This window comes from Papaver somniferum, unplaced genomic scaffold (assembly GCF_003573695.1).
Source record: "Papaver somniferum cultivar HN1 unplaced genomic scaffold, ASM357369v1 unplaced-scaffold_81, whole genome shotgun sequence".
Taxonomy (NCBI): domain Eukaryota; kingdom Viridiplantae; phylum Streptophyta; class Magnoliopsida; order Ranunculales; family Papaveraceae; genus Papaver; species Papaver somniferum.
The window spans coordinates 1023200-1167378 of NW_020651082.1; the positions used below are offsets into that span (position 1 = coordinate 1023200).

The window sequence follows — 144179 nt, forward strand, 5'->3', positions numbered from 1 at the left end:
GGATCTTCAACAACAGTGATGCTGAGTTGAACACATTTTGAATTATTGGAGTACTTGAAAGTAAATAAAATTTCAAGTAATATTAAAGAACCAGGGAGATCAAGCATTTGGATGAGAAACTACAAAGTTTATTTATTTCGTATTCCATATGTATTGATAGTTTTGTCACTAAAATTGACAAAGGGGGAGATTGTTAGAGTACTGCTCGGTCGAACTCTCAAGCGTTTCTATCTCAAGCTTGTTTGTCAGGTTTAGTTTCCAAAACTATAAGTCTTGATTTCTAGTCCACTTATAGCTAAGTCTCGGATTAGGATAGTAAGTGTAGTTGAGCTTTAGACTCCACGGCGTTCATCGAATGAATATGGAGAACTACTCAAGGGAACATGTGGAATTTCATCAACAAAAGGTATATGGAGACTTGAACTTATCTATCACTCAAAATTTTATCTATTCTATCTCCTATTTTGAGACAAAAGTCGTATTGCTATATAGACTTCAATTATACACATTTGCTATTTCGAGCTGAGTTTAACTCACTTATCTATTTCTAAAAATATATGTTGGTAAGATTCCGCTTTAACCAAGTTCATCTTTTTTTCGACGAAAGTCAAAAGATGATCATGTGAAAATCGGCTGGTAACATCTTATATGATTTGTGTGAGACAGTCTTGAAGAAAGTCATACTGATTATTTGAATAACTTGAAAATCGCTTTGATGCTAATAGTTTATGGATAACAACTATAGTCATACTCAAAGAAAGTTTCAATGATTGAAATGAGAGTTTAGAATAAGTAACCATGTTTGGATATAAACATAGTGTGTATTCACATTTGTGTAAAATCCAAAACCGGGAACCTAAGTATACGTACCCGTACGCGTACTGGTTGGTTGTTGGAAGTTCGGAACCTAGGTATGCGTACCCGTACACGTACTGGCAGAAGTTTGGGTTCCATGAATTTCTGCTGGAGTTTGGAAGTGTGATTGGTATGCGTACCCGTACGCGTACCGGCGTAACCAAACTCGGTCCGGCTACTTAGGTATGCGTACCCGTTTGCATACTTAAGTAGGTTACTTTCAAAAATCGGCTTGTTCATGAACTAAAACATTTATATAATAAGGAATGCAAACCGTGGGTATGATGTTCATGAATTGATTCGAGTGAATCAAAACTGATTTTGCTTCAATTGTATCTTGTATACTTCTATGAGATCTAAGCAATTGACCAAACTCTCTAACTAGTTTCGTTTGATTCATTTGAACTAGTTATGGTAAAGATGAATAAGGTTGATATGAAAGTGCTCATATGGCTAACCATTGGTTAACTATTGTTCAACCGACTAAGTATACACGTTAAGGTACAGTCACTCAAACCTAAATAAAGGTACATTTCATTTGTTATAACAAGCTAAGTTCCATCTAACGACCGAAATATATTAGCTTGAATCTAATCAGGTTTTCATATAACGATGAATATTGAATGCTTTGATACCAAGGTAACTTAGATTGCAAACCCTGATTTGAAATCTATATAAAGGAGAACTCTAGTATCTGGGAAACCTATTCCCCACACCTCCTGTGTGATACTAGTTGCATAAGCTAGAGTCGATTCTCCTTTAACCTTAGGTTTTTCATGAAACCATGTAGGTTAACGACTTAAGGACTTTAATGGGATTGTGAAGCCAGTCCCAACTATTTTCTCTATAGTTGCGTGTTCTGATCTTGCTGTTTTTTATTGTGACTGAGTACTATCTTCTTTAAGATTTGCTCGAGATTTTATCTCCAATAGGCAAGATTGAAAAGTAGTCACAAACATCTTCGTCTCATAGTTTGTGATTCCACAATATCTTGTTTCGTTAATCGATTAAGATACTAGGATGTTTTTCGGGAATATAAGTCTGGTTTATCAATTTTTTCCTGTTCACCTTGATTTATGAAAAGACAGAACAAAAACTCGTAGGTATTTCTATGGGAGACAGATTTATCTATTCAATAAACTTTTCTACGTGATACAGATTTGTTTATCAAGTCTTCGACTTTGGGTCGTAGCAACTTTTAGTTGTAGGTGATATCAGCTACGGGAATCAAGTGCGCAGAATCCGGTGTAGTTCTTGAGGCGTAAGGAACGCAATTGTACCTTGATCAATGTGAGATTGATTAGGGCTCAACTACATTCCAGTCTGAAATTAACTTGGAGTAGGCTAGTGTCTGTAGAGACTTAATACAGTGTGGTGTTCAAATCTAGACTAGGTCCCGGGGTTTTTCTGCATTTGCGGTTTTCTCGTTAACAGACCGGTGTCTGTATTATTTCTTTCCACATTATATTTTGTTATATAATTGAAGTATCACAGGTTGTGCGTTGAATCGATCAATTGGTAAATCCAACCTTTGGTTTTTGATTGAAATTGATTGATCCTTGAACATTGGTCTTTGGTACCGTTCAAGTTATTTCTCGTACATTCAATCAGGCTAGCGAATTCCTATTTGTTTTATTGCAGATTGAATTGAGAAATTGAGATATAACTCTTTGATATATTTTTTTCTTAAGATTGAGTCTGACTGTCTAGTTGATTCTCTTGCAAGTATATTGGAGTTAGTCCATACAGATTGCTAAGCGAAATATTGGGTGAGGTTGTTAGACTCCTGATTTTTCATAATGGTTGAAGTACAAAAAGAAATTGGGAATTAATTGAGCTATTGCAGCTGAGGAAGGTTCTTGGTGGGTCTAATTAGTTTGATCTTGTGTAACCAGCGATGATGGCTAGATGATGGCCTGAGTTTGTAGATGACCAGTGAACAACAAGAAATGAAGGGGAATTGGCAACGAGCAAAATTTGGTGTTATAGTTGGATATTGATTGTATTCAGTGATTGGTGTGGTCAGTCTGGAATGTGGTGTTGTTTGGAGTTGGGTAGGGATGTCAATTTGAGGCCGACGACGGGTCTACAACAGAAATTCAGAGAAACGGATGGAGAAAAAGTGACAACGAGAGGCGACATATGCAGTTGACAGTAAAAAAAAGGGTTTGCGTTCTTTCGTTTTTCAATTCCATTTCGATTAGCAAGTGATTCTCTGTAATATGTTTGTGGCTTTTGGGAAATCCATGTTTTGTTAAACTTTATAATTAGGGTCTATAATTGAAACCATTTGGGGTATTAGGCTATTTTGAATTGAATTATGAAGCAATAGACCATTATGGTTTGAATAGTTTGATTTTTGAATATTATTTATGATTTGAATAGATTGATTTTTAAAATTATTTGTTGATTGATCAGAAAATAAGTTGTTGCTTCACCGATCACAATAACCTATGTGCATAATTGATAGTCTTATAAATATTATTGTCTCATTGTTTGATAGTCCATGCTTGAAGTAATTTCTTTGATGGGTTATGCTTAGAATGGACAAATAATATTTGTGAACTAATATTTAGTTTCATATAATTTTCTATCTGATGCAATTTGATAGTGCATACTTGGATTTATTCTTTTGATGTGCTATGATTAGGGTATACCAATGATATTTGAGACTCTAATACATATAATAGGTGAAGTCGATAGAATGGACAATAAGTAAATATTCATAAATTACATTGCATTTCAATAATTGAATAGAAATAGTGGTGGATACTACAAACCCTGGTCACCGACTCTTTATCATTGCATTTAATTAATTCTTTTGTTTTCATTCGTTTAATTCCTTAATTTTAAAAGTACCTAAAACATCATCTCTGGTTAGTCAATCAGAATTATTATTGGTTACGGTATTTTCCACCGCTCCCTATGGGTTCGACCTATACTTGTCGTTGTCTACATTGTAGACACCGTGAAATTGCGTTTATTATTCATATAAGTTTCAAAGCCTATCATATGATGAGATCATCTACGAAGTCTTTTGAATTAAGAATTTCTCTTCAGATAGGTATGCTGATGGAGCTGCTTTGTCAGCAATCACCCCGTCAGTGGGTATCCATGTTCGTCTAAGGATCACATCATATCTTGGACCTTCCTTGATTATGTAAAACTTGGTTCTCGTCCAGGAAGAACCTATCTTCATCTATAGAGTGATATGACCATAAATATCCCAGTATCTTCCATAATGGTCTTTGATTGACATAGGAGCATAAGTAATTTCAGGGACTCTAAGTGTCTTAAGAGGGATGATGTTGACACGGGTACCGGCATAGATCGAGGTTCTTTCAAACTCATTGCCTTTGAGATGAAATGTGGTTAACAATCCCCAGTCATATAATACATTATATGTGGATGGTGGCTGAGGGGGGTACCTCTGGTATAGAGAGTTGCTTTATCAACACAACATGATTAAGAACGCCGAAGATGTATTTCCGTTGTTCTTTTTATAGATAGAGAAACTAAAACAAGTAGTCCATCAAGGATTGAACTACTTCATTGATTGGTTCTTCAGATAAAGTGAATATTCTGAGCAGGAGAGGGTTCATATGCATTCCTTCAGATTCCAAGATGTGTAACTTGCTAGATACGTTTCAGAATATTGAATTCACTTGTTGGATGATTGAAAAATTAGTGGAAGTGGAAGTACTTCGGTTATTTCATCTCCTCTTCAGTTTGTGGACTATGACATGAGGTGACTTGATTGCACTATCTTCCATACTTCCAGCAACTTAATTACCTCTTTCATAAGTAGAGGAAATATTTTTGGAGGGTTTAAGCATCTCTTGTTAGTCCTTGTTATTAAACCGGAGTCAGTGGTGTTAGAGCACTGCTCGGTCAAACTCGCAAGCGTTGCTATCTCAATCTTGTTTGTCAATTTTAGTTGCCAAAACTATAAGTTTTGATTTCTAGTCTACTTATAGCTAAGTCTCGGATTAGGATAGAAAGTGTAGTTGAGCTTTAGACTTCACGATGTTCATCGATTGAAGATGAAGAACTACTAATGGGAGATTGTGGAACTTCATCAACAAAAGGTATGTGGAGACTTGAACTCATCTATCACTCAAAAGTCTATTTCTATTCTATCTACTATTGAGATAAAAGTCGTATAGCTATATAAACTTTATATTATACGCATTTGATATTTCGAGATGAATTTAACTCGCTTACATATTTATCGAAATATGTGTTGGTAAGCTTTCGCTTTAACCAAGTTCATCTTTATTCTTGACGAAATTCAATAGATAATCATGTGAAAATCGCCTGTTAACATCTTACAGGATTTGTGCGAGACAGTCATTTGATGTAGACTCGGAATGTTTCATATTGATCTATTGATCACTTGAAAATTGTTTTGAAGCTAATAGTTTGTGTGAGACTGTTATTCTCGTCTTCCAAGAATGTCTTAATGATTAACATGGAGTTTAGAACTATTAACCATTGATTGGATATAACATAGTATGCGTACTTGTATGCTAACTATTGTAAGTTATTCCAAGTTCAGGAACCATAGTATGCTTACCCGTATGCGTACTGGTTTGATAGTTGAAGTCTGGGAACTTATTATGCATACCCGTATGTGTGCCGTCTTAAAAGTTCAAGTCCGGGAATTCAACTGAGTTTAGTCATTTACGACAATATGCGTACCCGTTCGCATACTAGCGTACCCAGACCAAGTCCGGCTACTTAGGTATGCGTACCTGTTTGCATACTTGAGTGGGTAAAGTTCTAAACTCGGTTTGTTCATGAACAAATACATTTATATAATAAGGAATGCAATCTTTTGCAAACCGTATCTAAAATGTTCATGAATTGATTCAAGTGAATCAAAATCGATTTTTCTTCAATTGTGTCTTATATACTTCTATGAGAATATAAACAATTGAACAACTATATAACTAGTTTCATTTGAGTCATTTGAACAATTTGTGATTAAGATGAACAAGGTTGATATGAGAGTGTTCATATGGATAACTTCAGTTAAACATTGTTTAGCCAACCATGGGCACACGTTTAGGTACGGTTACTCATACCTAAATGAAGTCACATTTCATTTGTGTATTAACAAGCTAAGTTCGATCTAATAGTTGAAAGATATTAGCTTGATTCTAATCAGGTTTTCATATAACGGTAAATATTGAATGCTTTGTTAACAAGGTAGCATTGATTGCAAACCCTGATTTGAAAACTATATAAGGGAGAACTCTAGTAACTGGAAACCTAATCCCCATACCTTATGTGTGATACTAGTTGCGACTAGACTCGATTCTCCTTTAGCCTAGGTTTTTCCCAAACCATTATAGGTTAACGACTTAAAGACTTCATTGGGATTCTGAAGCCACACCCAACTATTTTCTCTGTAGTTGCGTGTTCTGATCTTACTTTGTTTTATCGTATTGAGTACTCTCTTCTCTAAGATTTGCTCGAGATTTAATCTCCAATAGGTAAGATAAAAAGTAGTCACAAACATATTCATCTCATCGTTTGTGATCCAGAATATCTTGTTTTGCTACCATACCATTAAGATTATTGTGAGGTGATTGATATTACTAGGCTGTTCTTCGGGAATATAAATCCGGTGTATCAATTTGTTCCTGTTCATCTTGATTTATCAAAAGACGAAACAAAAAACTCGTAGGTATTTCTGTGGGAGATAGATTTATCTATTCAGTAGAATTTTCTGTATGAGACAAATTTGTTTATCAAGTCTTCGACTTTGGGTCGTAGAAACTCTTAGTTGTGGGTGAGATCAGCTGAGGGAATCAAGTGCGCGGAATCCGGCGTGGTTCAAGAGGCGTAAGGAACGATACTGTACCTTAATCAGTGGGAGAATTGTTAGGGATCAACTAAATTCCAGTCGGAAGTTAACTTGTAGTAGGCTAGAGTCTGTAGCGGTTTAATACATTGTGGTGTTCAAATCTGGACTAGGTCCCAGTGTTTTTCTGTATTTGCGGTTTCCTCGTTAACAAAATTTCTGGTGTCTGTGTTATTTCTTTTCCGCATTCTATTTTTATATAATTGAAACATCACAGGTTGTGCGTAATTCAATCAATTGGTGAATCCAACCTTTGGTTGTTGATTGAAATTGATTGACGCTTGGATATTGGTATTTGGTACCATCCAAGTTATTTCTCATATTAATCCGGCTCACAGATTTCTATATGTTCGATTGTAGATTGATTTGAGAAATTGAGATATAACTCTTGAATGTATTTTCCTTGATTGAATCTGACTGTCTAGTTGATTCTCTTGGAAATATATTGGAGTTAGTCCATACATATTGCCTAAACGAAATATTGGGTGTGCTTGTTAGACCCCCGCCTTTTAATTTGTATTATAGCAGGCAAACACGTTTAAGACCTTATAAGTCTGTGTTTATAGCAATCTGACTCTATGGACTATAGCGCTATCTCAATAAACGCACCACAAGATCCAGGGATTTTAGAATTCTCTTCCATGACTGATTTAATAAAATCTGTAGAAGAAATTCTGTCTTGATAAGTGCATAATTTACTATACTTTTGTTATCAATTCCATGTTTGTATTTGATATGTTTCTTTCATATTACCTTGTATTACTCTTGTTTTCTTTTGTTTGTTTTATTTAGGTATAGTCATCCAAAATGAGCGAAAAGAGTGCTAAAGCGGACAAAAACGTGAGCTTAGACTAAGGACCAGCAGGAACTCGAACAAATTCAGGAGTATTCAACTCTATTTTTTATAGAATGAAGAGACGAAAAGAACGCAAAAAGAATGAGGTCATTCCGAGTTCGTATGCTAAAGTTATGGTCAAAACCGTGGATCAATAAGGCCAAATTCCTACCTACGTGTGTTACCGATCACACCAATTACCAGGATCGGTTACACCCTTCAAGAAGTGACGAAAATACTTGCCAAAATTGGTTTTCTTAGTTCCGAAGTATTTCCAAACCCAAATATTCTTTGGATACAAAAGGATACTAAAGTATATTTTCAATAGGAGAGTTGCAAGTACCGAATAGAGATTTTTATCAAGAGATACAGAAGTAGAGACAAGAAGACAAGGAGCGAAAGCTTGGGTTTTGGGTTCTTCCATTACCGAAACTATTTATATTTGATTTTATCATATGTAGATCATGGGTTTCACTAAATCCATGAGTAGCTAAACTCTTATTTGATTGAGGATGAATTCTAAGTTCTAAACATGATTTATTTTAATATATGAATCTATTTTGATTTCTTCATATGATTATCGTTTGTTTCTACTATGATGAATATTTATGATTGATTGGTTGGTTGATTTAGGAGGACTACTAAATTGATCCCTTGATTTATTTATTGCTAGTAATGGGTTAGGATATCCGTAATTGTTGAATAATCCTTACACAAGTAGAAAACGTGAGACCTTGCAGAGGGATTCTGTGGAGAAATCGCGTGTAGGAACAATACTAGTAAGTGAATCGATCGTACCAAGTTTAACTGTTAGGACCGAACCAAGATTCATAAACCCTAAAGCATTCAATTGAGTTACATCTTATAAGCGTACCTCAAGTTGGCTTAGACGAATAGAATCCGATAGCTAAGCGTACCTGTTATTTGGTGATATTAGGAGTCTTGGAGGTAGCTAAGAGTACCTGTTACCCTACAGTGGGGGATAATCTATGATTAATGACAAATGGATAATTATATTACTTTGATGAATGTTTGGTAACGAAAAAGGATTCCTCGATCATACTCCTCATCCTTGATTACATCTTAATTTATTTGCTTTGTTATTTACTTTCCTTTATTTGCAACCTACAAACAAAACCCCTCATTTGTGAAACTTGACAACTGAAAACTCCCTATTCTTCGTGGGAATGATCCTTGCTTCCATTATATTACCACTTAATTGTGTGGAAATAAGTGATTTAATTTGTTGCACTCACGACACGCACCAAATTTTGGCGCCGCTGCCGGGGAGCAGTTGGTAGCTTTTAGTTGTTATTTACTTTTTTTTTAGTTTTTTTAGTCGTCACTTATTTTTGTTTATTTTTATTTCATTTATTATTTATTTTTATGTTTTATTATTAGTTCTTTGATATTGTTTTCTAGATTTTTATTTCAGGTACTTGATCTCTGGCTTCTGGTTATCGCGCTGGTTATAAACAGTGTGGTATTACTACTCGAAGCGGAAGAATTATACAAGATCCTCCGTTAAAAGAGATGGGTACTCCTCCACCTCCAAGAAGAAGTTGCGAGAATTGACATCTCCATGCTTAGTTTCGCAACCATTGTGTATTACCTTGAATAACACAGTGGAACTAAAGTCGAATCTGCTTCACCACTTACCAAAATTCAAAGGACTTCCAGGCGAAGATCCGAACCGGCATCTTACGGTATTTAGAATGTGGTGACCAGTCTACGGCAGGGTACCGAAGACAAGGAAACGACTATGTTGCAAGCTTTTCCGTTCTCATTGTTAGACCAAGCCGATGCATGGTTGTATTACCTTCCTTCAGGAAGTACTACAACTTGGTCTGACATGAAGAAACTATTCTTAGAGAAGTATTTTCTTGCTTCCAAAGCTGCATCAATCCGAAAGGAGATCAGTGGTATTATGCAGATTACAGGAGAGACTCTTTATGAATATTGGGAAAGGTACAAAAGGTTGTTGGCAAGATGCCCGCACCACAACATCACCCAGGTAAGGCAGATGGCTATAGAAATGAATTTATAGAAGGCTCTGGTATTCTATAAACTTCCATATCAACCTCTTGTTAATCCAATTGAGCATGTTAATGCGGTTATGTTGAGAAGTGGGAAGCAGTTAGATCCAAAATCAGCAGAGACAGATTGTCGATGACTTATATCAGGAGGAAGAGATGCAAACCGAGCCTAAGGAAAAGCCAATTTCATCCGGCCAACCTAAGGTTTCGGGTCCTACACATATTACACCACCTCCTTTTCCGAGTCGTTTTGCCAAGTCCAAAAATAAGGATCAAAACAAAGAGATTTTGGACATCTTAAGCAAGTTGGAAATCAATATTCCACTTATTGAGGCCATCAGAATGGTCCCAAGGTGGGCCAGATTTTTGAAGGAGTTGTGCACTAAATAGAAAAAGTTAAATAGTAATGAGGTAATGAGTGTGGGGGACAATGCTTCAGCATTTCTTCAAAAGAAACTCCCACTTAAATTAAAATATCCCGGTAGCTTTACTATACCATGCACAATTGGTAAAACCAGGTTTACACGAGCTTTGCTAGATTTAGGAGCATCTGTTAATGTTATGTATAGTTCAATTTATGATTCTCTTAATCTTGTTCCTCTCAAGGAGACTCGTGTAGTTCTTCAACTTGCTGAACGATCTAATGTTTACCCTAAAGGGGTTCTTGAGAATGTCTTGGTACAGGTGAATGAGTTAATATTTCTAGTGGACTTCTATTTTCTATACATGAGTGATGCGAACTCATCAAAGTCTACACCCTTATTATTGGGTAGACCATTTATGAGCACTGCTGGAACGAAGATTGATGTCCAACAACGTACCTTGACCATGGAATTTGATGGAGAAATTGTTCGCTTCAATATATTTGAGGATATGAGGTATCCAAGTGATGTGAGCTCTTTCTTTTCAGCTGAATTCGTGGAAGTAGGCTAAAGAGTAGCCGAAATATCAAGTCGGGTTGACGACGTTAAACCAAGCGCTAAATGGGAGGCAACCCATTGGTTTTGTATCTTTATCCCTTTTGTTTTTGTTTGATTTTTTTTTATAGTTTTCATATCATGTTTTGCATTCTCATCTTAAATTCTTACAAAAGTCCTATATTTATAGTGAAAGTTTGATGAAAAGCTATTTTTCGTCAGAAAAATTCTGACTGCACACTTGTTGCTAAAACAGCTCTCGTGACTTCATTTGGAGTCCGATTTGAGTGGTTGACCCCAAATATTAAATCTAACAGACTCATATTTCTTTTACAAAAAGAAAATATAAATTCGGAGTCTGTTAAGTTGGACCGATTGGCCTGGACATTTTAGTTTTGGTAATTTTTCATACTGCGCGTCTTTCAGTATGGAGGCTATAACTGTCAGACTATTTATCGAAACATTGTGCCCTTTTGACATGTTATATAAAATACGTAGTAAAATAAATTTTATCAAGGAAGGTTTTCCAAATTCCTTATTGGATTGTACAATTTTCAATTTTTCCAGGCTGTTGCGTCAGAAAACCAGAAATTTCGGTTTTTGAACATTGAGGACAATGTAGAGTTTAAGTGTGGGGGAGTAGTTAAGCATGTTTGAGAAGTATACTAGTATTAGTATTCACTTTTTCAGGATATTTTCAGTATTTTTTATATAATTAGAAAAAATAAAATAACAGAACTATATATTTTTCTTGGCCTTTTGAAACTTCATCTCTTTGAGGTTTTTGAGCTAACTAGGATGACACCGAATCTGCCTTCCGGGCTGATAATTTTGATTCTTTTGGCTATAAAATTTATTACCATATCCGAGAAAACTCAGTTTCTAGAAATAGCATGATAGTCGTTGAAAACATCAAGACAAGAACTTGTGCATGCATTACTCGTAAGTCGTATTTTATCAATACTGAATCACCTTCTTTTTAATTTTGCAGCATATGTTAGTGGGACTCTAGTATTGCTTTGATATTGTCGCGAGGAAAAATCGTTGGTTGATATAGAAGCCTCAAAGATAATGAAAACCGATCAAATTAGTTGGTTATATGCATTAATTAATAGTGAAGATTTCATCATAAGAAACAATGTTTTACATTTGTTTAAAGGAAGTAAGTTCGTGAACTTGTTTCATGAATTGAAAGGGAAATCATTAGGTATATTGATTCTAAGTAATCACATGAGATGGTATGATCGATCTTTATAATTGGTGTGATCGATCCTAGTAATTGGTGTGACAGATCACAAGAGCTTGTGTAATTGGTATAACCAATCCTAGTGACTGGTATGACCGATCACAAGTAGGTACCAAAATAAAAATCAGGCTTGATTACCACATTACTACTATTTGTAGCAAATCCAAAAGATTTGAGGTGGTATTCGACACTTGATGGCAGTGTTCTCCCTGTCTCCGTCGCCTAAACAAGCGTGGAATGCAGGATCCATGGGAACTATCATGAGTATGTCTTTGGCTCCAAAAGATCCATATTTGTCAAATTGTCGATAAATTGAGCGAAACTACAACATTATTTATTGCGAATCCGAATCAACATGATTTGATGTGGGTATACGTGAGTGACAATATGTTTAATGTTCTCCCTGTTTCCGTCGCCTAAACAAGCGTGAAAAGCAGGATCCATGGAAACTAGCTTAGATCCAAAAGATCTGATCACGTTGTCGATAAATGGGGGCTTCTCTCAACTATTACGCTATATTTAAATAATCCTTTGGCAACTCATGCAATTACTATGGGTAACATCGTTCATCTTAGTCAACATTTGCACGCTTCACTTTTCCATCCATTCTCTTATTTATCCAAGTGATTCAAGTTTTTGAATAGATACGCTAGTATTATGCGTAATGTCGAATGATATTGCATCAAGTATATGTCAATGACTATCTTAGTAGAATTTACTTATGTTTATGAATGTCACACACAAGAAATTGCTTATATGTGATGGTTGGAATTCGTGTAGGATATTGATAGCTAAAGAACATTTGTAGGCTAATTATTTAGCTTGCTCAGTGTCGATCCTTAACTGTTCTTTTGTGGCTAGAAATTAGAGTAGGTTTTGTGGATATAACTCTTGTAAACCCTCACGAGACTACAACTCGTCCACTAGGGACACCTAGGGGTTTAAAGGCTTGTTGCACATGCTAAGTGCAACCGCTTTCTCAACGACATAAAGTTGTTGTATTTAGGATTAGTTTTATTTAGTTTGCTCGAGGACTAGCAAAAGCTAAGTGTGAGGGAGTTTGATAAGTGCATAATTTACTATACTTTTATTATTAATTCCATGCTTGTATTTTCTATTTTCTTTCATATCACCTTGTATTACTCTTGTTTTTTTTGTTTGTCTTATTTAGGTATAATCATCCAAAAGGAGCGAAAAGAGTGCTAAAGCGGATATAAAGGTGAGCTTAGACTAAGAATCAGGAGGAACTCGATCAAATTCAGGAGTATTCAACTATATTTTGTAGAGAATGAAGAGACGAAAAGAACGCAAAAATAATGAGGTCATTCCGAGTTCGTATGCAAAATTTGTGGGCAAAACCGTGGATCAATAAGGCCAAATTCCTACCTACGTGTGTGACCGATCACACCAATTACCAGGATCGGTTACACCCTCCAAGAAGTGACGAAAATACTTGCCAAAATTAGTTTTCTTAGTTCCGAAGTATTTCCAAACCCAAATATTCTTTGGGATACAAAAGGATACTAAAATATATTTTCAAGAGGAGAGTTGCAAGTACCGAATAGAGATTTTTATCAAGAGATACGGAAGTGGAGACAAGAATAAAAGGAGAGAAAGCTTGGGTTTTGTTATTCCATTACCGAAACTATTTATCTTTGATTTTATAATATGTATATCATGGGTTTCACTAAATCCATGAGTAGCTAAACTCTTATTTGATTGAGGATGAATTTTAAGTTCTAAACATGATTTGATTTAATATATGAATCTATTTTGATTTCTTCATATGATTATCGTTTGCTCTACTATGATGAATATTTATGATTGATTGATTGGTTGATTTAGGAGGACTACTAAACTGATCCCTTGATTGATCTATTGCTAGTAATGGGTTAGGATATCCGTAATTGTTGAATAACTTTTACACAAGTCAAAAAGGTGAGACTTTACAGAGGGATTCTGTTGAGCAATCGCGTGTATGAACAGTACTAGTAAGTGAACCGATCATACCGAGTTTAAATGTTAGGACCGAACCTATATGCATAAACCTTAAGGCATTCGATTGAGTTACATCTTGTAAGTGTACCTCAAGGTGGCTCAGACGGATAGAATCCGATAGCTAAGCGTACCTGTTACACGTTGATATTAGGAGTCTTGGGGGTAGCTAAGCGTACCTGTTACTCTACGGTTGGTGATAATCTATGATTAATGACGAATGGATAATTAAATTACTTTGATGAATGTTCAGTAACGAAGAAGGATTCCTATATCATACTCCTCATCCTTGATTACATCTTAATTTTTTTGCTTTGTTATTTACTTTTCTTTATTTGCAACCTACAAACAAAACCCCCCATTTGTGATACTTGACAAATGAAAACTCCCTGCTCTTCGTGGGAACGATCCTTGCTTTCATTATATTACCAGTTAATTGTGTGGAAATAAGTGATCTAATTTGTTGCACTCATGACACGCACCATGTCTAAACCTCCACCAGGTTTAAAATCCCTTGAAGTGTTTTCAGGGCTTGAAAGGAAGCTTGAGAGCTCATCTTTTAATGTTGAGTTATACCTCCATAAAGAGCAAGAATCTCTTGATAAGCTAAATCAAGTTATGATGAATAGTCTTCATGTTGAGGTTGATATTGATCTTCTTATCAGCAAGGATAATTCCTCTCCTTCCTGTATCGCAGACAAACTGGATATAATACAAGAAGTATCTAAACCTCATCTATCAGTCAGTCTCATCTCTGAATTTGACTATTTTCATTAGTCAAACCCTGACACACATTCTCAAGATAATGGTATTTCCATCCCTTGTGAAAAAGTCAGGATGTCTCTTCTTTTCAAAAGAGTTTCCCTGTGCAATATTGTACCTTATGTGCAGAGACTGTGTTTTATAAGTTGTAAACGAAGAAATCAGGAACTCAAATTATCTTGTGCTCTTTTTATGTATGTTCTTTGAAAAAACTTGTAAAAACAGTCCCTTGGGTTTCTCTCAATACTGTAAGATGTAAGAGTTGTTGGAAAGAAACTCTCTCTTGGTGTCATGGTGTACGTTCCTACTTTGTATTACGTCTTCATGACCATACAAAGATCTACTCAAGTGAAAAATTTGTTGCTCATCAAAAATTGGTGTAGCTTAAAACAATCAAGTCCTTGGATTCACACGTACGATTCATATACATTGAACGCGTAACCATTACGTGGCAGAACCATGTTCCAAAACGTATATAACATGTTCACTTTTTTTTCCACCCGCACATAAAAAGAGAAGGAGCGCTTCTCGTTCTTTTCACCCTTCTTCTCAACAGTTCGAGAACGAAAAGGAAGAACTTCAGAGTTCGCTAACTCTTGATCTCCAAAACCCTCTTTTTTTCAATTGTTTTGAGTGTTCTTGATACCATTGATTTCGCAAAAAAAATTCACTCAACGGCTTTACCTTCGTTTATTCATATCTTGCAGTTCCATGGCTTTGCCATTAACGACAATTCGTGTACCAAGTAAGTTTCTCATCTTACTTTGTGTTTTTTATTCTCTCTTCAATGGCATCTAGGAATAGATTAAGTCGTGGTGAGAGTTCGAGTGGTAATTCTAGTGGAGAAACTTATTATGATGCTAGTTTGCGAGCTAGGTTTGTTAGCAAATAGGCTCGCTACCACTTTTTGGAATATAGGAAGAAAACACCTATTATGGAAAGATTTTATGATCCTTCAAAAATTATTGTAGAACATCTCTCTAGGTTCTTTGGAGATTTTGCATGGGGAATAATACATCAACTTATGGGAACTACTCATCCTGAAATGACTACACAATTCTACGGTAATTTACATGAACCGGACTTTGTCAACTGCATCTTTAAGACTATTGTAGGGAATAAAATTATTTCGGTGAATCGTCAAGTTATTGATGAACTTTTGAACTTAACCTGGTTTGGTAACTTCCAATTCCCACCACCTGAGCATGGAAGACTGTCTCCAAATGTGATGTCAAACTGTCTTCTTAATAAAGACGTTACCTGAAAAGATGGCAAGATTGATGTTCATGGTGCTGAGATGTTTCTTAAAGTTGTTGTAAAACTGGCCATGGCTAACATGATGTCGAGTACAATTGACAAAATGTCATGGACCAGATCCCTTACTGAATTGGTTTGTTACATTGTTGAAGGGAGGGATATTGATTTTTGTGGCCTTATTATTCGTCAGATGATAAGTGTAAAACAAACTTCGAGTAAGACTCCGGACTTTCCTTGTCTCATTTTAAGGATTTGCAGTCATTTTGGCATTGTGGATTTTGGAACCGATCATGGTGGACCAAAAGTTTTGACCATGGAAAGCATTGAAAAGATGAAGAAAACTTCAACTAGAACCTTAGCAAGTACCTCAACAACCTTAAATGCTGAGATTATTCGACTTCGATAAGAAGTGGGATGCCTAAATGAGCAGCTGGAATATGCTACTGAAGCCTATCCAGAATTGATTGAGAAGTTTGATGAAATTGCTTTGGCTTATTATGAGAGCTTGAGATAAATATTTTTCTTTCTCTAATCTAATTTGTATTATGGTATTTTCTGCTGAACTTCTTATGTTGATCTCAACTTTTAATGGTTGTAATAACTTTAGTGTTATTTTAGCCTTGAATGATTTTATCTTTCAATTAAACTGCTAAATGTGTTAAATCCCATAAGAAGTTTAGCTGAATATATATCAAAAGTTAAGTCTATTATGTCATTATGCAAATAATGATGGAAAATAGAATGAACTTTTGAATTACAAAGATTAAGTCTATGATATCATTATGCAAATATTGATGAAATATAGAATGAATCTTTGAATATTCCGCAGTATTGATCTTTCCCTGATCCACTTCTATGTGAAAGTACTGTATGGCTCCGTAAGTTCTCTTATGTTAAGCATTTCCGGTTAAATTAATCATGGGTTCTCTTGTGGTTAATTTAATTGAGTTTTCTGGATACAAATTCATGGTTCATGTAATTTGTTAATGTCCAAATAAATCCTTTTTTTCTTGTGAAAGTAAGGTCGTTCTTGTTGATCCTCTCGGGAATGACATTTTATGGGGGAGAGTTCTTAATTGAACTTGTGCTTAATTTCCAAATATTTGTGGGGAGTGCGGTTGTGGAATATTGTAAGAGTTTTCTTGTATCTTTATAAACTCCTTGATGAATACACTAAGTTTCGACTATGTGAAATCATCAAAACAAAGTTGATATGTTCTCTTTTAGTCATGAAGTATCTCTATGATAATTTCATTATGATTCCACTAGTTTTCGTACCTTTGCATTTATATTGACAAAAAGGGGGAGAATTGTTGTGTAGTTCACACTACAAATACACATGGTTTACGGATCATTATGTAAGGGGGAATGGTTTTCATTGTGAGATGAAGTATTGACTAAAGGGGAGTGATACATATCACCATAGTATTATTGTCAAAGTTGTAATACAACTCAACTTTGATGCTGTGTAATAATACTATGGCACTGTATAATAATAATTGAGAACAATTGTTTTCTTATTGTTATGGCTACGGATCTTTAACAACTATGATGCTAAGTTAAACACGTTCAGAATCACTGGAGTACTTGGAAATGACGAAGATTTCGAGTAATGTTGAAGAACCAAGGAAATCAAGCATTTGGACGAGAATCTATAAAGTGTATTTATTTTGTAATCCATATGTATTGATAGTTTTGTCACAAAAGTTGACAAAGGCGGAGATTGTTAGAGCACTGCTCGGTCGAACTCGCAAGCGTTGCTATCTCAAGCTTGTTTGTCAATTTTAGTTTCCAAAACTATAAGTCTTGATTTCTAGTCTACTTATAGCTATGTCTCGGATTAGGATAGAATATGCAGTTGAACTTTAGACTTCACGGCGTTCATCGATTGAAGACGAAGAACTACTAAGGGGAGCTTGTGGAACTTCATCAACAAAATGTATGTGGAGACTTGAACTCATCTATCACTCAGAAGTATATTTCTACTCTATCTCCTATTGAGACAAAAGTCTTATAGCTATATAGACTTTATATTATCCGCATTTGATATTTCGAGCTTATTTTAACTCGCTTACATATTTCTCAAAATATGTGTTGGTAAGCTTTCGCTTTTAACCAAGTTCATTTTTATTCTTGATGAAAGTCAAAATATGATCATGTGAAAATCGCCTGGTAACATCTTACATGATTTGTGTGAGACAGTCATTTGATGTAGACTCATAATGTTTCGTATTGATCTATTGATTACTTGAAAATTGCTTTGAAGCTAATAGTTTGTGTGAGACAGTTATTCTCGTCTTCCAAGAATGTTTCAATGGTTAACATGGAGTTTAGAACGATTAACCATTGATTGAATATAGCACAGTATGCGTACTTGTATGCTAACTGTTGTAAGTTATTCCAAGTCCGGGAACCATAGTATGCATACCGTATGCATACTGGTTTGATAGTTGAAGTCCGAGAACTTAATATGCATACCCGTATGTGTGCCGGCTTAAAAGTTCAAGTCCGGGAATTCAACTGAGTTTGGTCATGTACGACAGTATGCGTACCCGTTCGCATACTGGAGAACCCACACCAAGTCCGGCTACTTAGGTATGTGTATCCGTTTGCATACTTGAGTGGGTTAAGTTTTAAATCGGTTTGTTCATGAACAAATACATTTATATAATAAGGAATGCAATCTTTTGCAAACTGTGGCTATAATGTTCATGAATTGATTCAAGTGAATCAAAATCGATTTTGCTTCAATTGTGTCTTGTATACTTCTATGAGAATATATACAATTGAATAACTCTAGAACTAGTTTCATTTGAGTCATTTGAACTAGTTGTGATTAATATGAACAAGGTTGATATGAAAATGTTCATATGGCTAACTTCGGTTAACTATTGTTGAGACAACCATGTGCACACATTTAGGTAAGGTTATTCATACCTAAATTAAGTCACATTTCATTTGTGTATAACAAGCTAAGTTCGATTTAACGGTTGAAAGATATTAGATTGACTCTACTCAGGTTTTCATCTAACTCTGAATATTGAATACTTTGTTAACAAGGTAGCATTGATTGCAAACCCTGATTTGAAGACTATATAAGGTAGAACTCTAGCAACTAGGAAACCTAATCCCCACACCTCCTGTATGATACTAGTTGCGACTAGAGTCGATTCTCATTTAACCTAGGTTTTTCCTAAAACCATTATAGGTTAACGACTTCATTGGGATTCTAAAGCTAGACCCAACTATTTTCTCTATGGTTTCGTGTTTTGATCTTACTTTTTTCTATCGTATTGAGTACTATCTTCTCTAAGATTTCCTCGAGATTTAATCTTCGATAGGTAAGATAAAAAGTAGTCACAAACATCTTCGTCTCGTCGTTTGTGATTCTACAATATCTTGTTTCACTACCATACGATTAAGATTATTGTGAGGTGATTGATATTACTAAGCTATTCTTCGGGAATAAAAGTCTGGTGTATCAATTGGTTCATGATCACCTTGATTTATCAAAAGACGGAACAAAAACTCGTAGGTATTTCTGTGGGAGACAGATTTATCTATTCAATAGTCTTTTCTGTATGAGATAGATTTGTTTATCAAGTCTTCGACTTTGGTCGTAGCAACTCTTAGTTGTGGGTGAGATCATCTAAGGGAATCAAGTGCGCATAATCCGGCGTGGTTCATGAGGCGTAAGGAATGCGAATGTACCTTAATCATTGGGAGATTGGTTAGGGCTCAAATACCAATCCGAAGTTAATTGTAGTAGGCTAGAGATCTGTAGCGGCTTAATATAGTGTGGTGCTCAAATCTGGACTAGGTCCCGAGGTTTTTCTGCATTTGTGGTTTCCCCGTTAACAAAATTTCTGGTGTCTGTGTTATTTATTTTTCGCATTTTATTTTTATATAATTGAAATATCACAGGTTGTGCGTAGTTCAATCAATTGGTGAATCCAACCTTTGGTTGTTGATTGAAATTGATTGACGCTTGGATAATGGTGTTTGGTACCATCCGAGTTATTTCTTATATTAGTCCGGCTCACAGATTTCTATCTGTTCGATTGTAGATTGATATGAGAAATTGAGATATAACTCTTGGATGTATTTTCCTTGATTGAGTCTGACTATCTAGTTGATTCTCTTGGAAATATATTGGAGTTAGTCCATACAGATTACCTAAAAGAAATATTGGGTGTGGTTGTTAGACCCCCGCTTTTTCAAGTGATGGTGTAGCCTGGGCTTGATTGGATCGTCGTCACATTCGTACTTGCTTTGCTGGAGATGGAGCCGGTAGAGGTGCCACATGTATAGGTTGTTTTGCATCTGTAGATACGGATTTATTTTTTCCTCATTCATTGATATCATTTACAGAAGGTGTAAGATTGTACTATTTATTGACGAGCGCATGTTGCTTAGAGCTTCACGAAGTTCCTCGACTCTGACATGTTTAGGTATTTCTAGTAAATCACGTGTTGTAATAGCACAACGCTTGGCCGCTTCATGCAGTTCTGAAAAAGTCTGGAAGCGCAGAATTTCCAGCAATGTTGCGTATACAAGAATCATCCCGTTGACGCACAACTCCATGAGTTGTTGTTCAATGACATTTGGATCATGGAAACTCAAAGTCTGGACTTTGTCTCTTGACATAATCATTCAGATGTTCATTGGTCCTTTGGAACATTCTCCAAGATCATAAAGGGTGATGTGTTCAGATACGAATAAGTACTTCATCTAAAATGCATTGACCATCTCGCGCCAACTGGCTATGCTCCCTAGTGCGAAGTTATTGTACCATGTGTAGGCTCTGCCAGTCAAAGACTTGGATATTTCCTTTAAACCGAGAATATAGTTATATTCATACTCTCCTAATGATTCAAAGAATCGTGAAACATATTCTTGTGCATTTTTGGTTCCATCAGATATTGAGAATGTTAGAGAAGTATATCATTCGGGAAGAGGGACCCTCTACATGTCAGGAGGATATGGTGGATTGTGTTGGTCGATCAAGGATGAGTTGTCCTTTCCATGAGTCACCAGGAAACGCTCAATATCTTCATGAGTGATGAAGTTCAACTGGTCATTTTCTAATGAATGATCTTTGGCATCACAAATTTCATCGTCTTCAACAATGTAAGAACCCGTAAGCACGTCAACATTATTAGACCAGTCAAGAAATTATTTAGCCTCTAATGACTCGATTAATTAAATATGAACCATAATTAATATAGTTTAATTAAGTAATAATTTGGACATGGAATTAGTATCACTGTACAAATCTCGAAAAGTTATGTGAAGTGGACTACAAGAACCGGTTAATCGGACTTCAGATGAAAAAGATACGAGACTCGGAAGATTGAGTCAAAAATTAGTCACCTTGACCGTTGACCGATGAACCTTGACCGGACCTTTATAATTTGACCTGACCTTAACTTAGTAAAAGGTTAGCCCTTAGTGAGTTCAAAGGGTTAGTGATGGTATACCTTAGTATATAAAAGGAGTGTTAACTTATATTTTTATTAAATATGAAAATAATTAAGTTGGAAGTTTATCTTCTTCATGTTTCTTTTTAATCAAGAGTAGTGGAGGTGTTGGTGTTTTTGTTACAAGTTTTAGTAGGAAATATATATAGGTTCGTATATATAAAATTAGGAAAATAAAAGAGAAATAGGTAGTAATAATACGAATCGTGGGGAAGAGATTGTTGTGATAAGTTGTTAAAGAAAATTGAGAAGAAGTCGGTCTTGGAAATTTCGGGGAGTTGAGCCTGGTAGTTGGTCACTTCCACTATATTTATTTTGTTGTATTATATTCTATTTGCAAACCAAATCAAATTATATATGTATCATCTGAGAGGAATTCTTGCACTTATTTTCATAGATATCCTCTATCTTTTAATAAATCTTTCCGATTTTTTGGGTGGTTTCCTTTTTCCTATGCATCTACTAACTTTATTTATTTTATCTTCCTGATCTTGATTGTGTTTTCCTCTTTAACAACACGATTGAGAAGTGCCATTTAAATCGTCAATTACTGATCCATCACTATCACCAAGTCCTTCTTTATTATCATGATTTACCTCTATCTTCTCAACTCCTGATTTGGAGTTGCAAATATCGAATATGAAAAACGTGGAGAGTGGTGTTATATCTTCATCCAAAAATGGTTGCAAATATCGATGGAGATTCATCATAATGGTCTAAATACAACACAAAACAGTATCAAAGACCATTATTCTTTGGTGATCGATTATAAAATTATCAATATAAGGCAAAATAAAACCATTTACATGGCATTTTTATCAGAAATTATTATTGTAATCTATTACACGTTAAACCGAATTTATAACTATTTGGATGACAAATATCTAAGATTTTCATAGCTACAAGTTCTCATGATCAAAATAAGTATTATCATAGTTTATAATATTTATTTAAATCATTATGACCAAAAATTATTCCGTCTCATGCCGTGCCGTAACGGCATGGTTTATTTCTCGTAACGATTACATATCTTGCTAACAACAGTTTCAAGCACCACTCCAGAAAAGTCAAGTCGGATTGCCAAATCAAGTTGGGTCTTAAGTTCTGTCATTTGAATAAGAAGATATAGGAAGAAAAAAAATTGTGTGAATTGTGTTTAGTAAAAACTCATATATTTACAACGATAAAGAAATAACGGTTGATGGAGTTTAAGATTCTGTCATTTTAATTCTTCAGAAATAAGAAAATAAGAAATATCCATAAAGTGATGTAGACCAAACTGCTGGCGGTGTAGTCACTACCGCTGATGGTGTAAACCCCATCGCTTAACAATATAACCATGGCGGCCAGTTTTCCAGGCCACATGGCATGGCTTATGTGTCTGTTTGCCACCCCATAGGAACTGGCCTTGGGATCCATGTTGATTCGGAAAAAAAAAAACGGTTTAGTCCAAAAATCAGTCCAAAAGTATAGTTTAGTTCAGCTCGAGTTAACTAGGTACAAAATAGTCCAAAATATGGGAAGTACACTAATAACTCTTATTATTTACAATTTAGTCCAAATATTTGCAGTTTAGTCCGCAGTGACTCACGATGACGTCAGCAATTTTAAATAATATATAAATAATTAAAAAACGATATATCTTTTGATCCGCTCGTCCAAAATTCACAAACTTTATATTTTCCGAAAGCTCTTTCCCATATCTACAAAAAGAGTACCCATATGACTATATAATTTTCATTTTTTTAGAATTTTAATTTACAATGTTGTGTACAACCATGTACACCGCTGCAAAAATCAAGAAAATCGAACATCCAGACCCACATAATGGGCAATATATCCATGAGGAGTTTCAAAAAAATGTGCCAAAACGTCATTAAAGCTACCCATTTTCTGCGCGACTCTATCTGACAAAGGAAAAAACGAAAAAAAATAAATGAGGGGTTCTGAACAAATGGGATATAAATGGAAAAGAAAATAAGTATACAAAGGAAAATCTATAATGCCGAATGATAAATGTTATATGCATAGTTTTACTAATCAGTATGAATCTGGTAAAAAAGCTCGTCGCAAACCTAAGTTATTTCAAATTTCCCATATATTAATTACATATGAGCATCAAATTTTAAATAATGTTTTATGTAGTCATGACAAGAAATACAAAATGAGAAATTTTGCTTTAAAAGTTGAGGAGGAATGTATTTCCTAGGAAACTGAACTCACATGAAAAAAACTCAAAATCCTTAAGTCACATGACAAACTCAGAATACCTTGGATAGATGGCCCGGATGGAATTGCATCATGCAAAGTTAAAAAAAAAACTAGTTATGGCAAAACCACAAACATCACTGGCTCTACTCTTAGCATCATTGGATTTCCAAGCAGCAGGAGTTGCTTGTACACCCTAGTTTTACACAAGCATAGGCTTATGGAGTGAATTTTTTACACGTGTACCGGTTTGTACACCCTAGTTATTTACGCAAAATTAGCTTATGGAGTCATTTTTTTCACACGTACACCCTAGGTATTGATGCATGCATAATCTTATTTAGTCAATTCTCGCACATGTGTACCAGTTTGTACACCCAATTTATTTACCTTAAGATAAGCTAATAGTCATTCTTTTCCACAAGTATACCAGTTTACACACCCTAGTTTTATACAAGCATAAGCTTATGGAGTCAATGTTTTACATGTGTACATAGTTTGTACACCCTAGACATCTATGTAAGCATAAGCTTATGGACTCTTCTATATCACGGGTTGCACACATATCAAACTAAATCTATGGGAAAATGAAAAACTGAGAGCAACAACAACTCGAAATTTAAGCGAAATGAGAATATACTCGCGACATATAACTTATCATAAAGACGTCACATTGAGCATATGGTAGCCGCAACCTCAAAACTGTATTGATTATTTGTAACAACGTGTAACTTCAGTTTATTCCCTCAAATTTTGTATTTTAAATATGTTGGACCATACTGTGTTCTGTGTAATAATTCTAATAAATGCATCCACATAGGACAACTTCTAGTTTGTGTGTATCCAATATGAAAAAAATCTCAAAACCTACATTACTAGCAGCAGTTTCAGATCTAATATGCATACCAGTGATAAAAAAAAATAGCGACTTTCCAAACACCAGTACTGGCTCAAAAAATAAATAAATCCAACATTTAGAAATTAAGAATTGAATTTTACTAACATGCATCCGTAATTTTCCTTTTCACCCATGTTTTTTTTTACTCTGTATAAGTACAGCAAAGAAGACTGCAATTCAACGAACACCAGCTACTACACATTTCTAAGCAAGTCTTTACCGCCCAATTAAACTGTAACAAAGACATAAGTGAATGCAAAAACTATCCAAAGAACAAAAGCAGATAGAATGACGATCAAAGAAGAGATTGCAGTCGCCGACATTAGTAGGCTATTAAATAAAAAGTAAATGAAATTCAAAATATTTGGCCCATTGGCCACCTCTTGGATGAGATAAAATTAATAAAAACACCACTTAAGCTCCATCAGAAGTACACTAAGCAAATGATTCTTAAACAACTCACTAACCACAAATTTTAATCGTGACTGTCCAATTAAAGGATTCAAAGCAAACTTTGATGTACGACAATATAAGCGAATATGTATCTGCCCACAAAAATCAAACATATATACCTACAAACACATGCATATATTACTGAGATAGCGTAGTGGTGTACAACTATGTATACACCTATAAAAAATCCATCCATTTCCAAAAATGTTAATCCAAAAAGAATCAAGAAAATAAAAAATGTTAATGTGTACAAATATATACACATTGATAATAAACAAGTGTACAACGATGTACACATTAAACTATCTGCACATCAATAATCAACATACATGTGTACAACTATGTACACATTTAAAATTAATATGCGTACAATTATGTACACATTTGAATTATTGCCTGCTCTGAACCATCAATAACATCCTTACTTTTCAAGAAGGTAAGAAAAGTTACAAATATCTTCGATTCGCTGAAACCACAAAACGGTAATCTAAAGTAGTATTCAGTCTTTTAAACCTATATATAGTTATAGTAGCTGAAGATATTCCTAAAGTGCGAGATTTTATTATTATCCTTATATGAACTCCATTGACTAGTGCATGGTCATGTACCAATATTGACTTTATGACCATAACAATAGAATGAGCAAAGACCATAATATTAAGAGGCCGAGTATGATCCTAAGCAAATATTGCTAGTTATCCTACAAGATGGTAAGTTAAATGCCATCACCAAACAGATCTTATTAAAGAAATATCAAATCCAAGAATCAACATGTGCGTTCATCAACAATTAACAGGTTTACGATTATGTGCACATTAACGGTCAAGTGGTGTACAACTATGTGCAATTAACAGTAGACAGGTGTACAATTATGTATACATCAAAAATCAGTATGTGTACAATTATGTACACATTAAGAATCAATATGCCTACAACTATGTACACATTAAAAACCTTAGCGTCAACTATGGAATTCATTTCAAAATTTAAAATTCCTAAAAATGTAGGAATAATCCAAAGGAAGGGAATCAATCTAAATTTTTTTAGAAGATTTCATGGTTCGTAAAGGCGGGTACTAATATTAGCGGATACCAGTATTGCAAATAATTTAACGGAAATCCAAAATTAACACGAGAGACATGTGACTACTTACTAACCAATCCCTGGAGTAAGCCCATTGTCCACGAATATTAAAATACCAAACATGGAGTCATTTTACCTGCAAAGAGGTACTTCATTCGTCATTAATACTACACCAACAGATGGACAAAAAGTGACAAAAGCTTTAAAGCATCTTGAGACCACCAATATTAAATAGGAGGTATGCAACAAATTTTGTCATGAAAATGAGGAAGTTGTAGCAATTCTACATGATATTACATCCCTGCAAATGGTAACATGTAAAAACGATCAAGAAAAAAAAATGGCAAAGACACTTGAGGGCATTCTTAAAGTTATATGTGATCCGTATGTGAATTTGCAAGAGCAGGAGTTTGCTTCATGGTTAAGATGGACAAAGAGGAGAGACATTCCCTAATACATTGGATACAATGAGGAAAATTTGCCACGATAATTGTGACCATCCAAGGTCTTTGAACATATATCCATGTAATTTCGTTACTGGAAAGTGACCTTCCAAAATGCAATACTAGCAGGCTAGCAGCTAAGACTCATAGAAGTAACCTTGAGTTCCCAATTGGAACACTGAAGCCTTTGCATCCATAAGATTAGAATGACCAGGTGGATAGTTCAAATTCGCTCTCACAAATTTGGACTAAACAGTTGTGTTCCAGAATCAATTACATCAAACCAGGTCGAAAATGATCACATGGACTTGTAATCAAGTATAAACCAAATTTCCAAAGCATGCAATTTTTAGAGTTCACAGTAAATATAATTTTAATTTTGGATTCACAGTGAAGAGTTTGAAATCAGAAACATCAATTTAAGATTAAGTATGTTTCAAATAATCCCTACTCTATTTTAACCTAAACAGTCTCGTAGGATTTTTCACGAAGATCAAAAATCGTACAAGCACGTGACATATTTTTTAAACAATGAGATCACGGATCAAAACAGTCCTAATATATAATCAGAAATTGAATAAAAAGGAAGAAGAAATCAGTAAGCATCAAATCGAGAAACGGATCAAACCTAACACCGAAGAAGAAATCAATCAAATAAACATAAAATGAAAAGCTCAGACGCTAATCTGAAGTACGAATCTCTGCTAAAGAAAAACGACACGAAATCCATCTCTCTTGCGTCCGTCTCTCTTTCTCTCCAATTTTTTTTTCTAAGATTTGAAAAATGAATACGGAAGCATAAAAAGGATAACGAGGGTAATAAGAAAAAATGGCATTTTCTAAATCGATTGAAATTTGATTTAACCCGTCTAAATTTGGACTAAACAATGTACGCGTTTGAAAATAAGGATTAACGAGTACCGGGCTTGAGGAGTAGGACTAGACTGTCTAAAGCCCAATTAATTTGGGATTAAACGTTAATTTCTACTATTGATTTTGGTCAACGGTTCTGTAAAAGTCTGGTCAGTCTCATATTTTGGATAGTAGTGCGTAGGTTAACGGCGTATACCATAAGGTCGCACGTTACCAACGTTTTCCTTCATCATCTTCTTCATTCACATATAAATCTCAAGCCTTTTTTCTGTTCTCTCTCGCTGACTGACCCAATATCAGTCCTTGTACAGTAACCAAAACTCCTCTCAGAGACCCCTTCTCGTTGTATTTTCCGCTCGAGCTTTCGTATTTCTTCTTAAATTATATACTTGGGGTTTCTTCAAATCTGCCATCCATTGCACGTCACAGGTAATCTTCTAGGGTTTTTATATAGTGTTTCGATTTCAGTATGGAGTTGTTGTTCCTTCGAATTTTAGGGTGTTTTCGAGTAATGGGTTTGTTAATTTTAGGGTTTTAATGGTGGGTTTTAGTATGGGTCTGCAGATGGGTCATGCATGCTTGATTACTTTCCAAAAATGGATAATATAAAGTATTAATACTAGCTTAGTACTTCACTCGTCATGTCAGACTTCATTTTGAATCAGTTGGAAGGAACCTCATTTTGAATGCTGCCTAATTTGATGGTCAAACTTCTACTTATATGTTTTATTAGTGACTGTTTTGAGACCGTTTGAGCAGCGTTATGGTGGAGTACTAGAAAACAACTTGACAGCTTAGTGGTTCGTCTTGTTTTTCTTAGACAATAGATATGAAGTCTTTGTATGTTTATAATTGTTGTGCATTACGTAGTAGAAGGGTTATACTCATAGGTTACACATTAGTAGTTTCACAGCATATTAAGTGAGTAGGCGAGTTAGGCCCAGAATCATAGTGCCAACATATCATCCTCCTCCCCGCAACACAAACTTGAACTTCAATTGACTATGACATACCTAGTATCTTTTATTTCTAGCCACTTGTATCTTTGTATTTGTTGCTTTTACATATATATGAGGTTTATTTGAATAGAAATCAAAATGTTGTAAATGCAAGAGTGCAGAATTCGTTCGTTGAGAGTGTTTAATAAGGCATAATTGTCATTGGAGGTAGATCATGCTTATGGCCAATATTATGGAGGTGATTTTCTGTAGAAAGTAGGTGGGTTGTTCTAATCATGAAGTCTTTTCCACTGTCTTGGTGATTGAATTGTCCTCCTGTGCTTTTTATAGTTATCTTTCATAACAGTGTCCTCGCGGAAGATGTGGATCTCTTTTGTTCTCGAAGCTTAAGTGTTTCCCAAGTAGCATATATTGTGGCTTCAAATTCCACTTGGTTTAGTCTTTGTTAGTTTGAACTCTATATTTGTTGTTATTGTCATTTAAGAATGGGCCATGTTAAGGAAGAAACTACTAGCAGAAATGAACATGCAAGTTCTTTCAGATGTTTCTGTCGGAAAGGGGTTCGTTTAATTTTCTGAATTTTGGAAATTTGAATTATGTGTTAAATTTGTATCTTGAAACATTATAGCTTTAGAAAGATTACAATTCATGCTCTATAATCTTCTTCAAAATCCATATTAAATAAATTTTAAGGTTTAAGAGCCAAGACTTTTATCCTTACTAACAAAGACACAGAGATCATGCTTATAGCTTATTAATTACCTTTCAGGTATGCTATTGGGTTAGTATTATCATACTAGTATAAATATTCCTCTCAGCATATGTGGAATTAATGATCATATATGTTTCATTGGTAGGCCATGGACTTGATTTCAGCTGTTGAAGAGTTACACAAACTTAATTCGCGGGAGCTTAACAAACTGCTTAGGGAGTCGAATAATTTCACTATAAAATGGTGTAATGACAAAGGGTCATTGGTTCTGGTAACATCTTTTTTCTGTACCCTTTAACTATTTAATTTAATTAGATTCGCAAAACAGCATTCTGAGACTAATTTCTGCTTCAGATTGATATGGAAAGGCTTGCATGGTCACTCCCTTTGCACCTTATTGCAGTGCTTGTCTCCCCTGGTGGGGATGAAATGCGCTTGAGATACTTGTTATGTGGTTGTCGCCTTTTGCACTCCTTAGCTGATATTGCAGCTCGGCATACTAAACTCGAACAGGTTTACCTACTTTAACATATTCCCTTCTTGATGGATGATATTTTGTGAATGGCCTTTCAAAAGAGAAATTTTTAGTAAAGCAGCTTGAAAATTATATTTACAGATGCTAGCAATATCCTCAACCTAATAAGAAAAAAAAAAAGAAGAGAACCTTGGACACATGATTCATTAGCTTGGAGATTAAGAAATAGACAGGGGTTTCAAAATACTGAACTTATCTTTGTTGCATCTTTTAGATATTGTTCGAGGAAGTGAAAGTAACCGAGCAGATTATGGACTTGGTATTTTATTTGCTTGTTGTTCTTGCACGTTATGAGAAGGTTCTTCATCTTTGTCTCTATATTATTTATTTACTTTCCGCTGCCTTCTTGAATATATGTAATCTGTTATCTATTTCAAGACCGGCTATTGTGTTATAGGGAAATCAAATTTCAGAGTTCCTTCCTCTTCTGCATTCAACGCTCGTGGCTTGCAGTTTCCATTTATTAACGGGGTATATAACTACCCAGTGGCAAGATCTTGTACTTGTTCTGCTTGCACATCCCAAGGTAACTTTTCTTTTGTTCATGTGATTTGTTGAATCTACCACTTAAGGTCCCGTCCTCACTGACGTTGTTCATAACTCCTGATTATGTGAAGATGAATCTGATAATGCCTTCTCTTACAGGTTGACATATTTATGGATGCTGCTTTTGATGCTGTGCGCATTGACATTAATTTTCTTCAGGACAAGCTGTCAGCACTTAACAATGATATTGCAAAATACAGCCCTTCGGTTGCCGAAAAAATGGCTCACAGTCTCTGTCAGCAATGTGTGGCTTCATTACAGTTTCTTCATTCTTTGTGTCAGCAAACCTTGTTGCGTGAACGTGTACTTAAGAATAAGGTGATCCATGTGTTAACTCTTATTATTATTTTTTTTAATGAGTAATAGTTACCCAGAAAAGGCTTTTGCCAAAATAAAAAATAGCTCTCCAATCCAATATGCCTGTGACCAAAAAAACAAACGAAAACGGTTGGTATCGTAGGGAACCTGACTACTTATCAGGTAGGCATTAGCATTTTGGTGGATATATATGAGTCAACTTATAATACCTTCAGACAAAATATTGTTGACCATATAATTTTTAATTTTTCTCCATATTTTCTTTCCATTTTCCAGGAACTATGTAAGAATGGAGGAATTCTCCAGCTGGCTCGAGCAGTCTTGAGATTAGATATACCACCACACTTTAGAGAGTCCTCCAAAGTTGTGGCTACAATATCGAGACTGAAGTCTAAAGTTCTCTCAATTGTAAGTTCACTGAAGTTTCATGATTCGTATAAGCAGTTTATTAGCGACACCTATTTGGGAGTCATCTTCTTGAGTTAACCATATCTGAGTTATCTATCTTAACCTTTCTTTTTATGCAGTTGTTGCAACTATGTGAAACAGAAAACATTTCTTACCTTGATGAGGTTGCCAGCTCTGAAAAGAGCATGCAATTGGCACAGTTTGTCGTCCTACAGGTTAGTTTGTGTAGATTAGTTGCCGACCATCAATGGTTGATATTTTTTTCGAGTGGATGATCTACATGAATAGGGAAACATTTAATCAGTTCTTGGTTCATGATAACATGGGCCGTACAAGCCATGTGTTAATGAGATTATCAATTTTAAGAATGTCCACTGAGTCCTCTAATTTCTTTATTATTGGTAGTCTAATAATAATATTGAGAGCATGTAGATTACCACCTGTGTTATTAATTTCTTTAAGGTTCTGGACAACTCTCCATGTTAGTGCTAACTAGGAATATTATCTTCAATTAACTTTCTATCTTTCATTTATCATGATTACTTTTATCGGCAAGCCACTTAATATTGATTATAAATATCATCTTTTAGGTTCTCGACTTACTTAAAGCTTCTTTTGGAAGAAAGGTAAAACAGCTTAATGATTGCAACGGGATTAATTACTCAAGGGGTCATGTACTTCTCAATTTGCTGCGTATGACTGACATCCTCTCTGATGATTCAAACTTCCGAAAATTCATAACTACAAGAATTGTAATTATCTGACGACTTTATCTTTTTTTATTTCCAACATTTTAAAGAATGTTACCTTGAGAGTGTCACATAGTAGAAATGCTGATTTCTTATGTCTGTTACTAGAATTGTTACTTTCTTATACCTTTTTCTGGTTTCTCGCTTCCCAGACCCATGTCTTGGCGGAGGTTTTATCACTGCCTCAAGAAGAGTTCGTCCATTGTTGGTGCTCGAATCTTCGTTTGGCAGAGGAAGAAGATGCTACTCTTGAGTATGATCCATTTGTGGCAGCTGGAGCGGTTCTAGTTCCACTGACGATTGGGTGTGGAACATCTATCCAACTGAATGATACAAAGACAGAATGCAATTTCAATGTCATCAGTGTACCACAGGTTTCCTATGCGCAGCACAAAACTTCATTATTGGTCAAAATAATTGCAAATCTTCATTGTTTCGTTCCTAATGTCTGTGAAGGTATCAGCTTCTTTTCCAAGTAATGCGGAACTCTACCAGAATATTTTGTGCAGTTTCCTATGTTTATTTTGTTTTTTTGGTGATTATTTGATAAGCCAGTTTCTCTATAATTTGCAGAGCAAGATAGGAACTTATTCTTTGAAAAATTTCTGGAATGCTTGCTAACGGAGCTGCATGAATCACCACCCAGGAATTCATCAACTCTTGATACCCAAAAAGCTCGAACTGTTTGTAGGAATCTATGTAAGTTTCTAATTCTGAAGTTAACTGTCAACAGATTATAATCAGCATCTTGAACCGGTTAATGAATGTGTTTGACAGATCTCTTGTTGGATCACTCAGCATCTTTAATACCTAATTTCTTGGATGAGGAGGATAAAAATCTCTTAAGGTGACTCAGTGCATTGTCAATCCAAATTTCTGTTTTACAGTACATTTTTCAATTAAACATTGATTTATTTTAAATTTCTATGTCCAGTGAATTTTTTGAACAATTAGAATCACTATATTTGACTTCACAAGAATCACAACTTAAAGCTACTATTAAAGCTACTAATGTTGAGGTAAATGTCTGAAGTCTTCGCATATTCTTGATGTTCTTTCTGTTTACACCGTTGTCCTAGGTATGCTCTTGTGCTTATGCTTACTGCTTTTGTACTTTCCCTTAAAACTTGCCGGTCAATCATTAAAATAATCAGTTTTTATGCTGTAAAGTAATGGTGAGACTGATTGGTTCATTGTGCTTTTCAGGAAAACCAATCTGCAAACCCTGTTAATGAAAGTGGAGACTTAGAGTTAGACATCTCTAAACTATGCAAGGCAGCTTGGAACAAGAAGAAAGGTATGACTAGTAGGAATATATCTGAGGCTTTGAAAGAGGTTGACAAGGATATGCATAGTGCCGAAACGAGTGGCTCAGATGGTAGTTCCAGCAGAGGGAAGGATTCTCTGGATCAGATGGATAGTGGTGATATCTCAAAATCAGCTAAGCATAATAAAGGAAGTGGGTTAAGAAGAGTTGAAGAAAGCGGAAGGAGCGAACTTCCAAGTTATGGAAATGGAGAGTCAGAAATCAGTAGACTAGTTAAGGCAGCTTGGAGCAAAAAGAGCAAATGTACAACTAGTAGGACTTTATCCGAGTCTTTAAAAGAGAACGACAAGGACGTGCGCAGTGTCGAAACAAGTGGCTCAGATGATAGTTCCAGCAGAGAGAAGGATCCTCCGGATCAGATGAACAATGGTGATGTCTCAAAATCGTCTGAGCATAATGGAGGTAGTGGGGTAAGAAAAGTAAGGAAAAGAAGGAATGAATCGCCAAATTCTGGTAAAAGAAAGAGAAACGTCATGAATGAGAAACAGACTGCATTGATAGAGAGTGCTCTAGTGGGTGAGCCAGAAATGCAGCGAAATGCTCCTATGTTGCAGTCCTTGTCAGATAAATTAAGTGCGTATGTAAGTGAAGATAGCTTATTTTGCTCTTGGTTTAGATATTTATAAAAAATTTAAGCGTGCTTTTTCTTTCCTAAAAAGTTTCTGGCCATGTTTTTCAGGGATCTGAGATAACATCTTCACAGCTAAAGAACTGGTAAGAACTGTACTTTGCCTGATGAATATTTTGTTGCTGAAAAGTCCAAAGAGATTAATATCAGGTTCTTCGTGCATGTGTAATTTTTCCCCCCTAACATTAGAATAGATTTGTAGCATTATAATTACTTAATGATGTTTCACATCATGACTACCTTGTTAATACTTGTAGCTTGTAGGTAATGAGCCATGATCTTTCTGGTTATCTTCTTTAGTTATGTGAAATTCATGATTTAAATCGTCTTTGTACATTTTATTTATCTCGGTAGTTTCTCAAAGTACTCAGCAATGCCGGAAATAAAAGTGACCAACGTAAAGCACGTTAGCTCATTCCAGCATTTTCCTTCATATACATTTCAACAGGTTTGCCTTTGGATACAAACATAGGTAACTGTGTGGGTTACATTATCGACAGGGTGAACAACAGAAAAGCCAGGCTACTCAGAATATCCAAGGAAGCGCAACCACCATCTGACGACATGAACTCTGATAGGAACAACACCTTTGAAGGCAATTTAGGAAGAATGTACGATTCACCTCCTGACAGTCCCAGTGAACAGGGTTACCTTCTAAAAGGAGGAAGTAACCAAACGACACCAAAATCTGGAGTAACATTGGGAAAAACAAAAACCAGCGAGGAAGCTCAACCACCAACCGACATTACAGCAGCACCATCAGCTCATCAAAGCATGCAGCAGCAACCAAACTCTACGTGGTTGAGATTAGTGCGACTTGAAACAGGTCAGAATGTAGTATTAAAAGACGAGAAAGGTAAAGAAGTAGGCAAGGGAAGACTTCATCAGGTGGAAGGTAGATGGAATGAGATGAGTTTGGAAGAATCAAAAACTTTTGTCGTGGACGTTTTCCAACTTAACGTAGACAGACAGACAAAACTACCACACCCTTCAGAGAAAGCTGGATCTACATTCAGTGAAGCTGAAACTAAGAATGGAGTGATGAGAATAGCTTGGGATAGATCGAGCACTCTATTATTACTAAATAATGACAAGGTTCCCAACTCCTAAAACTAGTGTAGTATTAGCTATTTTTTTCTTGTACATTGAGATCACAATTGTACTTTTTTTACTTGAAAGAATCCCAGAATTTTCCTACTTCTGGAATGGAAAAAGTATGTAAAAGTTCACCGGAAGATTCAAGTAAAAACTATTTACTGCATGAATCTTGTAGACTGGACTATTTACCGTGGGCTTTTTTTTAACCTCTTTTTTATTTTAAGAAAGTGCGCTGCCTATAAGCATCCTCTTTAAAGAAACAAAGAAAAATCCTCCTAGACCTCTAGGTATATAACCACCAAGTGTCTACTCGCATCCCACAAACAGGATTAGTCCACTGTATTCAGGTAATTATTTAGGAATTTGGTTTACATTAGATGCTAATTTTATTTTTGGAATTGCTGGATAACTGTTTGTAGAAATACCCGAACCAAAAACATTGAAGGTTGTTAAGACACAAACTTTTTCCTGGCTAATTATTTTATCTTTTGAATCAAGGATGGTTTCATTGAAAGACATAGTTCCAGCAGCTCAGAATACAATAAACGCACAGTTCATACTATTAGACAAAGAAAGATCACCACCACCAACAAAACAAGGTCAAGAGAAATCATGCATGGCATTAGTTGCAGATGAAACAGCATCAGTTCACTTCCAGTTATGGGGTACCGAATGTGACGCGTTCGAACCTGGTGATATAATCCGTCTTACTAACGGCATTTTCTCTAAAAATCGCAATAATCTTGTTTTAAGGGCAGGTAAGAGAGGGAGAGCTGAGAAGATTGGTGAATTCACTATGGTTTTTGCTGAAACTCCCAACATGAGTGAGATTGATTGGGTACCTGATCCTAATAACTCAAGTAAGCTCGTTCAAGGGGCCGTCATTTCTCCATACTCGCGCATATTTCCTCCGCGAAACTGAGAGGGACTCATCTCAGCCTTTCAGGTAGAATTCAGTTCTGTTATCCTATAACATTGACTTTCTATGTAACATTGTAATGGTGATGACTGATGAATGCATGATGTTACCACCACCAATCTCATAAATTCTTTCTGCACCTTAAAAAAATAAATGAAAATTCAATTTTGTTTGGCTTGAAACTATTCTAATGTACATTTTTTTACCTTCAAAAAATTACCCAAATACTAAAGCTATTGTAGTACAGTGGTCCACTCCAGTCTAGTCAAAACAACCAAGAGGTTCTTTCAAATAGTGATTCATTTCACCTGTTGATAGCTTTACTCTTTCCTCCAAACCCAATTCCATCAGTATTTCGTAAACCCTAGAGTCCTTTAATATCTTTGTTCAACTACAAGGGGTTTTTTTAATGGATTATTTCAAGTTTCTACCTGCGGAGATCACATTAGACATTTTGAGTCGTCTACCAATTGAATCAATTTTGGAATCCAAATTAGTATGCACTACATGGAGGAATCATGTTCGTCATCCATCATTCTCAAAGATGCATTTACACCATCTCCATCATCCTTTTACTGCTGCTCATGATTCTTCTGGTAAGTTGGGTTTTGTTGTTGATGCTATCAGTAACGATGACAAATATCACTATTTTGAATGTAATCAGAATGATGATGATGAGTTAACAACACCCGTTGACAGAATCAAAAGGATTAATTTAACCTCTCCGATTAAGGGTTCTAGATTTGTTGGTTCATGTAATGGGCTCATGTGTTTTGCTCAAGGAGCACTTGTTTGGTTTTGTAACCCTATCACCAGAGAATATGTTATGCTTCCTAAAATTAACTCATACTGTAGTAATGTTTATCTGTATGAATGTTGGAATGTCGGATTTGGTTATGTTTCTGCAACCAACAAGTACAAAGTCGTAGCTGTAGGAGTACATGTGACTGGGACCAGCTCAGAAGTCTACATCTACACTTTAGGCAGTGGAAAGAGTTGGAGAGAGCTTGGGAAGTTTAATTATGGATGGGTTACAAATCGCTATCAGCTTCAAGGTATCTTTGCCAATGAAGCTCTTTATTGGCTGGACACTAGACTAGCAAAGATCATCTCCTTCAAGTTGGCTGAGGAAAAATTTTCTCAACATCTTTTGCCGTCTCCTTCGCCACAAGACTGGCGTGATAGGTTAGGGGTCCTGGATGGGTTTTTGTCTTTTGCTGTTTATCTGGATGTCGAAGGAGACAGGTATAATGACATATGGCTATTGAAGAAGAAGAAGAATGAGATTCATGAGATGAAAGAGAAAGAGGAACATCGGTCATTGGTTTGGAGTAGAGAGTTTAGGATTGATAAAAGCAATTTGTTCGCCGTTATGAAGAGTGATCGTGTTTTAACTTATGGTTATAACTGTCTCAATGTTTACGACACAAAAACCTCAACATCGAAAAGCCTTGTGAGGTTTAAGAGTTGTGTTCTTCGAGTATCCCCTCACCAGAACACCTTTGTTTCACTGAAACAATTGGGTGAAGAAGATACAAAAACAATGGAGGAGGCAAGAAGCCGTGAGGATGCTAACTCTGATTTCATATACTTACAAACTGGTAATCTTCGTTGACTTTTGGAACTAGTAGTTTTATCAATTTACAGTCTTTTGCGTTTTTCATTATGAAATTGGACTACAAGTAACCTTTGTGTGAACCAAAACGTTATTGACATTGTCTTTTTATCTGTGTATTTTCTGTTTCGGGTTAATATATATTGCTCTTTCAATTGTGCATTTTGTAAGTGACTAGACATCATTTCTATGGAAGGAAGTGATCAATACTTCAGTAACTTATTTCGTTGATACATGAAACCGGGTAAGTAGATGCAGGAAAAATCAAGGGAAGTCAGACCAAATTGTAGGGAATACTTTGGGGATCCACATTGTAGTTCTCCATACTTGGGTCTAGTGTTTTGATAGTGCTGTAGTTAGTAGTGTCATTTAACAGAAAGTGGTAGTTCGAATAGGAAGTTTCTCTGTGATAACAAACATAATTTACATTCTGTCGTAACCACGGCCAACCTAGATTTGTCGACTGCTGTTTCTTTTCATTTTGGGTCAATGTGGCTAGTGACGACCAGAACTAAGAACAGGTTGGTGCAGGTCATATTAGACCATTTTAGTTCTGGTCAGTGCCACAAAATTCGTTGTTCTTGTTCCAACTTTGTCTTCCCCACAAAATCCACGATCTTTTGAGTATACAGCAGATGTTGGCTTCATGTCTAAAGTTGCAGTGGCTTGTCAATTTGTCTGATATATATGTAAGTCCTAAGTGCGTGCTAAAAGCCACAAGTGTTTTTAATGAGGCATCAAAACTTGTTCCATGTAGGCAGATTGTACTTCGGTCATCTAGCAGCTAAAACTCTATCTATAATCTGCAAAAAAGTAGCCTAAATTTTGGCAAGTTAATAAAAATATCTCATGTAAAGTGTGCAGCATTTCTAGGACCTTGCTTTATTCTGCTCTTACAGTAGTGATCTTTGGCTAGTCAGATAATTAGTTGATAGGGTTTAAAATGCACAGTAGCTTTTCCAGTAAACGTCTTCGATTAGAATTCCTTTTCCATCTTCACCGAACCCTACTCCTCTACGCTGAACATGCAAGTCACTCTCCCAGCGATCTAACACCTGACCTGGTAAATATCTCTGCATAAATGGGTTTTAATGTCTTCTTCTTACAGTTTTTACTCTTTTCAGCCTTTCAGGTTGAATTCAGTTATGTTGTGTCAACATTGACTCTCTAGAACTTCCAAATTGTGATTGCTATTCATCATAATCAAAACGTGATGGGGTTTTAGTCCCCAGTGCAGTACCAGTTTTTCTCTTAGTTGCATGAATATTTATTTCAACAACAAGAACCCATAAGCTGGTCATGATGGGTTCAACCGTCCAAGCATTGAAAGTAGTGCTTTCGTGCATGACCCTGGCGAGTCCAGGCGTTCAAGCAACAAATTATGCAATGTACCTTGAGAAGTGACTAGACCCATATTTCGTGGATGATGCATTTATACCATTTAGGTATGCAAGTGGTCGGCACAGAAACGCAATGCACAAGCGTATAAAAATTATAACATAGGCTGTATCTAAAAGGTTGTCTGTTTGACTGTAATTAGTGCGCAATGTGTTGTCTTTATAGGTACCGTTGGAATGCATTTAGGTTTTGCCAACCAACTTTTGATTGCATGAATTGTTTTTGCAAAATTTGATTCAGTGAAGCAACATCATCACTATTGGTGTTTGGATGCTTTTACAAACAAAAAAGCATTGTATTTAAATGTCAATACCGATAACAAGAAGATTGGAATATGAGATTCATTGGAGTATCTATGGGTACATAGAGGGTCTTAATATATCAATTAAAAGTTGCAAGCAAAAACAGTGAGGAGAAACGTAGTTGATGGAGGTTACAATTAAAAGTTAAAAGTTACAATTTGCTTGAGAGAAAGTAAATTTTTTTGTAAAGCAAAACTGTGAGGAGAAACGTATTTGATGGAGGTTGTCCCTAGGTTCAAAAATAGCTTTTCTTTTAATAAAAAACATAGTTCAGGCCAACATTTCATTTATCTGAAAACCCTTTAAGTTCTAAACCTACTAATGTGACCTAATATTTGTTATGCATGTTATCATCATATTTGGTAATTTTGGAAATAACCTTTCCGTAAAATGGATCATTTGTCCAAATATTTTTAAAACATGGATTTAATGGACGAGTAAAAATTAGTATGGGTGAAATGGACACCAAAAAAATAGCAAGAATGAAACTGGATTCATCCTGGCTTAAATTTAAAAAAGAGTCAGGATGTAACTGGATGCATACTGATGTAAATTAAAAATAAATAAAAAATATGTGAAAATGGGTAGGATAAAATTGTTTACATCCTGGCTATTTTTACATTCTCGTCCATTTAAACAGTATCAAATTTTACATGTCTTTTTCACCCAGAAATTGTTGATTTTGGTCTTTTTAACCAATTTTGTGTAACCTTTTGAGCATTGAGAATTAAATTTGACATTTATATTTACTTGGTTAAGCTTGTTTTCTTCTCTTTTTGACCTAATATCTCCTAGGCATGATATAATCGAAGAAAATTATATTGAGAAATCCAATTTCATGTTAATTTGACATTTATAATTTGCCGGTTGAGTTTCGTTTTTCTTTTTCTTATTGGTATAAAATACGGTATTTACGGGTTTCAAATTCAAGTCACGGGCATTATCACCGAAAGAACATAGCTGTTAATAGGAGATAGAGTACCAAAACCCATACATAATAAATTAAAAATTCCTCCCCATTAGCAATGTTGTCCAAAGACATCACCACCATTCTACAATGACATTGGTGATTTGGCTAAGTAGTTGATGAATGGTTCCATTACCACGCGGGTAAAAAATGTCTGTCTCTCAATAAATAATTCTCAAAATTAAATGATGACGGTATTGAAATGCCACGAAAACCCCCGTTAGGCTAAGTCCAATGGGAGAGATTGGACGGCTAAATTAGCCAAAAAATGTTGCAAATCATGAAAAAGTTTTGGGAAAAAGTTAACACTTTTTCTGGCTACCTCTCTCCCCTAGCATTTGCTCGTCGTTTCACTATCAGCGAGATTGAAACGCCGAATGGTGCGGTGCTCAAAAAGTGACCAAAATGCCGAATGGTTCGACGCTTAGAAAAGTCACAAAAATCTAACGGCTGAGATTGAAACGCCGAATGGTTCGGTGCTCACAGATGACGTGGATGGCCAATCTAGCAGCTAGATATCTCTCCCATAAGGCTAAGTCCTATGGGAGAGATAATTAGTTGCTAGATTGGCCATCCATGTCAGCCTGGTCGACCTTCTGAGTCATATGGGAGAGATATCTAGCTGCTAGATTGGCCATCCACGTCAGCTGTGAGCGCCGAACCATTCGACGTTTTTCTTAACGCCGAACCATTCGACTTTTTGATTACTTTTTAGCGCCGAATGGTTCGGCTCTTTAAATCTCAGCCGTTAGATTTTGTGATTCTTCTGAGCGCTGAACCGTTCGGCGTTTTCTTTTACTTTTTGAATGCCGCACCATTCAGTGTTTCAATCTCGCTGATAGTGGGACGACGAGCACATGTTAGGAGAGAGAAGTAGCCAGAAAGAGTGTTAACTTTTTCCTCACATTTTTTTCATGATTTGCAACACTTTTTGACCAATTTAACCATCCAATCTCTCCCATAGAACTTAGCCTAAGACTTAGGAGGTTGTCCAAACTGATATGGATGTTCAATCTAACAGCTGGGTATCTCTCCCACAGGAGTTAGCCTTAACAAGAGCAGGAAATTGGACTTGGCCAGAGGAGTCCGCCTCTCGGGATCCAGTCATAGTTTGGATAGGTGTGTACGTGTAACTGGTCCTACTATGGACAGTCTGTGTACCCAATCAAAAAGTAGTCAAGCCGTAATAATTGCGATGACTAATGAACGGCGTGACGATGTATTTGATCAAAATTGCTAATGAGGTGCTAGGATTAGTGCAGGTGTACCTAAACAAAGCAAAACTTGATTTGTCTTATATAAAAATCCGGTTTTTCTTATCTTAGATTCGGTACTGGCACCGCCACTAGCAGCCTTGTATTTGATGATCAAATCAAATGATTCCAAAATTGTTGGCTCCAGATGTGTTGTTTTTTAGCGGGTCACTAATCGGTGTGAACTGGTTGGCGTTGAACCACCGTTAGCAATAATTTTGTTGCTGTTGGCATGACTGGTCTAGTATACTGGTAGGACATCCCATTCCCACCACCAATCTCATAAATTCTCTCGACGCCTTATAAAAAAGAAAAGAAACTCGGCAATTTTGTTTGGCTGGAAACTATTCCATGGATAACATTGTATTTGGTCAATGAAATTACATGATTGCCCACCCACCTGTCTAAAATCAGAAAGTTGGGGTTGGGCATGATTCACTTGTAGTATTTGTTTGCACGTTTTGGCTAATTTTAGGCTCTTTATCACCGTAAAGTTGGGGTTAACCAAATTTTGCATGTTATTTTCACAAATGAAAGACTTTCTATTGTCAGCTGCCAAATAAGGAAAAATCTCACACAACACGTATTGCCTAAGCAAGAGTCTTTTTTTCCTTGCATGATCGTATTCTTTGGTTGTAATTTAACATAATTTTACATTTATTTCAGTTGTTATCGGATTGTTTCTTGCGCTTTATCCAAGTGAATCCAAAAAATTACTAAATTTTCGTGATCGCTACAGGGTTATTAAATTCCATGTAAAATATCCAACCCAGTGTACGCTTTACATGTATTTAGTAATCCCTTCATAGAAATTTGTAACCCTGGTAACATCTTAATCGGTGTGCATGTGGTTTGTTCTGTTTTTTTGATTGACGGATTCCAAACTCGGTCTCTCTTTTTTCTTTTCTTTTTGCCTCGGTTGTATTCCTTGGACTATATTTCCTCAAGTACCTTTTTTTTCTCCAATAAATTCTTTCTTATTGATCGGTCAAAAAAAATCCTTCATAGAAATTTGTATCATGTAGCATCCTTAAAATGTTATATTAGCAAAACCTATACTAGATCACTGCTGCGACGGTGATGAGGGCCGACCGAAAAAAACGAAACACCGATATGCGTAGTAAGGCTAACATTGATATGCATCCAATTTATGGTAGTTTACATAAGTTTCCCCCATTTTTTATGAATATTTTATGGTGGTTTGTAAACTTTGTATCAATTTACCCCATGTGCTATGTAACATTTGTGGTGATTTGCATCAATTTCCCCATGTATTATGCATTTTTTGTGGTGCTTTGCATAATGGATATACATTAAATTGTAAAAGTCATCATCGAATTTTTCGCGAAAATACTAAATTTTATATTGTTGTTTGTACTTGTTGTGTAGATTTTTTAAAATCATTTCTAATGACATAAAATTTATAAAATTCCAAGGCACGCATTTTAAATTATGTTATATTAAAGTTTGGTTGTCAATTATACTCCTGAAAAATAGGATGTATAAGGAACTATAATAATTAGACTAAAAGGAGGGAACACTTTAGGTTTTTCAGATCCCAAAGATTACCACCAAAACCAATCTTTTTATCAAATTGTAAAATTGTGTTAGGTTCCATTTGACAAAAAAATGGTCATAAAAAAACTCCCTCCTTACGGGCCTTCCGGTCGGTCGGCCAATTATATCAACAACACTTACCTTCTGCATAGGGCTGCACATGGGCGGGTATGGGCGGGTATAAGCTAAAACCAACCTCGCACCCACAGATTGCGGGTTTTTTTTTTCATAACCAACCCCGCACCCACAAACAGCGGGCGGGTTTTGTTACCCGCCCGCTACGGGTTGGGCGGGTATGGGTTTAAACGGGTTTAAACCCTCTTTGTATTCAAGTATTTAGAGTAACTTCTATTCTCCTTGATTAAGTGAGAAAAAAAAAACCAAAACCCCCAAAATATTCATCTCTAGGAAGTTCACAGATGAAGATTAAGTGTTGAATCTGTTGATTTTTCGATTGTTGTCGATTTCTGATGAAGATTCGAAGTTGTTGTCGATTTCTGGTGAAGATTTCTGGTAATTGTCGTTCGTAGGTGAAGAAGAAGAACTGAGGAGGAAGAAGAGGAGAGGCCGAACAGAAAGAAGAGTGTAGAAAGTGAATGAGGGTTATCAGTTATCCTATCTACTAGTATTAGGTTTTCATAATGGACGACTAGGATTAGTTTTATCTAATGGTATATAATCTGCGGGTTTTTTGGACGGGTATGGGCGGGTATTAGCTTAAACTAACCTCGCACCCACAGACAGCGGTTTTTTTTTTCCATAACCAACCCCGCACCGACAACAGGCGGGTATGGATTAAAACTCACGGATTTAGCGGGTACGGGTGGGTTTGGGTATCGTGGGCGTGTCTTGTGCAGCCCTACTTCTGCAGTACTAGTATCATTTAACGGATTTAAGTCGGTGTGCATGTGGTTTGGGTGACACTAATCAAGATTGCAAAAATCGTCATGCATCACGCCTTGTTTGCTTAAACCTATCTTAAAACTCATGATAAATGTGATTAATCAAAGCTGGATCAGAAGATCTCCTAATTATCCCTAATCATAAGGAATTTAATATCCAAAAACAACAATCAAGGATCTCTACTACATGTGTGCTGTAAAAAGATAAGCAAATCCTAAAAATAAATGTTAATGGATAAGGGGTACTTTAGTAATGTTTTTAAGACCTCCTTTATTCATGGGGAACCTTCCAGCGATGTTCCAAATCATCTCACATGGGCAGAAGAAACACCTGGTAACCCTAAAAACGACAAAAAAACACATCAAGTCCAGAGACTTTGAAACGATCCTATACTTCATGGTCATGCATCCTGTTATCCAACTCCATGTCTCCCTAACCTTACACCTGTCAATTAACATAGCATAGACACCGTAACGTTCACTAGTACTCCCTCCGTCCCTATATAATAGGCGGGATTCTCAGTTTTCCCCGTACCCATATATAGGCGGAGCATAAATTTCCAAACGTTCTTTTACTTTCAATGTCCTTATTTATTTGATCGAGTATCATACACCGCCATTGATTGTTCTCGTTATCAATTCATGAAGACTCTCTCTAATAACTCCATGTTTCCTGTACTCATTATAATCTCTCTGCCATTGATTGGAAATTTTCAAGTTTTAAAATTTCAAATCGTCATCTACTGTAGTTACTATTCCAGTTTCGGCTCCAAACGGAAATTTTAAAAAGAAAATCCCTCCAGTTTGTTTTGGTGTTTAAGATGATCAATTACTCCAGCTACAAAAAATAACCCACAGTAATGGTTTAGCATGCTTCTTCTTCTCTATGGTTTCTCCCTCTTCCATTAAAGGCTAGTTTTACTTTCCTTGAAGTAGGGATGGCCATGGGATGGGTATGGGGCGGGACCTTGTATCCCAGTCACTGTCGCGTTCGTTAAAAAAAATCATACCCGTCCCGTTATCCACATGAATTGGGGCGGGGCGGGTATGGGGAATACCCATTTGGGGCGGGTTTTTCATGGGTTACCCGTAACACGAAGTTCATACACAATCAAAACTTAAATATGAATCAAACAAAAATAATAACATAAGACTAATGCATTCTAATATTCTAAATTCAGAAATTCATCTTAAGGTGAACAAATGAATCTTTAAATGACTTCTTAGTTTTTCTACTTTGTCCTTTCGATACAAGAACGATCAAAGAATGTATCGGATTAAAACAAAGAAACAAAATTGATGAATATACAAGAACGATCAAGAATATACTAAATGTAAGAAACCTCGACTAAGGTGTAGAAGTATAAAATTCGATACAAATTCTTGCATAAAAATCGAAACCCTTATATTATGGAAGCAACGGGGCGGGTATGGGGTGGGGACCTTGAATCCCATCCCCGTAGCTTAGATTCGGGTATTACCCATACCCGACCCCATCCCCATTTGTACGGGTAAAACCCTACCCAAACGGGGCGGGTACCCACGGGGATGAGTTTGGGTGGGTCAAATGGCCATCCCTACCTTTGAAGAAGAGAAGTAGAACATCCCATCTTTGAAGATTATTGTCCTATTTTTACTCATGGAGAAAATATTTATAACTGTTTTTAATTAATGGGGATCTGATTACCTTAAATATCGTTTTAATCCAGAAATCCGTTTTGGGAATGATAAACGGGGTAAATCAGGAAAGAACTAGGCATAATTATGAATCCAACGCAATTCCTTAATATTCGAGATTTTATCCCCTCCGCCTATTATATAGGGACGGAGGGAGTACCACACAAAGGTGACTTACCACAACAGTTGCACACTACCTGAAATTATTAGTAAGAAAACATGAGCCCATGGGATTTTATCTGAATTTTTGAAACGCGATCTAGTCTATGACTGCACATGGGCGGGTATGGGTGGGTATAAGCTAAAACCAACCTCGCACCCACAGACTGCGGGTTTTTTTTTTCATAACCAACCCCGCACCCACAAACAGCGGGCGGGTTTTATTACCCGCCCGCTACGGGTTGGGCGGGTATGGGTTTAAACGGGTTTAAACCCGCTTTATATTCAAGTATTTAGAGTAACTTCTATTCTCCTTGATTAAGTGAGAAAAAAAAACCAAAACCCCCAAAATATTCATATCTAGGAAGTTCACAGATGAAGATTAAGTGTTGAATCTGTTGATTTTTCGATTGTTGTCTATTTCTGGTGAAGATTCGAAGTTGTTGTTGTCGATTTCTGGTGAAGATTTCTGGTAATTGTCGTTCGTAGGTGAAGAAGAAGAACTGAGGAGGAAGAAGAGGAGAGGCCGAACAGAGAGAAGAGTGTAGAAAGTGAATGAGGGTTATCAGTTATCCTATCTACTAGTATTAGGGTTTCATAATGGACGACTAGGATTAGTTTTATCTAATGATATATAATCTGCGGGTTTTTTGGGCGGGTATGGGCGGGTATTAGCTTAAACCAACCTCGCACCCACAGACAGCGGTTTTTTTTTTTTCATAACCAACCCCGCACCCACAACGGGCGGGTATGGATTAAAAACCCACGGATTTAGCGGGTACGGGTGGGTTTGGGTATCGTGGGCGGGTCTTGTGCAGCCCTAATCTAGTCTGACCATTTTGAGCGAAGTTCTAAAAAAAATAATTCTACTTACTATCAATGGAATGTATAATGAGTAAATAAGGACTAACCAAAATTTTATTCGTTGGAGCTAATATAGTTTTGCTCTGCTAACAACCATCAGGACAGAGAATTAAATTAACAAAAACTAACCAAAATTTTATTCTTCTGGTTTAGTAAGGTTATTGGTTTGAGTTATAAGTCGAAAAATCAAATACTGTGAATTAGTTTTAGATCGACTTTTAAAAGTAAAAAAAGAAATTATTTGTGACATGCTGTAACTTTGGCTTGTGAAATTATTGTACCCGGAGAAGCACAAGCAATATAGTTGCCACACATGCTATTCCCTCTGTTTTTAAATAATAGGTTTGTTTCTGTGTAAATTTGTACACAGATCAGCCTATATTTTTAAAATAGAGGGAGTATTTTTTTTTAATAGGAAAGACAAATTTCATTGAAAACTTAAGAAATGATTACATTCAGTTCATCTCTGACAAGAGATTTCAGCCAGGTTGGTAAACCTGTAAGCCAACATTCATCATTCAGAAATTCTGGCCCTTTTTGCTAGGCTATTAGACACCTCATTGGATTCTCTATGCACAAATGTGCATTTCCAATCTCTAAAGGTGACTAAGAGATTTCTACAATCTTGAATTACATTATTGTCCATCCATTAGACACTTCCTAAACTACCATTTATTGCATTAACTATGTTGAGGTTGTCCCCTCCGAATGAACCTTGTCAACAACTAAAGTTTTTGCCCACTTGATGGCTTCAAGTGTTACTAGAGCTTCTGCTTGCTCCTCATCTTGAACTAACCCTGAAATTGACTGTGCACCTTCACATTATCCTGCATTAGAGAACATCATTAGTCCTATACTCATATATATTTATTGTCTTTCAAAAGTGCAACATCAAAATTTATTTTGTGAAAACCATTAACTGACAGTTGCCAAGGGATCACCGTTCTTTTCTGTCTAAAACTGTTGTTCCTACATTTCATGGAATTAACATTCCAATCACTTAATTCTTTACTAGTTTCAATGTCTGTTTCGTTGCATTATCAAAAACAGAGGGAGTACGACGTTTTCAAAAACCGGGAGAATCCATGTAGCCTCAGGTAACTTGAAGTGGGACCCACGAAGTTACAAAGTAGGGTAGTCCCCTGCAGTACTGAATAGTATAGATAAGGCTATAAAATAAAGAATAGTATAGATATGGGTCCCATGATCTTGGACTAGTAACAATCCGATTAAAACAAGGACAAGTGGCACCAACCCAACCACCTCTCATCTTTCAAATACAACCTATAGAAGAAATTTGAGAGAAATAAAGGAGAGCCTTTGATTCATTACTTGCTTACTTGAGAGAAACAACAACAAACCCATGAAAATAAAAACAACAATGTGAATAATGTGATCAAAATTTCTAACCAGGAAAAAATTTCACAAAAAATTGGTGAAAGGAAGGAAAAACAACAATAGAGTTTTCGTTTTGTTTTTGTGAAGAAGAAAAAGGAGAAACGGGCTTTTTCTTTTCTTTCTCTTTTTGTTTGTACAAATTGAGAAATAAAAGAAGAGAAAGAGGAGAAGCTCTCTCTGTTTTCGTTTTTTTTTGTTTTTTTTTTGTTTTGTTAATAAGAAAAAAAGAAGAAGAAGAAGGAAATTTGATTCAGAGAAGAAGAAGTAGGATGATAAGAATAGGGATCGCAGTATTACAATTATCAGAACTATTTGTTAGTTCAATAGTTCATTTGTTATATGGGTTTTACATTTTTAGTACAGCTGTAGCTTCAGATCTTTCTCAAGCTTTGATTAATAAACCTAATCTCATTGAAATTCAACCTAAATTTCACCCTGTAAATACTACCACTTCTGATGATGATAATGGTGTTGTTGCTGCTGAAGATGATGATAGGAATAATGGGTTCTTACCTCCTATTGTTTTGGTTCATGGGATCTTTGGATTTGGCAAAGGGGTATGTCTAATATCAATGGGTTCTATTCTAATTTTCCTTTAGTTTTTTTTTTGTTGTTGTTGATTTTAATGGAGTTTTTTTGGTTGTGTGTGTGCAGAGATTGGGTGGATTATCATATTTTGCTGGTGCTGAGAAGAAAGATGAACGTGTTCTTGTGCCTGATTTAGGCTCATTAACCAGCATTTACGATAGAGCTCGTGAATTGTTTTATTATTTGAAAGGTGGACAAGTTGATTATGGTGAAGAACATTCCAAAACTTATGGTCATTCTCAATTTGGAAGAGATTATCAACAAGGTTTGAATATTCAATTTAGTCTTCCATTCAACACTCAATCTAATTTTACTTTTACTTGGTTTGATTTTAAATGAGAAAAGAATAAATTATTAGTCAATGTTTTAATTGTGGGTGTGTTTGGATTTCAGGAAATTACCCTGAATGGGATGAGGATCATCCAATTCATTTTGTTGGGCATTCGGCCGGTGCGCAAGTGGTTCGTGCATTGCAGCAAATGCTAGCTGACAAGGTTTGCAAATTTTTGTGATTCATGACTATTTGATTTTGATTATGGTGGTGGTTCCAGGCTTTTAAGTTTTCAGGTATGGTTGAATGTGTTATTAGGCTTTCAAGGGGTATGAGGATACGTCAGAGAATTGGGTATTGAGCATATCGTCTCTGTCTGGCGCGTTTAACGGGACAACACGAACTTACTTGGATGGAATGCAGTGAGTTTTCTTTTGAATTTATAATGATCCATCTTGTGGATTTTATTTGTAATGGATGTTGATTTGCGGTTTTGTTTTGTGACAGACCGGATGATGGGAGATCGATGAAGCCTATTTGTCTGCTACAGCTGTGTCGATTGGGTGTTATAATTTACGATTGGCTTGATATACCATGGCTAAAAGCTTACTACAATTTTGGGTTTGATCATTTCAATATGTCATGGAAGAAATCAGGTCTTACGGGTTTAGTTGATTTGTTACTGGGGAACACTGGTCCGTTTGCATCAGAGGATTGGATCCTGCCAGACCTTACTATTCAAGGATCAATGAGGCTCAATTCTCATCTACATACATTCCCCAATACATATTATTTCAGCTATGCTACTAAGAAGACAAGAAACTTAATGGGTATCACGTTGCCTTCTAGCATACTAGGGATTCACCCGATGCTTTTCATCAGAGTCTTGCAAATGAGCCAGTGGACACACCCGCCAGATGCACCGCTTCCATATAAAGGATACAGGTATCTTACAATTATGCAATAACTGATTATTAGACTCTCAATTCCTTAGGGAAACACATACTCTTGGGATACATTCCCTCTGAAAAGCAGGATTTGGAATCCAGGACAGTAGTGGCTTTGTAGTGCTTGCGAAGAGAAAATATCAAAAGCTGTGGCTCTTCATACTGCAATTTGGTCTCATGTTTCGCTTAAATTTGTGCAGGGATGAAGATTGGCAGGACAATGACGGTGCACTCAACACCATATCAATGACTTACCCCAGACTCCCTACCGAGCATCCCAACAAATTTGTGGAAAATGACTCTGATTGCCAGCCTTTGCAACCCGGAATCTGGTAAGCTATTATACCAGAAACACTAAGTCTAGCCATGGGCACAACCACCTCCATCCTATCTGCCTTTTGCTTAGTATGTAAAGATTATCATACCAGAGTAATCGACTTTGCTTCCTTGTCAAACACAACAGTCTCTCTTGTGTTTGATCAGTTGGTTCTTCATGAAAGATTGGCCACTTTTTTGTTTCCTTTTTTTTTGTTATCTCTTGAGCTTTTCCCAGCTGTTTGATTTAAGCTGTCATGTTGTTGATATCTTAAGATCAAGTTAAAATAACCATCTGGTGTCTGATTAAATGCAGGTACCACAAGATTGTAGAAGGCGATCACATTCTTTTCATTGTGAATCGGGAGAGAGCAGGTGTACAGTTTGATCTCATTTACGACAGCATTTTTGAGCGCTGCAGAAAGCATGTACTTAGAACTAGACCAACACTACCCAACCAAATCCAACACTAAATTTATAAACTCTCTTTGTTCCTGCAGATAGGAAAAAAAAATTGGATGCCACTAAATTGGCACATTTTTACACCCTTTCTTTTCCCCTTGCTTGTAAATGTGAAAACAAAGTAGTCCAGTTTGAGCTTTGCTGAGAATTTTTTGAGGCTTAGATTATTCGCCTTGCAGCTACACTGAAAATGTTAATGAATACAAATATCTTTAGATTGATATGAGTTAACTCTCGCGAATACTTTCTTTTTGACAGCCTGATTCTGTTTTTCTTTTTCTGACTTGGATGAATACCAAGTCTGTATTTGATGAACTAAAAGTTGCCTGATGCTGGTATTCAGCATGGCCAAGCATTGTTTTCAACTCGTCGCTACTGCTCATACCGTAGATGTGCATGACAGTGTTACATTATCATTGGGTGCCACCTGCTCTCTTGAAAAGAGTTGCATGCCCTAGAGCATATCTGTAACTCCTTATGCTCAGATGAATAGCACAACTACAACGGATCCTAATTCCTGAGAGAGGCAGAGCCAGAAACAGAAGCAGGACTTTAAAACTGATTCTTACAGAAGAATGCTAATAGAAAGTTGTTGGTGGTTAAGTCCTGTATCCACTATCCACCACAATTTAGAAATTATTGTTCACGAAGCATCACCACTGACAAGCAAATATTTTCTTTTCACAAAAACACACTCGCTAATTTGACAGTACAACACAAAAAGAACAAAAATGAAAACTAAGGAATCTATAATGTGCATAATGTACACTACATTACAGAGAACCTAACAGATAAAGACTCATGGTACATACAAACAAGATATCTTATACCAGAAAATTCTTCACACGCCTCACTTTTCACAGATGAATTATAAAAACACTACACCACTAAACGGATAATTACCATCCGCTGCCTCACAATAAAGCTTCCTCTTCCACCATACTTCTCACACAACTTATATATACACCGCAATAATGCCTCGCCTCTAGTACTTTGTATTTGAGGAAACAAACGGCCTCGAAGTTTCATGGTGGTAGGTGATACACCATACTTCCTTGTTCAACGTCAAGCCGTCCATAGGTGATTCCAACCTGGGGAACATGAGATTCAACACCAGAATGACAGGTGCTAAACGAAATATGACCCAAGGTGAGTTTCTGCAATCAGATATATGCAAGTGAACTACGATCATGGTCTGGTTGCGGTCGACCCCTAGTTGGTGTAGGAGGTCTTTGAATGTTGAGCTCCTACAGGGACAGCCAAATACAAGCATAAGTATCACATTTGCAACAAACAGAAAAGTTGATCAGGCTGTATAACAAGATTTAGGACATGCAATCCGACTTTACCTGCATCCATGTGTCATCCACACCACGTTCTGGAGAGTTCTCAGGCGATAGAAGTGGAGGAGGTAGAGGATGAATCAGTTTAGGAACCACGACAAGTCCCCTCCCAACTACCAAGATTGCCCCAGCATTGTTTGCCGTCCCTGACACAGATATTCATGTCAACCTAAATGTAGTAAAACTGCTCTGAAAGAGCACGAAACCATAACTAACTTTAACTTACCACAGTAGTTAGTTGCAGAGAATAAAGTAATCAACTGTCCCTGAGCAAAGCGTTCGAAACCATCCATAACACACTCGTGTGCCCTAATAATCAGTTGCAGTTTGTTTTTCTTGCAGAATTCTATGACTCGGTCAGGCTGTAGTAAGCCAAAACAATACACCGAGTTAAGCATCCAAAGATACAGTTAGGTGAAGTTGAACACTCATGTGATCTTAATGTACTCAAGAGATGTCTACTAAGATATTTGAATAATAAAAAGAGCAAAGGTCAAGCATATCTTGTATTTATCTGTAAATCAAGCGCTAAAGTCACTTAACAAAGCTCCAGATAATCAAAATACATACCCCGAAAGTGACTAGACCAGGACCCCGAGCATTTGGTCTTAAACCCTCTATACTGTCATTTTCTGTGGGATCTGACCTGCAAATCACATCAGGAAAGCTATAAAAAAGACAAATTCCAAACAAACCAAGATGTATGTGTAAACAAGACCTGAAAAGTATTCACCATAAAAGATCCATCAAAACAATAGATCCAGCATCCATGGTTATGGGCCTCTCAAGTTTCTCTATTTGTTCTATAGAATTGATCGACCTTCCAATGCCACCATGCATGCAAATGATTTTCTTCTCAATAAGGGCAGCAAGTGGGAGATAGTTGAAAAGTTGATTGAATCGAGTCCATGCCCATATGCCATCATTCTCTCCCTAAAATTACAAAATATTAGTACCAGTAGTTTTGAACCCAAGGAGAGCTATATGTTGGATATTACAGTGCCATACCATCCTCTCGATGCACTCAAGGCGAAAGCCAAATAGCGCATTTATGTCAGCAGCTTCATGGTTTCCTCTTATCAAGTGAACGTTTTCAGGATACTCAATCTGCACAATCAGAAATAGAGAACTACGTCAGAAATCATGAAATGGATGAGAAAGCTGCAGCTTTAATTAGTTTCACTTTTCATGCAGACGTAAACCACATAAGCTTACCTTGAGAGCTAAAAGCAAAGTTATCGTTTCCAAGCTGTGCTGTCCTCGGTCGACATAGTCTCCCAGAAATAAATAATCAATATACCTAAACAGTAACACCAAATGCCTAGTGATCAATAAAAATACCCCACTTGATTAATTCAAAACCAGCAAGTGAAAAATTTAATTATCTAGAGCAAAGATCTAAACTCCCAATTTTCATACTTACGTTAGGTCTCCAGCAGTTGCTGGAAATCCATACTCATCAAACAAACGCATTAAATCACCAAACTGTCCATGCAGATCACCAAATACTTTAACAGGGGCCTTCAATTGCAGAACTGTGGGCTCCTGCATAAAAATCTGCTCAGCAGCATAACAAAGTTCGCCAACTTCATAGGAATCCAGGAAAAATCTTCTATTAGCAGGTGCTTTCCAATTCCGAGGCCTCAGCAATAAAGAAATAATCTGCAAAGCAAGTGTGGTATTAGGCCAGTTGCCTCATATTTTCATAGAAGTAACAATAACAACAGCACACATAAATACTGATAAGTTTTACCTTCTTATGCAACCCCTGGGGTGACCTCTGTCTGGCAAGGAACTTTTTGTTAGGATATCCTTGGTCATTATTTAAGGGATTCACTCTTCTGCTTTCATTTTCAAACTGATCCAAGGATAGCTGCCGAACCAACCCACCCAAATTACCAACAGTCTCTTTAGCCACCACTACCTGCAGCATCCAGAACAATAGGACATCTCAGTGAGGCTCATTTCTTAACACGGAATTATACACAAAGCTAAGAGTTACCAACAGGGAAAATAAAAATGATGAAACTCCAGATATATGCAAGAGAGTCAATAGAATATCATACAGCTCTCGAGAAAAGCCGAACATCTCCTTCTGTATCGCTTCCATCCGACATGACTTCTGGGACGTGCGCATTGTTGCCATCTGATGTAGAAGCTTCTTCACTGGGAACTGAAGATGCTGCCTTTGCAGCTTGCCAAACGGCACTAGCAGCCTCCGCTTCAGCAGCCGAGGCTTCCACCAGTTTGTCAACAGACTTCTTGTCAATACTGAATAAATGAAACTGTTACTAATCTACAAGCCCCAACTCCAAGTCAAAAGAATAATGAGAAGACATAGCAACGAGTTCAAAATACAACACCTTGAACTTGCGCCAAGAGGAGTAGGGCTTGCTGGTCTGCTATCAGAATTTGTCGGGCTCGTGGTTCCGCTATCAGAATTTGTTGGATACGGACTTGGAGCTGGTGGACTAGCTTTGGGCATTCTTGGGGTTGAAGGTCTTTCAGAAGTGGAGATTGGAGTGTTAATGTCAGACTGAAATGGAGAATTTTCTGCTATGAGAAGATCATCGAGCAGTTGATCTGCAGACATCACCAAATTCAGAAGATCAGTTTGACATCATTATATATCTTTTATCGACGTTAATGGTATTCCACTATTAAAATTGCTGCTCAGCGAAATTAATAGCAAGTCTGTAATTCGTTTAAAATTGCTGCTCAACATTAATTGTTAGCCACCTCCCTGATGTAAGCTGCATACGTATACCTAATATAGCTGAATAAACTGAAGCAATATCAATCCTATACTCGAGAGTGTTCACCTCCTCTGAGGCCACCGAAGATGTAAATTCGAACCCCAACAGATGCAGATGCATGACGGCATCGACGCATAAGCTCAACAGCGGCATCAAAATCAGCGACACCCTTGTTTGCTCGAGATGAAGTCACGACCCCGTTTCGATCTAACCATACTCCTGCAGCAGTATCCAATACTACACAAAACAAAACAATAAAGGTGAGAGGATAAGATTTATATTCTTAACAAAAGGATCAGCGATGTGATAGTCATAGATTAAGAAGAAGAAAAAATTACCTGCAATAGAAGCTTCACCATCTATTGCTCGGCCGCCCCTTAGGGCACCACCTGTAACATGTAACCGAGCACCAACGAAGACCTGCAATTATCAATGTAAAAGAACGATAGTCAGTAGAAAAAGATTATGGTTCAAACCAAAGAAAAAGATTATGGTACAAATCTTGCTTACCGCTGAATGTTGATACCTAGGGGAAGGAGACACCCCAGGTGCAAGAGTCCATTCCCATTGACCATTCCTATGCATGAGCAGCCCATACGCATCAGACAGAGGCTGTATATACATTCAAATAATTAACGATCTGCCACAAATGCATGATGTTTACAAGAGCAGCCATGCATATCTATGTCTCTATCTGATCACTCCCACTTGCAAGTGAAGAAAGGCCCTAACGGGAAATGTAACACAAGTAGCTGCCACCCATGTGGTAGCAATATAATTGGTACAGAACAGACTATAGCAAGTCCAGGGAGAACAGATCATACCGTGCCTGAGGTGTCTCTTCCTCCACAGAGCAAAAACATGCCATCGGAGCGGGCACTAGCTGTTGCATACCTAGAAAAGAGGTGGAGAATGAATACAATCAAACACAATTCCACAAAAGGTCCAACTGAAATCTGAGAGCATATGCAATTACAAGATGCAATCTGATTCCGAGAACTACTTAAAACTGAGGTTCTTATAGGACCCCCGGAAACAAGCATGCACACTAACTTGTGACCAGACAAAAGCAGTAACAGAGTTGTGAAGAAACAAGAGACTAACTGTTGCCTTACATTCTGGCACAAGGTTTATCGCCTTCAGGATTGAGTTTCAGCCACTTATATGGTTTTTGTGCTGTATCCAAGGCCCAAGCATCTGACAGCACTCTCTTGCCTACAAAAGAACTAGAAATCAAAACCATTGGTCATATTTAACTAAAATCTAAATTTGAGATCACGAGGAATATATTCTACGCAAAAGCATAGAACAATATCCCTATGTATGGTATCGATTAATAGTAGCAATATGCCAACAAAATGAGAAATTAACCCCCATTGCTCATGGTAGAATGCACTTAGTTCCAGCCCATAGCTTTTACCAAATCTCTTAGTAAAATAAATTACATTAAAAGATACTGGATATTGCTATCTTCGAAAGAGGTTCTCCAGCATATGAACACAAAAACAAAACATATACTGACTCTGTTATGTACTTTAATGAAATCAAACTAAGTCTTGATTACAAATTAGAAAGAGAGAAGGCTAATCTTTAAACTGCCTATAAAAAAACCCCATTACTTTTTTCTTCTTCTTACAATGCGCTTAGCGAAGCTAAATTGGAACAAACTTTTTCTCTAGCAAATAGTGATTGCAAAGGTACAGACATTGTCACAAATTTCATTTTCTCATAACTCATAAGTGGTTTCTCATTAGGTGTTTCTATTTCTATTTTGCTCCTCGAGTATCCCACTATTTTGTCTTCTTCTTACAATGTGCTTAGCTAAGCTAAATTGGAACAAACTTTTGCTCTAGAAAATAGTGATTACAAAGGTACAGACATTATCACATATTTCATTTTCTCATATTTCATAAGTGGTTTCATTAGGTGTTTCTATTTCTAATTCGCTCCTTAATTATTATGGTATAGCAATGTCAATGCAGAATTAAACTGATTTTGATAATGCCACACTGATATGAGGAGAGACTAGGAATTTAGAAACCTAATTTGCAGACTAATTCCCTAGGAGGTTAGATTGACCAAAGTGAACGAAACTAATGTAGGGAAATATACTTATTATTTATTTAATAGACATAGAACATGGGGAATAACATAGACAAGTTGTGGTACCATCCAAGACAAGATCAAGTAGGAATCCTTAAAGGCCAACATAATGTCTACTTGAACTATGATCAACAACATTATCTACATGGCTCAAAGGACAATGCAGATGAAAGTTATTGCAAAGTGGACTCACCATCATTGCCGCTAACAGTAACAAGATATCTTTGAGCAACCAAGTCCATTGCATGTCCGTAGCGAGGTCCAGGACCAGGATCTTGAACAACAACTCTACAGTCACACGACCACAAAAAATAAGCAAGAATTTTAAACACAAAACTTTAAAACAAAGATAAACAGGCAAAGAAACTGAATTGACCTCAATTCTCACCTATGCCACTTAAATTTATCATTAGTCAAGTCAAGCACGTAAAGATCATCGGTCGAATGGCCAGCAGGACCTATTCCACCCTAGCAAAAACAAAACAAATTTGCAAAATTAGAACAAAGGGTTCACGACTCAATCAAATTCAACTAAAACTTTCATGTTTTTGTTCCTTAATTTACCTGGAAAACAACCATAGTACCAACAGCAGCTGCAGCATGAGCTGCCCTAGGTGATGGAGGTTCACCAGCCGGTTTCATCCTTCAAAAATTTTCAAAAGCCAATCAAAATTAGGACTTCAAATCTTCAAAAAAAACAAACCCAGAATGTAATACAAGAATTAAAGTAATAAAAATAGAAAAAAGTGATACCTTGTCCATTTCCTAGTAAGAACATCATAACAATGAACAGCATTAGTAACACCAGCTAATCTAATACCAGGAGCAGAAGAAGAAGCACCCCCTTCAATAGCAGTAGCACCACCAAAGAGAATAAGACGAGGACCATGTGATTTAGTTGCAGCAACTGCAGTTAGTGTATGTCCACAACGTGGACCTGGTGCATCTTCATCTGTATCCCAATTTGTTTCTACAAAATTGTATGTTGGTGCTGGGTATAACCATGGCTTTGTAGCAGCAGCTCCTGTACTCATCTCTAGACAAAGATGAAGTACTTTCTTCCACGGACAGAACTAGAAGAAGAAGAAGAAGAAGTTGTTGTTGCAGACTTTTACAGATTCAGATATTTTTTTTGGAGTAAAAAAATCAACGAAATAATGAAGTGACTGACAGAGAGGAGGAACCCTAGGTAGAATGGACCTGGTTCCGAATTTGATTAGAACCGAACCAGTCCCTAATTCTCCTTTCAGGAGATTGTAGTTTTTTCACAGTACCAAGGATTTCACTGTGGGTACTCAAGTCAACTCAGGAAGTGCTCCTTTTCGGTAAAAGTTCAAGGTATTTCTATTTTTCTAAAAATAAAAGTCAGACGCACCATGTTAAAAGTCGGCTTCACGTGCAGTTGATATTGAATCATTCCAAAATCAGGTGCATAAACCATTTTTTCTTGACTTTTTTATTTCTAGAAGTCAAAAAACACTTTTGAAATGATGTCCAAATAGGCTAATGACTATAGCCAATCCAAGATCATCGCCACGATGCAGAAAGAGAGATATTCAAATGTATGCAGTCGAATATGGTTCCGAAAATACCACATAACATTTGAATTCAAATCCTAAAACCCCAAAATTCTGCCGTCATTGTAAGACTGTTGGTCATTTTTTTGTTGAATGTAAGACCAAAAGAAAAGAAGATTCCAAAGGTTAAAAGGAAGAAGTTATGATTATGGAAAAACCAAAGAGGGTGTGGCAACCTAAATCTACTTTGGAAAAACCTCCTACTCAAATTGGTTATGATATATGTTTTACTCCCCAAAGCAAGTTAATGCTAGTGGTTGAGGAAGTTTTAGATCATAATATATTGGTGGAAGAAGTTAATTCTCCTAGTTTAACTATTGGAGAAAGTTCTTCTCAGCATCAATTTTTTGGTTCTTTAACTTCTCCTTGTGAATTCCCAACATTGTTTACTGATAAGTTATTAAAAGTTTCTACAAGTATTCCATCTCTAATACAGGCTGACTTGAAGGAAACTGAGTCTCAAAAAAGTTCTTCTTTACACTTTGGTGCATTAGATAAATTTGCTTCTGCAAGTAAGTTTCAAGTATTGGTAAATGTGACTGAGGAGAAAATTTCATAGGATATTGGGTAGTTCACAATGAAGGTGACTAAAGATAGTACTCCTAGCAAACCAGTAAAGGGGGTCAATAAGCTAATGAAAGATAAGAATTTTGGTTTTCCTCTTATAACGACAAGAAAACAAATGGACAAATCTTTAGTAAAACCTAAAGGGTTGAGAAGTCCTGAATCTTCTCAAACTTTTGTTTCTCAATGAGAGTTCTTTTTGGAATGTCAGAGGCTTAAAGAGAATTAGAGCCAAATACAAACTAAAATCTTTAGTTAATCAATTTAACCCTTCCTTAATATGGTTAGCTGAACCAAAAACAAGAGTGAAAGGAAATTTTGTTAAAAATCTGAGATTACCAGGAATGAGTCAGATGTTAATTCACAACTCAAGTGATACTGTAAAGGGGAATATATGGTTGTTATGGCATTATTCTTTATCTCATCCTTCTGTTGTTTCCATTACCAAACAAGCTATCACTGTCAGAGTAGGTGAGGTTCTAGTTACAGGTATCCATGCACCTTGTTTAACAATTGATAGAATGGAGTTATGGGAAGAGCTGGAATTTATTAGTGGGATGAATAAGCCCTGGCTGCTGATTGGTGATTTCAATGTTGTTTTGAGTTATGAATAAAAAGTTGGGGGGAGAAATCCACTGAGAATTTCAATGAAAGAATTTAATGATTGCTTGAATTTTTGTAGTTTTCTTTGAGCTCATAAAACAGGTATTTAGTTTTCTTGGTGTGATAACAGAGTGGGAAAAAAGAGAATTTCATGTGATTTGGATAAGGCTTTTTGTAATATTAAATGGATGGAATTACATGATGGTTGGAGCTACAAAGTAGGTGTTAGAGGAGTTTCAGATCATGGACCATTGATGGGGAGTACAATTGGGATTCCTAAACCTCTTAATGTTCCTTTCAGATATCAGTCAGTTTGGACTTCACACCCAGAATTCTTTAAGCTTATTCAACAATCTTGGGAAGAACCATGTGAAGGTAATCCAACTTTTGCTTTCCTAAGTAAACTTAAAAGATTCAAAAATCTTGTTAAAAAATGGAATTGGGAGGTTTTTGGTGACTTAAGAGTCATATTGAAAGAAACTGAAGATGAAATCTTAAAAGCTTCATTACTCTCTGATGCACAGCCTGAAGATGTGAAATTATAATGAATTAATGAGATATAAATACAGAACCAAATGGGTGAAGGAGGGAGGGGCTCATACTTCTTTTTTTCATACTTCCATGAAAATTAGAAAAGCTCACAACATAATTACTGAATTAGAGGATGACTCTGGAAATGTGGTTGTGGAACAAAACCAAATTGCAAATCTTGTGGTTACTCATTTTCAAAAGAAATTTGAACATCATGAAACTACTTTTGTTGAAGGTTTATTTGACATCATTCCTTAGGTGATAACAACTGAAGATAATCTTTTTATGGATGCAATTCCTTCAGCTTTGGAAATCAAAAATGCAGTTTTTCTATGGACCCAAGCAGCTTTCCAGATCCAGATGGATTTCCAGGTAGCTTCTATAGATTCTCAGGGGAAATTATCTGTCAAGACCTGATATATGCTTTGCAATATTGTTGGAGATGCAGATTCATACCTAAAGGGATGAACTCAAATTTTTTGTTCTTACTACCTAAAGTCACAGGGGATAGAAGACCAGATCAATTTAGACCTATTGTCTTAGACAACTTCTGTTTCAAAATCATTACAAGAATTATTACAACAAGGCTGCATACTCTATTTCATAAAGTTGTATCTTTTTAGTAAGGGGCTTTCATTAAAGGCAGGAGTATACAAAAAAAAATTGTTCTTGCTTCATAACTTGTAAAAAGAAGAGGATGAAATGTTGGCTTGAAGTTAGATATCACTCAAGCTTTTGATTCATTGAATTAGGAATTCCTATTTGAAACAGAGGCAATGCAAAGTCCTCTAGCCATCGATTTCCATTCACGCCTCCTGGTAATCTTACTTGATTGTCCGGGATTCCATAAAACCCGTCCATCGTCACTATCCTGTGATTTTCAGTTTGTCCTGGATAAAAGTTGATGAAGATTCTCATTAACTGATTTACTTGAAACCTCAGTTGAAGGAGATTTGAGCTTTTTTTTTTTACAAATTGAAATGATTCTACTACTTGTAGAGACTGAGATCTGTTGTAGTTGTAATGAGTGGAAGAATGTTTTTTTCAACCACTATGGATTTTCTTTAACCAGTTATGAATTCAGTTTTTGTAGAGCAGAGATTGATGTAGTTACTGGTATATGGTTTCTTTCATGTTGTGCAATTAATGGTGATCCATTTCCTAGGATATCTGAGCAGTTATAATACAAAAATGATTTGAATCCTGAGTGGATACTTTAGGTTGATAGTTGAATTGGTTTGTAATCGTCATATTATTGATATCTAACGCATATCCAGAGACTGGTAAATGAATTTGCAAGATATCTCCTCCATTAAAAAACGGATCAACGAATGACGTCGAGTGATTATTCCCCTCCATGGATGAGTTGGAATGATTTTTCAGCATTCCTGCAAACTCAGTTGTTGTTGATCTCCGATTATGTACACTTTCAATTACGTCATCTTCCTAATAATCTCCTTGTTGAAACTCCTCCAATTCATCAATGTAGTTCTTGACATAGGCATTAATTGATCGCTGGTACTTTGGAGTTATAAGATCATATGCTTGTTGATGAAGTTCTGGAGGAAAATCTTGACGAACCTTATCTTTAAGTTGATGAACTTTCAGACATATTTTCATAAGATGACCAAGAAGACCACAAAACAAACATAATCTAGGGAGTCTTTCATATCTGATTTCAGCTGTGATTTCCTGCCCATTTGACAAGGGAAATGAGATAGAATCTCTTAGTGGATGTTTAATATCGATAGGAAGACAAGCTCTAGAAAATTTTCTCCAATTACGAGATTCTTGAATAGAAATGGTTATGTGACTACCAGCGTATGCAACTAATATTTGGATAAATTTTATGTCCAAATAATTAACCGGTAACCCATGTAGTTGAGCCCAAAATTCCATTTTGTCAAAAGTATATTCATGCGGCAATTTATTAGGAACACATCTTTCCAAAGCCAATAGATCATCTCTTGATACCCACGGAGATGATTCCATGATGAATTCTTAGTCTGAATGTGACTCAAATTTAACAAGATATGTTTCTGATGTAAAATTCAGACACATATAATTTCTGGTTAAAAGATCTCCATAACTTAGTAGTTCTATGACATTGGAAATTTGAAAAGTTTTAGAAGAAAGAATCAAAAGAACTAAACAGTTTTGATAATTCTTTGAGAGGTTGGGTAGTTGGGAATCAATACAAATATCCTTGGATGGAGTTTCTTAACTGGGGAGACTTGCAAATTGACGGATTATCTCAGTATTTTGGTTTTGTTGTTGAGGATTAGATTGTTTAGAAAGAGACATATTGGAAATATGAAGAAAAACAAGAAATTTACGTTTTCCAATGGCTATAAAGTTTGAATTATCTGAAAATTAAAAGTAGGAAATCTTCGTTGAAATACGAAGGCATCCAAAAACTTGTTAATTCACAGAGAAGTGAAGGATGAATGGACAAATTTTTAGAAATAATTTATTGGGGAAAGGATGAAAAAGTTTGATTTTAGAAAGGTTTCACGGTAATGGAGAGAAAAATTGCAGAGCAAGAGAGAGCAGAACTCCCAAGATAGGGGTCTATTGAAGACTATAAAAAATATCTTATGATATACAGAGTTAAGAAAATGAAGGTGATAGGTTGTCTGTTAGTTGTCTATTGATGATCAATGATGGGTTGTCTGTTGGTTTTGAGTCTTTGGCCGTTGATGGAGGAGATGAAGGTGAGTGTTTTCCCTTACCAGTGACAATGATAGAAGACTTGGGGTTTGAAACGAAGTTTAAGCTCAACACGAGTTTGATGGTTGCAGTTCAGAGAAGTATAGATGGATTAGTCGAGAAGAAGTCAGGAAGGTGAGTCTGGCAAGTGGTCCACGCGATTCTCACTGAGGTTCAAGCTAAAAAAACCCGTTTCACTGTATTATAGTTCCTGTCATGCCATGCGAAAAATACTTAATTTTCCGTGTAAATACTCTTTAACGGAATTTTGGGTAAAAAAGAAAAATTGGGGGACAGGAGAGAGAGAAACTCTGTAAATCGGGCGATTAAATGAGCTAACTCATTTCAAAAATCTTTTTTCAAATCTGGTGTTTTAGCAATTTTCTGATGCAAACTGCATCATGATTTTTTAATTATAATCTCTAATCCTTAATTTCAATCTGTTTTTTTTAAGTATGCTTTCAATTTTTCCATTAATGGTTGTGTAACTCATATAATGGATTTTATCTTCATAGTATAGATTAGAACTTGATCTAGTCTCTTTCTCTCTTAGTCTGCATTATTGAATTTTTCTAATTTTTCTTTGCTCTAATGGGAAACTAATTTATCCCTGCAGGTCTCCTGACTTCTTTGTGGATCCAGTGGTGGTATTTATTCAACACGTGCAATGCATCTGAATCAAAAACAATGGTGTTGAAGATAATGTTTTTACAAGCAGTGGTGCTAACCATCAAGTCTGTGATGGTCCATATCAGTATAGCAGACCAGGATTGAACCTAGACAAGAATCCGATAGGAACCCAAAATTTGTCACATACAAACTAGATCAATTGCAGTAAGTTTCATCTTCTCCATGGATTTCAAATTCAAAATTTTCCCCCTTCAGAGTAACGCAAGAACAACCATAATTTAAGGGATAATTATTATATTTCCATATTCAGAAATTATCATACAAATTATACTATTTTCTTTCATCCATCTATTGAGGGTCAAATACTGGATATGCGGTATATGGTTAACAGAAAAATGAAAGATAGTACAAACCTTAGAATACTTAGTTGGAATATATATACAGAGAAGTATCTTTCAATAATCACTCAATTCTCTAAACAGTATTGCTTAATAGTTGGAGAAGAAAATGATATCTATACAATGGCTCAATCTTCTGAGAATCGAATTAATCAACTGTCAAGGCAGTTAAGGAAAGAAGCAATTGAACTTCCAGATATAAGAAGAACTGTAGGATCACAACAAACTGTTAATGCAGCGGTTGAGGAATGGTCTTTCGGAATTTTGGGAAAACTTCTGTGGAAGCATAAGATAGACATGAAAATAATTAGAGAAGAAATCAATTATCTCTGGAGAAGATATCTTAACAAGCAAATCCGAGTTATGGGTCACAATCTTATGTTGTTAAGATTAAACTCTGAAGAAGAAAGAGATGAAGTCATTCAGAATGGTCCTTGGCTAGTGGGGGAAGCTCTCTTTGTTGTACAAAAGTATACCAATGGTGTCCCCATAAAAGATTACAAGTTTACACATCAGGTTTTCACTTTACAGTTCAAGTACCTAAAGCTAGAACACCTGAACAGTGTGGTAGTTGATGAAGCTATAAGTTTTATGGGAAAGAAGATCTCAACAATCACTCCAAACTGTAGACCAAGATATGGTAGCAAGACTGGAGATAAAACTAAATGAACCACTTCATCGTGGAGGCTGGTGGAACACAATATCTGGAGAAAAAGTTTGGATTTGATATCATTGGGAGTTGCAGCCTAAAAATATATGTGAAAAATGTTTTGTCTTAGATCATGATGATAGTAAATGTCTGGAATGGTCCTATCTTCCTTATATAGATAGTCTGTCAGAGGCTGAATATGAAGCTCATCCAAAATAAGAACAAGCTGCTACTGAAGATGCAACATAACAAAAAATGGAAGATGATGTAATAGATGAAATGGGTACTGATGATCTGAATGGAGAAGAAGGTGATGCTGGGAGACAATCTAAGAGAATGAGAAACTCTGTTCTTAATGGGGAACCTTCTATGAATCCTCATAATATTCATGTCCAACCACCTATAATTCCTGTTACTACTGCTATTACTAATATGGATCACCATGGCTACTCAATGATGGAAACAAACGATTCAGTGACAACCAATGTTGAAGCCACAAAAATAAGTCAAGGAGATACCATGCAGGTATTTCTTAAAACTTTTCCTCGGATAATCACTTTTCAGTTTTTTTATACTGTAAGTTTTAAGTATAGATTTTATTATAGGTATAATTTGATTCTCACCATGAAAATTCTTGCATGGAATGTTCAAGGCCTTGCAAAAAAAGTTCACTAAAGATCAACTTTTAGTTTTAATCCAAGCCCAATCGCCTGATTTCTTGTTTCTCTCTGAAACAAAAATGATCAAGAAAAAATGATTCAGCTAGCTAAATCCTTGAACAATAGTTTTAATGTGGAAGGATGGTATAAAATGTGAAGTTCAAGAAGTGTCTCATAATATGATTCATGTTGTGGCCAATTTACATGTTGCAAAATCTGACGTTTTCATTACTTTCATGTATGGATCTACTTACTTGATAAGAAGAAAGAACAATTGGAGATTATGAAAAGAATTAATGAAAACATAGTGCGACCCTGGATTATTATAAGAGACCTTAATGTTCACTTGCATGATATAGCTTCCTCTTCTAGTGTTTCCATAGAAGACAGATACGTGCAAAATGAAATAAATGAATGTTGTCTTATGGATCTTGGATATGTAGGTAGAACTATACATGGACTAGTAATAATATTGCGACATGTGTTAAAAAATATAGAATTGATATGGCTTTTTTTTTTATAAGAAGAAAGAATTTATTAATTGATAGCAAGAGTGTAGTCCCTTGCCATAAGAGTACATATATCTTCAGGGAAATTATTTGTTAGTTCTAAATTGATGGTTGTTTCCTTCACAGATCTAGAAACTGCGTCAGCCACCTGATTGCCATCTCTTTTTACATAAGAAAAACTACATATTGAAAAACTTGAACTTAAATGTTTTATCTCCTTAAGTAAATTTCTATTCTCCCATTGTATGAGGAGAACATTATTTGTTATTGACTGAATAACCAGTTTCGCATCAGCTTCTATGTTAATCTTTATGAACTACTTCTCTTTAGCCCAAGCAAGAGCTCCACGTATTGCCATGCATTCTCCCATCTCCGGACTTAGAATTCCATCTGCGTAACGTCCTTTAATTCCTTCGCATGTACCTGTGTGTGAACGTAAGATAATACCAGTACCTAGCTTATTAATATCATGATTAAAGGAGGCGTCTACGTTAAATTTTAATGTATCATGCATGGGAGGTTACCAATGGGAATCTCTATATGTGGTATTAAGATGCATATGTGCAGGCAAGTCAGGCATATGAGATTGCAGGTGATAATGAATCTTATGCATTGAATCAAAAGGGTTTAGAGAAACTCCCTGGAATACCACATCGTACCTATCTTTCCATATTATCCAAGCACTTATCATCATAGTGTGTAGTAATTTTTCATTAGCCACACCAGTATTGTTTATAAACCAACTTTCTACCCACTGAGATACACTTATTCCTCTACTGTGAACTTCATCCACATTAATATTCATCAATCTCCAGACTTTGCGAGCATGACTGAAGCTGAATAATAAATGCTCCATTGATTCCACATTATGACCACATATTACACACTGTGGTTCAATACTTTTATTATGCGGACTCAGTTTAATTCTTGTAGGATGTGCTTCATGAATACATTTCCAAGCAAAAAGTTTTATTCTGTGAGCAAATATGGTTTTCCAGACCTTATCTTGAATCAATCTTCCACCAGCATAAACTTCAGTGTTACTCATAGTGAGTTTTTTGTAGGCGCTCTTAACTGAAAATTTCCCATCTGTAGCTGGCATCCAGATCATAATATCTTCCTTTGAGGTGTCAATAAATAAGCTTTGAACTTTTTGCGCAGTATTATGATCAAACAGATTGTTGACAAGTTCGACATTCCAATTATTGGTGTTAGGAAGTATCAGCTCTTCTACATCTTGATAGAATCTGTGAAGATCATTAATGGGTGTAGGAGGAGTAGCTAAACCTGGAATACATCTGTCTTGCCAAATCTTTGTTTTTCTGCCGTTGTTTACCTCCATGAAATTTTTTTGCTGGACAACCTGAAGACCTTTGATAATTCCATTCCATGTGTAAGAACAATTCACAGCTTTGAGTTCTTGATGTAGAATATCTCCATTGATGAAATATTTGTTGCTCATGATTTCAGTCCATAAAGCATTTGATTCAGTGCATAGTCTCCATGCCAACTTAGTAAGGAGAGCTAAGTTTAACATTTCGAGATCTCTGAAAGCCAAGCCACCTACATCCTTAGGTTTACAAATTTTATGCCAACCAATTGGATTGTTACCCTTATTAGAAGTATGCCCCCAAAAGAATTTCCTCTGCACAGTAGTAAGCTTTTTGATGATTTGATTGGGTATTTTGAAAGTGCCCATTTGGTAAATAGGGATGGATATTAGTACATGCTTAATCATTGTTGACCTGCCAGCTTGTGTCAGAGATGTAGAAGACCAAGTTGAGTATCTATTCATGAAATTCTCTTCAATAGCTTTAAAAGCTTCTTGTTTAGAATGACCCAGTAACAAAGGAGAGCCAAGATATATCTCTTTAGATTTCATTGTTTTGACACCCAACTTTTGAATTATTTCAGCTGCCACATCTGGATTAGTCTTCTTGCTGAAGTGCACATATGACTTGTCAAAGTTTATAACTTGACCAGATTGATTACTGAAATTTTGAAGTAGTTCTAACAAGTTGTTACTGTTGAAACATTTGCTTGAGTGAAAATCAAGCAATCATCTGCAAAAAGAAAATGATTAATGGCTGGAGAGTGAGCGGCCAATTTAATACCTTTGATAGTGTTGTTATGTTGAGCTGAAAAAATATTTCTTGATAAAAATTCCATAGCTAGAATGAAAAGATAAGTTGAAAGGGGATCACCTTGTCTAATACCTCTTATTGGATGAAAATCTTCACAAGGAGTGCCATTGAGCATGACTGATAGTGTTGTTACGCTAATGCATTGATAGATAAGATCACGGAAATCATCATTGAAACCAAAGATGCCTGATATGGTGAAATCATCATTGAGTGAATTATTTCTTGTGCTATAACTGTGTTATCACTGATTAATCTTCCAGAAACATAAGATGCCTGATATGGTGAAATTATTTTCTCCATTGGCTTCATTCTGTTGACTAGGATTTTAGAAATTATCTTGTATGAGGTGTTACATAGACCAATTTATCTAAAATCAACTCCACAAGTAGATTTCTTCTTCTTCTTAGGAATGAGGGAAATGTATGTTTTATTAATCTGTTTCAGTATATGTTTGGTTTCAAAGAATCTGGTAACCATCTGACTGACATCTTCACCAATAATGCTCCACTGACTTTTGTAGAAACCAGCTTGAAAACCTTCAGGGCCTGGAGCACTCCAATTCTCCATTCTCTTTAAGGTGATAAAAATTTCTTGATGAGTATGAACTCTAGTGAGAAGTAAATTATCTTCCTCAAAAATTATGGAAGGAAGAAGCATAAATAAATTATCATCCAAAATGGTTTTAGTAGTAGTACTTATGTATTGAAAATGAGTAGTAAGATGCTGAGATATTTCCTCCCTAGTGTGGAGCCAATTGGCACTGTGATCCTGCAATGAATCAATATTATTCCTTGCCCTTCTTCTGTTTTCTTTTTTATGGAAGTACTTACTATTATTATCCATATCCTGAATGAAATGATTTCTAGATTTTTGTTGATACAGCTCAGCCTTTCTTTATGCCAGATAGCTAAGTCCTTATTGAGTTGAAGTATGTTGTTGTGATTGGCATCTGAAGGAGGTTGTGCTTGTATAATATCCAGATCCTTTTGAAGTTCATCGACTCTTGTATTAACATCTCCAAAATTATTTATGTTCCAAAGTGATAATTCTTTTCTTGTTGATTGAAATCTCTTGATGAGTTGAAAACCAGAAGAACCTGTTACATTAATCTTCCATGCATTCTCAATAACAGCGGCACAACTATCATCATTCAACCAAGTTAGGAAAAACTTGAAAGGTTTCCAACTCTTTTGAATAGTAATATTGGTAGAGAACATAATGGGACTATGATCACTTCCAATCTGAGTAAGATGTCTCAGTTGAGAGTGAGGAAAGTTGTAACACCAATCACTATTTCCTAAGGCCATATCTATTCTAGATCGTCTAACACTTGAGCCTATACTATTCCTGGTCCAAGTGTAGTCTTTTCCAACAAATCCTAAGTCTTCTAAGCCACAAGAATTAATAATACCATTAACATATCCATCAGAAGAAGAAGATGCCTTATGATTATCCCCATTGAGATGAAAGTTAAGGTCCCCTATTAAAATCCAAGGACCTCTATGTTCATTGCTTATACCAAGTAAATAATCTCATTGTTCCTTTTTCCTAGTATAATCAGGATAACCGTACATACAAGTAAGATGAAACTCAGGCTTACTATGATCAGATTGGATGATAAGATTAAACATGTTATGACTGGAATCTAAAAGATTACAGGTGAAACTATCCTTCCATAGAAGAACTAAACCTTCTGATAGACTAACTGGCTCAATACAAGCTTGATTAGGAAATTGAAGGTTCTTTAAGAGTGGCTTACTTTTCTCCTTGCATATTTTAGTCTCACAAAGAAAGACAATGTCAGGATTATGGGATCTAAGCAGATCATTGAGATGATCTCTGGTAATTGAGGTTTTTAAACCTTGAAAATTCCAGGATATTATCTCCATAATTCTATATGTGTCAAGACAAATGATGTATGTCAAGGAAAAAGACTGAGCACGAAAAACAATCTGTAAAAATTACGTGAAAAATAAGACGTAAGACTTACTACAAAAAAATTATGCATGCATGAAAGGGATTTAAATGATGAAAGAGGAAATTCCTAATATTATTATTAATTACCCCTAGAATGCAATTTATAATCCCAATGAAAATTAAAAGAATATTAGGGCAAAGAGTAATTGACAAGTTTTTTACCTGATTCCCCTTATATGTCTGCACTGCAGGATTAACTCCAGTTGTGATCAGTTGAGTATCCATGGAGGTTTGAATTGGATTCAGCACATTACTTTGAGAAGTTGTTTCAGAGGCTGAAGTGCTTTGAACTGTTACTTCACCTACCCTATGCCTTTTGCCTAATCTGCTTTCCTCTTCTGTGATAAGTCCTTCAGCATTGAGAAAAGAGTTAAAATTGAAAACTTCACCATCCTTACGGGGAACAAAGCTGGATGACTTGGCAAACTTTTTAGGATTTTTCTTAACTTCTGGAGCTTTTGATGAAGACATTTCAGTATTAGGCGTAACTGCATTAATGATTTTGCGAATGCTATTCATCTTTCCAACAAAATAGGGTTTTTCATGAGCCTTTTTCAGAAAATTAGCAGCACCCTTAGAAGCATCTTTAAAATGATTTATGATATAACACTATGTGCAGATTCCTTTGGGTCGACGCTCGAAGAAATATTGCTGCCAGTTGGTAACTCCAGCATTTGTAGAGCATTTCACACCTCTTCTCATAGGCATAGACAGATCAACATTAACACATACTTTTACAAGATCACTTCATATAGGGATAGAGTCCTTGGGTTCAATAGCAATGACTTCTCCCATAACCTGAGCAACTTTTGTCACTGAAGTAACATTCATGTGTTCTGGCAGTAAATACTTGAGTTGAAGCCAAAAAAGTTGAAAACCCCAATGCTTCTCAGTATAAATCATTTCTGGGATGTAATCATGCACCACAAAAAGATGTTTGTTTATACCCCATGGTCTTTCTTCAATTACTTTGTTGAGCAACTCCCATTGTTTGAACTTGAAGATAAAAATATTTGGCTCAACTTAATGATCCTTAAATTTTCCAAAGTTAAGAAAGGCCAAGTGAAAGTAATCCCCTTTTCCACAACATCATAACTCATTCTGCCTTCGATGATGACTTTGCCGATAGCACTAGCTTCCCATCTGTCCTCTGTTTCATCTTCTTTGTTTGTTATTTTTTAATAACTTCAATTTCATTGACATTTCCTAAATCTAGTGTAGCCTTCTTGAATTTACTGACTAAATCAGAAACTTGATTAGAACTACCTTTCTCCATCTCATAGTAGAACTGGTTGTTTAAACTGAAGATAGTATAAGAAAATTGGGTTATGGGGTTATGATTCTTGCAGATGAGATAAGAGATAGTTAAAGTTGTGATATGACCACTATTAGGGTTTAAGGATTGGTGGTCAGCGATTTTTGTGTTAGGAAATAACTGCGAATAATCTATAGTCCTATGAAAAAGGAAACATAATTGGTTGATACTCTCTCTATATTGAGAAAGTGTGTAGCTGGCAGTATTAAGAGAATGGAGTGAAATTAGGAAGACAAGTAACTGCAAACCATTGTCTGAGCTTTTTTTGAATTTACTTGATGTGCTTGATTGGCGGTATGACTTGTTGTTGAGTTTAGGTGAGTTGAGTCCGATTTTAGACATCCTCACCAAAGTACTATGAGCAAAAGATCTGAATCTAATCCTCTGTAAACCTGTAAGACAAAGCTCGTATGTATACTCAGCAAAAGTTATGATCACAATAACAAAAGTAGCAAAAGCCATTAGAGAATAATCAAATATCAGACAAAAAAAGAGGAATCATTAGGCAAGTTAAGTTTCCATGAAAATGAAGAATATCAAAGCAAAATTCGAAGATTAACAAGAAAGACAACAAAACATAAAAGAAAGGAATAAGAGTATGACTAGATCATTTAGAAAAGAAAACCAAAGTGTAGAAACAGAGGTTAATGGTGAGACATTCACAAGAAAAAATTATTGAGTTGATAGGCTGAGTTAAAACCGGTTGTCGCCCGATCCTCAGAGCTCCCAAGTACTACTGCTTCTATTGAGTAAACCCTAGAATTGATATGGCTTTAGGTAATCATTTTTGGTGTAATAACTTTCCTAATTCTAAACTCTACCATCTTGTACAAGTTGGTTCAGTTCATTGTCCTATTATGTTACAAACTGAGCATGCTAGTAGTAATCTATAGAGACCTTTTAAGTTCTATATCATGTGGATTAAGCATAATACTTTTAAGTATCAACTAGAAACTTCTTGGAATTATACTATTAGTGGTTCTCCTGCTTTTCAACACTCTAGTAAACACCAGGAAACTAGAAAAAGGCTTTCGCAGTGGAATCGAATAGAATTTGGTGATATAGATAGGAATATTAGCAAGCTGCAAGAACATCTTTTAGCTTTAAAAAATCAACCATATTCTATTACTCATCATGACAATCTTTTAGAAATCAATAAGAATTTGGAATTCTAGTTTGGTATAAAAACTGATTTTTACAAGCAAAAATCTGGTGACAAATACATTCTGGAAGCTGATAACAATTCCAGATATTTTCATACTCTTTCTAATAGAAGGATGGTCAGGAAAAACATTGATTGTATTTTTGATGCTAGTGATAATTGTTTTGATAGTAGAGATGATATTGCTAGGCTTTTGGTTACTCATTTCAGTTCAGTAAGCTGTTTTACTAATGTGCAAATTCCTGAGCATGTGTTTGATATTGTTCCCACTATTATTAATGAAGATGTTTATGATGATAGTTTTTCTAGTATACCAACAGATAAAGAAATTCTTGATATTGTTAAAAGTATGTCAGCTTGGAGCTCTCTAGGGCCTGATGGCTTTCAAGCAGGTTTCTACCAATCAAATTGGAGTATTGTAGGTGAAGATGTTGTGCAAGCTGTTCAAAGTTTTTCCTCTACATGACACATGCCTAGATAATTTAATAAGACTTATCTCTCTTTGATTCCCAAAGGAAACACAGCTAAGTATGCAGTTGATTTTAGGCCAATTGGCTTGTGTAATACAGTTTACAAAGTTATTTCTAAAATCATTGCTAATAGAATTAAGCCCTATCTTAAGCATATTGTTTCACCTTTTCAGGATGCTTTTGTGCCAGGTAGAATTATTCATGATAATATCTGGAAAAAACGGGGTTCTAACAACCACACCCAATATTTCGCTTAGCAATTTGTATGGACAAACTTCAATATACTTTCTAGAGAATCAACTAGACAGTCAGACTCAATCTAGATAAAAGTACATCAAAGAGTTTATATCTGAATCTCTCGATTTGATATATACTCAAGCAAATAGAAATCTGCGAGTCTTTATCAAAGAGAGATAACTTGGATGGTACCAAAGACCAATATCCAAGTGTCAATCAATTTAAATCAACAACCAAAAGGTCGGATATTCTAATTGATTGAACAACGCACAACCTGTATTATTTCAATTATATAAACAAATATAATGCAGAAAAGAAATAACACAGACACCAGAAATTTTGTTAACGAGGAAATCGCAAATGCAGAAAAACCCCGGGACCTAGTCCAGATTGAACACACTGTATTAAGCCGCTACAGACACTAGACTACTCCAAACTAACTTCGTTCTGGACTGTAGTTGAACCCCAACCAATCTCACACTGATCCAAGGTACAGTTATGCTCATACGTCTCTGATCCCAGCAGGATACTACGCACCTGATTCCATTAGCTGATCTCACCCACAACTAATAGTAGCTACGACCCAAAGTCAAAGACTTTAATAAAAAAATCTGTGTCACACAGAAAAGTATACGATAATAGATAAATCCGTCTCCCACGAATATACCTATGAGTTTTGTTCCGTATTTTGATAAATCAAGGTGAATAGGAACCAATTGATAATCCGTACTTATATTCCCGAAGAATAACCTAATATTATCAATCACCTCACAATAGTCTTAACCGATGCAGAGAAAAAAAATTGTGGAATCTCAAACGATGAGACGAAGATGTTTGTGATTACTTTTTATCTTTCCTATCGGAGAAATATCAAGCCAATTATTACAATTGTACTCGTACGATAGAAACAACAAGATCAGATCACACAACTACAAGAAAAGTAGTATAGATCTGGCTTCACAATCCTAATGAAGTCTTTAGGTCGTTAACCTGGTTTTAGAAGAAGAAACCAAAGGTTAAAGGAGAATCGACTCTAGCTTATCACAACTAGTATCACATAGAATGTGTGGGTATTAGGTTTCCCAGTTGCTAGAGTTCTCCCTTATATAGTCTTTCAAATCAGGGTTTGCAATTAATGTTAGGTTAGTAATAAAACATTCAATATTCACCGTTCACCGTTAGATGAAAACCTGATTAGATTCAAGATAATATTTATCAATCGTTAGATCGAAAACATAGCTTGTTATACACAAATGAAATGCACGTTCCTAGGCTTGTGTAACCGTACCCAAACTTGTACATTAGTTGGTTCAACAATAGTTAACCAAATGGTTAGTCATATGGTTACTTCCATATCAACCATATTCTTCTTCACCATAACTTGTTAAAATGACTCAAATGAACTAGTTAGAGAGTTGTTCAATTGCAAGGAAATCTCATGTACTACACAAGACACAATTGAAGAAAAAACGATTTGATTCACTTGAATCGCTTCATGAACTCTATAGCCACGGTTTGTAATTGCACTCTGTAGTTTATAAAGATAAGTTCACTAAACATCGTTTTTAGACATAACCTACTCAAGTTCGCGGACTTAAGTTCCCGGATGGAGTTTACAAACTCGAGCAGAAATTCTTGGGTTTAAGAACTTCGCCAGTTCGCGGACTTAGCTCACGCACTACTCCGATTCACTTGATCAACAAAGTTCGCAAACTTCGGTTCAAGCAATAAGAACTTATACATATATGGATTTCCACAACAATGCTTATATCCTCCAAATGGTTATATAGTCTAAACTATCATTTCAATCATTGAAACATTCTCAAAGGAAGTTATATAGTTGTTATTCACAAACCATTTTTCGTCAGAGCAATTTTCAAAGTGATTGAAACATAACATGACTTTCGTCACTAGGTAAAGATGAACCTGGCTAAAGCGAAAGCTTTACCAACACATATTTCGAGAAATAGATAGGCGAGGTAACTCAGCTCAAAATACCAAATGTGTATAATCAAAGTCTAAATAGAAAAACGACTTTTGTCTCAAGATAGGAGATAAATAGACTTTTGAGTGATAGATAAGTTCAAGTCTCCACATACCTTTTAGTCGATGAAGATCCACCAGTTCCTTGAGTAGTCCTTCGTCTTGTATGATGATTGCCATGGAGTTCTTGAGCTCAACTACACTTTCTATCCTAGTCCGAGACCTTAGGTATAGTAGACTAGAAATCAACACTTATAGTTTTGATCACTAACATTGACAAACATGCTTGAGATAGCAGCGCATGCGAGTTCGACCGAGCAATGCTCTAACGATATCATTATAGCCATGAGATTATTCATACAATGAAACATAAGGAAGGTCATAGTGGTACCATGGCTTTAAAACTTGATCTTTCTAAGGCTTTTGATAGGCTTGAGTGGCCTTTTTTTTTAGGAATGCTTAGGAAAATTGGTTTCCCTAAAAAGTTTTGCAAGTTAATTGAGAAATGTATTAGTACCACTAGCATTTCCATTCTTCTTAATGGTTCTCCTACAGATAATTTTTGTCCTAGTAGAGGAATAAGACAAGGGTATCCTTTATCCCATTATCTTTTTATTACAGCCATGGTTTATCTTTCTAGATTGCTTATGAATGATACTAATAATCATGTGATCTCAGGGGTGGATTATTTTGGTCCTAGTAGAGGATTAAGCTGCTAGAAATGCTCCCAGTATTACTCATCTCTTATTTGCAGATGATATCTTAATCTTCACTAAGGCAGATATGCATAATGTGTCAGGTATTCTGGACGTGCTTGCTACCTTTGGTATGTACTCTGGTCAAGTGCTCAATTTTGATAAGTCTAGTGTCTATTTTAGTAAGAATATAAGCCCTGATATTGTTCTTGCTAATGCCCTTAAAATGACTGAGATGAAGGACTCAGATAAGTATCTAGGGGTCACTTTGTTAATGGGAATGGACAAAACTAAAGCTTTCAAGCCTCTTCTTCAGTCTTTTGGCTCTAGGATCAAAAACTGGAAAGGTAAAACCATGAATTACTCAGCTAGGACAATTATGGTGAAACATGTGCTTAATACTCTCCCTTCATACCAGATGGGTAGTTTTAGAATTCCTAAAACAATGATATCTCAAATATATACTTTACAAAGACAATTCTGGTGGAGGAAAGAAAAAGGTCTTTTCTTTATAGGTTGGAACAAGCTTATGATACCTAAAGCTTTAGGAGGTTTGGGCTTTAGGAATTTAGAACATTTTAATATTGATCTTCTAGCTAAAGTAGCATGGAGAGCATGTAATGATAAAGGTTCTCTATGTTTCAAAATTCTTAAAGCCAAGTATGCCAAAAATAATAGTTTTCTGCATTTAGAAAAACTTCAGGATGACTTCTCTTGGTTATGGAGAAGTTTCTATTCTGGATTAGAGGTCATTAAACAACACACAATTTGGGATGTTAGATGTGGTACTAAGATTAGCATATGGCTTGATTGTTGGGTTATAGGTCTTGATAGCCCACCTGTTTCTATTGTAGGATCATCTAGTTATAATAATTTTAACTTAGTTTGTGATCTATTTTTGCCAGGTACAAGAGAATAGAATATAAATACCATTAATACTCTGTTTTCCCAAGATTGTGTTGATATTATTCTAAATATGCAGATTCCAAATTCTGGAGAAGACTTTATTATTTGGAAACCTGACAAAAAAAGAAATTTTTATGTCAAGAGTGCATATAATACTATCTGCACTGATGATGTGAATAGTATTGTTGCTTTGGACACTATTCCCAGGGATGTTTGGACTCACCTTTGGCACTGTAAGATCCCTAATAGAGTTCAGCTTTTTATCTGGAGTTTATGAAAGACATTGTCCCTGTTAGAGCTAAAATTGTAGTTTACAAACCTGAAATTCTACATGAGTGTCCTCTTTGTAACTGTGGAATTGAAACTATGAATCATCTGTTTTTTGCTTGTCCTTTTGCTATAACTATGTGGTTAACAATGAATATCAACATAGATGCTATTGCAGGTAATATGTTTCTGTCCAAGATTGGATAATAACTTGGTTTACCAGACCAGGTAGTACAGATTCTGTTTTATGCTTGAGTAATCCAAAATATGTTTATAGATTGATGTGTACTATGTGGTACATCTATAAAGATAGGTGCTCTCTTGTATTTCAAGGTATTAAGCCTAATGTTCAGAGTTCAGGTGCTAGAATAAGTAATCTTATAAAGTAATTTACTGACTGTTTGGTTACTAATACTGGTACCAGAAATAATTTGCAGACTCAAGTTTGGATCCACCTGATAAGAACTTCGTAAAAATTAATTGGATGGTTCTTATATACCTTCTATTAAAAAAGGAAGTGCTGGACTTATAATTCGTGATTTTGCAGGAAAATGCTTAGGAGCTAAAGGAATAAAATTTGAAGGGAAAGTGGAAGAGGAATATGGGGCGGAACACTTTGAATGTAAAGCCTTAGAACTGGCAGTAGACTGGATGGAGGAGTTGCAGATAGATAAAGCTATATTCGAGATGGATTGTCAGAATGTGATTAAGTCTGTAATGGACCAACAATCACAGGTGCACTGGTTCAACTCAAGCATAGTCGAAAGAGTTAAATTTAAGAGTCAGAGTAGTAGTAAAACTTGGTTCTTTAAATCTATTCATAGGCTTGGTAATAATGTAGCTCACTCTTTAGCTCGTAAATCAAGAGATGAGGATGCAGATTTTTGCTATATGCCAACTATCCAGATTTCATTACTCAACCGTTGGAAAATGATTTCTGCTGCTATGCAGTTTAATAAATAAAATTTTATTTAGTATCAAAAAAAAAAACTCTTTAGCTGACTTGCAATTTCGACTTGTTGCTTATGAATTCGACTCCTTATTGGTGTTGATATATCATGGATGATAGGGCTTTGATATGTGTTGGGTTATATGTTTTTTTTTTGTACATTTATATCAACAATTCGAGCTTGGGCCAGTGGTTAAGCATTTTGGGCCTGAAGGGTTAGGTCTCAGAATCGAATCCCTCCCCTATTGATTATGCATATACTTATATATATAACAATAGTCCGGGATTGGGGCCTTGGGAAGTCTCTTGAATTTGAAAAGAATTTTTTGTTGTTTTTGAAAATATTTTCATAACTTTTTTTACTGCCCTTAATTCTGTGATTAAATAACATTGATTTGGTTACAATTATGTTACCATTTTGACTGTTTTATATGTGGCAATTGAAAACAAAACTTATTCTCATTAATTTCGTTTTAATGGCTAGATTATAAAAAGCAGTTTTGAAATCTGAGAAAATACAAGTTTTTTGTTATTGTTTTTCTTTGAGAATCAAGAGACCAGTTTCTGAGCAAGATTAAGAGTAAAAGTGATCGATTTCTTATTGTGTGTGTGGGAAGTTTTTTTTTTTTTTGAAAAGGAAGGATAAATTAAAGAAAAAAATATTTACAAGTTATGTACAAAGGTGCAAAGCACCAGAATTGCCTAAGAGAAAAGCATAAGATGGTTTTTACATAACCATTACATCCTCCCAATGATTAAGAATTTGGTTTACAAAAATGTTCTTGAAGATGTCTGTAGACGAACTCCATAGCGAGATATTCAGCTTAACAGCGCATCCCGACTCATACTTGGATTTTGGCCTTCCTCCATGAACTTTTATATTACGTTCGTTCCAAAGTTCCCAGCATATTGCATATGGGATTAAATGCCAAACGAGTTTAGCTCTGCCTATGCATCGCTTCATTCTCCAGCTCTTCATTAACGCTTGAAAATCACGCGGCATAACCCAATCCGCCCGTACTGCCAATATAAAGAAATCCCACAAAGAAGCAGCCCAACTACAATGCATAAACAAGTGCTATATTGTTTCCACATCGATATTACACATAGGGCACAAGTTCGACTGAATCACCACATGTATACTTTGCAGCATACTTCGCGTAGGAATAGAGTTATGAAGTGAAGACCAAAATAAAAAGAGAACTTTAGGGGGGACGTACTTACTGGATACTATATTGCGCCCGTACCAGTCAGGTTCATCATCTGTTATCTTTCCATATAAATGTTTAGCTGAACAGTACCCTTCCAATAAATCCTCTTCTCCCTGAATCAGATCAACATTCCTCACATCATATTTTAGCTCCAAAAAATCAATCATTTCCGCAGGATTCAACTCGCAAGAATAACTTAAACTCCAATCATCACCAGCAACCATATAAACCGTAGCCATCTTCTGTTTGCTAATTCTATAAAGGCGAGGGTATTTTTCTTTAAAAGTGTTATTTCCAATCCATCTATCGTGCCAAAATCGAAACGCAATGCGTCCCTTGATTTGAATAGACACAAAATCATAAAAGACCTCTTTCTGTTTCAGAATATCATATTACAAACTTTTACCGATTGATTCATTAACTTGAGTTGGCAATAAACAATCTTCTGCAGCTTTCATTTTCTCACATACAATGCGTCTCCACAAAGCCGTTTTTTCTCTACAGTATCTCGCATGCCACCGTGCTAGCAAAGATTTATTAACAAGCCTTAATCTTCTAACACCGAAACCCCCTTTCTTCTTAAGTTTACAAACACCCTTCCATGAAACCCAACTCATCTTCCTCTTGACGTCATCTTCTCCCCACAAAAACTTTCACATGATAGTATTTAGCCTCTTCTCAACCGAAGCTGGAAGAACTTGCAAAGACATAAAATACACTGCTAAACTTTCAAGAGAACTTTTTATCAAAACAATCCTTCCAGCTTTATTCAAAAACTTTCGTTTCCATAGTGCCAATTTCTTTTGCATACGCTGAATAATGATCTCCCAAATTAAAGTGCTTTTTCTGCCAGCTCCAATAGGCATTCCTAAGTAAGTGACTGGAAAAAGTTCCACTTTACATCCCAACACTAAAGCCAAATCTGCCACCAAATCATCTTCTCTGATACTGATCATAGATCTTTTCTCTAGGTTTAACTTCAACCCTGTTAAAACCTCAAACAAAAGAAGTACAATAAGAAGTCTTTTTACCTCGATCTCTGAAGCATCTAAAAAGATAACGTTGTCATCAGCGAACTGTAAGTGTGAGATCCTTGTACCTCCTTCCTCCACTTGAAAACCACTAATCCTGTTGTTTGAAACAGCACCATTCAACAGAAGTGAAAGAACTTCGACCACCATAATAAATAGAAAGGGTGACAAGGGGTCTCCCTGTCGGATGCCTTTTATAGGCTTAATTAAATTAGTTGTCTCTCCGTTCACCAAGATAGAAAACTGTTCTCCAGTCACACACCACTTCATCCATTGGATCCATTTATCTCCAAAGCCATTTTTCCTTAAAACAGAAAACAAAGCAGGCCAGCTAACGTTGTCAAACTCCTTCTGCATGTCTATCTTGCACATAATACCAGGCCTTTTCTGTCGCAATCTGCTGTCAATGCACTCATTGGCAATTAAGATGCCATCAAGTATCTGTTTATCCTTAACAAAGGCTCCTTGTGCGCTTGAAATTAAGCCCGGAATCATCACCTTCAATCTCTCAGCCAAAAGCTTAGCTATGATTTTGTAAAAGCTGCTAATTAGACTTAAAGGTCTAAAATCTCTGACAGTAGCTGAGTCCTCCTTTTTTGGAATCAATTTTAAGAAAGACGTATTTAATCTCCTATCCAACCTCCCTTTAATGAAAAATTCGTTAACAGCAACCATAACATCACCTTTCAAAACGTTCCAGCATACTTTGTAAAACTCCAAATTATAGCCATCAGGCCCTGGAGCTTTATTTGCTCCACACATCTTAACATCCTTTAACACCTCCTCCTCCTCAAAAGGTATCTCTAACCATTGTTGTTGAGTATTATCAATTGTCCTGAAATCCAAATCTAAAAGAAGGAGATATCGAAGTTCTGGCAGTAAACAAATCATTATAAAAATTATGAATTTCAACTTTTATTGCCTCCTGATTAAAAACATCTACTCCATTAATCTCCAACTTAGTAATGTAGTTCCTCCTCCTCTTCCCATTAGCAATTGCATGAAAATAACAAGTATTTTTATCAACATCTTTGAAGCCTTTTACCTTAGCTCTCTGATAATCCATTCTACCTCTAGTGACCTTGACATCACTAAGAGATTTCAGTAAAACCACTCTTTCATCCAGTTGAGAGGAAGATAAAGGTGCACTCTCCTCCGCAACATTCAAAAGTTTGATCTTTTCAGTTGACTCATCTTCTTTCTTTCTTACATTTCCAAAAGTGACCTTGCTCCATTTTTTAATGAAGTATTTCAAGTTCTGTAACTTCCTAAAAAGAACAAAACTTGGTGTTCCTGTAAAATCCAACGAATTCCACCAAACTTCCACCAATTTAATAAAATCAGGATGCTCCAACCAATGGTTTTCGATCTTAAAACTCGAAATATTCTTAACACAAGAGGTCAAATCTAATAGCAAAGCATTATGATCTGAAATTGTTCTTACCAATGCCGTTTGTGTTGCATTAATAAACTTCGAGTCAAAAGCAGTACAAAGCAAACATCTATCGAGTCTGCACAGTAAAGGATCTTCATGCCTGTTACTCCAAGTGTAAGCACTCCCATGCAAAGGTAAGTCCATCAACTCCTTCTCAGCAATAAAATTATTGAGGAAGCTCATATTCCTTAAATCACCACCAGGTTTATTTCTTTCGGTGTCGCTTCTAACTGAATTAACATCACCAACGAAACACCAAGCTTCATCAGACCAAGTTCTAATCTCCTTCAAATCATTCCAGAACAGTTCTCTCATGTCAAAATCACATGGAGAATACGCATGCGTTAGAATAAATTTGAAACAAGTGCTCCTAAATCTAAAGAGACAAGAGATTGAATTGAGCCCTATTCTCTTATCCAGCAACTCCAACCTAGTGATATCCCATATAGTGAGAAGACCACCACTATTTCCAGCAATACCCTGTGAAGGTATACACTCCATTCCAAAATCTGAATTATACCACAATTGCCTGACAAGCCAAAAAGAAGGAGCAGTCATCTTCATTTCTTGAATAGAACATATTAAACACCTATGCATGGCAATTAAGTCCTTAAAAACTATTTGTTTTTCATATGCATTCAACCCCCTAATATTCCAATCCAAGATTTTAGTTCCCATCAATCTTATTGTTCTCCCCTGAGTTTACTTCCTCCATCTCCTCTCCCATATCATCTGAAGTATTTGAAGTGTGAGAATCACAACTGTCTTGCAGCTTCCTTCGATAAGCTAGAGATTTGTATCTATCTCTGTATTTGAAGAGAATTTCCTTGATAACTTCCTTGGCTTGCTTCTTATCATTAGAGTTTAACCCTTCCAATCTGGAGCGTAACTCAAAAACCAATTTTGAAGTAGAAAATATAACTTCATTTGAGTCAATGTTTGTGCCTTGAATTTCTCCAAGTTGGATCACTATTTTGTCCTCCATCACCTTGAAAAGTTGTACTGGTTCAGCTTCAGATTGTTGAATAGTATCCTACACCAAAATGTTGAGAAGCCAGCATCTCTACATCCTCCACCTGTACGCGACTATCATGTATAACCATCTGCAGTTCGTCAGGAGAACCTGATGATAGAAACCTGCGATTCGCATTTAAGTCCAAATCCAATCCATTAACTCCAGAAATGATAGGAACCTCACCTGCACATCCATCACTTCCTTGAGATAATAAATTGCAGCAATCAGAATCTAAAGCTGTACTTTGCAAGATGGGAACTCCAACTTCACATCCATTCTTACTTTGTACTCAAGTAGCTTCAGCTGCTAATAAGCTGTCAATTAATTCCAATCTATCTGATGAGGGTACAACACCTACACGTCCTCTATCAGTTAGAATGTAAAACTTGTTGACAGTAATGGTGATATCTCCGCTTTGTGAACAACAAACCCTACCACCATTATTCACAAAAACAGATTTATCCACCACCATCACAGCATCCTTACTGCATTCACCAGCAACAACAGATCTGTGAATAGACTGAGAAAGACCACCTTCCCGGCCATCTTGTCTAAGGGGTGAGCTACCAGCCATAGTCAAGTCGTGCACAGGGTTAGCTGATTTGTTTCTCATACATTGAGAATTCGTATCTCGACTCGCTATATTTGACTCACCTGAATCCGATCCAGAAGTAGTCACCGATTTTCCCCCTAAAATAGCGGGAGTTGAAGTTTTTGAATTTTCATTAAATAATCGAATATATTCCTCCATCGGTGCCTTACTTTTAGGATCGAACTTGTAATCCCATTCAATGGAGACTGCCCATCTCCGTTCTTCATCGTTTACCATTAAAATCGCTGGAATTGAATAAAAATCTCCTTTAACGGGGATTCTGAAAAAATTGTGATTGAGCGACCTTAACGTGCTTGTAGCAATTGATAAGGCCCCATAAAGACTCCCCAATAGACTGAAAGAGCTTTGAATTCCAGAATCTGCTTGGGATTCCCCGTATTTTTAACCACTTCCCATACTTCACCATGGCCTGAATTGGAATGATGTTGTCCTTCTGTTGAACAATCACTGGACTTTTCACCCGCATATCCTTGTCTGATTCCTCCCTCCTACAGGTTTTAGTAATGTGAAAAATCACATTATCAACTAGTAACTTTTGGGGCTTCCACAGATCTAGCCAACAATCCTTCTCCAACACAATTTTTGCATTTTGCCCATCAATAATTTTAAAATCTATGAATGAGTCCCATTGCATCTGAATTCTTACTTCTCTAGCTACTCTCTGCCATCTCACAAGACCTTCCACCTTAATGTAGCCTTCATAAATCCTATGCTGGTTTGAGTTCCTAGATAAAGATTGAGCAAAATCTGATCTGACGGGTACTATTTGAACATGTCTCTTTACTAGGTTATGTTCCCGCAGTAAGAGATTAATCTCCTTGCAGAGTACTCCCTGATAGTAACTACTAGCACCACTAGGAATACATAAAGCATAAGATCTATTACCATCACCCCTTCGCACTCTCGAGATTCGAAGATACCTTCCTGCTTCATTCTCCCTATCCTCACATAAGTATGAGGATTCACCTTCTCGTCTCGGCCATCTTCGCTTCTTGCAGTCCTTATCCATTACCTCCTCCCAGTGAATAAGAGCCACTCTCGAGATAGAGCGTCTTTTCCGCTCCTTCTCTATCCATAACTTTTTTTGTGTGCGAAGTTGAAGAGATTTTTTCTCGGCTGTTTTATCCTGGGGACGTTGTGACGAAGAAAGAACTGCTTGCACAAAACTCAAGACAAAGCTACGAAACGTTTTAAAGAGAGCGACCTGATCGTGACTCAGCCGTTAATTTGTTTTTCTGTGGTTTAATCCTTGTTTTGCAGATGTGAAATCAGCGAATGTTCCAACAATGTGTATAAGCCAAATTACAATTGGAAGATATATGGTGGTCAATTTATGAAGTATACATATTTGAAACAGATGAAATGGAAATTTAGGTACGTAATTTTTATGTGATGATACATGATAAAATGGAACTCTTTCATCAAAAGTAACTGTATTCGATGCCCACTATAAGCTTGCTTGCTTATCCATTTGAATCTTAGACTTCACTTTTCTTGATTTTTTTAGCGCGCAATGAAGTTTAATTTAAACATATATTACAGCATAGATGTTGGTGTCTCACCGGACCACCATACCCAAACCTTAGTGGGAATCAGATATAGTCCTTTAACTGATCAGTGGCCGGGATTCGTACATAAAGATACTTTTATTTAAGTGCACTTCCATTTCATCAAATATACTTGATTTATGAGTATATATATATATATATATATATATATATATATATATATATCCTCCTCCAGGCTCAATGAATCAGCACCCATATCAATTTCTTATAAGACTATTATCCGTGCATCGACATTTACAATATGGCTCAACTTCATATCGAAATCGAGGTTCAAAACTTCTCAGCATATAAATTATACGGAAAGAGACACCTTTCATCATCCACCACATGTACAGAAACAGACACGTGGAAGGCATGCAAAACAAGATATCAAAACATGATAGCAAGCATCTCATCAGAAGATGCCACCGGTCAGCAGATCCGACGGTCAGGGACAGAGGATCACAGAGATATGATGGATCAGAGGAGCACCAGATAATACCCCTTGGGTGTTATCACACCCAATCCCGAGGAAGATCCCAGATCAACGGCCGAGAGGAAGTTCGGCTGACACAGATGTGACCAGACAAAGAGACACTTGTCTGACACGAGCAGACATCCATCTACCCGCATTAAATACCAAAGAGATATACACGTGTCAATCAGCTCGTGGAAGAGGCGAGGATAACCCTTCGTATTCAAGCTCATGCCGCAGCATACGCCGAAGACCTCTGCGTAATACGCACAAAGCACAAGAAGATAAGATTACAACGGCGCCTCAGAAATGGGACCCACGTTCCATCCCTATAAATACCCCTCTCCACCAAGAAAGAAGGGACGGACGAATTCAGAGCAATTATAGGAGAATATAGGAGAGAGAAATATGAAGAGTGAGTAATTCCCCTACTTCCGCAGACCTATGTATACTCTAAAGTCATTCGACTATCTTTGTAACCATTCAATACATAGTGAAACACCAACCCCGTGGATGTAGGCCTTAGTGTCGAACCACGTAAATCTGTCTTATTTACATTTCAGCACCTTACATTCAGCGTTAAACTTCATATGCTTAACATTTACACTTGATTCTTGGTTTATTCCTTTATACGAACATTGTTTATGATAATATTCGACTAGACAATGACAAGCCCGAAGGCTTCGAGTCGATGAATCGATATAATCATCCTCTTTACGCATACGACGTACAATTCTAGAATTAGGATGTACGCGAATATTGTTTGTGAACACATGGATGGCTTCGTGATTTATGTGTTCACAATTTGGCGCTAGAAACAGGGACTTTGTCCCAGTAAAAGATTTATATTATCCTGTGATTTCACCTTTAACGCGCATTATGGTTGTGCCCTATTCTGGGTTCAGCGTACTTTCAAAACCTTTTTTATTCTGAGTTCACGGTCTTCATTTTCACAAAAACCATTTCAAAGCAGAAAAATCCACGGCTATCTATCACAGATTTGCACGTGAGGCGTTTTTCTATTAAAACTCAGACTTAATATTCCAGGTTCATGAGTTCTGGCGACGGATCTGCCTTTTCAAGAGTTTTCTTTTTCAAAAGTAGTCTGAAAACAAGGTCCATGATTGTTTATTAGAGGATTTGTATTGCGAAAACTAGACCGATGGAGTCTTTACATTTCTCTTTTATTAAGGCCCTTGGGCAGCTCATTTCCTTATATTCCAATAATCTTGCGGATACAAATGGCACTAACCCGATCCTCGTTGATATCTTTGTTTCTCTTTATTTATTACCCTATGCAGAAAAAGATTAAAAATGGAAAAGATACTAGAGGCAGGAAAAACCAAAGCCTCATCAAAGGAGACACCGAGGATTACCCCGGTCATGACCCGAAGCAAGCAGAAAGGAGACAAATCTAAAACAGCTACTCAGAGGCAGGATGCTGCGGAAATCACCTCACTTATGAACACTAACTTCATTGCAGCCGCGACCCTCAAAGCAGCATCCACAAAGAACAACACAACTGTTGCGTCCCTCCAGGCCACAAAAGCTAACAAAACTTTGGTCTCAAACCAAATCCATCAACAAAAAGAAGGGGTGGCAGAATCTATGACACATCAGCCCGCACATCCACCAGTCTTCGGAATGCCGTCAACCAGCGGTCAGAATCAAACCTTACCAGTGGTTTTAGTACCGCGGATGGAAGCTCAACCGAGGGGACCAAACTTGGAGATACCAACAATTTAAGCTGATCCTCGGCCACCCTTAATACATACAGTAGACGAAGGGGAGACTATGGCCGTAGGGGTACAAGCCGGAACCAGTCCTACCGACTGATGGTAGAGCTCGAAGAATTGAAAAAGAGCCAACAGGTCTACGCAGATGTCGTAGCTTTTCTGGCTAGGTAGAACCAAGACTTGAAAGATAGGATTGCCCAAAACACGAAGACTAGCCAACAACTGGACGAAGCAAATTCTAAATCACCAGAGCCAAATCGAGACCAAAGAATCATCCTAGCAAACGCCGCCAGGGGAAGCAGTGCATCCGATCCGGAATATGCCGCAGAAGGCTTAGACTATTATGACAGTGAAGTTCGAAGAAAGAAACGCTCAACTGAGCATGAGAACGTGGGATATTACCGCGCAATGGAGGAGCTGCATGATGAGATGATGGCTGATATCAGGCAGTTAAAAGCCAGACAAGGCGGAGGAAGGATTGAAGAGGTGATGAAATAATCTAACTCCACGCCCCTAACTCATCGCCTGACAAATACCCCCATTCCGTTAAAGTGCCATATCCCAACTTTTGAATGCTATGACGGATCCAGTGATCCCGCTGCACATATCCGGTATTATAACCGTATCTTAGCCCGATTGAGTCAAAATGACGCCGTCCTCTGTAGATATTTCCCATCAAGTTTGAAGGGATCGGCTCTGTCTTGGTTTGACAACCTGCCACCTGATTCCATCAACTCCTACGATCAACTCGCAGAGAAATTCTTGAGAACCTACATGTACAACAAAGCTGTCAACACCGGAATGGATAAACTTTTTTCTCTGGCAATTGGTTACAAGGAGAACACGAGAGAATACACCAACAGATGTCACAAGATCTGCCAAGCCATAGGGAGTGTGGATCCCATGGTAAGCATCAACTGCTACAAGTGGGGATTAGACCGAATGAGTCCACTATTTGTTGAGATCCACGGAAGCATACCTAAGACAGAAGGAGATCTTCGAATAATTATTGAGAAATATGCTCGTCTTTAAGAAATCCAGCGTGAGAACCCGAGGGCGCAAACGCAGAGGTCTCACTGTACCAATTCCGCAGAACAAACCAGCGGGGCCAAAAGAAATAGCTCAGTGGAACGACCGCACGAAGATAGGAAGGAACGAAGAGATGAACGACGAAAAGACGATCGAAAATTCGAAGATCAGGTTTACACGAAGCTCAATGCTAGCTACGCTCGGATCTTGCGAGAGATCAAAGGAAGGGAAAATTTGGAGTGGCCGTGGTCTAAGGGAAAGCATCCCCCAAGAACCGAGAAGTCTAAATATTACTGTGAGTATCATTGCTTCAATGGACACCAGACCGAGAAATGCAAAAACCTCAAGATAATGATCCAAAAATTTATTAATGCTGGCGAACTCAAGCAATACATACGAAAGGAGGTCACCGAGGACAGATCCAAACGAACCAAGCAAGTCCAACTTCCAGAGGGAAACCGCACAATCAACACCATCTCGTGTTCCGAAGCCACGGGGCCCTCACTTACAGCGCAGATAGGAAAGAGGCTACGGAAGCAATTCGAAGACCACTGCGAATTATATAAGGTTGATGGCGTTAGAAGTGGACGAGCACGAAGAGTGGATGGACGCACCTATCATCTTCGATACTGAAGATATCTAAGAAGACATGGAAGAACATAACGATCCCTTGGTCCTCACACTACCAGTGGCCGGATGCAACCTCAAAAAGATCTTCATCGACGGGGGAAGCTCAGTGAACGTCCTATTCTACGACGCCTTCAAACGGATGAAAATCCATGATGAACAGCTAATGACCTCTTATTACACCATCTACGGGTTCAACGGAGCGCTCACAAAGCCATTGGGGGACATCGTGTTGCAGGTAAACGCCGGGACCATGAAAGTAGAAACACGATTCAGCGTGGTTGACGCCCCATCCCCCTATAACGCCATTATTGGACGAAAGTGGGTACATAAACTCAAGGGAGTGGCAACAACTTACCACCAATATCTCAGGTCCCCTACACCCGAGGGAGTGATGGAAATCAAGGGAGATCGGGTCTCTGCAAAAGAGTGTCAGACCACTCAGGATCGTATCAACAACGAACAGGAAGAGCAACGAAAAGCCCAAAGGATCAAAAATAAAGAAGCTGCGAAAGAAAAGGCCATAGAATTGTTCCTCAAGGAAACAAGGAAGGGCTTTACAAAGGATGATAATGTCCTTAACACAGAGGCAAGTACTTCAGCAGCCAACGAAGAACAGAAACATACCAAATAGCAATTAAAGAGCGTCCCAGTCCTTGGAGACCCGAGGCCGGTGTTCACACCAGTGGATCCCGTAAAATAAATCAACATAGGAACGGAAGAAAACCCGAAGATGATCAAAGTAGGGACCATAATGGACGAAAAAAGAGAAGAATCCTTAACCAAATTACTTAAAGAATACACAGATGTATTCGCCTGGAAGTTAGGAGACATGCCGGGGATTGATCCGAAAATAATCCAACACGAGCTGGCATCAAACCAGGCATGCCACCTTTCAGGCAGAAAATAAGAAAAGTTGCACCAGAATATCATAAGGCAGTAGAAAAAGAACTTCGGAAACTACTAGAAGCAGGCTTCATCAAGGAAGTCAAATACCCTACATGGATCTCCAACATGGTCGTTGTTCCTAAGAAAAATGGAGGGTTTAGGATATGCATCGACTTTACTAACCTCAACAAGGCATGTGCAAAGGACAGCTATCCCCTGCCGAGCATAGATCAACTAGTTGAAGCAGTGGAAGGATACGAAGAGCTGTCATTTATGGACGGATATTCTGGTTACAACCAAGTAGACATGGCAGAAGAAGATCAACTACACACAACATTTTACACCCCGCATGGCCTTTATTGCTACACTAGAATGCCCTTTGGACTTCGAAACGCAGGGGAAACGTACCAAAGAATGGTGGACGCTATCTTCAGGCCATGGATTGGTAGTACCCTAGAAGTCTATGTTGATGACATGCTCGTCAAAAGTAGGCTGCGCAAAGATCACCACCAGGACCTGAGAGATATTTTCGAAGCAATGAGGAAACATCACATGAAAGTAAATCCAGAAAAATGTACTTTCAGTGTCACCTCAAGGAAATTTCTGGGATATATGGTAACAAAAAGGGGTATTGAGGTGGACCCCGCGAAGATTCAGGCCATAGTGGAAATGCCATCTCCGAAGAATTTAAAAGAAGTGCAAAAGCTCAATAGGTCCTTAGCAGCCTTGGGCAGATTTATTGCCCGATCCTCGGACAAATGCAAACATTTTTTCAATATTCTCAAAAAAGGGAGTAAGTTTGAATGGACCGCAGAATGCGAAGAAGCCTTCCAAAGAATCAAGGAACACCTGGCTTCAATTCCAATCCTGCAGAAGCCTGATCCTGATGAGGTTTTGGCATTGTACATAGCAGCGACAGAAGACGCAGTTAGCGCAGTGTTGGTCAAAACCAATACGAAGATAGAACAACCTATCTATTATGTCAGTAAGACCCTCAATTCTGCGGAAAGGAATTACACGAAGATCGAACAACTCATCCTGGCATTGTATGGGCTACTCAAAAGCTGAGAACCTATTTCCTAACTCACTTCATCCGCGTCCCATGCAAAGCACCACTGGAAGCAGTCCTCAAAAGCGCGGGAAAAGTAGGTAGAATAGCCAAGTGGAACACCCACCTGGACCAATTCAACATCATTCATGAAATTCAACATTCCCAAAAATCCCAAGTTTGGCGGATTTCTTAGCAGACCTCCCCCTGGACAACGATGAAGAGATTAGGGGAATACCAGAAGCCGACGAGGAAAGCAAGGATCCAGTTGATGTCCTCGAACCCGCGAGTCAAAGACAATGGGAAGTCTTCGTTGATGGTTCCAAAAATAAGGAAGGGGCAGGAATAGGCATTGTCATCACCACCCCAACTGGAGAAAGGATCGTACAGGCACTCAGGTTAGAATTCAAAGAGCATACTAACAACATCGTCGAATACGAGGCAGTCGTACATGCCCTCCGCTTATAATAGAGATGGGGGTAACTGATGTAAGACTGACAAGTGATTCGCAGCTTGTCATACGACAAATAGGGCTCGAATACAATGTGTACGACGACACCCTCTCAGCTTACATGGCCTTGGTCCAAACATTGGCATCACAAATTCCGAACATCAAGTTCCGGCACTTATGCAGAAGGGATCTCAGGCACGCGGATGCCCTAGCATATATATCATCCATGCTGAAGGACAAGTATCGAAGCTATCAAAATAACAAGGGTATACGAGCCTTCGATTGCATCACAATTTTCCTTTGCTACAAATCAAGATACAGTGGAAGAAAATATCGAAGATCAGGTGGGAGAAGACATCCGTGACGATTTTGACGAAGAAGATATCCTGTCAAGAGCAAATCAAGACGAAGATTTCAACAACGAAGATGATTGGAGAATGATGATCCATGCGTTTCTCAAGGATGGAACCTTACCCGCGGATCACAAACAAACCAGGAAAATACTCTCCAAAGTAGGAAGATATGATCTTCGGGATGGGATCCTGTACAAGAAATCTTTCCTCGGACCGTTACTACGTTGCTTATCCAGGAAAGAGGGGCATCGAATTCTAAACGACATCCATTATGGTGACGCAGGGAATCATAGCGGCATGAGATCACTAGCCGACAAAGCAAAAATGCAAGGATATTACTGGCCCACAATGATACAAGATGCTGCAAGAATGTCCCGACGATGTGAAGAATGTCAGCGTTTCGCCAAAAAGATACACGCACCAGCAACAACGTTGAATTCTGTGGATAGTCCGTGGCCATTTGCAAAATGGGGCATAGATATCGTTGGGCCTTTCATCGAAGGATCAGGGAAAAGACGATTTTTGATAGTAGCCACGGACTACTTCAGTAAATGGGTGGAAGCCAAAGCCTTAGCCAGGATCAGAGACGTGGACGTGTTTACTTTCATATTCCAAAACATTATTTGCAGGTTCGGCATACCAGCGGAAATCGTGTCCGATAATGGTAAACAATTACAGGGGAAAAACATAGACATGCTCTTCGACACTTTCAAAATAAGGAAAAACAAGTCCACCCCCATATACCCTCAAAGCAACGGACAAGCGGAAGCTACTAACAAGACCCTCGCCCTTATCCTCAAAAAGCAATTAGACGAACACAAGGGGCGATGGTGTGAACAGCTACACAATGTATTATGGGCATACAGGACAACACGAAGATCTGCCACTGGGGAGTCCCCATTTCTCCTCACTTATGGAGCAAGTCATCCCAACAGAGATCCTCATGCCAACCACAAAGACCGAAGCATGGGAGAAAAATCTCACAACAGACATGATGTTAGAGAGACTGGACGACCTGGAAGAAGGAGGGAAGCAGCATTGCAAAAGATGGAAAATTATCAACGGAGACTAGCGAGAGAGTACAACAAAAAGGTTAAGCTTCGAAATTTTGTAGAAGGGCAGTATGTGCTAAGAACAATCCCGCTATCAACGAGAGAAGAAATGGGGAAAGTTAGCACCTACATGGGGAGGACCTTTTATAATACACGACATTGCGGGAAACGGTTCCTACTATCTTCGCAATCTGAAAGGCGAGGTCCTCCGGCACCCTTGGAATGCTAAATGGCTCAAACCGTACTACCCATAGGAGCAGCGCAGCTTTGCATCTGCGTGAAGAATACCAGAAGAAGAAGGCAGCGTAACCGCTTTACATGTTTCTATCTCTGGACGAGGAGTAGCAGGCCTCAACCTATCAATCAAACAAACTTTTTGGGAAATCTTCAAGCAAACGAAATGGTCAAAAGGCCCGCTGGGTGAACGCATGTACATTACATAATAAATTAACAATATTGGGGAAAGTAGTTAATCTACAATCTCTCAGGGCTCCCCTATCAGTGTCTATGAGTGTAAGACCAGGGGGAAGGCACCCAGCAGAAAGAGATACCCAACCAATTTTAAGGCAGCGGGTCGACGGAATGGGTGCATGTAAATATTTCAAATAAGCATTCCATATCCTAGAACGCTGCCTCGGCCCCCACCGTTTGGGAATCCTCTGGCCCAGGATTCGCCAGCGGGGTGACAGGTCTCAAGACGATCACGAAGGTATTTACCTTCGGTGTCGCACCCAAACACTCTCAACTTTTTACAAAGCAAGTTATTTCTAGTTTAACACTTCACAATACTTAAAATAAAAAGATGAATTGATAACGCAGGTATGCCAAAAGGATGATCCATTTCATAAAGAGTTGATTACAAGTTCAGCAAATAAGATAAAGCAGGAAACACATCAAAAAATGATCCGAAATTATATAATCAACAAGGATCAACTTTCTATGACTAATAAAAGAAATCTACTTGGACGATACAGCTCCATCAACAGGGTTGTCTCTGCGAGATGAAGGTACGCTACCACCTGAAGAGGCCCAGAAGAACCAGGCAAGGGCGCGGAAGGGGACGACGCGGATAATTCTTGACAAGACCATGTTCGACTTTAAGATCAAGTTCAATCTTATCTAGGACTTTGTTGGTCTCTTCAGCCAACTGACATCGAGCTTTATAAGTGATAACAGCGGTCCGCTGGTTGGCCTGAGACACAATGCAGATAGGCGTTCCGCCTCTTTGGAGGCAATCTCCGCTGCTTCCTCACGAGACGCGGCCAACCCTTTGAAATAGTTGGCTTGTCCTTCCTGCTGCACTAAGGCAGATTGAGTTTTTTAAGCTCATCATTTGCTGCGTGAAGCTGTCCCTCGAGTGCTGAAAACAAGAAATACCAAGGGGTTAAAACGAAGAAATAACAGAATCACACTCGATAAAACGAGGTTATACCTTCGACATTAGCCGAAGCCTCTTCATACTCATTAACAACTGCGTCCCGAGCCTCATCAAGAAAGTCATATTCGTCGGATAGTTTCTTATAATCCGTTTGAAGGTTCGTAAGAGCAAATTGACTCGCGTCTAAGTCTACCTGCTTCATTGAATCCAAGTGACGAAGATGGTTGACTTCGTCATTCATCTCCCCCATCCTTTTATGGAGTCGATACACATTCACTTCAAGATCTCTTTCAGACTCCACTTGGCGAGCAACATCAGCTCGAGACGCTGCTAGGGCTTTACTAAGAGCACCAACCTCGCCCTAGCATTATCTCTTTCCTCGGAAAGACGCAGCATACTATCCCTAACCCCGGGGCCTAAGAAAGAACGAGCCTGTTGTAACTCTCCTTCCAAAAAGCGCACTCTAGCCTCTAAGTCCGAAGCATGTCTCGAGCATCACGCAGGTTGTCACGCGTCCATAGCAGCGTACCATTAAACAGACAACGGTCATGATTGTACTTATTTTGCATATCAACCATCAGTGTTCGCTTTTCACGCCACTCAGCTGTTAAGGCGTTGTGCTCATCAGCACGAGCATTCCACTTTACGGCTTCGCTTTTCAACTTACCCACCAACTCTGCAATACGGGATTTCTGTCGTTCCCTTTCTTTCCGAAGCCATATCAGCTCGGGGACTCCACCCACTGAAGATAGGGTGGGGAGACTCAGACAGAACACCAAAATACATAGGGAATCACGAGGAGTGAAAGATCCGTAAAAACGAACCTGTGAAGGACGAGACATTTCTACGAGTCTGCTCCAATTCGTTGCGGACTATAGCAAGTTCTGAACGAAGACTCTCCTCAGCGTTACCCAGCTGTTCTTTTTCCTTCAGACGGCCCCTCAGTTCATTTATTTCCACTTCAGCCGCAGACAGTTCCTCTTCTCGACGAAGCTTGGCCTCCAACTTTAAAGACTTTGCTTTGAAGAATTGGTATAGAACATGGTTACAATGTTCGCTCCTCATCATCTATGTCACAAACAACAAACATTATTATACCAAAGGGATCAGATATCACGAAGAATACAATGTTCGGATATCATGAAGAAAAAAGTACAAGGATTTACCTCTAAGACACACTGCTGGGGAAAACCGTATTGGTACCCATCAGCTACGGCCACATATCAGCAACAGAGGAGGGAGGGTCAACCACTAGGTTAGCTTCCGAAGCTCTCAGATTCTTCTCCCACATCTCAGCAACGCGGGCTTCAGAAGACATTGCATCATCGACGAGTATAAGCGTCGGAATTCTTCTCACCAGGACCACTGGGGCAGGGTTAGGGACGAACATCAGGTTCTCTTCTTAAGCCAAGCCAAAATGGCATCTTCACCTTCAGGCATTAGCGAGTAAGGGAAATCCTCTGAAGGAGACTCAACCGCAGACTTCCCTTGGCGGTTATCTCCTCACCCGCGCAAGTCTCGACATACCACCCTCAGCATGACCACCTGCGTTTCAGCTTGCTGATCAGTGGTACCTTCTTTCCAAGATTCCCAAGCACATCCCAATCATCATTTGGGGAAAGCAATGAGAAGTCTTCGGCAAGACCCATGGCAGCATTCACATCAAAGGATTCCCCCGCGGAATATATCCTACCGAAAGAAAATTCAGGGGAAATAACGGGCAGAGTACCCACACCAACAATATCATCGCCAACAGGGGCAGATCCACCCCCGCCAGTACCACCAACGGTAATATTACCCTCAGACTCACCATCACCACCCGCGCAACTTCTTCTTCACCATTACCACCTTCGTCATCAGGGTGAGAAGTGTCGGTACGCTCTTCTCCATCGGACATTTCTTCATCCTCACCATACCCTTCGTTTACGGGACTCGTAACCTCCTCATAAACCTCAGCCTCACCGGTAACCGCAGTAGAAGATTGTTTGGGTCCAAGTTTCTTCTTCTTCGACACCTACAAACCAGTAACATCCCACAAAGGCTCATTTTTTCCCTCACTTCAAAAATGAAAATTATTTCAAGCAAGGAAAAAGGGGCAAATAGAATAGAGAATATAAGAAGAAACTATACCTTGGCAGCAGCAGCACTCTTCGTTGGATGGGTAGCACCAGAACCCTCCTCCTCATCTCCATCAACGACATCAAGAGCATAAGGAAAATTCATGCCCGCGAAATTCGGACGCCAAGGACAGAAATCTCCATAACGAGCAGGAGGAGTTTCACGAGGCTTGCTTTTCAGAAGGACGCCAACCGCGTGGACCCGGAATCCATCCATAAGCCCAAGGACCAACTACCTCAATAACAGTAGCATGCCATTCATAATCATGGTCACGCTTAATCCTTTCACGAGCAGGAAATAGTTTCCGTTTAGCATATCCCTCAGTACCAGGAACATACTTCAGCTTGGCATCACTCACCTCACTCAAAAGACGAATTTCACCATAGGGAGCAACAATACTACGAAGACTAACACTCCACGGTTTACGGTTTCTGCTGTTAACATAATCCCCAAAAGAACTGTTAAAATTCTGAGGAGTGTAACACTCTCTCTCAGTAGGATTTGGAACATAGCAGGTCATCATAGTCTCTCCCTTGCTTCGCAGGTTACATTCCTTCAGTGAACGAAGATAATTCCCAGATAGTTGTGACACGGAACGATTATGAGTGTTCGTGGAAGAACCTTCGCGACTATCCAACACGTCATAATAAAAGGAGTCACCTGACTTACAACATGAGACCCGCCTCGAAGGCTCCAACCGTAGTCAACAGATGAAACTCGTCAAAATGATACTTAGCAAGAAGCTCGTAAGTGATATCATCATCATGGGCATAGAAGCGAACCTCAAAAGCTTGAAGTTCATGTTTTTCCTTGAACATCTCAAGATCAATATGCTTGAAAGTGACCTTCTTCTTACCAACTGGAATGCTGCGTATCACGGGGACAGTTTCTTCTTCGTCTGCGGAATCAGAAGTAGGACTCAATTCCGAAGCTTTCCTTTTAGAAGGAAGACTTTTAGACGGGTCAGCCCTCGACATAGTACCCTTGGAGTACTTCCCTTTGAAAGAGACCGCGGGAGGAGGCGGCAAAGATTTCTGCGGAGGCACTGAAGGAGGAACCATTGAACGAAGGGGAGGAACATACACTATTTCAGTACGAGGAGGAGCAGCCCGCGTAGTTCTAGAGTCATCACGAGGAAGAGCCTGCGTACTCCTAGAATCTTCACGAGGACGAGAAGGGGCGCAGTTAACAGCATACTTAGATCCAGAAGGACCCTTCGGCACATCCCCTTTCTTAGTAGGCACAACCTTCGCACCGGAGGAAGATGAAACCCTATGACCCCGAAGATCCGATTACGAAGACTTGTAAGGACCTTCCCCAAGTGGAGATCTGTCAGAATCTCGACGCGGAGGGGATCTTAGCGGACTAGACGGCGGGGTTTGGTAAGGAGCCCGCGGACGATCAGACATATCTACAAGGAAACACAAAAACAGTTTAGAGAAGAATACGAGGAGATCACTAAAGATCAAAAAACCCATAATTGATGGTTCATCCGGATAAACATTAAAAACCCTAAGAACTAAAAAATACTCCATCCAATTCCAGGGATAATACTTAGATACGGACTCACAGACTTCGTAACAAAGAACAGGGGCAAGCATATATGCTTCGAAATGTATGTGCTTCATCACAAAACCAAGAATACAGCAGCAGGAGACAAACGGGTAGATACATAGATAAATCAATGATGAACAACTAATGAGAAACCCCATACCTGTATAGAAGAGGACGACAAGCACCAACCACAGTCGAAGAAAGGAGGATCGGAAATATCAAAAGATACAGGGGCAACAACAATCGAGAGCGAAAGAAACAAAAAATTGAATGTTGTTATATTCCTCACAAGAATGATGATAATAAATGACTAAAGAACAAGAATAGAAAACAAAAAGAGGATGAACACTGACAAAAAGAGGATAAAAGTTTTTTTCACATTCTCTTTCCTATTTATGAAGCTAGAGAAGACAATAAATGCTCCTCGTACCAAGGAGCAGTTACGGGGAAAGTTAATGCAAAGTGGGAAACGTGTAGGACGACCTTTCTTCTTCAAAATTGCAAAATACGCCCAAGTCAGAAGAAGAGGGGCAAATTGTATGTACACCTTTCATCATCCACCACGTGTACAGAAAGATACACGTGGAAGGAATGCAAAACAAGATACCAAAACATGATAGCAAGCATCTCATCAGAAGATGCCACCGATCAGCATATCCGACGGTCAGGGACAGAGGATCACAGAGATATGATGGCTCAGAGGAGCACCAGATAATACCCCTTGGGTGTTATCACACCCAATCCCGAGGAAGATCCCAGATCAACGGCCGAGAGGAAGTTCGGCTGACACAGATGTGACCAGACAAAGAGACACTTGTCTGACACGAGCATACATCCATCTACCCGCATTAAATACCAAAGAGATATACACGTGTCAATCAGCTCGTGGAAGAGGCGAGGATAACCCTTCGTATTCAAGCTCAGGCCAAAGCATACGCTGAAGACCTCTGCGTAATACGCACAAAGCACAAGAAGATAAGATTACAACGGCGCCTCATAAATGGGACCCACGTTCCATCCCTATAAATACCCCTCTCCACCAAGAAAGAAGGGACGGACGAATTCAGAGCAATTATAGGAGAATATAGGAGAGATAAATAGGAAGAGTGAGTAATCCCTCTACTTCCGCAGATCTATATATACTCTAAAGTCATTCGACTATCTTTGTAACCATTCAATACATAGTGAAACACCAACCCCGTGGATGTAGGCCTTAGTGCCGAACCACGTAAATCTGTCTTATTTACATTTCAGCACCTTACATTTAGCGTTAAACTTCATATGCTTAACATTTACACTTGATTCTTGGTTTATTCCTTTATACGAACATTGTTTATGATAATATTCGACTAGACAATGACAAGCTCGAAGGCTTCGAGTCGATGAATCGATATAATCATCCCCTTTACGCATACGACGTACAATTCTAGAATTAGGATGTATGTGAATATTGTTTGTGAACACGTGGATGGCTTCGTGATTTATGTGTTCACAACGTTTTTAAGGATAGTAAGATTGAGCTGACCAAGGTACTTCCTCGAACCCACAAGAGTGTCCAAATTCTTGCTGGAGACGGGAAGAGTGTGGGTACTGTTAGGCTCTGGAATTTTGTTTCAGGTAAGTAATTCACCAAAACCTAACCACAATTTCAGGAAATAGTTTGGCTAAACTGTACTTTTTGTTGTAATCAAGTTGGGATTTTTATAATTTTGTTACATGGATCACTAGGGACTACTAATGCTCGTAGGAAAACAACGGAGAAGATCGTATCTATGGACGATGAAAGCAGGACACTTATTTTCAGTCTCATTGGTGGCGAAGCCATGCAGTTGTATAAAACCATTCAGTACACAATGAGTGCTGCTCCAATCAAGGGTAATGAGCAAAGCTGCTTAGTGAAATGGACCCTAGACTATGAGAAACAAAATGATGATGTCCCTCCTCCAAATCACTTAGTGGAGTTCGCAACTTACATTATTGAAGGCATTGCTAGTCACCTTCTCAAAAAGGCTTAGGGAGAGATGGCAATGGCATCCATTAATCCACCATTCTATATCTATATTTATCTATTAAGGCTTTGGATACCTATGAGGCTTAACTGAAGTCGTGTAATTTTTATTTTTAATAAGAAAGGAACTTTTTCATTGAAAGAAAATTACTGAACTACATCAAGTTTTCTAGAAATGAGGGAAGATAACCATTCTCTGACCAAAAAACAGTAATATTACTTAGCCTAGCATCTTCGGCTAAGAGATCTCTACCTCATTTGTTTCTCTCAGAACATAACAACACTCCCATTTATTAAAAAACTTAAGAAGTTCTAAACAGTCATATATTAGACTATTCGTTGTCCACTTTAATGTTCCCTGCTTTCCATTGAATGCATTCACCACTTTAAGACAATCTCCTTCCAGCTAAAGGTTGATAACCTGATTTGCAACTACCCATTTGATACCCTCCAAAGCATCCTGTGCCTTAGCCTTTTCAGCATCCTGAGCTACTGCTGGTATACAACCTGCTGCTTTCCATTCTTCTGCATCATCAACCACAATTAGACCTGTACGCATGAGCTTAGTGTCTTTAGAAAAGGACGCATCAAAGTTAATTTTTGTAAAAGATTCAGGAGGACTTTTCCAAGGGACATGTACTCTAGCTCTAGTTCCATGATGAACTCTATTCAACTGATTACTATTGCTAGTAATCCAATCATGTCTATTTTGGTTTGACAGATTAACTACAATCTGCACATTCACTTGAGCATTATCAAACACAAAATCACAACGTAATTTCCAAATTTGCCATAAAATAAAGGCCGCAATCTCAACCATAAGTTTTGTGCGCTTCTACAGAAGTGCCATTAGTTGTAAACCAGCTTGCAATCCAGTCAATAAGCCTCATGCATGAACACAAAAATCATCTTCAGATATATAACCTTCTCAAGTTCGCAGACTAGGTTCGCGGACTTAAGTTACCGGGCAGAGTTTACAAACTCCAGCAGAAATTCTCGGGTTTGAGAACTTTGCTGGTTCGCGGACTGGGTTCACGGACTGAGTTCGCGGACTTAGCTTCACGCAACTAGTTTGTCAACTCCAGCGAAGTTCTCGGGTTTGAGAACTTCGGCAGTTCGCGGACTTGGCTCACGCCATTCTCCCGGTTCTCTTGATCAACAAAGTTCACAAACTTTGGTTCAAGGAATATGACTTATACATAAATGTGTTTCCACAACAATGCTTATGTCCACCATTGGTTATGTAATCTAAACTCTCATTTCAATCATTGAAACATTCTTAGAGGACGTTATATAGTTGTTACACCATTTCTCGTCAAAGCAATTTTCAAGATGATTGAAACATATCATGACTTTCGTCACATGGTAAAGATAAACTTGATCGAAGCAAAAAGCTTACTAACACATATTTCGAGATATAGATAGGCGAGGTATACTCGGCTCGAAATACCAAATATGTATAATCCAAGTCTATATATATATCATATGACTTCTTGTCTCAAAGAGTAGGAGATAGAGTAGATAGACTTTTGAGTGACATATAAGTTCAAGTCTTCACATACCTTTTTGTCGAGAAGTTCCACCGGTTCCTTGAGTAGTTCTTCTACTTGTATGATGAATCGCCATAAAGTCCTTGATCTCAACTACACTTTCTATCATAGTCCGAGACTTAGCTATAGTAGACTAGAAATCAAGACTTATACTTTTGATCACTAACATTGACAAACATGCTTGAGATAGCAACGCATGCGAGTTCGACCGATCAATGCTCTAACAATCTCCCCCTTTGTCAATTTTAGTGATAAAACTATCAACACACATGTAATACAAAAAGATAAAGAAACTTTAGTAGCTCCTATTCCACATGTATAATCTTCAACATTCCTCGAAATCTTCGTCACTTCCAAGTACTCCAATGATCCCAAAGGTTGTAAGTTTAGCATCACTGTTGTTGAAGATCCGTAGATATAACAATGAGAAAACATAGTTCTCGATCATTGTTATACAGTGTCATAGTATTATCAAACAACATCAAAGTTCAATTGTATCACAACTTCAACAATAATACTGTGGTTATATGTATCACTCCCCCTTAGTCAATACTCTATCTTACGTGGAAACCACTCTCCCTTACACAATGATCTGAAAACCATATGTATTTGTAGTGTGAACTACATATTAATTCTCCCCTTTTTCGTCAATAAAATTGGCAAAGCTACAAGAATGGGATCATAATGAAATTTCCGAGAGAGACATTTCATGACAAAAGGAAAAAATACATACCAACTAATTTAGATGCAATCATAAAGCCGAAGCTAAATTCATTCATCAAGGAGTTTAAATATACAAGATAACCCCTCTAAAATTCCACACCCGCACACCCCTCAAGATACGACCATTAAGCATAAGTTCAAAAGAACTCTCCCCAATTTGATGTCATTCCCGAAAGAACAACAAGAGCGACCTTAATTTCAAAAGAAAAAAAAGGATTTTTATTGGACACCAAAAACCATAAGAATGATTTCCTATATCCAAAAACTCAATCAAATTAATCACAAGTAAACCCATGACTAAATTAATCGGTATACACAATCAAATTAAACACAAAAAGTGATCAAATCAATTGTTTGTGCTCAACATAAGAAAACTTATGGAGACACGACTCAACTAGATTAATTACAAGAGAACCCATAATTAATCTAATTGGAATACACAACCAAACTAATTACAAAAGTAATCAATTTAATTACCATTTGTTTTGCTCGACATAAGAAAACTTACGGAGCAATAACTAAATAACCAAACAAGATGATTAATTTAGTTCAGTATGCTCGACATAGTATATCTCACGGAACACCAACTAAGCTAAGAAAATCAACTTGGTTGTATAGTGCTCAACATAAGATATATTACGGATCCTCAAAGTAGTACATAAAAATGGATAAGAGATGATCAATATTGCGGAATACACAAGGATTCATTCTATCTTTAATAACTATTTGCATAACAATTAATAGACATAATCCTTGAAAACAAAAGATTTTAACCTATATTTCATCAAAATATATGATAATATAGATTTAACTTTTGTATTTGTCAAAAGTCCATTCATTCTTTTACTAGTACGTGAATACCGATCACGAACGACTTTACTTTTGACAAAGTATGGGAAAAACATAGTTCACGGACGTAAACACCAATCCGATAACAAATTGCAATATAAAAAATCATAAAAATTAATACTGCAAAAGATCATCCTCCAAATATTTTTAGAATTTAAACAAATAAACCTAAAAAAGAACAAGAAGATGAAGAAAAAAAAGCTATGTGTAGTCACAATCATTGCTATTCAAAGCACTAGTTATTCTTCCAACTAAACCAAAAAGAAGACATACTAGGCAACATAAATAAAACTTAGTTTGTTTTTTTTTTAAACCAAAAAAACTAAGCCTTGTCAGCAACTAGAGATTGAACATGGACGAGTTCATCAGTTTCCTTGTTTAGTTTATCTTTCAGAAAAACAATATTTCTTGTTGCAATCCCGAGATGTTCTCGTACTACTTCAAAGTCTTGAAGAAGATTTTATACCAGTTGTGAAGACATCTGAACCGGTAGGTTGTTTTCATGATCAACTGCATGAAAGCATGTTATGGAGACATCAATCAACTCACTGGTTTTGCCCTGCTCGACTTCAAATCTTGTTGCTTCCATCCATTGTGCACAAAAAAAAATCAATAGAATCTTCTGACATTATGGAACCCAATATTTATAAGGTATTCCAAAAACCTTAGGAACCATGGAGTTCGTGTGGGTCCGGTACGTGCGCTTGCGGTCAAAACACATGTGATACCAAGGAAAAAGAAAAAGCAAAGAAGTACAAGAGAGTGTTGTCAAGCGGCAGACACTTAGTGAAGGATGAAAAAATCTAGAGACAAAAAAACTTTAAGCAATAACTTAATACTCTCCTGCTAGCTTTCTCAAGATGAGCATCTTGGGAACAAAGAGAATCCTTCTTTGTTAAAAGAAGGATGCAACCTTATGCAATCATGGTGTACTAAGATGAGCATCTTTCTCATCAATACTCACTTCTTCTTTTCCTTTATCAAGGGTATTTAGAGAGACATTACTCGTCATGGATGAAGAAGTTTTATCAAGAAAATGGTTAGAAGTACCTGAGTCAACTGTTTTCCATGTTTTCTTGATGCTCCATTTGAGTCTGTTTACACTGATTTTAGATCTGAGACTCGATTGTTGATATGTAAGAAGTCTGGAGGGGAAGTCTTGGATTTGCACTTTTCTTCAGGGAGAGATGAGGAACTCAACTTTTCTTTCTTTTTCCTATGCCTTTTTCTCTTTGCGGGGTTTGCCACCCTTTCGCCACTCTTCCTTCTTCCATTGTAGGCATTTTTTGTTTTGAACATACAATTAAGAAAGGACTTATCACAGTACATTCCTTGAATGTTTAAAATTCCTTTTCGAACAATGTGTGAAACCGGTTTAATGACTTCTTTAGACATCCAAGTATGAATGTTATGAAGCTTTTCATTCCTCAACCGATAACGACATCTTCGCTCAGAATGTTCTTTATTCCCGCAGTAATAGGAGTTAAAGGAATTATTTTTAACCGTTCTCTTTTGAGCAGATTTAGAAGGAGCAAAATTCTTGTTTTTGGGACCATTGCAAGCTGCCAAAGGTTTTTCACATGGAGAATTATCACTAGCTTTAACAAAGTTGATCTTACTAGTTTTTGGAGCGTCTATTCCTTTATAGCCCAGACCACGTGTATCACGGTGTTCTTTACATGCTCCAAGAATAGAAGATAATTTTGTAGAAGTAGAACTGAATCTACTCAGACTCCTTTCCAGTGATTTTACTTTATTAAGAGCAGCTGCAAGCTCAGTCTCCAAGGATTTTTCTTTGGCGAGAAGACTGCGCTCTTTGTCGCTAAAACGCTTTTGTTGAGAGTCGTATCTTGCTTCAGTTTCCGCAAGTATTTATTCCAACATGAATAGATTTCAAAAAAGATTATCACATTCAGATTTTTTTGTGCGTACATCTTCTTCACGATCTTTAACGATAGATTGTAAGATTTTATATCCGCCATCATATCCTTTAAAGATTTTTCTCAACTTTCTGTTTTCTTGACAAAGAGGACCCATGTATTTACTCAAGCATGTTTTGGACTTCTTTTCTTTCAAGGAACGATCAACTAACTTGATATATTAAGAGACTTCCTCATCAATACTTTGTCCTTCTTCTGAATCACTATCATCTGAAAGATCATCCAACTGTTCCTCAAGAGATTTTTTCCAGTCGAAAGCAGATTCAGTCAATGGACAAGTCTTTGAGTTTTTCTCAGAAGTTTCAACCCTTTGAGACTCACGTGAGTAGCTCTGAACTGGTGTTGCGTTATCAGAGATGTACTTATCGTCCAAGGAGTCAGATCGCTAAAAACACAGACTTGTAAGGTTTTAAACGTGTTTGCCTGCTCTGATACCAATTGAAAAAGCGGGGGTCTAACAACACCACCCAGTATTTCGCTTAACAATCTGTATGGACTAACTCCGAAATACTTTCTAGAGAACAACTAGACAGTCAGACTCAATCTAGGTAAAAGTATCTCAAAGAGTTAATATCTCTCTCTTGTTTTGATTTACTCAAGCTAATAGAAATCAGCGAGTCTTTAATCAAACACAAGGAATAACTTGGATGGTACCAAAGACCAATATCCAAGGATCAATCAATGAAAATCAACAACCAAAGGTTGGATTACTCTAATTGATGATCTAACGCACAAACTGTATTATTTCAATTATAAAGATAATATAATGCGGAAATAGAAATAACACAGACACCATAAATTTTGTTAACGAGGAAACCGCAAATGCAGAAAAACCCCGGGACCTAGTCCAGATTGAACACACACTGCATTAAGCCGCTACAAACACTAGCCTACTCCAAGATAACTTCAGACTGGACTGTAGTTGAAATCCAATCAGTCTCCCACTGATCCAAGGTACAGTTGTACTCCCTACGCCTCTGATCCCAGCAGGATACTGCGCATTTGATTCCCTTAGATGATCTCACCCACAACTAAGAGTTTCTACGACTCAAAATCGCAGGCTTTGACAATAAACAAATTTGTCTCACACAGAAAAGTCTATCAAAGGATCAATATGTTTCCCACAGATAAACCCTAAAGGTTTTGTTCCGTCTTTTGATAATAATCAGGGTGAACAGGAACCAATTGATAATCCGGTCTTATATTCCCGAAACAGCCTAGAGTTATCAATCACCTCACAACGATCTTAATCGTATGGTAGCGAAACAAGATGTTGCGGAATCACAAACAATGAGATGAAGATGTTTGTGATTACTTTTTATATCTTGCCTACCGAAGATATCAATCTCAAGCCAATTAATCTGATTGTACCCGTACGATAGAAGATGCAAGATCAGATCACACAACTACGATAAAAATAGTATCGATCTGGCTTCACAATCCCAATGAAGTCTTTAAGTCGTTAACCTGGTTTTAGAAGAAGAAAACCAAAGGTTAAAGGAGAAACGACTCTAGCACGCAAACTAGTATCACATGTAAGGTGCGGGGATTAGTTTTGCAGAATACTAGATGTCTCCTTTATATAGTCATTCAAATCAGGGTTTGCAATTAGGTTACCTTGGTAACAAAGCAATGAATATCCATCGTTAGATGAAAACCTGATTTAGATTTAAGCTAATATTTCTCAACCGTTAGATCGAAAACTTAGCTTGTTATACACACTTGACAATGCATGTTTCTAGGTTTGTTAACCGTACCCAAACGTATGCACTTGTTGGTTCAACAATAGTTAACCAAATGGTTAGCCAAATGAGCATTTCATATCAACCATGTTCTTTTTCACCATAACTAGTTCAAATGACTTCAAATGAACTAGTTAGAGAGTTGTTCAACTGCAAGGAAATCTTATGTACTACACAAGACACAATTTAAGCAAAGATGATTTGATTCACTTGAATCGGTTCATCAACTTTTATAGCCACGATTTGCAAACTGCATTCCTTAGTCTTTTTAAGTTTAAGTTCAGAAATCATCTTCAGATATATAACCTTCTCAAGTTCGCAAACTAGGTTCGCGGACTTAAGTTACCGGGCAGAGTTTACAAACTCCAGCAGAAATTCTCGGGTTTGAGAACTTTGTCGGTTCGCGGACTGGGTTCACGGACTGAGTTCGCGGACTTAGCTTCACGCAAGTAGTTTGTCACTGTCATGGAAAACCTTGAAAAATGGATGGATCATTTGATGATCCTAACACCCATGTCTTGTGCAATGTTGTTAAGTAGTTTGGTTATGTTTTTAACAACCTAAACAAGGTCATTTAACTTATTTAAGAAAAACTTTGAGAAATGAACGAATCATTTGTGTACCCTGTGTAGTTGTGTTAAACTGTTTGAATTTGTTTACAACAGTCCAAACATGGTAATTTAACACATATTTGTTTACTTTTTTTTTTGGCATAAAAAAGGTTGTTTTAGTTATATTGGAAGAATATTATGTCTTGTATCCGTGGATGAATCGTAATCTAAGTAGTGTTGAAAATCGTAACTTGAATTATAATGCAAGCTTGTATGGTCCCATAATCTCGTATGGTCTTGTAACAAATACGATTCAACTCAGTAATCTAATGTAAGGAGGTTCATCCTCTTTTTCTTATAAGAAAATATACGGATACCAATAGTTTTTTATATTTTTCGATTAGTATTCCTTAAGAGTGCACACGGTACGGTTCGGCTCGGTTCCTTCCCAGGCCGAGTACCTGTACCTTTTTAGGCTCGGTTCCAAAATTTTGGGCCGGTACCTGTACTTTGTACTTCGGTTCTGGTACCATTCGGTACACGTATGGTACCAGGTACGGTTCCGGTACCAATCAGTACTTTCTGTCAGAATTCAAAGACATATTTTCCTGTCATTTTTCAAGACAAATTGAGTACCTGTTTTTCAATATATTAACCAATATCTCAATCAAAGAACAAATTAACAACTAACACGTAATAATAATACTAGCAAACCAAAGTTCCAAACAGCCAAAGTCTTGAAAATCTGAAAAAATAAAAAAATAACAGTAGCACACAAACACACACAATAGTCTTAATTCTTAACCACAATGCACTGGTGGTGGCATTATCAAGTAGCAGTAGCAATGACAGAATGATTGGACAGTGGTGGCAAACTGGCAATAACAAATACAAAGTCTTGAATCTTGATCTTCTATTCCATTTCCATGGTACCAGCACTTGTGGTGGCATTATTGTTGATGGGACCAAGTAATGCTGCAAAAACAAGTAATAGCAGTTAGTAACTATTAGTCTATGTCTAATACTTCCAAACACAAGTAAATAGATAGTGCTCTTTAGGTGTATTCTAAGATTCAAATGACCACATACATTTGAAGATTCAATTGACTATATGATTCAGAAAATAAACATGTATTCTAAGCATGTTCTCTGAGCATAAAGAAAAGGGATGAGATTGTGTGTGGAGATTAAGCATAGGCCAGCAGGTATTTATAATTTTATATAGGCTTGGTTTTGGGATGTGATAGGTGTCTAAAACACCTAATTTACTATGTAGTAGTTATGCTTTCTTTGCTATTTTTTTCTTGTGAATTTTGTATTTTACACTTGTTTTGAGTTATTAGGTACTCTGGAGTCATACGGAGGAAAAGAAGCAGAAGTCATTCAAATTGAGCCAAAAGGGAAAAATAATCATTTACTAGGATGAACACTGTTAGGAGCCACACCAAAGGTTGAGGGGCTTCCAGATGGTTAACCTTTATCAAGGTGACCGGGTGTTGAATAAACGAGACTACATGTATACCCTAAAATCGAGAGAGTTCTATCTTTCATTCATTCTTATTCTTCACCTGGACCTGAAATTGAGAAATAAAACAGCGGTTGCGCTGTGTTTCCGAGAGATTGAGAAGAACACTAAGAAATGGTGGTCGATGTTCAATCAAGAAGACGAGGAAGAATTAATAAGAACTGGGTATGTACTGAATAACTGTTGCTGTTAAATTGAGATTGATTTATGGAATTGCACAGAAGGGTAGAAATTTGTGTTGCTGCTACTGTTGAATTTGAAAATGAGAGAGAGAGAGAGAAGAAGATCGATATCCAGAGATGAATCAGAGGAGAAGAATGATGATCGATGAAGATTAAAGACTAAATTAGAAGTCAAGCAGCGCAACAACGCAGATGGGTTTGAATTGGTTTCTGTTGAATCGATTGATGATGCTGAAAGAAATTGGGGATCTCTGTTGAATAAAGAAGATGAGTTTGTCTCTAAAACTATGGGTGAAGTTTTAAATGGGTTGAGATGCATTATTGAATGAAATCCAGAGAAAGTTGTTTGTGGTTACCATAGATCGATGGGTATTGATGTTGTTGATTATCAAGGGTTGATAAAACTAGGGTTTGATATGCAAAAGATGGTGATGTGAATGTGGGTTGAACTGTATGCAGGTGGAAGCTGAATTGAAGGATTTGATAATGTTAGATGTATGTTAGGCTTGTAACAGGTGAAGAAAGAAAGGCCTGAAATTGGCCGGGAATAGCCAGAAATCAAAAGGAACTCTGTCGGTTTTTCAGTCCGACGAGTTGACTCAGTGACTCGTTGAGTAAAACCGAATCAGATGCTTAAGCTGAGTTAGACGGGCTGACTAAGAAGCTGACTCTCCCTTGACTCATTGACTGACGGTCTGACCAGTAAGACCGTTAACTTTAACAGAGCAGAGATAGTATATTCCTTCTACGGTGAAGAATTACAAGTTGCCGGCGGCGACCTTCCACTCCGGATTCCAGTGGTTCCAAGATTTTCCCGGGGACCAAAATAACAGATTTTTGTGTGAGTTTCTCTCATGGGATGTGAAGACTTGGACTTGGAGTTGGATGGAGAATTTGGCTCGAATTTGGAAAGAGAAGATGGAAGATGTGAGAAAGGCTTGGATTTGGAAGTTGAGTTACAAAGGGAAAAGGATTCTATTCCTAAGAAGAGTTGAAGCAAATTGAAGCCTATAAATAGAGAAATTCTTTATACACTTTTAGACACCTCTACACACAACACTTGTGTTTTTGCTTGCTTTCAAAATTCTTCTTTTAATTATTTGTGTGAACTTTAAAAATTCTCCCTTTAATTATTTGTGTGAATTTCAAAAACATGAGTAGCTAATTTTCTTATTGATTGAGGATGAATTCTTAGTTCTTAACATGTTTTGAATTTTGTTTTTAAATTTACTTTGAAGTTTTTCACATGATTATCGTTTGTTTTTACCAATAGGAATGTTTATACATTCATGGTTGATTGATAGATTGTTTAGGTGGCCAACTAAATTGATTTGTTAATTGATCTACATCTGGTGAAAGTTAGGGGATAAGTAATCGTTTCTTGACTCTTTACACAAGTAGCAAACACGAGACCTTGCGGAGGGATTCCGTGGAGCAATTGTGTGTGAAAACAACGTTAGCAAGTAGACCTTGAGCTAAGAGTCTAACTACTAATATCAACCTAATAAATTCATAAATCTTAATGCGTTTTACTAAATTACATCTTGAGTGAGCTACTACTAGGTGGTTTGGTGAATAGAATCCGGTAGTCGAGAACTTCCGTATCCGGTGATACTAGGGATTTAGGGTTTTAGCACTAAGCTAGCTGCTTTACCTACGATTGGTGATAATCTGTGACTAATAAAAAGTGGAAAAGAACATAACTTGATTTATTGTTTTGCAACGAAGAAGGATTCCTTGATCTAATCTCTCTTATTGATTTCAACTTAAACTTTTAATTGCTTTATTTACTTTCTTTTGTTTTTAAAATCTAAAACCAATCCCCCGTTTTTGTGATAACTAAACAACCAAGACCTCTTGCTCCTCGTGGGAACGAACTTGACTACACTATATTACTTGTTAATTAGGTGGAAAAATATTAATTAATTTGTTGTGGTTACGACACACATCAAATTTCGGCGCCGCTGCCGGGGAGCAGTGGAGCAGCTTTAGTTGTTTTTATTTTCGTTTTGTTTTTGTTTTTTTTTTTAACTTTGTTTTTTAGAATTTTTATTTCAGGTACCAGTTTTCCATGTACGGCGGACAAGAGCAAGCATATTACAATAATCAATACGGTTTTGAACCTCAACATTATGTTAACTTCCAACCAGCCTTGGGATGCATACTTTATGGATATTCTCATACATATAAACAACCTTATAACGGGTATGTAAGTGAACAATCACCAGGAGGGGAGGATAGTTATGCTTCTAAATCTATGCGTGATCTCCTTGGTATAAGGCAACCTAGTTTGAGGGAACTTGAGAGAAGGTTCTATCAATTGATCGATGAAGGCCTAGCATCGGATGAAGAAATTCTTGAAGCTAAAAGAGCTTTAAGAATGGAGCGTGAAAAACGTTATTATATGGGTTACAATGATGATTTTGAACCTTATGAAAATTAATGTAACAAGGATAAAGTTATTCCAACTCCGGATCATAATAACGATCCTTCACCTATTCAAAAGGAGGATATTGGGTGTGATTTACCCATTGTTATAAATGGTGTAACACCCTCACAGGAAGATCTTAAAATTTATACCGATGAAATTCATTTTAGTGAATGGCCCGATTCCGATGATGAAAATGTTGAAGAGATGATGCTCGAGAATGAAACCGAATTGAATGATATTTTGGAAGACCCAATTGAACTTGCCAATGATTTTAATGATGCCAAGACTTTGGTTAAGGTAGAAAATAACGAAGAATTGCTGCAAGATTTGATAGAGGACCACGATATACAATAGGTAAGTAATTCACTTGAATTTTCTAAGGATGAAGAGGATACCGTAAAACAAGAGATTGTGCAAGGTTTGTTTAATACTTGCATATTGATTCTTCTCCTTTGCCTCTTATTGGTTTGAATGTATGTGCTTGGAAAGTATTTTTGGATGATTTTGTTTCTCGATATCCACCATTGGAAACACTTTATGCTAACACCATGCAGGTTTGCCAAGAGGAGTCCATAGAAATTCCCAAATTCTATGTTCTTTATACACTTCCGAGTGAGGACAAGAATAAGTGTGGGAGAAATTTCTATCGAGCGATAACATTATTACTATTTTCTTGTGCTAACATTTGTATGAAGCTATTGTATGCAAAACAGGTACTATGGGTGGATCCCCAAATTTTCCGATTGTTAGTATATGGGGAGTGAATCTTGCTAGAGCTAAGTCGGGCCGTCGAATTTAAAACAAGCGCTAAATGGGAGGCAACCCATAAGTTTTGTATTTCTTATCTTTTTACTTTTTATTTTATTTTTGTTTTGTTTATTTATTTATTTTCTTTTTTCCATATCATACTAGGATTTCCCACCTTGACTTTACTTGGACGATTCAATTACATTGAGGACAACGCAAGGTTTAAGTATGGGGGAGTGGTTAAGCATATTAAATTTTTTTTGCATAAAACCTCCAACTTTTAGAGATTTTAGAGTCACTAGCATACTTCTAGGTATGTTTACATAGAGAATTCTGACCGACATAATTGAACTTGAAAGTGTTAGGGAACTACGTTCGGATTTCTTGCTTGTTAGAGTGTTAAATAATGGATTTAATCATGTCGGTGATGCAGATTAGGAGCAAGGAGAAATGCATTATTAGAGTTGCTGATCAATCATTAGTGGAGACTACCTTATTTATATCATGCGAGGCACCAACCAGATTTCTTTATAAATAACTAAAGAGCTTTCTTTTGAGTGTGTGTCACCGTACGTTAATTCCGGGTAGAATGGTGAGCTACCCAACCTCCCACCAATAGAAGCACTACTCTATGATCTATTGAGTTCTAATTTTGTCAATCATGAGGGTGACGTTTATAGATGAAAGTATCCTTCTTGTAGTTCGATTTGCAGTTAGCACCATTCTCTCTCTCAACAAAAACGGATCCATAGAAACACCATCATCATCAACAAGGGAGCGACATCAAAATCTACAAGGAAAGTTGAAAAAGTTCAAGGTTTACAAGCAACGGAACAAGAAAAGAGCAAATTTCATATCCAAGTAAAAGCAACTAGACATTGAGCGGAATTATATATACATGTTGAAGACTTATTTACAAGAGCAAAGAAAAGCAAAAAGGTGAGAATTATTAAAGTTTATGATTTCGAGACGATACAAGTTGTGAAGAATCAAGCGGTAAAGTACTTTCCCCACGGCCATGGTTTGTTTTATTTTCACTTTGTTTTGTATTTTATTTCTCTTGTCATAAAAAAATATAATATTAATTAAAAAAAAATTGATGACAGAGAAAAATTTATCATTGTTTTAGTTTTTATTTAATAAGCCGTGGGGAAGGAAAATCTATAAGGAATTTTCATGCGACAAGGATTTAGGGTAAAAAGTTACAAATTGTCAAGGATCTACGAAATTCAAGAGTTTACCATCAATAGTTGAAGCCGAACACGACAACCAAGAATATGAAAACGAGGAGTGGACGATGTTTATATTGGATGTCGTGAGAGTGGTGTTATCATCATTGGCGATCGGATGTGAAGGTGAGTAAGTAATCTCATCCTCGATAATAGTGGTTGATTTCCTTTCTTAGAGATCGTCAAAAAAATGGTTTTTCAAAATGTTAAAAGATGTGGGTTTTTAAAATATTTCGGGAGATGTCCTTCCCACCATTCAACGTGTTGCAGGAATTCTCTCTTCATTCCTACCTGCACACATGTGAGACCCATAAAAAGCCGTCTTTTGAGTGCAATTTCATAAAATCCTTTTTGGGTGAGGCAGAAGTCGAGGCGAAATGCTTATTGATCGCTTCTCAAACATGCATTATCTCATATGGTGTGGTTATTTCTCACTCAACATTTAATAATGAGAATATGTTCTTTAGTATTTCTAACTTCTTATTACTAGCATGCAGAAACTCTATGTCCTCATAGCTCTTTGGATGCTTGGGACGCTGGAACGCTTTGAAGTTATAAGTTTTAATTTGATTTGCTCGAGGACTAGCAAAGTATAAGTGTGGAGGAATTTGATAGGTGTCTAAAACACCTAATTTACTATGTAGTAGTTATTCTTTCTTTGCTATTTTTTTCTTGTGAATTTTGTATTTTACGCTTGTTTTGAGTTATTAGGTACTCTGGAGTCATACGGGGGAAAAGAAGCAGAAGTCATTCAAATTGAGCCAAAAGTGAAAAATAATCATTTCCTAGGATGAACACTGTTAGGATCCACACCAAAGGTTAAAGGGCTTCCAGATGGTTAACCCTTATCAAGGTGACCGGGTGTTAAATAACTGACACTACCTGTATACCCTAAAATCGAGATAGTTATATCTTTCATTCATTTTTATTCTTTCACCTGGACCTGAAATTAAGAAACAAAACAGCGGCTGCGTTGTGTTTCCGAGAGATTGAGAAGAACACTAAGAAATGGTGGTCGATGTTCAACCAAGAAGACGAGGAAGAATTAATAAGAATTGGGTATGTACTGAATAGCTGTTGCTGTTAAATTGATATTGATTTATGGAATTGCACAGAAGGGTAGAAATTTTTGTTGCTGCTAGTGTTGAATTCGAAACTGAGAGAGAGAGAAGCAGATCGATATCCAGATATGAATCAGAGGAGAAGAATGATGATTGATGAAGATTAAAGACTGAATTACAAGTCAAGCAGCGCAACAACGCAGATGGGTTTGAATTGGTTTCTGTTGAATCGATTGATAATGCTGAGAAGAAATTGGGGATCTTTATTGAATAAAAAAGATGAGTTTGTCTCTGAAACGATGGGTGGAGTTTTAAATGGGTTGAGATGGATTATTGAGTGAAATTTAGAGAAAGTTGTTTGTGGTTACCATAGATCGATGGGTATTGATGTTGTTGATTATCAAGGGTTGATGAAACTAGGGTTTGATATGCAAAAGATGGTGATGTGAATGTGGGTTGAACTGTATGCAGGTGGAAGCTGAATTGAAGGATTTGATAATGTTAGATGTATGGTAGGCTTGTAACAGGTGAAGAAAGAAAGGCCTGAAATTGGCAGGGAATAGCCAGAAATCGAAAGGAACTCTGTCGGTTTTTCAGTCCGACGAGTTGACTCAGTGACTCGTTGAGTAAGACCGAATCAGATGCTTAAGCTGAGTAAGAAGGGCTGACTGAGAAGCTGACTCTCCCTTGACTCATTGACTGACGGTCTGACCAGTAAGACCGTTAACTTTAACAGAGCAGAGACGGTATATTCCTTCTGCGCTGAAGAATTTCAAGTTATCGGCGGCGATTTTCCAGGCCGGATTCTGGTGGTTCCAGGATTTTCCCGGCGACCAAAATAACAGATTTTTGTGTGAGTTTCTCTCATGGGGTGCGAAGACTTGGACTTGGAATTGGATGGAGAATTTGGCTCGAATTTGGAAAGAGAAGATGGAAGATGTGAGAAAGGTTTGGATTTGGAAGTTGAGTAACAAAGGGAAAGGGATTCTATTCCTAAGAAGAGTTGAAGCAAATTGAAGCCTATAAATAGAGAAGTTCTCTATACACTTTTAGACACCTCTACACACACAACACTTGTGTTTTTGCTTGCTTTCAAAATTCTTCTTTTAATTATTTGTGTGAACTTTAAAAATTCTCCCTTTAATTATTTGTGTGAATTTCAAAAACATGAGTAGCTAATTTTCTTATTGATTGAGGATGAATTCTTAGTTCTTAACATGTTTTGAGTTTTGTTTTAAAATCTACTTTGAAGTTTTTCACATGATTATTGTTTGTTTTTACTAATAGGAATGTTTATACATTCATGGTTGATTGATAGATTCTTTAGGTGGCCAACTAAATTGATTTGTTAATTGATCTAAAGCTAGTGAAAGTTAGGGGATAAGTAATCGTTTCTTGACTCTTTACAAAAGTAGCAAACATGAGACCTTGCGGAGGGATTCCGTGGAGCAATTGTGTGTGAAAACAACGTTAGCAAGTAGACCTTGAGCTAAGAGTCTAACTACTAATATCAACCTAATAAATTCATAAATCTTACTGCGTTTAACTAAATTACATCTTGAGTGAGCTACTACTAGGTGGTTTGGTGAATAGAATCTGGTAGTCGAGAACTTCCATATCCGGTGATACTAGGGATTTAGGGGTTTAGCACTGAGATAGCTGCTTTACCTACGGTTGGTGATAATTTGTGACTAATAAAAAGTGAAAAAGAACATAACTTGATTTATTGTTTTGCAATGAAGAAGGATTCCTTGATCTAATCTCTCTTATTGATTTCAACTTAAACTTTTAATTGCTTTATTTACTTTCTTTTGTTTTTAAAATCTAAAACCAATCCCCCCTTTTTGTGACAATTAAACAACTAAGACCTCTTGCTCCTCGTGGGAACGAACTTGACTACACTATATTACTTGTTAATTAGGTGGAAAAATATTAATTAATTTGTTGTGGTTACGACACGCATCAGGATGACTTGTGATACTCTAATCGGATTCAGAATTCTAGTTCCAACAACAATAGGTTACTTGTTGTACTCTGAAACGGATTCAAGTTGTAGTAGAAAAAAGAATTGCAAAATCAGCACCTTAAGTAGTATTTCAGTTAAACAAATTATATCCAGTTTAGTGGGATGATTAACCTTTGAATTACTTCATTTTGCTTAACAGTACAGTAATTAACTTTACATTTGACATATAACAAAAGAAAGAAGAAACATGTAATCTAATCATTGTATCCATGAATCAGAAATTAGATTCTATTATAGCTTCTTTCTGCAAAAACTCCATCAACAAGCATATAGCATACTGGAGACCCTAACTAACTCCTAGACTAGACCCAAAAACTCCATCAACAGGAAACATACATAAACTCCATCATTTCTAGTATCTTTCAAACATAAATATCTCCACAAAGTTGATCATTAGAAACCCATCTAAAATTTACAGTCCAATAAATAAACAGAGGAAGAAAGAAATGATTTACCTTTGGTTGAGAATTTTAGATTAAGCGTGCATACAGATAGCAGAAAATTCCAAAACCCTAGAATCGGTCATGCAAATCATTATGTTATAAATTTATAATCAAACTAATGAAGCTCAAATTAAATGATACAGATGACATATCTAGATTGCATCTTACCTAATCAAATGATTAAGAAATTAGAAGATTCAGAACAAATAGATCGAGATTTCGGGTATCCAATTCACTCCTCAGTATGAATTTAACTGAACACACACACAAAAGGAAGATAATAATCAAAATCAAAATTAAAAAAAATTAAAAACATCACAGATTCACAATCATAATCAAAGAAATTTCGGTTACCTGTTGTAGACTTCTTGTTAACTTATTGAATTAATCAAACAAACAGTGATGAATTTGGTGGTATTTAACGTGTGTTCTTATGAACAGTGATGGAGGAGGAGACTCAGGATAGGAGAGCGGCGAAGAAGAAGAAGGAAAAATAAAATAAACCACTTTTGTTTCTAACCCTAACTTCATTCCTATATATACTAGATATCTACCACCGTTAGATTAGATATAGATCTAACGATCACAAATGATCGGTACAGTTCGGCACGGGATATGGGTAGGGCCAAGTACATGTACCTCCCTAGCCCCGGTTCCTATTTTTTGGACCGGTACCTGTACCCCCTTCCTCGGTTCGGGACAAAAACAGGTATGGTTCCACCGGTTCCGGGACGGTCCGTCGGTCCGGCTCGGTTCATGTGCACCCTTAGTATTCCTACAAAATTAGACAATCTAATATTTCTTCCTGTTAGGTTTCGTCGAAAACCTCTAAGAGCATCTCCAACAGAAGGTGAGAATTTTATTTTTTTTCGTGACACATAGGATTTTAGACCCTCATTTAATTCAAATCCATCTCCAACAATAGGTTCTAGAAAGTAGGAGGGGTGTCAAAATAAATACAAAGGTCTTAGACAAAGTCTTATGTAGACCTTCATAATGACCTCCATGTCATCTTTTTATCTATTAATTTTAATTATTATTTCTAAATATATTTTTCTAAATCAATATGAAAAAGGAAATCAATTTGAACTCTGAAAATAAGACCCACACTATTGGAAATGGTTTGTGAGCAAAACATTATTATCTTTGCCAGATGTATAAAACACCATAAATAAAAATCTAAATAAAAACTCCACATAGAATTTTTAGCACCCACTGTCAAAAATGTTCTAAGAAAAAGAAACAAAACAAAAAAAAGAACGAAAAATATTTGTTTAATATGCACATGCCAAAGGATACCGCAGAACTAATCAACAATATTTCCCTCTAACTGATTAAAGCAGTTAATTAAATGGATCGATTATGTGTAGTATTCTTCTCCCTGATCAATAAAAAACTACATGAGTATACACTGCTGCCTTTTCTGTTGAGATTACGATCATGGCTTTCTAGTCATGTTGTTGGAAACTTGGTACACAAATTTCGTCAAATACTAGTGTATATACTTTAAAAAACATAAACATATTAATGACGCTCTCCCTTTCATACTTCAGTTCCAACACGATGTTTAGACTTCCTTTCTCTTGATGATTTGGTCAATTATGTAGCAATATGTTCTCTTTGAAAATTATATAAATTTATAATTAGACTCTAATATTGTGGATTGCAGTTTTGTGCACGAGTAAAAAACCTAAAAGAAGTTGGGTTTTAATTCAGTGAGACTTCTTGATTTTCTTTATCCCATGTAAAGTTACAAAGTGTGTTGATTTCTGACTAATACACAGGTGTAATATATTCTGGATATGAGAGTTTTCAGGTGGTTTCGCACTGCATACGTCGATGAAGTTTCAAATTCTAATTAAAGATAATTTATAGCTACTAAATACTTCAATATTTTAAACCCAAAGAATCAAAGTCTGTAACATTGTCAAAACTATTAACAGATTTAGCAATGAAATATGGTAAATATAATCCAACTAGCTAAAGAGAAATCTTTCCAAAGCTCTAGATGAAGCTGAAAAGAATCTCATAATAAAACAACGATTGAATTAGGAATCGATCTAAAAAGAGACAAGAAAAAATCCTTTGCCAACAAAAATTTTCAAGGAGCAACTTATCATATATTTTTTTTACAGCGTAAGCTTTAAGAAATTTAAAATGTTTAACATATTCACTTTCTACAAATGGAGTTAAGTAAAAACGTCTATTATGCTAATCGATACAAAAGAAAATAGACACTAAAAAATGTTGTTTGATGTTGCATATGTTGTAGAGGCATCATTATTAGTTTATTTTTCCGTTTCATGAAAAGTAATATTTCCGTTTTATGTTCACTAGCAAAGACGCACACCCGATGTGAGTGTCATTCCACTTCATAACTAGTAAAACATATTGGTTTTTGAAGTGTGAATAAGATCACGTCCCTTTTGATAGCTAGGGTCTCCCAAAGGGGTAGTGGGCATTTATGTACTTTACAACTGAGTAAAGGAGTAATAGGTGTGTATGTACTTCACTGAGCTACTACTGATCTATTGCTTTTCACGAATCATAAGAGGGATCCAAACAAATGTTTTGAGTATAAAATTAAAAGTATCAAATAAAGATCTTAACGTGGAAGATGTCATTGTGTATAGTGGTAAGTCGTTGGGTGATGATATCAGCGACTTGAGTTCGAAACTCGTCTGGATCGGGTGGCGGATTTTTCTCTTTTTTTCCTAGCTATCTAGGCTTGTAGGTAGTAGACCTCTTTGAGGTTCAAACATTAATATAACCTTTGGGCTTTAAACCCAATTTCTTTTAAAAAAAAAAGAAGATCTTAACGCGATACTTAAGTTATTCGTGGATAAATGGATCGGGAACAAACATATCCATAGGAGAATAAGTGTTGGAGAAAAAATCCTAATGAGAGCAATGTAATTGCGCAGTTTAAGAATAAACAAGTGATGTGAAAAATAAAATAATCATCCCATTCCGAAAAGGTCACACAAAGAATAATATTGAGGAAACTATGACTGAACAATTGATTAGGATAAAATGAAAAAAAATATATTTACATGACAAGAAATTAGCATGGTGATCAAAGTACCCAAATTTAGCCGAGATCAATATGAAAAAACCCAATACAATCCTGAACATTTTGTCTTGTTTCATCTAATTATTAATTTAACTCATAATTTTGTCGATATTTTGCTCCTTTTATAATTTAGCTTAAATGGTTATAGTGTGCTTGACATCCCTCAACTGCTGAAACATACATATATGCTAGAAGAAAAAAATTTCACTAAAATAATTCAGTTATGCTATAAAGATTATTTTGCATATTTGCAGATATTTTGTTTCATTCTCTTTAATCGTCGAGGCAGTTGATATACTGTCATATTTGAGAGGATGGTGAAGAACACTTAGATAATCTTGTCCTATGCAATCGATTTAAAAATATTGAAAGTATCGTGGATCCAACGGTGGATATTATGGTAGTAGTGTTGGAATATTCCGTTCTTCCTAGTCAAATATGCATAAACTTGGAGAGGAATTATCTTCCTTGCTTTCAACTGGCAAGAAGATCACTTTATATATTGATAGTATCCATTAAGGATTTGATTCATAAAGACTACAATATATAAAGGGGAAAATATTTTTAGCCTAAAATATTAATTTTTTATATTAGAAACCCACCAATAAAATAACATATATCAAAAACATAAGATTAATTAACTATTATGAAAAATTATTACAAAATTAACCTTTTATTTAAATTTGGAAATAAATTTCTAATCTTGCAATTAACAAAAACAATTGTTAAAGACATCATAAAATCCTTTCTCCTAAAATTAATCGTCATTCTTCCTCGTTTTACTCCCTAAATTATCTCTTTTACATATCTACATTAACAATAAAACTTATCTCCTAAAATAATTCTCAATTCAAACAAAATTTCGAAAAAAAAACTTCTCCCCACATTATTATTTTGTTTAGGGGAAAATCAATTTTTAATAGTAAAATCACCATTTTTCACTTAAGAAAACGTGAAAAATATAAGTTTTCACATTTTCACTTGAAACTTACATAGGTGCAAACAAAAAATCGCAGTTTTCACTTGTGATAATCGCAATTTTCACTTGTGATGATTGGTGAAAAATCCATTTTTTATTGAGGGTGTAAATATAATTAATCACTAATAAAAAACTGAAAAATCAAATTTTTACTCTCAGATTAATGAAAAACCAAATTTTCTATTAGCATAAAGGTTGAAAATAAAATTTTCACATGAATCGAAAACCTTATAATGGCAAAATTAATGTTAAAAACTGCTCTCTTTTTTTCTACCTAAAAGAGAGGTAAAATTAACATTAGCAGAAAGAAATCATCAGTAGTTTATGTCATCAAGCGAATATGTCAGTATCCATGTACGACTAAACATAAACAAATCTTGGCACTTCCGATAATGGTGAGTATATAAACTTGGCACTCCCAATGATGGTGAATATATAAACTCATACGTAGGTTCTTTATCAAACTATTGCAATTACATCGAAACTAATGCTTGAAAGAGAAATGAAATCAAACGTACAACAGAACGATTGAGAGTTTCTTGTGTAATATTCTTAATATTGGGAACGCATGCTTGAGAGATCATTTCACGATTCATTTCAACGTGGTTGTTAAAGGTGTTTTACCAGTGTGAAGAACCTGACTACAACTTGTCGAAACCTAATAATCACAAAACGTATATATGAACAGTATTTCTCCGGTGAATGCAAATTAAATACTCATTCTATTAGGATCCTAACAAATCATATCTAATATCTCTTAACATAAGATGCCGATGATTGTAATAAAAATATATATTATTTTAATAATATGTAATTAGTTAAGGTTAATTTAGTCCATCTGAAAACACAAAAATATAAATCTAATCTAAAACTATAATTTTTGACCGTAGATGTTATATATTGAGATACACATATATGCCATTTGAATGACGGGTTTATGGAAGAGAGAGGAATCAAACTTGGGTTCCTCAAAAATTTCCTCATAATAAACATCTAGATTTATGAAATAAACATAACTAATGCCTTATTATTAAACAATTACAGAATATAAGGCCTAAATATGTATTGTACGTGTAACTGTAGGATTTCCCACAATACACTTGAAGAATAAACCTATGCCTACTATTAAGATTATTTGTGATAGTTTATATTACGCTCAGAATATTTACCCCAAATATCTAAAATTGTCATCAACTGTCTAACTTCTGAAATATCCGCTTTACAAAATATAAGCAATCATTCGCGAATAGAAGATGAGACATAACACGACGATTCTTATTAATCTGCATACCCGAGAAAGTTTCATTTTGTTTAGCATATGAAAAAATCCTAGACAACCCCTCTAAAGCTGTTATAAACAGATACAGAGATATATAATGGGTCCACGACACCTAAAATCCCATTAAGCAGCACAATGAATTTAACAGTTGAAAACATCCGAAAATCAAATCACACCATTTTGTCACTAAAACAACTTCTTAAATATGTGCACAATAAAATTCCATTCTATTTTTATCAAAAGCTTTTGATAAATCTAATTCTAACGCTAAAAATCCATTCTCTAATTTGCTTGTATTCATGAAATGTAGCATTTCATGAGCAAGAACTACACTATCCACTATTTGTCTCTTCGGTATAAAAGATGACTGGTTCGGGGTCACAAACTTACATAACACAATTTTCATTCTTGTAGCCACTATTTTATAAATCAATTTGTACAAAGCATTACTCAAACTTATTGGTCGAAAATTAACTAGAGTTATCGGATTATCAATTCTTTGGTATAAACGAAATGAAATTGTTATTCAAAGACTCCGGAAATTTACATGTTTCGGAAAAACTTGTAACTAAATTAATAACTTCCTGATACAAACCCCAATGTGACTAAAAAATTACGGAGGATAACCATCCGGTCCCGGAGATCCTTATAGATTCATATAAAACAACACCTCTCTTGTTTCATCTTTCTTCGGCATTCTGATTAGGTCATCATTTTTTGCATCAGTAATAACCTTAGGTATAATATGATCGAAATTATATCAAAATTATTTCCCTCAGTAGTACTTATACCCAGAACATGATTTCTTGGAAGGATATCTAATTGCTCCTTTTCTTCCAACCAAAGACTAGAAATATTGATTGTAACAATTAATTATCCATGCAAGTTTCATGAAGTAAAAATTTAGTGGTGTACTTAGTACCCTTTCCTTTTCATAAGTATATGCTCTTCCGGTGAGAGATTTTGAGAACTCTCTGAGACGAAGCACATAACTGCATTCATATTCTCCCAATGACTATATAAATCGGGAGACATGTTCATGAGCATTCCTATTCCCATCATAAAGTGAGAAGAGAAGATTGAAGTATCCCCATGTGGAAGGTATATTTTGGACGACGAGTGAATATGAAGGTTGTTGATAATGAAGTGAAACTGGACCCTCATTGCCTCAAAATTACAATATTATGTCCAGGTCTTCACGAGTGAAGAAGTTGGATTGCTGGATCCTTGATTGCTTACACTGGTAACCGTGGCTAATTCAAGGGTTAAATCATCACATCCAAAACTCTTCAATAAATCAACGCAGAAATTCTTCCAAGACCCATAAATATAATCTTGTATCCACTTATTCCAATGAACGGACTACCAATAAGGTGATCACTAGCTGCCATCACAAAGTTTTCTACCAAAATTTTATAAAACTCAAAAACTAGTTGTGACTGAAATAATCAACCTTCGGGATCTCGACCATTGAACTTTTTGATGGATTCATAATACATATATGAGTTGAAAATGGTAGTCTTAACGCATGAAAGTTGGGCTCAATTATTGGGTTAAATATGGACATGGTATGAACTGGTGGACCTTAAATTTGTGGTGACTAGATGGTTTAATTATTTTAGGTTTAATTTATTTAAGGCTCGGAAATATTTGGACGATGAATATGAAAATCAAAACCTAAAAATATTTCTGTAATTTTTTTGATGGTCACAAGTGAGAAAACATGAAAAAACTGCACGATTATGTTTTGGAGTAAAAAAAAACCTCAAGGGAGTTGTTTACTTTTATCACTTGCTGGTACTTGAATGTTAACCACTACATTTGGTGTAGAACGAGTTCTCAAACTTCTTTGACTTCCAAAAATTCTCGAACTACACTGGCTCCCACAACCAAAACTTGAACCTCCTACACCACCAGTTGTTGATCATACACCATCATGACTTGGACCTACACTACCAAAACTAGAATATGCGGAGCAGAGACGTCAGACATCATGTTATCCCTAACTCTTTGCATCTTTTTCAAGTGGAATTTCTGAAATCCCTATACTAGATGGTTATAATTGTTGAACTGGTTATGATACTGCTCCTGTATATATTGTACCCATCCCTCCCCCCCTCCCCCCCCCCCCCCCCCACAATATGGATAAGTTTGTACGAGATATTCATTACTAATTGGAATAGTAATTATATTCCTTTCCGAAGATATAATGTTTATTTCGCAAGTAACTGGTGTCATCGCCGACGATGAACCCAATTGGTTATTTGGATACAAAATACCTCGACCGTCTGTGGCGGAGGTCGGTAAAGAAGATATTCATAACTAAGTAACATCTTACTTAAATCCACCCGACCTAAATTTTGTGGTTGCATAGCAATATTTGGAATTTAAATCATGTTAAACCAAGAAAAATAATAAACTTCATAACGAGACACCTGAGCCAAATCTTTAGCTTGTTGCCAATCTGGACCATCCCTTGTCAAAACTAAAAAGTTATTGTAGAAAATCTCTTTACTTGGATAGGGGTTGATGGATTTAACCTTTCTTCTAGCTACTCAAAAAGGTGTATTTCTCCAAAATAGAAAACACACCCTTTCCCGAAATAGAATTGTAACATAATTCGCTTAAGGTTTAGCTGTAACATACTCTGGGCTTCCACATCTTCGTACTCAGTGATTGATAGATACAATGTGACAACAATGTTATTACTTGTTCTACGAAACTTCTGCATCCTATGAACCAAGCAACATGTTGACCATCTTCAACATGAATTGGCGTCCAATTATCGGAATTGTACTTTTGTATGACTGGAAAAACATGAGTGTTATTGTGAAGATAAGGTATAGAAACACGGAAGTAAGTATACCACCAATACTGCAAATAACAACATTGTTGGGAAAGTTCGTTCACCATTTTAAAATTTGTAATGATAATAAATAAATTATGGAAATATATTGCGGTTCTTACATCCAACACTCCCTAAAAACCATTTACGTCTTCTTTTGCACACGAGCAATCACCGAGGGTTATGCAAAGTCCTGAAAAAAATCACAGATCCCAGTTATCGTGAAGATAAGGTACACAAACACAGAAGCAAGTATATGACCAATACTGAAAATAATAACATTGTTGGCATATTACATTTATCATTTCAGAATTTGTAATGATAATAAATAAATGGTGAAAATATATTGTGGTTCTTACATCCAATACTCACTAAAAACCATTCAGGTTTTCTTTGGAACACGAGCATTCACGGAGGGTTATGTAAAATTCTGATAAAATTGTAGACCCCGGTCATATGTTGTTGCTCGCTCTAAATCTTCAAATGATCCAAGAAAACAAGTATCTTTAGGGAATAAATATTTTTTGCGTTATCCTATTCTCATTCATTTTCTCATCATAATGCTTTAAATAACTTTTCAACCAAAATACTCTTAATCCATGAGCTTTTGGTTTTTTAGTAATTTGGATTCTTTTAGGATTATTCGAGTATAATTGAAATTAGTCTTTCCATCTTCCTTATGAACGCCACTTTAATTTGTCAAATGGAAATATATTTTCCTCACATTTAATTCTCGTTAGCGTGTACAAATCTGACGTTGTAACTTACGTAAACAACATATTCATAGTTACAGCCTGTGTATGACGATAATTTCACATATACCTTAATTGAATATAAATAAAAATAATCTAAATTACAAGAAGAAACAAATTAACCACATTCGAAATCCTTGAAAAGGACCTAATTTGTAGTCTTCCACCATTGTTCTAATATAACTTGAACATTTTGAGACCTATGTTTTAGAGCACTGCTCGGTCGAACTCGCATGCGTTGCTATCTCAAGCATGTTTGTCAATGTTAGTGATCAAAACTATAAGTATTGATTTCTAATCTATTATATCTAAGTCTCGGACTAGGATAGAAAGTGTAGTTGGGCTCAAGAACTCCATGGCGATCATCATACAAGACGAAGAACTACTCAAGGAACTGGTGGAACTTCATAGACTAAAAGGTATGTGGAGACTTGAACTTATCTATCACTCAAAAGTTTATCTACTCTATCTCATATCTTGAGATAAAAGTCGTTTTGCTATATAGACTTTGATTATACACATTTGTTATTTCGATCTGAGTTTATCTCGCTTATCAATTTTCTCGAAATATGTGTTGGTAAGCTTTCGCTTTGGCCAAGTTCATCTTTACCTAGTGACGAAATTCATATTATGTTTCAATTACTTGAAAATGGCTTTGACGAAAAATATTTTGTGAACAACAACTATATAACGTCCTCTAAGAATGTTTCGATGATTGAAATGAGAGTTTAGATTATATAAATATTGTTGGATATAAGCATTGTGTGGTAACACATATATGTATAAGTACTTATTCCTTGAACCAAAGTATACGTACTTTGTTTCTCAGGAAAACCGGAACCCAGTCCGCGTACTGTCGGAGGTTCTCTTCCCGATAAAATCTGATGGAGTTTGTAAACCACTTATAAACTTATTCCGGGTACTTAAGTCCGCGTACTTAGGTTGGTTATTTTATAAAAATGATTATTCGTGAACTTATACTTATATAAACTAAGGAATGCAAGTTTGCAAACCGTGGCTATAAAGTTCATGAATCGATTCGAGTGAATCAAATCGTTTTTGCTTCGAATGTGTCTTTTATACTTCTATAAGATCTAACAATTGAACAACTCTCTAACTAGTTCATTTGAGTCATTTGAACTATTTATGGTAAAGAAGAATATGGTTGATATGAAAGTGATCATATGGCTAACCATTTGGTTAACTACTGTTGAACCAACGAATGTACATGTTTGGGTACGGTTACACAAACCTAAAACGTGCATTTCATTTGTGTGTAACAAGCTAAGTTTTCGTAACGGCTTCAAGATATTAGCTTGAATCTAATCAGGTTTTCATCTAACAGTGAATATTGAATGCTTTGTGGCAGGCCTTGAAAGGGTGTATAAAATGAAGCACAATAAAACGGGGGCCTACAGTAATACCGCAAGTGCACGGTCGTCGGTTGTAGCTCGTGCAAGTACGGGTCGATCCACAGAGATCGAGTGTGTTTTGGAATTTTCTAGCTAATTGGGTTCCTAAATTTGCTATTGTTGGGATTTGGGTACCAATGGATTTTGGTAACCAATGGGTTATGATTGTGCTTTGGGCCTTTGAATGATTTTGAATTGGATTGAACTGAGCTTGGGCTCAGAAATGTGGACTATGGGCTTTGGTTTCAGTGAACTGATTTGAGCTTTGGGCTCAACAGTTCAACTGTGACTTGGGCTTAACAGTTCACTTGTGAGTTGGGCTTAACAATTCACTTGTGAGTTGGGCTTAGTAGTGAACTAGGCTTTGGCCTTAACTGGGCTTCAGAGGCTTTTGGGAGTGAACTGAGCTTTGGGCTCAGTTGGTTGGGCCTTTAGCCTTTGGTTTCACTGAATAGGACTTGGGCTCAGGAGTGAAGTGAGCTTTGGAGCAGCAGCAGCAGGCAGAAAAAGGAAGGCAGCAGCACAAGTGCTGCACAGCAGGTAGTAGCAGCAGCAGGAAGCAGGGTCAACAGCAGCTTGGCAGCAGCAGTTGCAGAGGCAGCTGCAGTGTAGCAGAAAGGAAGGCAATGCAGCTGCACAAAGTAAAGAAAGCAGCAGCAGTGCAAGAGCTGCACAGCAAGGCAAAGAAAGAAAACCAATACAGCAGTGGTAGCAGTGTGTGAAACTAGTAAAGATTGTGATGTTAAGACACCACAGTGAGCAGTGAAGGTAAAACAAGTGAACAGTGAAAGTAAAACAAGTGAAAGAAAACAAGAAAACAAAGCTAAACAGTTGAAGATGGAATTGTGGATGAGAATGAAGTAGATTATGGATGGGAACTAGGGTTTGAATTCACTCTAACTTCTACTATGTATTCTCCTATAGAAAGTTAAACACAACTATGGTATTCTTTCCAAAGTACTAACTGTCTTTCTAAGGTACAATTAGTCAAAAGACATATGAATTCAGCTTAAGTTGCAGCTTATCAACAGCTCATGAACCTAACTACAAAGTATACTTGGCATACATTGTGAAAGTGATCTGATGATGAACTAAGTTCAAGTCTTTCCTAAACTTGTTTAGCCTTCTAAAGCAATATGATCAATGTACTACACAATAAGAAATTAGGGATTCATCAAGTCCCTAGCATGATGGTTTAGAACATGACAAACATTACACTAAACCTAAACACTAACAGGACATGAAAGCTAAACAGAAATTAAACATTAAGCTAACAGTGAATTTATAAAACTAAGAGCATTAGACTAACAAAACATCAAACAATTAAACACTAAAACATCAAACACTACACAGTGAACAATAACCCTAATTATGAAATTGGATTAAAATTGAAATTTGAAATTAAAATTAAACATAAAATAAACCCTAATTGATGGTTACTTGGATGACCCAAGAACAGTTTTTACATCCCTAACACTTCCCTTTTATAGTTTACAAAAAAATCCCCAAATTTAAGAAACCCTAAATTTGAAATTAGGGTTTTTTCGATTTTCAAAATCACTCACCAAATCTCGTTGTTTGTTGTTCCTTGTCCTTCTTGTCGATGACCCATGCTTTCTTCTGCTCCTCTGCTACGAATTCAGTTCCCATCAACCTAGTTCTCTCATGTCAAAACCCTAACAGTGGGTAGGGTTAATGAAATGGGTGAAATAGGATGATGGGTTTTGTTGTCGGGTGATGGAGATGGTGGTGTTGTCGGGTGTTTGTGGTGGTGGTGGAACTCGAGGTGAACTGGGATGGTCGGGGGAGGGTGGCAGGGTAGAGCAGGTGGTGGTGGTTCTGGAAATGGTCGGGTGGAGAAGATGAGATCGATGTTTTGGGAAGAAGGGAGTGTTTGGGTGGTAGTATAGGGTTTGGTGCTAGGTGTGAAGCGGGATCATCTGGTTCGATGTTTGGCGAGCTGAGCCGCTGGATATGGAGATGGTAGGTAGGTCGGACGGCTAAGAGAGAAGAAGTTTGTAGCGACCGTTGGATGTGGAACACAACGAAGTCAACGGTGCTAGATTAGGTTAGGTGCTGTAGTGTTGGGCGGAATCATCGGGATTTGATGCACAATGATGAGGTGACCGTTGGATGACAAGATGGATCCGATCTGACGGCTCTCGTGGAAATGGGTATGGATAATGGAAATGGATTTGGGTAAGGGTTTTGGGCCTTGGGTATGCCAAGCCCATATCTTCTTTAAGAACAATTCTTCCTTCTTGAGCCCACTCCTAGCTTTTTGGTCTTGTGCGCAACATTCTTCGCGGCTTCCTTGCGTAATTCCTCCCGGCTTTTCACTACTTTTCTGCTCTTTTTGCTCCGCAATTCATCCAGACTTTATTTATTACCTAAAAATGCAAAATTAATTAATAAAAATATTTATTCTTGAAAACAATGAAATACAGAATGGGATAAAATGTAGAATTAATGCGCAAAAGATGAGTTAAATGCCAACAAAAGGGATAAATATACAATATTTGGCACTCATCAAATACCCCCAAACCTGAATTTTACTTGTCCTCAAGTAAAACAAAACTAAGGAAATCCTAACTATACCACTGTCGCTGGTCTCTCGAATGCATTTAGCGAATGCACTAAGCCTTTTAAACCACTAAGTGTCCCTAGTGGACGAGTTGAAGTCTCGTGAAGGTTTACCAGAGGTGTGCCTACAAAACCTAAGGACAAAATATGAGCTCAGATTCCATCAAACGTGACATGTGCAAAACAGTTAAGCTCACAGCAAAATGGAGATGTCAATCTAGCTATCGAAGGCACAATCCTAGCACTGATAACAAATAAGGACATGTGATAAGAGTGTAAAGTGTATCTACACATGTGTAAAGAAAGATCTGAAGTTATGACTACTAATCACCAAGAGATAGTTTCTCAGGCTAAGAACTGAGGTCGAAATCTAGCTAGCTGTCCGGACTTTACGAGAATTGTGAATGAGTTGGAGGTATTTCACAATTACTCGCGTTGTACATCAATGGCATACACCCTTCCTTGCTTATTACAAAAAAAAACAACAAAATAACTCTTTACATGACTCTTATTTACATTGACTACTCTCTTTTATTTTTGGAACAAGAGATGATGGAATTGATAAATACTTGATATTTTTGTATTTTTCTGATATTTTTCTGATTTTTTTTTTTTTTTTTTTTTATGCTAATGATACTGATTTTTACATATGGTAGCACTTTTGATACATAACAAAAAGAAACAAAAAATTACATGACACTTTGCAAGAGGTAGCCCTTTTTGATGCACCCAGTTAAATTCGATGGTTGTTTTTCTTAATGTAACCTCCATCTTCTATCCCAACCAACAAAAGAACAAGCTAGTCAAGTTTCGTTCAGTATTCTAAAGTGATTGGCAATCGTAACTTCATATCCAACACCTTGAAGATCGAGGCCAAACATGTATTGGTAGATCGTGCGCGTGCAAATTTCTTATCACTATGTGAATTGTGCTAGAATCAGGGTGCCTAAATATCTAGACTAAGACTCCTAATAATTACATATTTGCACAAGAGTCAACATTTCAAGGTAAATGAGCTCCATTTTTATGATTTTTCATTTTTTAATTTTTTTTTTTTTTTTTTTTTTTTTTTTTGAATTTTGGAATTTTTCAATTTTTTCAAAAGAAGAAGGAGTTCGTTTTCAATTATGGCAAATTATCGTGGCATCTACTCTATACCCCCAAACCTAAACTAAACATTGTCCTCAATGTTTCAAAATATGGAAAGAATTAAAAAACAACATATGGAAAGGGACATGCTGAGTAGAGTAAAAGGAGAGAGAATACCCGATTTCGGCGAAAGCAGAATTAAAACTCCGTTATTCAAGGCAAAAATCCAACATATTTCAGCCGAGATCATATTGGATTAGCAAAATATATACAAAAGGAACAAAAGGGTTTTTAAGAAATTTTAACTACTGGATTATATACAAAAAAATTCACCATACACTAACAATCTAAAGAGTTGAGGATCAACCCAAAAGAAAAAGTGTAGACATTTCAACAGCTTCACATAATAATAACAGGAAAGAAACGCAAGTGAAACTGTGAAACAAAATGAGCTACCCCCAAACCTGGATTTTACAGAAGATATAATTTTGAAAACAAAATCGCGCAGTTTCGGGGGTTCATCATGCAAAAGGTCTAGCTCGAAATGAACTGTGCTAGGGACGGGCAAACATGCAATTTCCAACTGTGGTTCCTCAAATGTATTATATTTGGAAGCAAAATAGTCCAAGAGGACTTGGGAAGCACACAGTTCCAAACCTAGGTTAGGAATTTTCAGAAAAATTGGTTTTACAATATTGGTACAAACCAAATCTAGGTTGGGTGGAAGGCCAACAGATTGTGACTCATGTAGGAGAATAGGCATATTATTATCAATCAAATCAAAATCTTCTAACTCATCTACACATGTCACATCATGCTCACAATCATCATCACTTGGCAGTTCACATCAGAATCATCAACATCATCAACAAATTTTTCTCATGCATCGGCAAATCAGGAGAAATATCACAATGTGACCTAGGTAGAGAATCAGACACATCAAATATATTTTCATGCATATTAGTGTCTACAGAAGATTCAACTATTCCTATGTCATGCTCATCTTCACAGAATAATTGTACGAATCCCATGTCAATATCAAAATCATATGAATTACAATGAGTATTAGAAAAACAACATTCATGAAGGTCGAGGGCGAGAAGCCATATGTTATTGAACCAACAGGTTCCACAATATTTTCATGTTCTTCTAACATATCATAATCATCATAATCATCATCATGGTAGCATGCATATTGGTCCTCATTAAAAGTGGTGGTGTCATTAGTCGATTCATGTTCCTCTAAATTAGGTTCATATTCATCATTTACATGGATGGGACTAGACACTTCATTAGGGACAACATACATTTCCTCATGAATTTCCTCCTTTTGTAGGTGAAGCAAAATCTGATCTAAATATGCCTGAATTCGTGATGTAGATCTATCGAAGTTTTGCTCACTGAGTCTGAAAGCTTCTGTGGTGGAGTCTAAATTCATGGGAGTACAAAATTCTTCATGTTCAAATTGTGGTGATTGGTACATGTGTGCATGGTCATTAGGGTTTATAAAAGATTGATCGCAACCCTCAAAGGATTGATTATGGTCCCAATGACTACCATTCTCACAATTTATGGGCATTTCATACCTTGGATTTTCTCTAGATTGCCTAAAATTATGCAAAATATGACAATTCTCAACAGGGTGGTCTAAACTACCACATGCGGGACATGCATAGATTTCAGGTTGCCTAAGAAAATTAGATGTGACAGATTCCTCATGTGATTGTATTTCTAAAGCTGTGATTCGAGCTTCTATTTGATCCATAAGTGATGATTGGGTGAGTGAGGCACTAGTAAAATGTTCATTTTCACGTTGTGGCGAATGATGCATGTGTGAATAGTCATTAGGGTTCATGTATTGCGGCTCGGGACTTTGAAAATGTCCATAATAATTCCTATGACTATTGACATCATGGTCCGTGGAAGGTTCATAACGTGGCATATGCCCATAAGCAAGTTCTCTAAGAGTTTTATTTCCATCCCCAGGAGCAGACCAAAATCCAGACATGATTGGCTCAAAAGCTAAGTAACTATGTTACAAAGCTCAGAATTTGGTTTTTAAAGGGTTTGGATTTTTGGGAAAAATTTGGTTTTGGTGGGAGACATTTTTTGGCAAGTTTGGTTTTAATGGGATATTTTAGAAAAAATTTGGTTGTCAAAATGGGAGCAAGTAAAATTTGGTTTTTGAATGGGAGAAAAGTTTTGGTTTTTGAAATTAGGAGCAAAATTTTGGTGCTTTTTTTTTTTTTAAAAGAAAATAAAATTAAGAAAATAAAATTTGGTTTTTTGAAATGGGAGCAAGCCCACTGTGCAAGCCTCTAATGAAATGGAAGGAAGGCTGCGGCCCACGAAACACTAAGTTTTAACTTTGAAAGTTGAATTTGGCCCAGTTGGTTAAGGCCCGACGTTTGTTTTAAAACTTTGGTTTCGAGGTCCACTTACAAGTCCACAATCAGTTATAAGCTCAGCTGGGTTTAAACCCAGAGTCCAAAATACAAGTCCAATGGAAGAATTTAAACAAGCCCACACAAAATAAATACAAGCCCACAAATTAAACAACAAGCCCAAAAATAAATTATTACAAACCCAAAATAGAAAAATAAAAAGCCCAAAAAAATTGGGTTAATTATTACAAGCCCACAATTAAAGAAATTTGGAAGCCCACAGGTTGGGTTCTCTCAATGGAATGGGTTTAGGCTTACCTTTTTAGCACAGCCCAGCTGCTCTGATATTGTTGCAAAAACCCAGTTGGGTTTTGGTTCTTTTCCTTGGTGGCGTCCCAGCAGAGGAAAAACAGGTTCAGAACAGCAGGTCCAACAGCAAATGAAGTGAAGCAGATGCAGATGCAAATGCTATGCAGTGAAATGCAAAAATAGCTAATAAAAAACACAAGAAAAACACAGCACCAATCCCCGGCAGCGGCGCCAAAAACTTGGCAGGCCTTGAAAGGGTGTATAAAATGAAGCACAATAAAACGGGGGCCTACAGTAATACCGCAAGTGCACGGTCGTCGGTTGTAGCTCGTGCAAGTACGGGTCGATCCACAGAGATCGGGTGTGTTTTGGAATTTTCTAGCTAATTGGGTTCCTAAATTTGCTATTGTTGGGCTTTGGGTACCAATGGATTTTGGTAACCAATGGGTTATGATTGTGCTTTGGACCTTTGAATGATTTTGAATTGGATTGAACTGAGCTTGGGCTCAGAAATGTGGACTATGGGCTTTGGTTTCAGTGAACTGATTTGAGCTTTGGGCTCAACAGTTCAACTGTGACTTGGGCTTAACAGTTCACTTGTGAGTTGGGCTTAACAATTCACTTGTGAGTTGGGCTTAGTAGTGAACTAGGCTTTGGCCTTAACTGGGCTTCAGAGGCTTTTGGGAGTGAACTGAGCTTTGGGCTCAGTTGGTTGGGCCTTTAGCCTTTGGTTTCACTGAATAGGACTTGGGCTCAGGAGTGAAGTGAGCTTTGGAGAAGCAGCAGCAGGCAGAAAAAGGAAGGCAGCAGCACAAGTGCTGCACAGCAGGTAGTAGCAGCAGCAGGAAGCAGGGTCAACAGCAGCTTGGCAGCAGCAGTTGCAGAGGCAGCTGCAGTGTAGCAGAAAGGAAGGCAATGCAGCTGCACAAAGTAAAGAAAGCAGCAGCAGTGCAAGAGCTGCACAGCAAGGCAAAGAAAGAAAACCAATACAGCAGTGGTAGCAGTGTGTGAAACTAGTAAAGATTGTGATGTTAAGACACCACAGTGAGCAGTGAAGGTAAAACAAGTGAGCAGTGAAAGTAAAACAAGTGAAAGAAAACAAGAAAACAAAGCTAAACAGTTGAAGATGGAATTGTGGATGAGAATGAAGTAGATTATGGATGGGAACTAGGGTTTGAATTCACTCTAACTTCTACTATGTATTCTCCTATAGAAAGTTAAACACAACTATGGTATTCTTTCCAAAGTACTAACTGTCTTTCTAAGGTACAATTAGTCAAAAGACATATGAATTCAGCTTAAGTTGCAGCTTATCAACAGCTCATGAACCTAACTACAAAGTATACTTGGCATACATTGTGAAAGTGATCTGATGATGAACTAAGTTCAAGTCTTTCCTAAACTTGTTTAGCCTTCTAAAGCAATATGATCAATGTACTACACAATAAGAAATTAGGGATTCATCAAGTCCCTAGCATGATGGTTTAGAACATGACAAACATTACACTAAACCTAAACACTAACAGGACATGAAAGCTAAACAGAAATTAAACATTAAGCTAACAGTGAATTTATAAAACTAAGAGCATTAGACTAACAAAACATCAAACAATTAAACACTAAAACATCAAACACTACACAGTGAACAATAACCCTAATTATGAAATTGGATTAAAATTGAAATTTGAAATTAAAATTAAACATAAAATAAACCCTAATTGATGGTTACTTGGATGACCCAAGAACAGTTTTTACATCCCTAACACTTCCCTTTTATAGTTTACAAAAAAATCCCCAAATTTAAGAAACCCTAAATTTGAAATTAGGGTTTTTTCGATTTTCAAAATCACTCACCAAATCTCCTTGTTTGTTGTTCCTTGTCCTTCTTGTCGATGACCCATGCTTTCTTCTGCTCCTCTGCTACGAATTCAGTTCCCATCAACCTAGTTCTCTCATGTCAAAACCCTAACAGTGGGTAGGGTTAATGAAATGGGTGAAATAGGATGATGGGTTTTGTTGTCGGGTGATGGAGATGGTGGTGTTGTCGGGTGTTTGTGGTGGTGGTGGAACTCGAGGTGAACTGGGATGGTCGGGGGAGATGGTGGCAGGGTAGAGCAGGTGGTGGTGGTTCTGGAAATGGTCGGGTGGAGAAGATGAGATCGATGTTTTGGGAAGAAGGGAGTGTTTGGGTGGTAGTATAGGGTTTGGTGCTAGGGTGTGAAGCGGGATCATCTGGTTCGATGTTTGGTGAGCTGAGCCGCTGGATATGGAGATGGTAGGTAGGTCGGACGGCTAAGAGAGAAGAAGTTTGTAGCGACCGTTGGATGTGGAACACAACGAAGTCAACGGTGCTAGATTAGGTTAGGTGCTGTAGTGTTGGGCGGAATCATCGGGATTTGATGCACAATGATGAGGTGACCGTTGGATGACAAGATGGATCCGATCTGACGGCTCTCGTGGAAATGGGTATGGATAATGGAAGTGGATTTGGGTAAGGGTTTTGGGCCTTGGGTATGCCAAGCCCATATCTTCTTTAAGAACAATTCTTCCTTCTTGAGCCCACTCCTAGCTTTTTGGTCTTGTGCGCAACATTCTTCGCGGCTTCCTTGCGTAATTCCTCCCGGCTTTTCACTACTTTTCTGCTCTTTTTGCTCCGCAATTCATCCAGACTTTATTTATTACCTAAAAATGCAAAATTAATTAATAAAAATATTTATTCTTGAAAACAATGAAAATACAGAATATGGGATAAAATGTAGAATTAATGCGCAAAAGATGAGTTAAATGCCAACAAAAAGGGATAAATATATACAATATTTGGCACTCATCACTTTGTCACTATGCTAACATTGATTGCAAACCCTGATTTGAAAGACTATATAAGGGAGAACTCTTGCAACTGGGAAACCTAATCCCCATACCTCCTGTGTGATGCTAGTTGTATAAGATAGAGTCAATTCTACTTTAACCTTAGGTTTCTACTGAGACCCTGTAGGTTAACGTCTTGAAGACTTCATTGGGATTGTGAAGCCATACCGATACTACTTTCTTTTAGTTGTGTGATCTAATCTTGTTGATTCTATCCTATTGAGTACAATCGTAACGATTGTCTTGAGATTGATATCTCCGATAGGAAAGATATAAAAGTAATCACAAACATCTCCGTCTCATCGTTTGTGATTCCACAATATCTTATTTTGCCGCGTCGATTAAGATTATTGTGAGGTGATTGATAATACTGAGCTGTTTTTCGGGAATATAAGCCTGGTTTATCAATTGGTTCTTTTTCACCTTGATTTATCAAAAGACGGAACAGAACTCGTAGGTATTTCTGTGGGAGACAGATTTATCTATTACCGTAGACTTTTCAATGTGACACAGATATGTTTATTAAAGTCTTTGACTTTGGGTCGTAGCAACTCTTAGTTGTGGGTGAGCTCAGCTAAGGGAATCAAGTGCGTAATATCCTGTTGGGATCAGAGACGTAAGGAGCGCAACTGTACCTTGGATCAGTGTGAGGTTGGTTGGGGTTCAACTATAGTCCAGACCGAAGTTAGTTTTTAGTAGGCTAGTGTCTTTAGCGGCTTAATACAGTGTGTGTTCAATCTGGACTAGGTCCCGATGTTTTTCTGCATTTGTGGTTTCCTCGTTAACAAAACTTCTGGTGTCTGTGTTATTTTTTTTCCGCATTATATTTTGTTATATAATTGAAATATCACAGGTTGTGTGTTTGAATCAATCAATTGGGAAATCCGACCTTTGTTTGTTGATTGAAATTGATTGATCCTTGGACATTGGTCTTTGGTACCGTTCAAGTGATTTCTCTTGTATTCAATTAGACTCGCAGATTTTTATTTGCTTGAGTAAGAATTGAATCGAGAAAGAGAGATATAACTCTTTGATATACTTTTTTAAGATTGAGTCTAGTTGATTCTCTTGAAAGTAAATTGGAGTTAGTCCATACAGATTGTTAATCGAAATATTGGGTGTGGTTGTTATACCCCCTCCTTTTCAATTGGTATCAGAGCAGGCAAACACGTTTAAAGACCTTACAAGTATGTGTTTGTAGCAATCTGAATCTATTGACAGGAATTATATCTCCATAAGCGTACCACCAGTCTTCGATGGCTCAAACTACCCGTGGTGGAAAATTGTTATGCGTGCTTTTATTCAATCTCGTGATTTTCAAACATGGGTACATGTTATTAATGGCTATGAACCTTCGGTTAATACAGAAGGCGATGTACCTATACTGAAGGATATTGGTAGATATAGCCCAGAAGAAGTTCTTGCTGCAAAGCAAAATTCTGACGGCTTAAATGCTATCATACATGCCATTACCCCAGAACTTCAGCACCATGTGACTATGTGCACAAAGTCTAAGGAAGCCTGGGATATCTTAGAAACCGTATTTTAAGGAAATGTCAATGAGAAAGAAGCTAGGCTTCAACACCTAAGTTTTGATTGGGAAAACCTTCGTATGGCAGATGAAGAAACGTTTGATGAGTTTAATCACAAAGTGTATGAAATTGTTAATGCATCTTTGCATGGGGTAAGACTATTCCTGAAAATGACATTGTGATGAAAATTCTCAGATCGCTACCATCTAGATACGATTCTAAGAAGCATGCAATCGTTGAGGGAAATAACCTTGATATACTTTCCAGAAATTCCCTAGATGGAAAGCTGAAAATTTTCGATCTTGAACTTGAACAAAGGAAGAAACATCACCAGTTTAACAACAATATTTTTAAAAGTAAGTGTCGACATCCTAAATTGATTGATAATAAGGATGAGAATTGCTTTAATTCAACTCTGTCACTGTTTATACAACAACTTAAGCAAACTCGTAGATAGAGTAAAAGAAAGTCTCAAAAAAGGACTCCGTCAATCAATACAAAAGTTCAGATATGTTAGGAAAACTAGTTTCAAGTGCTATAGAAGTGTCCATGATACTTCTAAAAAACCTGATACGGAATCGAGTGAGATAACTAAAGCATGGATGGCTATTCTTGATTACTATCCTGAGGATGATGTATGTTATGGTTCTCTTAATCTCTTTGCTGATAATCACGCCTGTCCTCTTAACAGTTCTGATTGTTCCATGATAAACAATCTTACTTCTCCAGAAATCCAACTGGAAAAGGAAATCTTAATCAAAAGGATTGAAGATCTGGAATACCAGCTGTTTAAATTAAAATTGGAGGTGATCAGTTCCAATCGTGATTCTTATAAGAAATGTGGAACATCTTCGATATGCCTCTTAAAAGCTGTCAGCAATTTCCTCCTGATTCTATATCCTTCTTAAGTCAGCCTGAAAACAAGGATAGTATAGAAAACCACAAGTACGTATCCAATCTTGTGAATTCCTCATATGAATATCAGGATCATCTTAAAGACTTTAGCACTAAGAAACAAGAGAAACCTTCCTCTGTCAAATGTTGTTTGAAGAAGAAAAAGAAATCTCTTACAAAACCTTTATTCTTGGTAAAAGAGATTTTCAAAAGACTACATAGTTTGCGAAAATCAACAATCAAGGTAGTCGAAACTGTGCTAAAGGAAAGAAAGATTGATGTACACAAATCATCTTTCCAAAAAACGAGACAAAAACAAGGAATAATGAATACTTCATCCTCTTGTGAGAAGTCACCCAGTCCTACAGTGGATTGAAATAATTACGTTCTGTAATTTTGTGATTGATAATTTTTTTCTATCCGTCTTAGACAAAAATCATAAACTTCAAGAGGGTTGTGATGAATTATTTTTGTTATTGTTTCTGTTATCAAACGTTTTTTTTTCTTTAAGACTTTTTCTGAGGATAAGCTTTTTCAGTTAGGGTTTTGGTCAAAGGTCAGTATAGAGATTTTTATATTTTCCTCAGATCTTTTTAAGAAGAATTTTTTCCTCTGCATAAACATTTCATCTATCTCTTCTAATCATGTCCTCCTAAAGTCTTTCAAGCAAAGAAAGTGATGTATGGACTGTTGTTTTTCCTTCTAAGAAGATTTGATTTGATTCTTCAGACAATATGATGAGCCCTGATAATCACGGGTCTTCTCTAGATGGAAACTCCTCTGTTTCTCATTTTTATAAGCTCTCCTTAACCATGAATCTCGTCTTAGAATAAGTTCGTGCCCTAAAAAGTGAACTTGAAGCATCATCCAAGAGACTTGAAGAAAAGATGGATAATTTGGAATCTAGAATTGATCTGATTGAGGATGAGCTCGAAGAATACATAGAATATGAGAAGAGTATTCAAAGTAAGGGAAATGGGTTATGAGTGTATTTTCCTAGTAAATCTTCGATGAGAATTTTATTTTCTTGTTTTGTTTAGAAGAATAACTAGAGTTTGGAATAGCCATTATTGTGATTACACATAGCTATGTCCAACGTCTTCATCCTCATGTTTTTAGGTTTATTTGTTTAAATTTTAAAATTGTTTGGAAGATGATTTTTGCAATATTAATCTTTATGGTTTTATATATTGCAATTTATTATGGGATATGTGTGTTTGCGTCTATGATTGTCTCATACCTTGTCAAAAGTTAAGTCATTTGTATGTCGATATGCATGTATTGATAAAAGAATGAATGAACTTTTGACATTACAAAAGTTTGAAGCCTATTATGTCATTATTGATGGAAGACAGGATGAACTTTTGTTTACAAGGATTATTGTATGTCATTGTTCAAATAATGATGGAAAATAGAATGAATCCTTGACTATTTCGCAGTATTGATCTTCCCTGATCCATATTTTATGCATATACTGTGCGACTCCATAAGTTCTTTTATGTTGAGCATTTCCGATTAGATTAATCATGGGTTTTCTTATGGTTAATTTAAGTGAGTATTTTTTGGATTCAAATTCATATTCGTATGTGATTTGTTATATCCAAAGAAATCATTATTTTCTTATGAAATTAAGGTCACTCTTGTTGTTCTCTCGGGAATGACATATTATGGGGGAGAGTTCTTAATTGAACTTGTGCTTAATTGCCAAATCTTTGTGGGGAGTGCGGTTGTGGAATATTATAGGGGGTTATCTTGTATCTTTATAAAATCCTTAATAAAAGCATTTAGCTTCGGCTTTATGATTGCATCTAAATAACTTGATATGTGCTTGCTTTTGGTCATGCAATGTCTCTATGGAAATTTTCATATGATCCCGTTCTCGTACCTTTGCCAATTTTATTGACAAAAAGGGGGAGAATTAATGTGTAGTTCATACTACAAATACATATGGTTTTCGGATCATTATGTAAGGGGGAGTGGTTTCCATGTGAGATGGAGTATTAACTAATGGGGAGTGATACATATCACCATAGTATTGTTGTCGAAGTTGTGATACTATTGAACTTTGATGTTGTGTAATAATAATATTATGACACTGTGTAACAATGATTGAGAATTCTTGTTTTCTCAATTTTATAGCTACGGATTTTCAACAATGATGATGCTAAACTTACAACCTTTGGAATCATTGGAGTACTTAGAAGTGACGAAGATTTCGAATAATGTTGATGATTAGGCATGTGGAAGAAGCGCTACAAAAGTTTATTTATCTATTTTTGTATTCCATATGTATTGATAGTTTTGTCACTAAAATTGTCAAAGGGGGGGATTGTTAGAGCACTACTCGGTCGAACTCGCATGCGTTACTATCTCAAGCATGTTTGTCAATGTTAGTGATCAAAACTATAAGTCTTGATTTCTATTCTACTATAGCTAAGTCTCAGAATAGGATAAAAAAGTATAGTTGAGCTCAAGAACTCCACGGAGATCATCATACAAGACGAAAAACTACTTAAGGAACTGGTGTAACTTCATCGACTAAAAGGTTTGTGGAGAATTGAACTTATTTATCACTCAAAAGTCTATCTACTCTATCTCCTATCTTTAGACAAAATTTTGCTATATAGACTTTGATTATACACATTTGCTATTTCGAGCCGAGTTTATCTCGCTTATCAATTTATTGAAATATGTGTTGGTAAGCTTTCGCTTTTTCCCAAGTTCATCTTTACCTAGTGATGAAAGTCATATTATGTTTCAATTACTTGAAAATGTCTTTCACGAAAAATAGTTTGTGAACAACAACTATATAACGCCCTCTAAGAATGTTTCAATGATTGAAATGAGAGTTTAGATTATATAACCATTGCTGGATATAAGCATTGTGTGGTAACACATATATGTATAAGTCCTTATTCCTTGAACCAAAGTATGCGTACTTTGCTTCTCAAGAAAATCGGAACAGAGTCCGCGAACCCAGTCTGCGTACTGTCGGAGGTTCTCTTCCCGAGAAAATCTGCTGGAGTTTGTAAACCATTTACAAACTTATTCCGGGTACTTAAGTCCGCGAGCCTAGTCCGCATACTTAGGTTGGTTATTTGCTAAGATTATTCGTGAACTTATACTTATATAAACTAAGGAATGCAAGTTTGCAAAATGTGGCTATAAATTTCATGAATCGATTTGAGTGAATCAAATCGTTTTTTCTTCGATCGTGTCTTGTATACTTCTATAAGATCTAAGCAATTGAACAACTCTCTAACTAGTTCATTTGAGTCATTTGAACTAGTTATGGTAAAGAAGAATATGGTTGATATGAAAGTGATCATATGGCTAACCATTTTGTTAACTACTGTTGAACCAACAAATGTACATGTTTGGGTACGATTACACAAACCTAAAACGTTCATTTCATTTGTGTGTAACAAGCTAAGTTTTCGATATAACGGTTGAAATATATTAAGTTGAATATAATCAGGTTTTCATCTAACGGTAAATATTGAATGCTTTGTTACTAAGCTAACATTGATTGCAAACCCTGATTTGAAAGACTATATAAGGGAGAACTCTAGCAACTGGGAAACCTAATTCCCACACCTCCTGTATAAGCTAGAGTCGATTCTCCTTTAACCTTAGGTTTCTACCGAGACCTTGTAGGTTAACGACTTGAAGACTTCATTGGGATTGTGAAGCCATGTTGATACTACTTTCTTGCAGTTGTGTGATCTGATCTTATTGATTCTATCATATTGAGTACAATCATAATGATTGGCTTGAGATTGATATCTCCGATAGGCAAGATATAAAAGTAATCACAAACATCTTCGTCTCATCGTTTGTGATTCCACAATATCTTCTTTCGTCGCGTCGATTAAGATTATTGTGGGATGATTGATAATACTGAGTTGTTCTTCGGGAATATAAGTCTGGTTTATCAATTGGTTCATGTTCACCTTGATTTATCAAAAGACGGAACAAAACTCGTAGGTATTTCTGTGGGAGACAGATTTATCTATTACCATAGACTTTTCTGTGTGAGACAGATTTGTTTGTTAAAGTGTTCGACTTTGGGTCGTAACAACTCTTAGTTGTGGGTGAGATCAGCTAAGGGAATCAAGTGTGTGGTATCCTGCTGGGATCAGAGACGTAAGGAGCGCAACTGTACCTTGGATCGTTGTGAGGTTGGTTGGGGTTCAACTACAGTCCAGACCGAAGTTAGTTTGTAGTAGGCTAGTGTCTGTAGTGGCTTAATACAATGTGTGTTCAATCTAGACCAGGTCCCGGGGTTTTTCTGCATTTGCAGTTTCCTTGTTAACACAACTTTTGGTGTCTGTGTTATTTCTTTTCCGCATTTTATTTTGTTATATAATTGAAATATCACAGATTGTGCGTTTGAATCAATCAATTGGGAAATTCGACCTTTGGTTGTTGATTGAAATTGATTGATCCTTGAACATTGTTCTTTGGTACCGTTCAAGTGATTTCTCTTGTATTCAATTAGACTCATAGATTTCTATTTGCTTGGGTAAGAATTGAATTGAGAAAGAGAGATATACTTTTTTAAGATTGAGTCTAGTTGATTCTCTTGAAAGTATATCGGAGTGAGTCCATACAGATTGCTAATCGAAATATTGGGTGTGTTTGTTGTACCCCCTCTTTTTCACTATGGTTTCTAGGTTTTATAAAATATAAACACCACCGGGGACATCTTTTGAGCTCAGACCACCCACCTCTTAGATTGACTGAATTAACTCGCTCTGGATGGCTAGATACATGCAGAGAGTATATCAGCACCAACTTGTTGTCTAACATTTTGTAACTAATACTCTTACCATGCTCATAATTTAATCCATTCTTTGAGTTACTGGTTGATTCTTTAACTTTTCAACTTTTTTGTTTTTGATTTCATTTTGAAAAAAAATAAAAAAATCTGTAGAAATTCGGAGAGAATTAAAAAACAAGGGATCGAGGAAAAAAATTTGTTAACAAAAATTTGGAGAAATATAAAGAGAAGAAGGTGAGAAGAGGAATAGTACATGATGTACTTATTTGTAGACAAAAGAGAAGTGATCGTTTGCTATGAGGAGAAGACCGCTGGAGATATTATAGACTAGATCGTCAGTGATAAAATTTTTTATCGATGGCGCTCTCCATATGATCGTTCGACAGAAAATCTATCTCTCCACCGTTTTGCCATACTGGCGCGATTAATGTACCAGGCCACATGGGGTAACAAATGGAAAATTTTCCATCGTGCATATGAAATGATGATACGTTTACTTTTACTAGTAGGTCCAAATCCAATATCTTTAAAATCATCGCTAGAACCAGTACCATCAGACTTAACATGAATTTCTTCTTCGGTTGGTGTTAGAGCACTATTATTCTCATCTTGAAACATCATAAGTGCTAGCTGAAACCCTAGATTTTCTGCTCTGAAATTTAACTCAAATGAGAATACAATCAAAAATTGAACTCACAGAAAGCAGTACAAGGGTAAAAGAGAGAGAGGTCACGGGACTAGTCGGACGTAGATTTGAAGCGTATGTACTAGTTGTTCTGATCTCCGTCATGATACAAGAGTTTTCCCCAGAAATTTACAGTGAGAAAGAGGGGAAAGAGGAAAATGGAACTCCCGCCAATTTGAAATCTTGGGTTTGGGCTTTTGAGAGAATACATGAATTTGTCATCCCGAAAAAATCGGTGTGTCGACAACCACGAGTCTAGAATTTAGGTAGTAGAAATTGACATTTCATCTCTCGTTCTACCCAAAGGCGACAAATAGCAGAATCAAAATATTAGATTTCAACAAAGCAATGATCAGAGGGACTTTACAAAAAATCGGTGTTTCTTCTTCTTCTCTCTACTCGTGTCGTCAACATTCTCCATCTGCTTATCCGATTCCCAAACCAAACCCTACTTTATCACTCCCTCACTCATCTTCCTCTGATCTATTTAATAGAGTTTCCAACAGAGTTCACCGTAACAAAGTGGAAGTTCCCGGAAATTACTTTTATCGCGACACCGAGGATTTTAAAGAGATGTTAATTGACTACAAGAATGATAATAAGAAAATGTATCCATATGTAATGCTAGCTAGGATATCTAGGGTAAGAGAACATGAAAAAGTCAAAAAGATGACGAGAAGCTTATGAAAGAGCCCGGAGTCGTAAAAAAAGTTGATCTTGTTGACGAATATCAAGATATTGATTATTTGGACCCTGAGGAAAGGAATGAACTTTTTCGCGACTACATCACTCGTAATAAGTTATATGCTTCAAGGGATTCAATGTGGGAGCCTGTGGGTCAATATCCTCCAAATCCATATGGGATCAGGTACTGTTTTACTTACTACTTGGCTATTGTATGATTATTTATTATGAATATAGTTT

At 36.7% G+C, this 144179-nt stretch overlaps 9 protein-coding genes across 12 annotated transcripts; 5 read left to right on the forward strand and 4 right to left on the reverse strand.

Annotated features, from left to right (window-relative positions):
* The first annotated feature begins 27468 nt into the window (after positions 1-27468).
* LOC113345440 (nodulin homeobox-like) lies at positions 27469-34653 on the forward strand. 4 transcript variants are annotated; one of them, XM_026589217.1, is made up of 16 exons: positions 27469-27639; positions 29027-29152; positions 29236-29394; positions 29631-29714; positions 29814-29942; positions 30062-30280; positions 30557-30688; positions 30808-30903; positions 31279-31440; positions 31590-31893; positions 32011-32136; positions 32215-32284; positions 32372-32456; positions 32644-33337; positions 33444-33478; positions 33893-34003. In XM_026589217.1, the coding sequence occupies exons 2-15, from the start codon at positions 29030-29032 to the stop codon at positions 33449-33451; spliced, it is 2391 nt and encodes a 796-aa protein (XP_026445002.1). In that variant the 5' UTR covers positions 27469-27639; positions 29027-29029; the 3' UTR covers positions 33452-33478; positions 33893-34003. The 4 variants fall into 4 exon arrangements, with proteins under 4 accessions (XP_026445002.1, XP_026445001.1, XP_026445000.1 ...); XM_026589216.1 differs by lacking the exon at positions 33893-34003 and adding an exon at positions 33841-33891; XM_026589215.1 differs by lacking the exon at positions 33893-34003 and adding an exon at positions 33841-33891 and having other exon boundaries at positions 27470-27639; positions 32644-33345.
* A 101-nt stretch (positions 34654-34754) lies between these two features.
* LOC113345332 (SOSS complex subunit B homolog) lies at positions 34755-35537 on the forward strand. The gene is made up of 2 exons (XM_026589122.1): positions 34755-34837; positions 34989-35537. The coding sequence occupies exon 2, from the start codon at positions 34990-34992 to the stop codon at positions 35410-35412; it is 423 nt and encodes a 140-aa protein (XP_026444907.1). The 5' UTR covers positions 34755-34837; position 34989; the 3' UTR covers positions 35413-35537.
* Positions 35538-35730: 193 nt separating this feature from the next.
* LOC113345519 (putative F-box protein At3g52320) lies at positions 35731-37186 on the forward strand. The gene has a single exon (XM_026589284.1). It carries the CDS (start codon positions 35819-35821, stop codon positions 37022-37024), a length of 1206 nt encoding a protein of 401 aa, XP_026445069.1. The 5' UTR covers positions 35731-35818; the 3' UTR covers positions 37025-37186.
* A 10235-nt stretch (positions 37187-47421) lies between these two features.
* LOC113345514 (lipase-like) lies at positions 47422-50341 on the forward strand. The gene is made up of 7 exons (XM_026589280.1): positions 47422-48058; positions 48156-48354; positions 48483-48583; positions 48679-48782; positions 48868-49305; positions 49508-49639; positions 49939-50341. Exons 1-7 carry the CDS (start codon positions 47771-47773, stop codon positions 50093-50095), a joined length of 1419 nt encoding a protein of 472 aa, XP_026445065.1. The 5' UTR covers positions 47422-47770; the 3' UTR covers positions 50096-50341.
* Positions 50342-50744: 403 nt separating this feature from the next.
* LOC113345513 (serine/threonine-protein phosphatase BSL1-like) lies at positions 50745-57482 on the reverse strand. Its single transcript, XM_026589279.1, has 20 exons — positions 57040-57482; positions 56851-56929; positions 56675-56754; positions 56480-56574; positions 55299-55398; positions 55008-55077; positions 54694-54795; positions 54522-54603; positions 54250-54420; positions 53791-54010; positions 53494-53698; positions 53181-53351; positions 52851-53089; positions 52643-52727; positions 52436-52534; positions 52161-52360; positions 51998-52073; positions 51654-51789; positions 51434-51573; positions 50745-51331 (listed from the first exon to the last, which is right to left on the reverse strand). Exons 1-20 carry the CDS (start codon positions 57318-57320, stop codon positions 51248-51250), a joined length of 2715 nt encoding a protein of 904 aa, XP_026445064.1. The 5' UTR covers positions 57321-57482; the 3' UTR covers positions 50745-51247.
* A 3525-nt stretch (positions 57483-61007) lies between these two features.
* LOC113345458 lies at positions 61008-61553 on the reverse strand. Its single transcript, XM_026589236.1, has one exon. The coding sequence runs from the start codon at positions 61551-61553 to the stop codon at positions 61008-61010; it is 546 nt and encodes a 181-aa protein (XP_026445021.1).
* An 18735-nt stretch (positions 61554-80288) lies between these two features.
* Positions 80289-81455, reverse strand: LOC113345459. Its single transcript, XM_026589237.1, has one exon. The coding sequence runs from the start codon at positions 81453-81455 to the stop codon at positions 80289-80291; it is 1167 nt and encodes a 388-aa protein (XP_026445022.1).
* Positions 81456-95952: 14497 nt separating this feature from the next.
* On the forward strand, positions 95953-98796 carry LOC113345460 (MLP-like protein 423). Its single transcript, XM_026589238.1, has 3 exons — positions 95953-95973; positions 98287-98398; positions 98510-98796. The coding sequence occupies exons 1-3, from the start codon at positions 95953-95955 to the stop codon at positions 98794-98796; spliced, it is 420 nt and encodes a 139-aa protein (XP_026445023.1).
* Positions 98797-99195: 399 nt separating this feature from the next.
* Positions 99196-99609, reverse strand: LOC113345461. The gene has a single exon (XM_026589239.1). It carries the CDS (start codon positions 99607-99609, stop codon positions 99196-99198), a length of 414 nt encoding a protein of 137 aa, XP_026445024.1.
* Positions 99610-144179: the final 44570 nt, after the last annotated feature.

Coding starts and splice junctions, on each gene's coding strand:
- LOC113345440 (XM_026589214.1), top strand. CDS start 29,030: ATGGACTTGATTTCAGCTGTTGAAGAGTTACACAAACTTAATTCGCGG. Junction 31,894..32,010: donor CGTTCCTAATGTCTGTGAAG/GTATCAGCTTCT, acceptor TATAATTTGCAG/AGCAAGATAGGAACTTATTC. Junction 32,285..32,371: donor GAGGATAAAAATCTCTTAAG/GTGACTCAGTGC, acceptor TTCTATGTCCAG/TGAATTTTTTGAACAATTAG.
- LOC113345332 (XM_026589122.1), top strand. CDS start 34,990: ATGGTTTCATTGAAAGACATAGTTCCAGCAGCTCAGAATACAATAAAC.
- LOC113345519 (XM_026589284.1), top strand. CDS start 35,819: ATGGATTATTTCAAGTTTCTACCTGCGGAGATCACATTAGACATTTTG.
- LOC113345514 (XM_026589280.1), top strand. CDS start 47,771: ATGATAAGAATAGGGATCGCAGTATTACAATTATCAGAACTATTTGTT. Junction 48,059..48,155: donor TCTTTGGATTTGGCAAAGGG/GTATGTCTAATA, acceptor GTGTGTGTGCAG/AGATTGGGTGGATTATCATA. Junction 48,584..48,678: donor AGCAAATGCTAGCTGACAAG/GTTTGCAAATTT, acceptor ATGTGTTATTAG/GCTTTCAAGGGGTATGAGGA.
- LOC113345513 (XM_026589279.1), bottom strand. CDS start 57,320: ATGAGTACAGGAGCTGCTGCTACAAAGCCATGGTTATACCCAGCACCA. Junction 56,575..56,674: donor GATAAATTTAAGTGGCATAG/GTGAGAATTGAG, acceptor GTGTGACTGTAG/AGTTGTTGTTCAAGATCCTG. Junction 52,728..52,850: donor GCAACTGCTGGAGACCTAAC/GTAAGTATGAAA, acceptor GTTACTGTTTAG/GTATATTGATTATTTATTTC.
- LOC113345458 (XM_026589236.1), bottom strand. CDS start 61,553: ATGGAATCATCTCCGTGGGTATCAAGAGATGATCTATTGGCTTTGGAA.
- LOC113345459 (XM_026589237.1), bottom strand. CDS start 81,455: ATGACTGCTCCTTCTTTTTGGCTTGTCAGGCAATTGTGGTATAATTCA.
- LOC113345460 (XM_026589238.1), top strand. CDS start 95,953: ATGATACTTAGCAAGAAGCTC. Junction 95,974..98,286: donor TGATACTTAGCAAGAAGCTC/GTAAGTGATATC, acceptor AACGTTTTTAAG/GATAGTAAGATTGAGCTGAC. Junction 98,399..98,509: donor GCTCTGGAATTTTGTTTCAG/GTAAGTAATTCA, acceptor ATGGATCACTAG/GGACTACTAATGCTCGTAGG.
- LOC113345461 (XM_026589239.1), bottom strand. CDS start 99,609: ATGGTTGAGATTGCGGCCTTTATTTTATGGCAAATTTGGAAATTACGT.